The sequence below is a fragment of the Prionailurus bengalensis genome, chromosome D1 (assembly GCF_016509475.1).
Source record: "Prionailurus bengalensis isolate Pbe53 chromosome D1, Fcat_Pben_1.1_paternal_pri, whole genome shotgun sequence".
NCBI classification, from domain to species: Eukaryota; Metazoa; Chordata; class Mammalia; order Carnivora; family Felidae; genus Prionailurus; species Prionailurus bengalensis.
This window is the reverse complement of record NC_057346.1, coordinates 11425253-11567526: the sequence shown is the minus strand read 5'-3', so window position 1 is coordinate 11567526 and position 142274 is coordinate 11425253. Positions and strand designations below refer to the sequence as shown.

The window sequence follows — 142274 nt, the reverse complement described above, 5'->3', positions numbered from 1 at the left end:
TGGTTTTAGTACAGTATGACCAGAGAATGAATTTTGTACTTTTTACTTTGGATGCATTTTGAGTGAAGATATTTTCTCTATGTTGAGGATATGGAGTTGGAAATACATACATTTTTAATTTTTTAATTTTTAATGTTTATTTATATTTTTGAGAGAGAGGGAGAGAGAAAGCACAAGCAGCGGAGGGGCAGAGAGAGAGTGACACAGAATCTGAAGCAGGCTCCAGGCTCTGAGCTGTCAGGACACAGCCCGATGTGGGGCTCAAACTCACAAACTGAGGGATCATGACCTGAGCTGAAGTCAGACGCTTAACCAGCTGAGCCACCCAGGTGCCCCTAGATCCTTTTGTTCTAAGTGTGGCTTTTATTTTTTATTTTTTTTAGAAGTTTTTATTTATTTATTTTTGAGAGAGAGAAAGAGCGCGCACACACACATGCCCACGCACATGAGTGGGGGAGGGGCAGACACACACACACACACACACACACACACACACACAGAATCCGAAGCAGCCTCCTTCCTCCGAAATGTCAGCACAGAGCCCGACGCGGGGCTCGAACTCACAAACTGTGAGATCGTGACCTGAGCCGAAGTCAGACGCTCAACCAACTGAGCCACCCGGGTGCCCCTGAAGTTTTTTCTAATAAATACATTTAGCTCATTGCTATGGATTTATATGACTATATGTTTGGTCTTAGTTCTAATTTTTTTTTACATTCTGCTTTCTAATTTTTTTCTTTATGAAACTTTCTCTCTGCAGACTATGCACCCTATCCCTTCTCTCTGCACCCTATCCCCCACTTTGTGTAACTTAGAAAGTCTATATTTTTCTGGTAGTTACCATTGTAACCATAACTTTATATAATATGCTTAATCCCCTGTTTCTTTCGACAATATCTATTAATTCTCTATATAATACATCAATCTTCTATTTCTTTAGATAATAGGTAGTCATTTCTTTCATATCTTTGTTCAGTGCCTTGGGTTCACTGAGATAATTGCCTCATTACTTTCTTTTTAAAAAATCATGTGAAATACTTAGTCACAATTTATTTGGCTCGGTGAAAACATTTTCCCTGTTGATTTGTCTTCATCTATTTGTTTTTCCTCTTTCTTTCTTCCCTTTCTCTTGCATTTTTGGTATGGACCCTGTGCTGGTTCCTTTTCAAATACTGGCTTTGGAAGGTGGGAGTTTTTCCCTGAACCAGCTGTTGGTATGCGTGTGGGGCTGGCTGGACCGCATTTCCGGTCACCAGAATTTTTCCTTAGGACTCAGGGCTTTGTGTGTGAGTGGTGTGGGCTTTGCCTCAATGCAGCTGGGGAAGGCAGGCATTTATGTGGTAATTCATAGGGCAAAGCGTCTCTCCTCGCCACTGTCACTGAGATGGACCGTTTCTCACATACGTGGCTTGTCTCTGTGACACCGGCCCGTGTCCCACCTTCTCTGCTTCATGGAATTGGGTCCAGAGACTCTCTTGGCACCACCCCGGATACTCTGTTCCTGCTTTTGAAATCGTAGAGTTTAGATTTCACATGTCACCTTTTGGAAATGTATTTTGCAAGTTTTTCTTCTGTAAAGAACAGCAGTGAGCTCCATTGCTGAGGCTTCCCCTCTCCCCTTTTCCTGCTGGATTCTCACAATCAGGGTGACATTCCCGTGGTCTCTTCTGCTTCACGAAGGCTAAGTTTGTGTTCCTGCATCACATATGCCTTGTTGCGTGGAGGTGATTTCCTCGAGGAGAAGGAAGGAGTGCCAGCCTCTGGTCACCCTGGAAGTTGACCTGGCCGATACTATGATCATCACAGGTGTGCTGCTGGGGAGGGGGTCGCAGTCAGGGTGGCCCGACTGGAAACAGGGGAATGGCTTCCAGAAGCCCTGCCAGGTGTCAGAGAGGTCTGAGTCTTCCGGCTTACGGAGATGGGAGACCAGGGGAGGGTGAGAACACACTCACTCACAAGCAGGCCCTCAGCTCCTGACAACCACCCACAGGGGCAGGAAGTAGGGAACCGGATGCAACCCTGCCTCCTGACAACCCAGAATCCTCTCTGTTCCTGGCAAGGACTCCGTGACTTTCAACAAATTTGGCACAGAGGGGAGCCAGAGTGTGCATCTTGTGTTTACAGATGGAACAGCCAATGGTTGAACAGGAAGGAAACGTCCCAGCAAATGAGCCCCCTGGTTTCCAGCCACAAGCTCTCTCTCTTCTTGAACATTCTGCCTCACAAACCATCCTGCCCACAAACCAGCCTTTGGTCTGAAGCACAAGCTCCCAGGAAGAACCCTCGCAGTGCCCTGCATTGAATGGCTTTTCCCTGCATGTGGACTTTTTCCAAACCAGCTCCATTCCCAACCCCTGCCGGGCCTCGCCCTCTGATGCACCCTCTGATGCACCAAAGAGTCCAGCCTTCCTTGACTTTTCTCCATTCTCTCCTGCCCTGACCTTGAACTTCCTTTGGATCTTCCACTTAGCCCCTTATTTTGAAAGATTCTGCATTTGTTCCTTTGCTCTTAGTCTTTTCTAGGCTTAAAACTCTCTTTCCCCTTATTTTCCATTATTCCCTCACGTTACTTGGGTCTCTGCTTAAAAGTCATCTGCTCAGAGGGGTTGTCCCTGGTCCCCCTATATAAAATAACACCCCCAGTTACCCTCTAACCAATTTACTTGTGTTCATAACAAGTTGTTTTATAGATGTTTTTGTTTGTTAGTTGTCTGTCTTCCCCCCTAGCATGAGAGCAAAGACTTTATTTGTTATGTATGTATGGCACTGTGTTCTTGGCAAGTGGATAAGATAGACGCTACATAAATATTATAGGAAGGAAGGAAGGAAAGATCGCTATATTCACACATCACACCGAACTAGCACTTATATATTATATTTTACTTGCCTGTTTCTCTCTTTAAACTGTCGTGTCTTTGAGGATAGTTCATCCTAGTGTCTTAGACAATGGCTGCTTCTGCATAGTAGAGGCTCTATCTATGTTTATTGAATTGAATCAACCACACCATGTCTGTCCCAAAGTGAAGAAAAGAAGTTTATCTGCAGAGACCTTGGGGAATAAGGTAATATCTGCTCTGACACCCCCCTATCATCTATCCCACCTCTTCTCCGGGGAGTTCTTTATATGCAAAAGCAACAGTTGGGATACGGACATTTTTTTAAGAAGCAGTAGATTGCATTTGATCAGGAACCACAAGTGTGTCTAAGAGGGCTGGCTGAGGCTCGCCACTCCCATGCCCCGGTCTGTGGGTGGAGGTGGGTGGGGCAGCTCTCCCCATCAGCCTGCCCTCTAATTGATTACTCCCCACTCTCCCAACACACACAGGCGCTTACTAGTGGAATTAGGAGGAAAGAGAAGCAGCCAGTAATTTTGAGAGCTCTGGGAGTTCACTGCCACTCCTTACAGGAAATTGTTCAGTTCCCTTCCTGGACCCATCAGTCAGCCCCAGTTTCCCAAATTAAAATCAGCACTTGGAAGCCATGTTCTGGCAGCGATTCTATACAGAGGATCCAGCCAAGATCCCCTGTAGGATTGTTCAGGCTCAAATAATTAATGGAAGAATATTACACTGCCAAACACATCAAGCAATTTGCCAAGAGAGGAAGGGGAGCCCTCAGGACTGGGGAGCCAGGTCCCATACATAGCTCCCCCGCCCCCTGTGTCTGTCTGCGCACCGGAGCTGGTGACATCGGATGTGCCCTCAGGGGCTGTCTGGCCATGAAGTTCCCAACCAGGGGGCCAGGACATCTGATGTGTTGCCAGGACTTGGGGTCTGTGCTGCACACAGTTGGGGACAAACAACCAAGTAATAAAAATTGCAAATGATTTATTTCATAAAGAACGTAAACGATAGTGGATCTGAAGTTACGGTTGATAACTTAATTGAATTCTGTTAGCCTCCTTGGCTGAAAAAGAAAGAGCTGGGCATTGTACTAGCATGAGTGCCTCAGATTAATAGCATCACCATAGGGATCTCTGCAGAAAAAGGTTAAGAATTGTGGTCCCAGTCTGGGCTTCTTGTCAATGATGGAATCACATCTTTGGCATACTGTCCGATCTCTGCTTGAAAACTGCCAGTGTGGTGGTCTCCATATCCTCAGACGGCAGCTTGATTAGACAGAAAGCTCTTATCCCGATTGAATTGCTTCTGGTTTCCACACATTGCCCTGATTTTCCCACCTAGAGAGAGAGGATCTTTCCTACAAGCTCCCAGACCCTGTGTTCATATCATTTGGGCTACCTTCACTATTTCTTTTTAATTCCAGCTCCTGCCTCTTAGTGGTAGGGCTGAGAAAATGTTTGGGAATATTCTCCCTAAAGGCAGTCCTTAATCACTGAGTGAAGGGCCCCCTTCCATTGGCTGGGGTAATTCTGAGGCATGTCTATGCACGGTGATCCAGATTTTTCCTGCAGGACGGGGCTCGAGTCACCTGTGGGGAAGCTGGTTTATTAACATACCATCTATCGGCTGCTTTTCTCCTTTGTATCACTCCTCTCTGTGTTTCTTGTACCTTCCAATAAACTGTTGATGCTTGAGCCCTTGGCTCAGAGGCTGCTTTCTGGGGGAACCCAAACCCGTAAACCTGACCAGAAAAATACAGGACCTTTTTGGAGAAAATTGTATTAAAACAAACCAGTGGAGACATGGACCGTATTCGTGACTTCAAAGCACTGTAAAACTACCTTTTCTCCCCGATGAACCTTTATAACAATGCAATTTTAATCGCACTCCCAGTAGAATGTTTCAGAAATCTGAAAAACGGATTCTAAAAGTCACACAATAGATTCAAGGGCACAAACAACGAGAACAATTTTGAGAAAGAAGAGAGAGCAAAGAAAGGAGCCCTGGTTGCCCATAAATCAAGACTAATCCAAAGCTATGGAAATAAAACCAGCACAGGACGGGCAAGTGAATCAGGGGGAACATGGCAGCCAGAGCCAGAGATGTGCGTGTGGTGATGGAGGCACCACCCGACAAGGGAGAAGGGCGAGGCCTTGGGAAAGTCAGCCATTGCCCGTTTCTACGGAGACAGGAACACAGGAAATGGGCCCCAAGAGTGGCAGAGGTGGCACAGTTTGGGTAAAAGGACCCGTCCATGGCACTTCTCATTGAGTAATTAGGAGCTCCCTAAGATGCCAGGGCTCCCCCAGCTCTCTGTTCCCTGTGATGTTTCTTGGTTTGACGAAAGTATACCATTCGCATCTCCAGACAGGGGGGGCCCCGATCGATGACCTGTCACCCTGGTGCCGAGTGCTTCGGGTCAGCAGCTCCCACTCAGCACTTCTGTGATCTCGCAAAGACAGCCCTGCACCTCAGGGTAACGGGAAAGCCTTTCTGGACAGCACTGTGTCATTAGCTCTGGGGAAGGGGCAGGCGGCATGGACACGAGGAACAGATAGGTGCTCCCTTTTCCTGGCCGGGTTGAGAGAGCCATGTGCTATCTGTCACTGGGGGATGCATCCACCCCCCTGACCCCAGACCCAGTCGCAGTGTGACACACACTTCCCACATGCAGGAGCCTCCACTGGGAGACACAAAGTGCCACACCGACATGGGAACACACAGTCACAGGCCTAAGCATGATCCTGCCAGGATCGCTCCAGGGACTTCTGGCCAAGACATGGTTTCTCACAACTAAGTGCCATGGCAGGGACTTTTCCTGATGCCAGGAGCTGGTGTGGGTGCAGGGGACACTATGCCCTTAACCCCTCCCACAAGCACCACGCGCGCGCACACACACACACACGCACACACACATACAAACACACACACACGCTCTGTGATATGGTAACTTTTGCCTGTCAACTTGGCTTGGCCATGGGGTGCCCAAGATATTTAGTTAAACATTATTTGGGGTGTTTCTGTGAAGGTATGTTTGGATGATATTGACATTTAAATCATTGGGCTTTGAGTAAAGCAGATTGCCCTGTTTTACTGGGTGGGCCACATCCAATCAGTTGAAGGCCTGAATAGAACAAAAAGACCAGTGTCACATGAGTAAGAGAGAATTCTCCAGCAGACTGCCTTTGGGTTTCATCGCCAACATTGGCTCTTCCTGGTTCTACAGCAGACAGCTTTCAGATCTGAATTACAGACCAGCTCTGCCAGGGCTCCAGCCTGCCGGCCCACCCTGCAGATTTTGGATTTGGTAACTTCCATCATTATGTGAGCTATTCCCTATAATAAATCTTTATATATATATGTATATATATATACATATACATATACATGTACATATATATGTACATGTATATGTATATATGTATATATATGTATATGTATATATGTATATGTGTATATATGTACATATATATGTGTATGTATATATGTATATATGTGTGTGTGTATATATATATATATACATATATATATATATACACACACACATACATCCTGTTAGTTCCTTTTCCCTGGAGAAGTCTCTCTCTCTCTCTCTCTCTCACACACACACACACACACACACACACACACACGCAGTTTGCCCCTGAGGCTATACGGTAGAATGAGATTTGACAACATAACTATTTCTACTCCTCTCTCTCCCTCCCCCTCCTGCTTCCATTCCTCTGCCTCCCACCTATCCACACAGTCCCTCTGGAGCCCAAGGATGGATAGGGGTAGAGGCAGACTCAGCATCCCAGGAGCAGACCAGGATGCTGGGGCTGACCCTAGAAGACCCATCTGGAGGAGCTTCGTTCCCAGATCATTCCTGGACTTTCTTCCACCTCACTCAGACCTCCTGGAATGTTCCCGGAGGACACTGCTAAATTACCTCTGCTGCCTGGGGGACAATAGAGTCTTAACAAGCTCTGGTCCTCTTCTGTACTCTGTACCCCCTCCCTTCATCCCTCCCTCCCTTCTCACTTCCACTCCCCATATGCCTAGGCAATGTAATCATTGCTGTCCTCAGGGAGCATACTGCTGGGCTTAGTGAGAGGAAGGAGTTATATAAGTCAGGAGCCTAGACTGGGGGTTGGAAACCAGGCCCTGAGGCCACTTCACCATTCTCAGTCCAGTGACCTTGTACCTGTCACCAAGCAGTGCACTTTTCCTAGCCTGTGAGGGGGGAGAGAGCATAAGATGGTCCCCAAGGATGGGTGTTTGGGGTGTAGAGGAGGGAACACTGGGTGTGCCCGGCATCTGGGGGTGCACAATGAATATGTGCTGAATGTTCTTGAATGATGGGGGTCACAGAAGACTAGATCAGAGACCAGAAGTTTGACTTGTGCCGAATCACTACGTTTCCCTAAATCTCAATTTCAGCAGAAGTAAGTGTCTCAAAAATGACCATCCTGGGAGGCCATACCTGTGAAAAGCCTCATTGCCTCGCAAGGTGGTCTAATTGTCTACTTTAGATGCAGTCCTACAAGAACTTAGACATTCAGGGCCGTATTTTCCCAGTATTGCCTGAGTGTCAGGCCTTGTACTGGACTCAGAGCCACCACATTTCATCATCTTAGCAAGCTGTATGCAGGGCACCTTATAATCAGTGTTTTACAGAGATGGAAGGAGAGACTCAGATGGTGACGTGACCCTTGCAGAGTCACAGAGCTGGAAAATGACTGAGCTGAGATCCAAACATTCATTCATTCATTCATTCACTCACTCACAATTCCTCCAGGCCCTGTGCTCAACACTGGGCACACAGTGGTGCATCAGAGTGACAGGGGCTTAGATCTTTCAGTGTTCCATGGCCCCAACCACGTGATCTCTGAGGTGCTGTAGCCCCAACACTAGGCCTTATGAGAGCTCTGATCCGAGGACCCGCCGTGGCTCTTGTTCTGGAACAGCTGGCCTCCCCCCGAGGCCAGAGGGAGCCTCAGCAGTCCTTTGGAGTCAGGTTGGGGAACAAAGTAAGCACGTGGTCCATGCAGTATATTCCTGTGGGGTGGGAGCCCAGGACAGGCAGGTTGAAGGAGAAGAGAGAGAAGGCCCCAAGACGAGGCAGGAGGCAGTCGGGGCTGCTGTCGTGGGGAGAGACGGAGCAGTTCTGACCACATGCCTCTCCTTCTTGATCCTTTCAGTGGTTCCCCTTGCTGGAAAGTTAAAGAGCCAGTTCCTTACATGACTTACAAGGAGTCCCAGATAACTCCTGCCCATCCAAGTCACCCCCAGACTAGGTTAGGACCCCATGCTTTGGGTGAGTCTATTCCAGCAGATTTTATTCCAAGTATCTGATTGTGCATCTGTCTCCAACAGCCCCCAGTTTCTGGGGTCCCTCCAGGGCCCAGACCTTCAGGCCTTAGGTCCCTTGCACACAGTCGGTATTTGAGAAATATTTGCTGAGTGAATGAATGAACACAGAGCTGAGTGAACATTCCTCAGGGGGCTGAGTGTGAGGCCTGGACGCTGGACCCAGAGTAACATGCACCTTACTCTGCATGGATGTTGCCCAGCTCAGGCTCCCAGCGGCCCCCCCTTCTCTTTCAGAGTCCATAATTAATGTGGCACCCTCAGTAATAAGCATGCACCTCGTAGGCTCCAATCTTTCTCATTAGGTGCTGAGGCAGATTGCTCATCTTCTCTTCCTGGTGCTAATGAATGAATCATGCCGCCCTGCAGATGGCCCTGTGCTGTGCGGGGTCGGGGACGAGGATGGGGGGTTGGGGGGGCACTCCCATTCTTTCAGGGTCTTGTACTAGTGGCCAACGCACAGCCCCCACAGTGAATGGACGTAGGCCCAGAGCTGGTGTCTTTTGGTGGAAGGCAGTCCAGGTGGTGCCCCAGCCCTAAAGGGCTTTAGGATAAGACCTCAACCTTCAGTCTAACATTCAAGGCTCTCTCAGCCTTGATCCTGGGCTAGCCTGCTGGGTTGGATCTCCTGTGCTCTGAATCCTGCAGTGCCGAACTCTTGTTTCCTGCAGTGCAGGAATCCTTCCTTCTGCAGGATTTTTCTCTTGCTGTTCCACTTTATTAGTTCCTGTTCCTTGTATGCCTCTCTGATGCTCATTTTGAAAAAGCCTATAAAAGCCGCGCCTCTTCCACAAAGCCTTCCCTGACCACCTTTCTTGCAGAATTCCCATGTCCTGCTTTTATTTTTTTAATATTTATTTATTTTTAAAATGTTTATTTATTTTTGAGCGAGAGAGCATGAGTGGGAGAGGGGCAGAGAAAGAGAGGGAGACACAGAATCCAAAGCAGCCTCCAGATTCTGAGCTGTCAGCGCAGAGCCTGATGTGGGGCTCGAACTCACAAACTGTGACATCATGACCTGAGCCGGAGTCGGACGCTCAACCGACTGAGCCACCCAGGCGCCCCTCATGTCCTCCTTTTATACTCTGCATAGACTATCTTCTAGCCCCAGCTCTGTTGCTTTCCCTACCTGTGTCTCAGATTCCTTATCTTTAAAGGAAAGAAAATCCCTCCACAGACTTTTCATGAAATTTAAATGACCTTCCTTCACTGAACATTTACAAACATTCATTCTGTATTTAGCTCAAAATACACAGCACTAGGTGCAGAGGACAAAAAAAAAAAAAATACAGCTTCACTGTCCAGTAGCTTATAGTCCAGTAGACAATAACCCAAATAATAATGATAATACGGACAATAGCTTCATGTTTATGCTTTCCAGAGCACGTGGCTAAATGCTTTTACATACAGACAAATATAAAGGAGGTTGTAATACCTAGTAATGAAGTGCTTTCAAATTAGGTAAAGTCACAAATAAATTGAAGATTATCTTGTTATCACCCCTCATCTTTTGATGTCTGTCTGTCCCGGCTCCCCATTTAGGGTGTGAGCTCCACGAATCGGAAGGGGAATCATCCCACTTCCAGGCACGTCAGCAAAGTATGTCTCAACCCCTGATGGTGGCTGGTTGGTTAATCTGCTCCCAGAACCGGGAGGATTAGAGGAAGTGTTGCCAGGTCAGAGGTAAACATTCTGGAGGCCCCGTCAAGAAGGCCTTACTGAGGTCACCTTGTGCAGCTCCTGAGATTGGCCATGCCCAGTGGGTGGGGAGCAGTGGTCTAGACGGTCGAAGGGCTTCAGAGCAGGACCATCTGCTTTTCCTGGTAGGCCCTGAGCTCTGACTCTTGTTTCCTGAATATTCTCTCAGGCTTACTTTCTTCTGTCTTCTGTCCTAAACGTCCTTTGACTGTGAGATTTGTGGCCCATGAGTAAGGCCAAGTGGAGAAAAGGGCGGTAGCCTTCCCCTCCTGGTCAGTTGTACCTGCTCTCTCCCAACACAACCAGCTCCCTGGCTTTCAGCCGCTCTGTTCCACCTGGAACTCATCCACAGGGCACTGTGGGAAAGGACTGAGCATCAGGAGACCTGAACCTGGTCTCGACTCTGGGGCTGCCCATCCTCCACACCCCAGTTCTGTCTCTGGATCTATGAAGAGCATCTCCTGACCTTCCCACCTACAGGATCATTAGGGAATCAAAGAAGACGATATGTTAAGGGACTTTACACCTGCATCACCTGAAACCGGGCAGACAGGTTATTATTACCTGCATTTTAAAGAGAACTTTCATGGGGTGCCTGGGTGGCGCAGTCGGTTAAGCGTCCGACTTCAGCCAGGTCACGATCTTGCAGTCTGTGAGTTCGAGCCCCACGTCAGGCTCTGGGCTGATGGCTCAGAGCCTGGAGCCTGTTTCCGATTCTGTGTCTCCCTCTCTCTCTGCCCCTCCCCCGTTCATGCTCTGTCTCTCTCTGTCCCAAAAATAAATAAACGTTGAAAAAAAAATATTAAAAAAAATAAAATAAAATAAAGAGAACTTTCAGGTTTTGAGTTTTAAAATGGTTTCATTAAGTCTAATGATGGCCAAATGGCCCATGGGAAGGAAAGAAACATGGGGACACCAGGACTGTCCAGCTCCATCAAGTGACACCATACGAATAGGCACAGGTCCTTAGTAAGTCTTTCTACCTTCTGTGTCCCTCTGGGTCAGCGCTGCAGGAGGTGGGAAAGGGCAAGACCAGACTTGTGCCGGGAAAGAGAGAGGCAGGTGGGGAGGTCGCCACAGTGTCTGGCTGGGAGCAGGATGCTCCTTGGGGCCCAGCCAGCCTCTGGGTCACTTCACAAAAGGTCACTGCACCTGCATGGAGAATTTTCCAGCTATTAACAAAGCCACCGAGGCAGTGCGTCGGTAAAGTTCAGCCTCTAATCCCCAATTAAGGCACTGGGTCTTAACTGCATCCGGCATCTGCCTGCCAATGGCTATGGTAATTGTTTCTCTCAGGCTCTCTTTCACTCTCTCTCTCTCTCTCTCTCTCTCTCTCTCTCTCCCACTTTCCAGGACAGTTTCTAGTGGGAGGGGGTCCTTCCCTCAGGTTCCTGACAACCAGAAATCTCTCTCCAAGGTGATGTCTCAGAGTGTGAGTGGGGAAGCTTCTGGGTTCAGCCTACCTTCCAGTTTTCCCCACTCCCCCGGCCCCTTGGCCCCCCTCCCCATCCCTTCAGCAACCTCACCCTGTATCCCTTATGACCTTAGGCCCCTTATTTGGAATCTACTTTGACCAGGCACTTTGTGAATGTAATCATTTAATCCTCCAAACCAGCTTTGGAGGAAGAGTGAGCCCCACTTTCACCAGAGGGAGAGCCGGTGGTCTTAGAAGGCCTGACTTGCTCAGGCTCCACAGATGGAAAAGGGCGGTGCTCAGACCTGCTCTGGGTCTGTGTGGCCCCAGGCCACCCCATTGTTGGCATGATGTGGGCCCTTCGGGGCTGGGGCTCCTACAAGGAAGGGCGACCAGATGGCTGTCAAACAGCTCATTACCATAATGACAGCTACAATTTTTGAGCCAGTGGCCTGGCCCTTAGTGGATGCTGGGTTTCAGGTTTTACATAAAAGGAGTGTGTTCAGGTACTGTGTGGGCGCGGTTAGCTTCACAACAATCCTGCCAAGTAAGTAGCTCTGCTCCCATTTTACAGATGAACAAACTCAGGCATAATGAGGTTTAATTTATTTATAGGGTAAAATACATGATATTTCTGCTTCTGTAGGTAGAAAATGGAAAAATGTCACCAACTTCATTCGGCCCAGCTTAATTATAAAGTAGTCAACTCTTTCTTAATTGCAAAATTCCTGCCTTTCCTTACATACAGCATAGCCTTTCTTTTGCAATGTTAAAACTATACAACAAAACAGAAGGGAATTGGTTCCAGGCAGAACAGAACATGAGCCCTTCTAACCTCCTCCCTCAACTTTGGAAGGCCCTTTTCCTACTATAAGAAACACTGGCCTGATGTGACTTTCTGGAATAGGGGCCATCCCTAAAGGCTGCTAGGCAAAAGCACACTGGCTGGACTTTGGGCTCGGAACAATCACAGCCACATAGACAAACAAACAACTCTCTAAGTAGAAATGGACGGGCATGCCTGAGTAGAGGTTCTTGCATTGCATTGCTTTTGAGATGGGGCAGACTGGAGTCAGGGAGCCCTGAGTGAAAGAGAATAGGCTGGGGTCTTGCCATGTGCCAGACTCTGCAGAATGCATATCCCTCATCAGAGCTCAGCTCCTACTTGTAGACATGTGATTGGGATTTGCTTTGATTTCCAGAAGTGGATGACAGTTGGGCCGGACTCATAACACCGCAAAAGTATATGCATTATTCACCAGCCACTCAAAAAATCAGCTTAGGAGGCAAAGAACGTGTTCCCATTTTAACTCCTCATCAGAGTGTCATAGAAGCAAATGACGTTAGAGCTTTTGGAATGTCAGAGATTTCCCTCCATTATGCCCTCCATTATGGATAAAGAAACAGACCAAGTATGTGCCCTGCCTGAGACAATGCACTCACTGAGGGTTGGGACCAGATCCTCACTGTCTGACAGAGTGCCTGACTCTTGGGAGGTGCTCAGAAACGTTGACAAAAAACATGGGCAAAACTGTTGACAAAGGAGTAAAAATAGTAGAACGAGATGAGAGATGTCTTTCCCTGGCCCTCCCCACGGCCATCCTCCCCAGCAATGGTGGCGTCTCCCCGAGCACAGATTATCTTGCTTCAGATCAGGTTTCATGTTGTTAATGGGACAAGTCCATTGCAAGTTCTAGTTTGTGGTCTGACCAACTCGAGGGGCTGCGGTAGGCTTCTTCTTTCTTTAGGACAGCGCCGAGACCTGTGTCCTTTGAATTCTGCCCTGGGTCGGCCCTGCCCATCTTCTTTGCCTTGGTCACTGTCTGATGAGGGATACTGGAGACGTTGAGCTGGCTAGCACACATGCTGTCACTGTGTCCATCTACAGTGCTGCTTTGTTGACCCGTGCCCCCCAACATGGCTAAGTGAGAACCCCCATCCTCCCCGACCCATGCTTTCTCTCTTTCACCCTAAGCCACCATATTAGAATTACCCGTAATACTTAACAAATGCCAACCTGTGTCCCTGCCCCAAGGGTGCACAGCCTGGGCGTCAGGAATGTCAAAAGTTCTCAGGTGTTTCTAAGGTGCAGCCAGTCCTAAGCAGCTCTGCATAAGCTCCATCATCTCCCCTTCACCTAACACAGTCCTTGGCATTCAAGAAATGTTTGTTGAATGAATAGAGGAAGGAATGATGAAGGAATGGATGACTGCAGGGCTTCCTACCCATGATCAAACAGTAGAATAACTTTAATCTTTTGCAAAACATATGAGCCCCTGGCCCAACGCCCCTCCCAGGCTCCATGTCTCTCCATCCCCACCCTTCACGAACTCAGATGCAGCTTGCCTGCCCATCATTTGGGTTTGTGTGCTTTGTAAAAGGTCGGTGATTCTGACGTGCAGCTCTGGTTATGAAAAACGAGGGAGTGAATGAATCGGTGAATGAATGAATGAGACGTCTGAGCTAATAGGAAGAGTTTTAGTTGGGACAAAAAAAAAAAAAAACCAAAGAAGGAAAGACAGATGAGCATTCTCTATGGTTTAGGAAATTGATGGGTATCATCCTGTTTCCTTTCACTTGACTGGCAAAATAAACCCCACTTGCTGGGGAAGCAAGTAGTACTTTCCTCCTTCCTGTGCCTCCTTCTCCTCTCTCTAGGAGAAGCCAACGATGGCTGGGGAGCAGGAATCTGGCCTTTTCTCTTTGGATTCCAATCACAGGGTGTCACGGTTGCTGCCTTATTGTTAGCACATATATTGGATTGGAAATCGAGGTCACGGTAAGGAAGGGGAAACGAGGAAGGCAGGCGGGAATGAGCCGATTCAGAGTCTGGCGATAAATTCTCTGTGCTCGGCTCAACTCAGCAGGACTTTGGAGCCTCAGTAGCCCTTGAAGGTGTTTAAGCTGCAATCACCAGGGACACTGGGGAGTGACAGAGAAAGTCAGGGATGGTGGAGAGGAAAGAGACCAGCAATGAGCCGGGGCAGGCAGTGTGAAGTCACCTGTTTCGTCTGGCCTGCTGCTCCAGAAGGGGGCACAGCGCCCTCTCTGCCTGCAGGGCCCTCGGCCGCCAGTGACGGATGCGAAGTGATACCGTCTAGGTGCCCAGGGAGCTGCAAACCGCCAACGGCTAGGCTTACAGCAATTTAGAAGGATGAGTAGAAACAGAACAGCATACAAAAAACAACGAAACTATCTATAGCATCTAAAACTATCAGCGTCTGGTGATATTCTCTGCAATGATGGACACGTTCTATACTGTGCGTTCTAATAAGGCAGACACTGGCTTGCAGGTCACGCTTGAAATGTGACAGACAGGGAACTGAATCTTACGTTTTGTTTCACGTGAATGAATTTACTGATTTATTTTTAAATGCTCACTTATTTTATTTTGAGAGAGAGAGAGAGAGAGAGAGAGAGAGTGAGATTGTGAACGGGGAAGGGGCAGAGAGAGAAAGAGAGAGAGAATCCCAAGCAGGCTCCGCGCTGTCAATGCAGAGCCTGACGCAGGGCTCAAACTTACACACCGTGAGATCATAACCTGAGCCTAAATCAAGAGTCTGACACTTAACTGAGCCACTCAGGTGCCCCTCATGTGGGTGAATTTAAATGCAAATAGCTGTGACAGCTGGTGGCTGCCTCGTTGGATGGCGCAAGTCTAAATGGCGGAGGAAGGCGCGTGGATCTGTGGTAAGGCAGGGAAAGGAAAGACGGTCAGCTCCACATAGTGTGGGCACAGATGTCAAGCCCCTGTTGTGTGGGGTAGAATCCTTGAGAAAGCACTCTCCCTCACAGTGAGAGCCAGGCTCTCCGAGCTTCTTGGGCTCTTGGGCTAACGCGGTCCTTGTCCCCAGCACCGCAAGGGGAAGCTACCACGGAATCCCGCTACACTCAGGGGAGAGATGATCCTATTTTTCCATTACAACAGTTCTCAAAACCCTTTCTAGAGAGGAGACTCTAAAAGAAAAAGTCTCTCCTGCTGGGCCTGTAACTCAAGGCTGTCAGGCCCCAGACCCCCACCCCGACTCTTAGCCCTGTGAAGCCACCTCTCAGATCGGAAGTCCAGACTCCCCAGAGTCAGATTCTGCTCTTTACTCACCTAGTGGTGTTGAAAAAAAAAATCACTTAATTTCTCCCAGACTTGTCTGTAAAATGAGGGTGTCTAAAGCCTCAGTGACGACCAAGTTTCTTTCCAGCTCACAAACACTTTTTCTGGGGCACCTGGGTGGCTCAGTCTGTGGTAAGATCCCCTCCCTAAGGAAAAATAAAAGCCCTCAAGGCAACCTGGCTATACGTACATGACAACATTCCTCACGACCTTGTAACATGAGACCACTTAATCAGACTGCATGTTTGTGCGTTACCGTACATAGGAGACAAAGAAGTAAAAAATATATAGAAAACTACTTGATGTGGCATTCGGGGCTCAGTTCTTTGGGTACGAGCCCAACGGACCGGTGCCGGCAGGAATAAGGTTGCTTCCTGGAAAGAAAAGCCTGGGTGTCACAACTCTTGGTGTGCGAGAATCCTGCTACAAGTCGGTTGAATGTCCAACTCTTGATTTTGGCTCAGGTCATGATCCCAGGGTGATGGGATCGAGCCCTGCATCGGGCTCCATGCTGAGTGTGGAGCCTGCTTAAGATTCTCTCTCTCTCTCTCTCTCTCTCTCTCTCTCTCTCTCTGTTTCTTGCTGCCTCCTCCCCCACTCATGCACTCCCCCCACCTCTAAAATGAATAAATAAAAAACCCCCAAAGACCCCCGCTTTTTCTTTAAATTTTTTTTTTCAACATTTATTTATTTTGGGGACAGAGAGAGACAGAGCATGAACGGGGGAGGGGAAGAGAGAGAGGGAGACACAGAATCGGAAACAGGCTCCAGGCTCTGAGCCATCAGCCCAGAGCCTGACGCGGGGCCTGAACCCACGGGCCGCGAGATCGTGACCTGGCTGAAGTCGGACACTTAACCGACTGCGCCACCCAGGCGCCCCATACCCCCGCTTTTTCTAAGGCATTGAACATCCCTCCACTAGACACCAATTGAAGTCAAGAGGACAATGGAATGGCTTCTCTCAGTGCAGCGAGATTTTCTTTCAACCCTAATTGCTCTCAACATTAGCTGTTTTATTTACTAGTGTTATCATCACTATTAGAACAGCTTCTGTTTTCTGCTGTTCAGGCTGGATCACCGGCAGGAAAACCATTGTCAGCCGGGTCTGAGTGAGCAGTGGGCCAGAATCTCACACTCTCTGGCTCTGCAATCAATGCGGTCCATAGAGCAAGAGGCACTGGGTGTCCTCTCTCTGCCCTTCTCTATCATGTCCTTGCTTTATTAGTCCTCCCTCTCCTCTCTTTCCATTTCGCTCTTTCTCCCCCACTCTGTCCACTTCCTCTTTCTCACCTTCTTCCTCTCTCCCATCCCTCACTCTGCCCCGGCCTCCACCTCCCCGCCACCCCTGCCTGCTCTTACCCAAGTCCTGGGAGCCCTGGTCGACCTGGTTTTGTGCTTTTCCCAAGCTACAGGACGGAACCGCACTTTGGTGGGTGGGAGGGGCAGAGGGTATCCAGAAAGGTCAGAGGCATTGCCTCCGATGCTTTTCAGATGGGCTTCCCTCTCCACCTGCAACAAGAGACCTGCTATGAGAGTGGCTCTTGCTTTCATAACCAGAAAGGAAAGGAAAACCTTCCAGCCTGTTATGGACTGAACATTTGTATCCTCACAAAATGTACATGTTGAAACTCTGTCACCCAGTGAGATGAAGGGAGGTGGGGCCTTTGGGAGGTAATTAGGATTAGATGAGGTCATGGGGTGGGCCCTCATGAATGGGATTAGTGCCCTCTGTAAGAATCACAGAGAACTTGCTTCCCTCTCTCTCTGCCCTGTGAGGACACGGGGAGTCAGCCATCTGCAACCCAGAAGGGAGCTCTCGGCAGAGTGAGACCATACCGATACCCTGGTGTTGGACTCATAGCCTCCAGAACTGTGAGAAATAAGTTTCTGTTGGTGATGAGCCACCCTATAGGGCTGGGAGTCAAAGGCGGGGAGGGTATCCCCTGTCCTCCAGTTCCTCGAACTCAGGGAGCCTCACCTAACAGAGGGAGGCAGGGGCGGGATGCAAATCTGGAGACCTTCATCAAGGGAGCCCTGAAATCGTCTGCCTGAAATTCTGGGTTTCTCAGCCTGGCCGCCTCTCTGTCTGGATGACCTCGTTGGGGTGGCTGCGACTTGACCTAGAGACCTGAGAGTTTGCGTCTCACGTGTGCCCCTCGTCTCCTTCCCCCACACCGGGATGGCGAGAGGAAAGCCCTGGCTCACAGAGACTGTGCTCGCACCAAAGTTGGAGGATGTGCTAACTCAGCTCGGTCATGCTCACTTGCCGCCCCAGCCCCTGCCACCCTCACTCTACAAGGAAGCTGCTTCACAGAGATGAGACTTGGGTCTCCAGTTGTCTTTGGGGCAAAGGTTCCCCTTTCAAGTCCTATTCCACTTTGTCAGGCGTAGCTGAGAAGCAGGGGAGGGGAAGAGGACCTTGAACTTGTTTCTCTAAGTCTGCAGGGCCAGTCTGGGGAGTGAAGCAAACCCTCAGTTCCTGACCAGTGCCACCACTTCCTAGCCTTGTATGCCCCCAAGGCTCACTATTTTCATCTGTAAAATGAGAATGGAACACCTCCTTCACAGAGGGTCTTATGAGGGTTGAAGGGATAATGGATGCCCTTTTTTCTTGGATAGTGGACAGGTGGTCTGGTTAGCCTGGAAGTTGGAGGATGGGCTCGATGAGCTCTTGAATGACTGCCTTGCTTGGAAATCTCCAGAAAAACTTACGTGAGTCCAGACGTGACCGTGCAATTGGCCAAGGTTAGTGAGGTTTACCAGCTCATTACTGGCGTGGCTGACAAAGCAACAGGGCCCTCAAGCAATTCTGAGACAGTCAAGGGAAGGTGCCAGTAATGGGCATCTCTTAGCATCCGGAGCAAGTTTCTCAGGCATCACACATCAATTTCCAGCAGGCTTCTGCTGATTTGGTTTTCACGGTGGTGTGGTGGTGTGGTGTGGAGCCGCTGTTGCTGAGGCCCTGGGAGGAGGAGAACAAAGGGAGCATTGTCACATTTGAGTAATGTCACACTCAGCCAGGAACAAAGGCACTTGTTATGCAATAGACATAATGGGAAGGGCCAACCCAAGGCAGCAGCCTTGAATTGCAGAGCCAGGGAGCAATGATTTCACCAAGGGAGATAAAACCAGACTAATTTCAGGTTCCAGCTTCCGGTAATGGGAGGGAAGTGGCCAAGCCTACAGAGACTGGCCAACCTTCCAGAAGACAGTTGTTCCCAATGACTGCCCACCGGGGTCACTGAGGCATTAACACAGAGCTGAAGGGGATAGACAAAGGAACACAGGACTGTGAAAGAAAGGTGGGTGACAGGCCAGAGTAGGGTGCTCAGGAAGCCAGTGACATTGAAGACCAGAGCTGATGTGGATGCCAGGAGAGTCCGAGCTCCCAGCACGAGTGACGGGAGGCACCCTCCAAACTCCAATCCTGCAGCAGAAGCTGTCTCTTCCTCTGTCATCTTTGCGGTGTTGAAGGGTGATGGGAGACCGGGGACAAGGCACAGGCTGGCTCACGATTAGGGCCGAGTTGTTACAAGCCCCCTGAGATTGAGACATTTTTATGGAGGACAGGAAAGATGGTCCACAGTCCTGTGAGGAGTGGTTTCTTCAAAGAAGCGTGACTTCCTGTGTTCTGCTTCAATCGAGGAAAGCGTTTAGCAAAGCAGTAAAATTGCCACTGAGATTGCCACAGGGTGGTGAGCGGTAGGGGAGGGATGTCCAGGGGCTTCAAGGCACAGGAGGCTTGCTTTCTGTCTTGGAGGGCCAGGAGTAGCTCATCCAGTATAAGGGGATGCATAAAACACCTCTGAGTCACGGGTTCTCCAATCTTCTATCCGCTGGTGTGCCCTCTGCTGCCTCACCCACCCAGCCAGACTCAGCCTCTGCGGTAGAGGCAGGCGACTCAGCAGCCACCCGGCTTCTCAGAGCAGAGCACGTTGTATCTAAGTATCTCCAAGGCTGATCTGCATGCACATGAGGGTTATCACTTTCTGATTTTCAGAAGTAACATTTTGAATAGTATGATTTTGCCTGCTTCCTCACTCTGTGAAACAAGCCAGCCTTCTTTCCTTCTTTATGTCCTTGTCTGTTTCTCTCTCTCTCTCTCTCATGCACACACTACAATAAGAACCTAGCCCTGGACCAGATACCTAAACTTGATCCTCAAATCCTGATGTCTTCATTGGCACAGTGTACCCACGAGCCATTTGCGTCGGGGAATCAAGACCAGTTATTACGGGGACACGGTTGTGATGTGTTCTTTCCCTGGCTTCCTGCCATCTGAGCTAAGGGCTTTATTCCTCAGCTGCATGCAGAGGAACCAGAAGGAGCTTCCAGAGTCGTGGAGCAGAGAGCAAGGTTGGCAGAAGCAAGTTTCTCCCTTTGTCTATTTCCAGAAAAGACTAGGGAAATACTGTAGGCATGACAACAGTGGTCACCACAACCGAGCACCTGCGATGATTGGGTGCGTACAGAGAGGTAATAATGACAGTGTCCTGAGCATCTATGGTACGTGTTTCATATACATCATTGCATTTACTCTTCTCATCAAACCTGATTTTACAAAAGACAAAATAGGAAAAGGCATCTGCCCAGCCTCACAGGGAGTGGGACAGCCAGAATTTCCAAACTCAGACTATGCTGGTTCTAGAATCTTCCCTCTTGTTTACCCACCCACCGTTTCTTGTTCTGCTGGTCCCCTAAGATGTGGATTTTCAATGAACAAGCCCCAGTTTCTTCACCAGACCTGAACCTCAGCTCAGTTTCTACTCCTACTGTTTTCAGCTGTCAGGAGGAACTGATGAGCCCATTTCTTTCCCTCGACTTACCTTTCTGGGCTGACTGTTGGGTGCTTCCTTGCTTCGACCATCCAACCTAAGGGTAAGCAGCCTCAGCCAGGCCTGTGCCCACCCTCCCTCTCCTAAATAGCTAAAGGTGCAGGAACGTGCCTGGAGGATGAGGTGGCCTGTCCATAGTGACACATGTCAGCAGAGGAATGACCTCTTTCATTAAAAACAACAACAAAAACTTTGTCTTTATTATAAAAGCAAAAATACTCTTCATAATATAGGTTTTGTTGAAGCACAATACAGGGCAGAGGCTAAGAGTGGAGGTGGGGGAAAATAATATAGATTTACCTCATTCAAATAACAGCACCATAGATTCCACAGACAAACCACCACTGAGCCAACCATCCCCTACTGAGAGGCAGTCAGGCCATTTCCAGGTTCTTCGTCACTACAAACAGGAGTGAAATAAGCAAATACATACTGATATGCTGGTGCTTTGTAAGAGAGAATCTCCAACATAGAATTTCCAAGCCCACATGTAGGGCTGTGGTGTGTGTGTGTGTGTGTGGTCTAAATGCCATTGTTACCCGGATGATTGCTTCATCTGAAGCTATGTGATCCTTTCTGTGGGATTACCTAGTCACGGAACTCCTAGGAATGGAGATACTATTTGTAATGGAATTGACTGTTCTCTGTTCTAAGAAAACATTTTTGAAATGCTCTCCTTCCTTCCCAACGTTTGAAAAGTTTCAAGCATACAACCAAGTTGAAAGAACTTTACAGTGAACTTGGCATCTGGAGTCTTCCCCTCATTAATATTTGTACTGTATTTGTTTTACTACATTCCTGTCTATCCAAACTCCAACTGTCCATCAATCCAGCAGCATCAGCTTCCCAGGGTATCTATAACAAGTATCACACACTGGGTGGCTTCAACAGATAAGAGTTTAGTGTCTCACTGTTCTGGAGCCTAGGAATCTATAGTCAAGGTGTTAGTGATGATGGTTTCTCTGAGGGAAGAATCTGTTCCAGACCTCTCTCTTTGGCTTGCAGATGGCCGTCTTCTGTGTCTCTTCATACCATTGTATCTCAATGCATGTCTGTCCCTGTGTCCAAATCTCCTTTTTTTTAATAGGATGTCAGTTATATTGGATCAGGGCCCATTCTCATGACCTCATTTTAACGTGATTATTTCTGTAAAGACTCTGTCTCCAGACAAAGTCACTTCTGAGGTACTAACGGTTAGGACTTCAACCTAAAAATGTTGGTGGGACACAATTCAACCCCTAGCACCAACTTATATTCTGATACATTTCAAAGTACATTTCAGACACCAGTATATATTCCCCTAAATTCTTCAGCGAGCATATCATAGAGTGGGATTCTATATATTTTATATTTTTAATACAAGATTTGCATATAATAAAATGTTCAAATCTTTTAAAAATTTATTTATTTTGAGAGACACAGATGCATGTGGAGGAGGAAGGGAGGGAGGGAGGCAATGAGAGAGAGAGAGAGAGAGAGAGAGAGAGAGAGAGAGAGTGAGAATCCCAAGCAGGCTCCGTGCTGCCAGCATAGAGCTCAATGTGGGGCTTGAACCCATGAAGCCACAAGATCATGACATGAGCTGAAACCTAGAGTCAGATGCTTAACCAACTGAGCCACCCAGGCACCCCAAAATGCTCAAATCTTAAGTGTACATAGGGAGTTTTGACAAATGTAAACCCTAGTGTAACCCAAACTTCTACAAGATGTAGAACATTACCACCATTCCAGAAAGTTCCCTCATGCCCCTTTCCCTGCCTTCCCTACCCACATAAGTATATTTTAATTTTTAAATATATATTGCCAGTTGACTTTCTAAAATGCTGGCAGAAATTTACAGCCCCACCGGTAATGGATTAAATGCCCATCACTCCACTTCCTCAGTTGTTATATTAGTAATAACAAGAGCTAACATTATGGGCCGCCTATTTTGTTCAAGACACCATTCCCAGCTTTATTTTTCTAAATGCTCTTTTCTTTCTCACAAAAATCGTGGGAAGCTGTGATATTCACTCTCATTTTAAAAATGAAGAGACTTAGGCACAGAAAGGCTTAAGGTGATACAACTAGTAATTTGAGATTTGAGTCAGGTTATTTTTGAAAATCGATATTCTTTAATCTATATTTTGCCAATCTTTAACTTGAGTTCCCATTACCTAATGAGATTGAAAGTTCATTGGTCCTTTGGATTTTCCCTTCTGTAAATTACCAGTTTCTGTCATTTGCTCATTCTCCTATTGTGCTGTTGGTCTACGGCATCAGTTTGTAAGACCTCTCTGTATATTAAGGATATTAACTCTATAATATATCATCCTAAATATTATTGTATACTATTTCTTTTCATTTCTCTTATGGTGTCTTTGTCATAAACTAAAAAGAAAAAATTTATATAGCTAAATGACCCATCTTTTTCTGTGTCCCTATATGACTATTGTGTTTTTAGTATTTTCTTCTAAGGGTTCTGTGTTCCTCTTATAAATCTTATTCCCCAATATTTTACAGTTTTTACCCCTCTTGGGAATGGGTCTTTTGTTTTCATTTCTGTTTCTCACTGATTTTGTTGAGTACAAAGAAGAGAAAGTGATTTTTATGTATTTTTCTTATTATCTTATATCTAGTCATCATAACAAGTTATCAGTTAAAGAAGTTTTTTTTATTTTTAAAAAATGGAGTCCCTTGGGCCTTTTAGCTATAAAAGCACTGCGATTTCAAACAAGTTGTGTCTCTCCTAATATTTATGTGGGTTATTTAATGGGGGGGGGGCATTAGCTAATTCTCCCAAATAATATTTAATAATGTTGATCATAGCCTTGCCTTGTTCCTGAGTTTAATGGAAATAGCTTAGAATTTCAGTTTCGCATAAAGTTCACTATTGTTTTAGATATTCTTTTTACGTAGAAAACAATACATAAAATGTATGACATATATGCAAATAATAAAGCATTATAATAAAATGAATACCTGTGAACCCACCAACTACTTAAGAACTACAAAGTGGTTTTGGGGCGCCTGGGTGGCTCAGTCGGTTAAGCGTTTGACTTCGGCTCAGGTAATGATCTCACAGTTCGTGAGTTTGAGCCCCGCGTCGGGCTCTGCGCTGATAGCTCAGAGCCTGGAGCCTGCTTCACATTCTGTGTCTCCCTCTCTCTCTGCCCCTTCCCTGCTCATGCTCTGTCTCTCTCTGTCTCAAAAATAAATAAACATTAAAAAAATTAAAAAAAAAAAGAACTACAAAGTGGTTTTGATTTGTATTTCCCTGATGAGGAGTGACGTTGAGCATCTTTTCACGTGCCTGTTGGCCATTGGTTGTCTTCCTTAGAGAAGTGTCTATTCATGTCTTCTGCCCATTTCTTCACTGGTTTATTTGTTTTTCAGGTGTGGAGTTTGGTGAGTTCTTTATAGATTTTGGATACTAGCCCTTTGTCCAATATGTCATTTGCAAATACCTTTTCCCGTTCCATCGGTTGCCTTTTAGTTTTGTTGATAGCTTCCTTTGCAGTGCAGAAGCTTTTTATCTTCATGAGGTCCCAATAGTTCATTTTTGCTTTTAATTCCCTTGCCTTTGGAGATGTGTCAAGTAAGAAATTGCTGCGGCTGAGGTCAGAGAGGTTTTTTCCTGCTTTTTCCTCTAGGGTTTTGATGGTTTCCTGTCTCACATCCAGGTCCTTTATCCAATTTGAATTTATTTTTGTGAATGGTGTAAGAAAGTGGTCTAGTTTCATTCTTCTGCATGTTGCTGTCCAGTTCTCCCAGCACCATTTGTTAAGTGCCAGGCAGAGTGGCTAAAATGAACAAATCAGGAGACTATAGATGCTGGAGAGGATGTAGAGAAATAGGAACCCTCTTGCACTGTTGGTGGGAATGCAAACTGGTGTGGCCACTCTGGAAAACAGTATGGAGTTTCCTCAAAAAATTAAAAATAGATCTACCCTATGACCAAGGAATAGCACTGCTAGGAATTTACCCAAGGGATACAGGAGTGCTGATGCATAGGGGCACTTGCACCCCAATGTTTACAGCAGCACTTTCAACAATAGCCAAATTATGGAAAGAGCCTAAATGTCCATCAACTGATGAATGGATAAAGAAGTTGTGGTTTATATATACAATTGAATACTACTTGGCAATGAGAAAGAATGAAATATGGCCCTTTGTAGCAACGTGGATGGAACTGGAGAGTGTTATGCTAAGTGAAATAAGTCCTACAGAGAAAGACAGATACTGTATGTTTTCACTCTTATGTGGATCCTGAGAAACTTAACAGGAGACCATGGGAGAGGGGAAGGGGAAAAAAAGTTACAAAGAGGGAAGGAAGCAAACCATAAGAGACTCTTAAAAACTGAGAATAAACTGAGGGTTGATGGGGGGTGGGAGGTAGGGGAAAGTGGGTGATGGGCATTGAGAAGGGCACCTGTTGGGATGAGCACTGGGTGTTGTATGGAAACCAATTTGACAATAAATTTCATATTAAAAAAAAAGAACTACAATGTGACCAATTTTATTTGCTCTGTGTCTTCTCTCTCTGGTAGCCTATCCTCTCCTTCCCCAGCTCCAAAAGATAACTCCTAATTTGGTGTTGCTTTTAGGAAATTATTCATTTAACTATGATTGTATTTCTTTATTCCTTATTATCAATTTAATTAGGAATAGATGTAAATATCACATGTTTTTTCAGAATCTGTTGTCACAACCACTTGGTTTTTCTCTTCTGATTAATTGAATCTAAACATTAATAGATCTCTAGATGTCGAACCTGTCTTCATATTCCTGGAGTAGTCCCTACTGAGGACTGTGATGTACTGAGTCTTTTTATACCAGTGAGTAGTTTTATTTGCTATTGTTGCATTTATAACTTTTATGTCTTTCTTTTTTTAATTTATTTTTAATTTTTTAAAATTTACATCCAAGATAGCATATAGTGCAACAATGATTTCAGGAATAGATTTCTTAATTCCCCTTACCCATTTAGCCCATCCCCCCTCCCACAGCCCCTGCAGTAACCTCCTGTCAGTTCTAGCAGTTTTTTGGTGGAATCTTTTTGGTTTTCCAAATAGAGTATCATGTCATCTGTGAAGAGTGAAAGTTTGACCTCCTCCTGGCCAATTTGGATGCCTTTTATTTCTTTGTGCTGTCTGATTGCTGAGGCTAAGACTTCCAATACTATGTTGAATAACAGTGGCGAGAGTGGACATCCCTGTCTTGTTCCTGACCTTAGGGGGAAAGCTCTAAGTTTTTCCCCATTGAGGATGATATTAGTGTTGGGTCTTTCATATATGGATAGCTTTTATGATCTCAAGGTATGATCCTTCTATCCCTACTTTCTTAAGAGTTTTTATCAAGAAAGGATGCTGTATTTTGTCAAATGCTTTCTCTACATCTCTTGAGAGGATCATGTGGTTCTTGTCCTTTCTTTTATTGATGTGATGAATCACATTGATTGTTTTGTGGATATTGAACCAGCCCTGCATCCCAGCTATAAATCCCACTTGCTCGTGGTGAGTAATTGTTTTAACATATTGTTGGGTCCCATTGGCTAATATCTTGTTGAGGATTTTTGCATCCATGTTCATCAGGAAAGTTGGTCTATAGTTCTCCTTTTTAGTTGGGTCTTTGGTTTTGGAATCAAGGTAATTCTGGCTTCGTAGAAAGAGTTTGGAAGTTTTCCTTCCATTTCTATTTCTTGGTACATCTTCAAGAGAATAGGTGTCACCTCTTCCTTAAATGTTTGGTAGAATTCCCTGGAAAGCCATCTGGCCCCAGACTCTTGTTTTTTTAGGAGATTTTTTATTACAAATTTGATTTCTTTACTGGTATGGGTCTGTTCAAATTCTCTATTTCTTCCTGTTTTGGTTTTGGTAGTGTATATGTTTCTAGGAATTATTCCTTTACTTCCAGATTGCCCATTTTGTTGGCATATAATTGCTCATAATATTTTCTTATTATTGTTTGTGTTTCTGCTGTGTTGGTTGTGATGTCTCCTCTTTCATTCTTGATTTTATTTATTTGGGTATTTTACTTTTTCTTTTTGATCAAACTGGCTAGTGGTTTATCAATTTTGTTAATTCTTTCAAAGATCCAGCTTCTGATTTCATTGATCTGTTCTACTGGTTTTTTTTTTTTTTTTTTTTTTTTGGTTACAATAGCATTGATTTCTGCTCTAATCTTTATTATTTCCTGTCTTCTGCTGGGTTTGCATTTTATTTGCTGTTCTTTTTCCAGCTCTTTAAGGTTTAAGGTTAGGTTGTATATCTGAGACTTTTCTTCCTTCTATAGGAAGACCTGGATTGCTGTTTACTTCCCTCTTATGACTACCTTTGCTGTGTCCTAGAGGTTTTGGACTGTGGTGTTATCATTTTCATTGGCTTCCATGTACTTTTTAATTTCCTCTTTAACTTCTTAGTTAGTCCATTCATTCTTTACTAGGATGCTCTTTAGTCTCCAGGTGTTTGCTACCTTTCCAAATTTTTCTTGTGGTTGATTTCGAGTTTCATGGTGTTGTGGTCTGAAAATATGCATGGTATGATCTTGATCTTTTTTGTACTTGTTGAGGGCTGCCCCAGTATGTGATCTATTCTGGAGAATGTTCCATGTGCATTGGTAAAAAATGTATATCTGTTGCCTTAGGATGAAATGTTCTGAATATGTCTGTTAAGTCCATCTGGTCCAGTGTGTTATTCAAAGCTGTTGTTTCCTTGTTGATTTTCTGTTTAGATGACCATTGCATTGCTGTAAGTGGGGAGTTGAAGTCTCCTACTATTATGGTATTATTATCAATGAGTTTCTTTATGTTTGTGATTAATTGATTTATATTTTAGGTGCTCTCACATTTGGAACATAGATGTTTACAATTGTTAGGTGTTCTTGGTGGATAGACCCCTTAATTATGATATAATGCCCTTCTTCATCTCTTGTTACAGACTTTATTTTAAAGTCTAGATTATCTGATATATGTATGGCTACTCCAGCTTTCTTTTGGTGACCATTAGCAAGATAGATGGTTCTCCAACCTTACTTTGAATCTGAAGGTGTCTTTAGGTCTAAATTGGGTCTCTTGTAAACAGCATATAGATGGATCTTGTTTTCTTATCCATTCTGTTACCCCATGTCTTTTGGTTGGAGCATTTAGTCCATTGATGTTTAAAGTGAGTACTTACAGATATGAGTTTATTGCCATTATGTTTCTTGTAGATTTGGAGATTCTGGTGGTGTTCTCTGGTCCTTTCTAGTCTTTTCTGCTTTTTTCCCCATCTTTTGTCCCCCTCAGAGAGTCCCCCTTAAGATTTCTTGCAAGTCTGGTTTAGTGGTCACAAACTCCTTTAATTTTTGTTTGTCTGGGAAACTTTTAATCTCTCCTTCTATTTTGAATGACAGCCCTGCTGGATAATGAATTCTTGGTTGCAGATTTTTCTGATTCAGCACATTGAATATGTCCTGCCACTTCTTTCTGGCCTGCCATGTTTCTGTGGATAGGTCTGCTGCAAACCTGATCTGTCTTCCCTTGTAGGTTAATTTCCCTTGCTGCTTTCATGATTCTTTCTTTGCCTGAATATTTTGTGAATTTGACTATGATATGCCTTGTTTATGGTCAGTGTTTGTTGAATCTTATGGGAATCCTCTCTGCTTCCTGGATTTTGAGGTCTGTGTCTTTCCCCAGGTTAGGAAAGTTTTCTGGTATGATTTGCTCACATAACCCTTCTACTCTTTTTTCTCTCTCTTCCTCTTCTGGGACCCCTATGATTCTGATATTCTTCCTTTTTAACAGGTCACTGGTTTCTCTAACTCTTAAATAGTGCTCTTTTGCCCTAGTCTCCCTCTTTTTTTCTGCTTCATTATTCTCCATAAGTTTGTCCTCTATATTGCAGATTCTCTGTTCTTCCTCATCCATCCTTGCCACCATGGCAGCTATTTGAGATTGCAACCCAGTTATAACATTTTTTATTTCATCCTGACTAGCTTTTACTTCTTTTATCTCTGCAGAGAGGGATTCTCATCTATTTTTGACCTCAACTAGTATTCTTATTATCGTGATTCTAAATTGTGGTTCAAACATCTTGTTTGTATCTGTGTTAAGTCCCTGGCTGTTTTTTTCTCCTGCTCTTTCTTTTAGGGTGAATTCCTTCATTTCATCATTTTGAAGGAAGAAAAGGAATTAATAAGGAAAAAAAGTTTCAAGTTAAAAAATTAAAAACAACACACACACACACACACACACACACACACACACACAAATCAAGTAAATGATGCTAGCTCCTAGGTGTGTTTTGGTCTGGTTACCGAAATGAGCTTGATAGATTAGAGAAAAAAGGGAAGAAAAAAAAGAAAAAGAAGAAAAAGAAAGGAAAACATTTGAAAATTTGTGAAATGTATACAATGAAATAGAATGATGGAAGTAAAATAGAATTTGAAAAGTTTACAAAAAAGAAAAAATATAGTAGAAAAAATAAAGGAAAAATATATACATTTTTTAACATTTATTTATTTTTGAGACAGAGAGAAGCAGAGCATGAACAGGGGAGGGTCAGAGAGAGGGAGACACAGAATCTGAGGCTCCAGGCTCTGAGCTGTCAGCACAGAGCCCGACGTGGGGGCTCGAACTCACGAACCGTGAGATCATGACCTGAGCTGAAGTCAGCCGCTTAACTGACTGAGCCACCCAGGCGCCCCTAAAGGAAAATATTTTTAATAAAAATTAAAAAGAAAAATAATTTTTTCTCTTTATTCAAGAAAAAGAAAAGAAAGAAAAGAGAAAAAAAGAAAATTGAACAGATGGACCAACGAACAGACTGAAATACAATTGAAATTACAGTTTTCCCCTACAAGTCAAACTGTGAAGAATTTTATAGTCCATAAACTAAGCAGGTGGAGCGATCTGTGGTGTTCCTGGAGAGTAAGGTTGCTCAGTTGGGCGGGGCTTAGTGTAATGGCTCTGTGCTCCACTAGATGGCGCTGCTTAGTATACTGGGGTGGATCATTGTGGTGCTTGTAGGTGTGTATGCGCATGCGCGGGAGGTGCGAAAATGGTGTCACCCAGCTACCCAGCCTCCAGTATGCAAACATTGTGCTCTCCTCAACCAGCACGCACCCATCCTTGGTCTCCAGCTTTCTTCCACTGCCTGCTTTTACACTGTCCGTGACCAAGCCATCAGGTTGCCAGGCGGCCCATCCTTACTGAGTTTTATGTCAGATGCGGCTGTGTGTCCCGACCCCTCACTTCTGAGGGACTGCGGCTTTGACCCCTTCTGCCGCTCTGCTGGAGGGTCTCAATCAGCACTGGCCAGGTGCCGACCTCACCCAGGAACTTTCGCGGGACCATGCTGCTGCTCCTGCTGCCCAGAGACTGCAGTCGGGTGCCAGCCTGCCCCAGAAAAAGTTGACACGATCGTGTAGCAGCAGCATTTCAGGGATTATGGAAAATCACAACACACACCTGGCACCAGGCTTCAGTCCCGACAACCTTGTTTCAGCACCGGCAAATGTGGTTGTTCTCCCGGGTCCACTGGGGCCTTTGCCTGCGGGCACACAGCCTCTACCCGATGTCCTCCGAGCAGGGAAACCAGCTTTCCCCATGTGGCCTGAAGACCCCGGACTTCACTCGGCTCCTGGGGATTCGCCCTTCTCACCAGAGCACCACCAGGTATCGAGCTGCGCCATTTCAGACTCTGCGTTTCCCCCTGTTTATAGGGTCTTCATGGAATTCAAACCCTCTCCTTTCTCCCTTTTTGGCGGCTGTTTCCACTTTTTCACTTTTTCTCCAGCTGCTTTTGGGGGAAGGTGCTTTTCTCACACTACCTCAGCAAGCAAAGCGGCTCCCTGCCCTCCGTGGCTTCTGTCTCCCCCAGTTCACCTCTCCGCGCCACGTACCTGCTGGGTTCTGTGTTTCAGGTTGTGCAGATTGTTGTGTCAATCCTCAAGTCAGTTTTCTAGGTGTGCAGGATGGTTTAGTGTTGGTCTGGCTGTATTTTATGGACAAGAACTTCCATGCTGTTCTGCCATCTTCGCTCCTCCCCCTATGTCTTTTTTTATAAGTGAGATTAGTCAATATTTTAATGTCATACTTTGGTATGAAGTTCAACTAGCTTTATTGGTTCTAAAATCAGTTAGAAAATTTCCACTTTTTCAATGGTCTGGAATATTTAAAATAACATAGAAATGATCAGGTTTTAAATGTTAGATAGAACTCGCCTGTAAACACATCTGGATCTGGAATTGTTTTTAATGGTACATCTTTAGTTGTTTTTCCAATTTGTTACACAATTATTGTCTGTTCAGATTTCCTTTCTCTCTTTGGGCCAGTTTTGGGGTTATTATTTGACTAGAAAAATCATCCACTTCCTTTAGAGTTTCAGCTATGTTGGACAGAATATCAACTTACTGTATATATTGTATATCTGTGGTCACTTATATCCTTTTTTCCCTAGTATTGTGTACATTTACTTTTTCTGTTTTGTCCTTAATGAATGATGCAGCAATTATTTTATTTCATGATTTTCCCCCCCTAAAAACCCCAGGGGTGCCTGGGTGGCTCAGTTAAGTGTCTGCCTCTTGAGCTGGCTCAGGTCATGATCTCATAGTTTGTGAGTATGAGCCCTGTGTTGGGCTCTGGGATGACAGCGCAGGGCCTGCTTGGATTCTCTCTCTCTCCTTCTCTCTCTGCCCCTCCCCTGCTTGCACACACTCTCTCTCAAAATAAAGAAACTTAAAAAAAAACCCAGCCTTTTGGCTTCGTTTACTCTTCGAATTTTTTTTTTTGCTGTTCTCTGTTTCATTAACTTAGACATGCATTGTTATTACTTTTTCTAACCTCTTTTGGTTTATTTGTTATATCCAATTTTTTAAGTTGAATACTTACCTAATTTATTTCCAATTTCATTAATAGTAAAAGGGGAAACTTAAGACCGTTAAAATTTCTGTAAGTAGATTTAGCTATGCTGGATACATTTTGATACGTAGTATTTTCTTTTTGATTATTTCCCATTTATAATTTAAATGTAGTCATTATTTAAGAAACTAATGACTGTATCTGAAATTATAAACACATACTTTACTTTCAGTTAGGTGTTACTGCTATCAGGGTTTTATTTGGGAAGGAGGCTATTGTTTATTGTTGATTTTTGGATTTTTAAAGATTCTGGTCAGAATATAGCCTATTACAAGCCTTATGTTTTGTAATTTTTAAATTTTTAAAAATATGTATTTTTGAGAGAGACAGTGAGATCGAGAAAGAGAGAAAGAGAGAGAGAAAGAGAGATAGTGTGAGCTGGGGAGGGGCAGAGAGAGAGGGGGACACAGAATCCAAAGCAGGCTCCAGGCTCTGAGCTGTCAGCACAGAGCTCAATGTCAGGCTTAAACTCACGAACCGTGAGATCATAACCTGAGCCGAAGTCAGATGCTCAACCACTGAGCCATCCAGGCACCCCATGTTTTGTAATTTATTAAGCTTTGCTCTGTCCCAAATGCATGATGAATTTTTGTGAATGATTTTCTGAAGGTTGAATCAGCCTTGTGTTTTTGTGTTAAACCCTACTTTTTCATGATATATATCTTTCTATAAGTTGTTGAATTTGGTGTCTAAATTTTTTGCGAAATGTTTGCATCTGTGTTCAGGAGTGAAATTTGTTTATGATGCTCCTTTCTTTTAATGTTTCTGTCAGGTTTGGATATCAAGATTATATGCGAGTTGGGAAGTGTTCATTTTTTTTTTTATTATTCCTTGTGATTTTAAAAAGATTCAAGTGTTTCTTCCATAAATTGTTGGTCAACTAACTGATAAACCATCTGGAATGGGGGTTTTGCATGTCGAATTCTTCTACTAATTCAGTTTCTTTAATTCTTACTTAGAATTATTTAGCTTTTCTTCATAATTTATTTAATTCAATTCTATTGATGGAAATGTTAATTGCTTTCAGTTTTCACTATTACAAGGGATGCTGCAGTGAACACATTTCTACAAGTATTTTGCAAAGATATGTATTTTTATAAGATACACTCTTATAAGAGGAATTGCTGGACCACAAAGTATGAACAGTTTTAGCTGTGTTTGGTTTGCTATCAGATCCTCTCCTGAAGAAGTAGCATTGGAGACAGAAACGCCCTCAGTGTTAGTTATTTATTGTGGGTAGCAAATTACCCTAAGACTTGATGGCTAAAAATAATTATAAACACTTATTATCCTCACAGTTTCTGTGAGTCAGAAATTTGGGAATGGCTTAGTTCGGTGGTCCTGACTTGGGATCTCTCAGGAGATGGTCATCAAGATGTTAGTCTGGGCTGTGCATCTGAAGGCTTGTTCTGAGTGTGAAGGATCCACTTCCAAGACGCACTCATATGGCCAACAAGTTGGTGCCAGTGCTTGGTAGAAGACCTCAGTTTCTCCCCCCATTGTGGATTCACCACAGACTGCTTGAATATTGTCACAACATGGCAGCTGAGTTCCCCAGAATGAGCAATGAGAGAGAGACAGACAGACAGAGAAGGAAGCAGCAATGCATTTTGAACTGGCTTTAGAAATCACACACCGGGGCGCCTGGGTGGCGCAGTCGGTTAAGCGTCCGACTTCAGCCAGGTCACGATCTCGCGGTCTGGGAGTTCGAGCCCCGCGTCAGGCTCTGGGCTGATGGCTCAGAGCCTGGAGCCTGTTTCCGATGCTGTGTCTCCCTCTCTCTCTGCCCCTCCCCCGTTCATGCTCTGTCTCTCTCTGTCCCAAAAAAATAAATAAACGTTGAAAAAAAAAAAAAAAGAAATCACACACCATCTGCCACAGTCTATTCTTTAGAAGCAGGTCACTGATTGATTCTGGCCCACACTGAAGAGAAAGGGAATTAGACTCCACCTCCTGAAGGAACAAGTGTCAAAGAAATTGTGGGCATATTTTAAAACCATTATAGCCTCTCTGTAAGCCTAATTTAAGTGGATTGATCTCCTTGGCATAAGCCTTCAAAAAAATGTTTTTAAGGAGAAGTTCTCAGCCTGTGGAAGGCGTGGAGGGAGGCAAATGGAATCAGCGGGTGAGGGTGTGGAACTGGGGCTACAAACTGTCAAGCGCCTGCTGCCCTTAATGTCCAGTGTCCTCAGTATCCTGGCTACTATCCAGGTTCAAGATGTATGTCTTAATTATGTAAATGGAGCGATTATGCCATCAGGGGCTCTGGTAAGCTAATTACTAAATAAGAAATCGATGCTGAGGTCAAGATTAATGAATCTCAAGGCTCCCAACACTCTGACTGTAATTGCAGTTTTGAGGATCTTATTTCCACAGACCATGCCAGGAATCTTGGAGAGAAGAGGGCCCTTCTTGCTGTGACTGATTCATTGAAACCCTGCCCAAGCTTCCTCCTCTCATGTATGCCAGGGGCTGGAAACAATCTTTGGCACACCTCTCCCATCCCATGGCCACCTCTGCACTTACCCAGTCAGCCTGTAATGGCTCAGGCTCCCGGGAAGTGGCCATGTGGATTATTATGGCCAGTACCAGTGGGGCGGGAGGGGCTTCAGCCAGAGCATCAGTTCTATTGGATGTGACATTTGCATTTGGAGGACTGAGGCCGGACGAGAGGGTTTCACTGGGGCCCCTTTCTTTCCAACTCTCTTTTTTGCAGGAGATGTCTGATTGCCCCTGACAACAGACTAGACTGGACAGAGAGGTCCCCTGACCCGAAAGGCCCCTGGAGGCACAAGAGCGCCTAGTCTCCTCATTGTCCACCCTTTGCCCTCCCCCACTCCCACATCACAGGGCTCTGGACTCTGTCTCTCTTGCTTTACATGGCTGTTTTCCCTTTAATTCCAAATTGTTTTGTCTTGCCCTCAGCTTTTATCTAGTGCTTGTAAAAGAAATAGCCATGTTTAATCTGGTTCTGCAATTATTATAAAAATACTGTTGAGGACCATGACTGGTACATCTGCAACAAGATGATGAGGGAGATTTGTCTGGTGTCCCAGAATTGTGGCCAAGGTCCAAACCAAAGCAGTGGACAAGAGGCACTGAGGAACCTCTTTGGAATTAAAGAGGGCTGTCCAGGAGCAGAGCCAATGCAATATGACAATGTGGTCAGCAATCAGAGGTTTAGGAAACAGCCTGATACCTTCAACCCACCCCTGTTCCTGAGCCCTGTTCCTGCACTCTTGTTTACACAGGGAGAGGACCAGGGAATGTAGAGGGGTGGCATCACAGCTGCCAACCTTCCAGTGTTCATGGTGACGGGCAATTCCCTTGTCTCCCCATTGGAAGACATGTTATCACAGAGACCATTGGTTACTCCTGGGCTAGAGATTTTTGTAAGAGGCCCGTGGAGGTGGTCCATGCCAGCAGAAGGAGAAGGGGGTGTAGAGGGACTACAGAAGGAGAAGGGGGTGTAGAGGGGCCAGAGAACCCCCTCCCACTTTCACTCAACCCTTGGAGAATACAGAGGAAGTCCACGGTATTTCCTGTGGCTACACCTGAAGGAGCATAGAATGAGGAGGGTCAGGAGCTGTGGGCTGCCCAGATGATTGTCATAACAAGTGAGGAGAGCCTTGATCCAGAAAGAGTTGAGGGCTATAGTCCCAACTGAAGGGGTACTTCCTCTCCAAGTGGGTCCTTGTATGAGAGGAGACCCAGCATTAATCCAAACCCCCACCCACCTTCCACATGGAGACCACAGCTTCAGTAGGTCCGCTAGCCTCACATGGGACCAGAACCAGGCCAAGATGGGAGATAGCTTCTCACCACTACCAGCCCTCGGCCATGCTGAGATGCCTCCTGCCTCCCCATGCCCCCTTCCTGCCCCTAAAGCCAAGAAAGCTGGACCCAAAAGAGGGAGGAGAAGGAGCAGAGGTGAAGGAAGACTCTCACGCCATTCATTCCACCTTGGGGTCCCTAGAGCCACAGCCTGCCTAGAGTTTAGGGGGCGGGGGAGGAAGGGCTTTGAATGGTTTTAAACAGACTAGACTGAGTTTTTTAATAACTCAAAGTGACAGAACATTCACTTTATGCCCAAAATATCATTAAGCGATGGGGAAAAGGGATTCGACAGTACACAGCAGAAAGCAGTGACTGGAAAAAATTAACTTTCGTGTTTTTACCCCACTGAGTTGAGACTCTTCAATAACCCACTGCACATCATTCCAGTCAGTGCTCCCTGAATTAAGCCCTGTGCAGGGAAATTATTCTCAGAACTTTTGTCAAGGCTGTCCAGGGCACGAGGAAATGCACACACATAACCTATGAAGTCAAGGTAAAACGGGAAGGTCTTTTGAAGGGGAAGTTTGGCAATAGGTGTCATAAGCCTTGAAAAGAGCATACTTCTGGCCCAGCCATTTTATTCTTAGGGATATATTTACTTATTGTTCAGTAACCTTTTATGGATACCATTAATGAGCAGGGTGCTGTTCCAGGTATGTTGAGCAAGACAGACTGGATCCCCTCCCTCACAGACATTACAACTTGGTGAAAGGGAGAGCTAGGAAACAGGTCTGGCTCCTGCTCTAGCAGAGGGAAGACAGTGGCAGTGGCCCCCACAAGAGGGACAGCCAACCCAATCCGTGGTGGTGATGGGGATGGCGGGGTGTTGGGGGAAGTTCATCTGAAGAAGTGATGCCTGAAAGATGAACAGGGATTAGTGAGGCGAGGGCTTGCAGGTGGAGGAAAAATGTTCTAGGGAGTAAGAACGTGCAAGAGGCAGAGAGAGCAGGGGTGCTGAAAACCCAAAGAAGTTCAGTTTGGCCAGAAGAGAAACAGGAACGAGGGGATGATGAGCCCGGGAGGCTGGAAAGGGAGGCGAGGGACTCTAAGGACATAATGCAGGGTGATGACACAGACTCACCGAAGCACCAGCTACGATTATGAAATCCGAGATCTGAAGCTCGGATGTCAAACCATAGCGTCCCGGCGACACCAGTATCATAAAAACACTGCTAGGCTATAAAAGGGGGTGTGGAGGAATATTTATTGGCATGAAAAGATGTTTATGTTGTCAAATAAAATCAGGATGGGGCATGTTGGTGGCTCAGTCAGTTAAGCATCTAACTCTTGGTTTCAGCTCAGGTCATGATCTCGACGTTCATGAGTTTGAGCCCCGCATCAGGCTCTGCACTGACAGTGTGGACCCTGCTTGGGATTTATCTCTCCCTCTCTCTCTGCCCTTCCCCTAGTGCGCGCTCTCTCTCTCTCTCTCTCTCTCTCTCTCTCTCCCTCCCTCTCTCTCTTTCCTTCTCTCTCTAAAAATAAGCAAACATAAAAAAAAATAAGGATATAAATTTTGTATAGTATGTGTAATATGGTCTTATTTTTATTTTAACAATTATACAAAGATTCTGTGAAACGTGTATTAACAGTTACTGGGTTTGTAGGTGAATTTCATTCTTCTCTTTTTGCTCAATTGTAGTTCCTCCTATAGTTTATCTGTGTGCAGGAACTGCTAGCATGGTAAAGAAGTGAAAGTTATAAGACAAAATCACTTATATGTAAGCTGACAACATTGAGTGCCAGGAAAATCCTAGTCTCCATGTTGAAAGCATGAAGAAATTATTCCCCAGCCATGCGGCCCCTCCATCTAAAGTAGACCCTTTCCTTTCTGTCCCTTGAATGCAGCCTGCTGTCTCCTTTCCATTGCCTTGTTCGGGTTGGCCCTTTCACCAAGAATTTCTTCTCCATACCCCTTGTGGTCTATCTAAATGCTCCAGATCTGTCACAGCGCAGCTCAGGTGTCCCCTTGGCACAGGGGAACATGTGTACAGACTTTATAACATGTATACGGACTTCAGGTACTGCCCATGGAAACCGTAGGATCCAGTCGTGACTTCACCACTTCCTAGTTAAGTGATCTCGGAAAATTTACTTAACCTTTAAGAAATTAATTTTTTTTCAGTGAGATGTTGTAAGGATTACAATATATTATAATTCAAGTCCCTTAAATTACCAAGCACTACATGTATTCAACAAGCATTTATGAAGAACCAAGCGTGCCGTTGACATTAAATTAGACATTACCCAAATGCTAGTTTTATTATAACACTCAATTATCAATAATAATCTTCCACGGAACTTAGCAAATAACATTCTGCTTTGTGCTTCTCATGTTTCACCTGTGAGTGTCTTGTTAATTCTTTTCTATTCTGTAAGTTAATTCTTTTGAGTTACCAAATATTTATCAAATTCCCACTAGAAGCCTGGTGGCGATTAAAATGATGAGCAGGAACCTGACCTCCTACAGTTTGATGGATGCAACGGGGACCTTTTGAAGGCTTTAAGGAAGGCAGTGATTTGATGGGATTTGTGTCATTAAACATACCATGTTTTTTCCAATTAGTTGAAACTTTCTTCCCTCCTTTACCTCACTGAGTTTTGCCATTCTTTATGTCTCGAATTGGATGTCACCTCCTCCAGGGACACTTTCCTGACCTCCAAATCTGGGTTTTGTGCCCTCAACATGCACCCTCTGTGCCCCAACCACTTTCATCACACTGGGTTGTAATTGTCTGGTTTCCAGTCCATATGCCCCTAGACCATAAGCTTCATGAGGCCGACAGAGCCCATCCCCACCTTTTCATACTTATATCCACCATGTCCAGCCAGAGCACAGGGTAAGTGCTGAGTAAGGGTTGGAAACACGGCAACCCTGGAAGAGGGATTCAGGGAGGTCATGGGAAGAAGCCAGACTATAGTAGGAACAATAGTACAAAGCAAGAACAAGGCATGCATCCTGGAAACAGTAACGAGAGACACTTCCTTAGGGAATCTTACTCTAGAAGAGTAGAGCCTAGAAGGGCAATCACTAGAAGAGGACACAGGAGACTGAGGGTTTGTTTTGTTAGATGGGAGAGACGTAAGCGTGTTTAAACACTGATGGAAAGATCCGGAAGGAAGGAGATTAAGATACAGGAGATTGATTTAGTCAAGTATTGCTGCAATCATGCTGCATAATGAACAACCCCCACTCTCCGTGGCTTATGGTGAGAATAAGCATTTGTTTGACTCACTCGTGTCTGCATCCCGTTGTAGGTCTGCATATTCGGGTCCATTCCATGTTCTTCCCATCCTCCTTGGGCCATGAGCCGGCCAGAGCACGTTCTCCTCCTGGTGCTGGCAGAGGCAGAGGTGGGGGACGGGGTGGGGACACGCATGATCTCTTAAAGCCTTGCCTCAGAACAGGCATGTTATCACTTCTGCCCACAGTCCACTGTCTGAAGTCCACATGGCAACCTCGATCTTGCCATCATTAGGGCAGGTATAAACAGTCTATCCACAGTGCACAGTGCGGGCTAGATTGTGAAAGGTGACAAGAAAGTGGAGGCTGAGAGGGTGAGTGTGCTGGCAGCAAGAGGTGCTGATGGAGCCAAAGCTGGGAAGGGGCACAGGTGCGGAGATGAGAAGGCCAAGTCTGAGTGAATGTTTGCACAGTGGAGCCGTGCAAGCTGCTGACCAGCCCAGGCTGTGGCAGTGAAGGCTGTGGTTGAGAGGAGGTGACCGACACCAGCTATAGCTGAGCCATCCAAGCTCCAGGAGGCAGGTGATGAGAGCCTCCAATGTCACAGGAAAACTAGAGACAGAAGGAACTGGGAGGCAGGATGTCTCAGGGTCCTGGAGAAGACAGGAGGACAATGGCGTGGGGACATGGGCTCCCAGATGACAGGCAGTGTCTGGGAGCATGGAGAATGCCATCCCCAGCTCCAGACAGAGACATTTCTGGATTGTGGAAGAAACAACAATTCCAAATGGAGGAGCCTGCAGGGAAAGCAGCATTTGGGGGGAAGAGCCAAGTTTCTGTTAAGTAGGAAAGAGAAGGGGCGCCTGGGTGGCTCAGTCGGTTAAGTAGGAAAGAGAAGAGCCATTTGGATGACAAGTCTGAGGGAACAGGAAAGTTTGTTTACCATGGTAGCTTCTACAGGAAACTATGGGGATGACTTTGCTGCAGAGGGAGCCCAAGGTAGGGGAGAGGGGAGACCCACCAAGGGCAAAGACAGCATGGAAGTGAGGCATGTCTTTCTGTCTGTCTGCTGCGGAAAGAAGGTGCCACATGTTTCTGAAAAGAGGGCATCCAAAGCCAAGAGAATTTGTTCCTAGGACTCTCATTGTGTGGGAAAAACAATAGATGTCCCTGGAGGATGAGCAGCCCTACTCATTAGAAAAGCACAAGGCCCTTAAGAAATGTTTAATAGGGGTGTCTGGGGGACTCAGTCAGTTAAGCGTCTGACTTCAGCTCCGGTCATGATCTCACAGTTCGTGGGTTCGAGCCCCACGTCTGGCTCTGTGCTGACAGGTTGGAGCCTAGAGCCTGCTTCGGATTCTGTGTCTCCCTCTCTGTGCCCCTCCCCCACTCATGCTCTTTCTCTCTCTGCCTCTGAAAAATAAATAGTACGTTAAAAAAATTAAAAACAAAGAGAAATGCTTAATAAAATGAATAAATGTCAAACAAACAAAGAAGCCAATACTGGATTCATAAGACATCTTCTCCTCTATTAGAAAGGGCAATGGCTCTCATCTTCTGCTCCAAGCGACGGAAAGGGTCCATAGCCTTCTGTGCCACAGCAAACTGACCCCTGTTGCTCCCAAAGTTTGGAAATTCTCTGCCCAGAAATGCCAAAACTTTTGGCTATGGGTTTTGATTTCTCATTAACCTTTACAGGGCCTACCTTGATGATTAAATTACACATTTTCTTCACCAGGTCATCTCCAATTAAGACGATAATTAGCTTCCATGTTTTATCAAGTATTTACCAGCCTGTCTATGAAAAGGCACTTAATGAAAACAATCAGGACATGTAATCACATTAACAAGGGGGAGCCCATGGGGAGGATTTGAAATATCTAACAGTAGACCAGAGAGGAATGGGACTTCACAGTAAACACAGACCCAGTACTGACTGCCACAGATCCAATGGCACTTGAAGGAGAGTATGGGCCAACTGGGAGTTTTCTAAGACTTTGAGCAAACTGGGCGCTTTTTACCTTGGCTGGTGTGTGCACCAGTGTGAGCAGTAGGTCTTGAGAGCATCACGGCCAACAACAGTAACAACTTCCACAACTACTACTATTTGTTGGGCGCTTATTGTGTGTAAGGCATTGTACCAGGGGCTCTGTATGCATTATGCTAATTCATACTTCCTGACCCCTTGGAGGTAAGCATAATGCTCAGCTATATTTTACTGATGAAGCAACTGGAGCTCAAAGAGGTGCAGTGACTTGCCTAAGGTCACGTGGCTGGTCAGGAGCAAAGCTGAGACTTGGATCCCCAAGAAGAGGCGTGCTCCTTCACGTGGCAGAGAGGTTCTGGCTACAGGGGCACCTGCCACAAAAATGGCCTGGACCAAAGGCCACAGCTCCACAGCACATATACTGCCTGTCGCTCTCTCCAGTTCTCTCCATGCCAGACCTCTCTGATTTATCATGATACTCTCTCCCATGGAGTGCAGATGTGGCCTCATCGTCTTCCTTCTCCATAGCACTCCAGGCAGCCACTAAATCAATCCCAAGTGGTAGGTGAGATGGAGTTTCTTTGCCACCCTTGGCATAGATGCTCCATGAAAACATGAGTGACAAAGCACTGAGCATGGGTTTTGAGGGACCCAGCTTTGAATCCTGGTTTTCTCTATTCCAGCAATTCCAGAGCCCATTTCACCATCTGTGAAATCTGAGGGTTGTGAAGATCAAATGAAACGTGAGTGTGTGAACTGCCATGTCTGTAGTGGGGCAAGGCCCCAGGGAAGAGTTTGCTTCCTTCTTTCACAAGTGGTGATTGACACATTTAGACTTGGATCAGGGGCAAAGGTGGATACTTAAAGCCTTAGAAAACTCCCTGGTGGAGAAAGACAGTGACAGAGTAGCCTGGATCCCAGGGAACACATGAAGAATCTCAAGGTCTAGGGGCAAGGTAACAAGTGACACATATGTGGAAGGGCAGCCCAGTCAGGTGTGGAGAGACCCCATGGGATTCAGAGGCAAAGAAGCCAATCCTGGAGGCGACTGAGAGCCCCTGGGCCAGGCCCAGCCTAGATCCTATCCAAACCTATACCAGCCAAGGTGGCCTGAGGTGAGGCTTCAATAACCCTGGGATGAAGCATGTGTGCTAGACAAACAGGATGTGTCTTGCTTGGCCTTTTCATTATTTTCCATTTGGGCTGTGTTTGGTTTTCTTCTAGTTTTTTTAAGTTGCAAAATATCAACTTACTCTGTATTGATCAGAGGAGAGAGGGGGCTGTCCATGCTGAAAAGGAAGGTAGTGGGCGTTGAGTGGCCTGGATGCCAAGAGTCCTGAGGGTGATGACCATCTGAGGGGAGATTAGGAGAAAGTCATGGAGTTGGAGAAGCCAGAGAAGGGGGTGCCTCAAGGGTGTGGAGGGGAGGTGATTGGGGAAACAGTGGTAGACTCCAAGGGTTTCTCCTGCCTTTAATTTCAGTCTCCTGTCAGATTTAAGTAGAGTGCTATATGTCCCTCTTGAGTCTCAGTGTCTTGGTATCTCCTTTACCCCCTCCAGGTCAGACCTTGAGCTGATGAAGGTGGAAGAGGTCTAGAACCCCCAGAGGGAGAGGTTGGCAAGGCAAGGATCCCAGCCCAGAGCACCAGAAAGAAGGAAATCGTGGTTCAGAACTAGGTCCCAGTTTAGGGTGAGTGTGTGAGGCTCTTCTGATGGAAAGGATTGGAGGCTTTCTTGGGCCGCTTCAAGTCAGGGTGTACATGTGTGTTTGGGTTGAGGGAAGGAGCGTTATAAAGAACATAGAAATAAAGCAATTAGAAATCTCAACCACATATCCAAGCCTCATGGTTACCAAGGAGGGTGTAACAACCAGGCCTTGCATGAAGAGCAGCAGCTAAAGTCATGCTGGATTTTGCGGAGCCGAGAATTACAAGACTGGGCCAAACCCAAGCAACTCCAGGGTTTTGGATCCTGCACGTCTGCTTCTTTGTGTTTATCTGCTTCTCAGGCTGTGGACCAACCCCCTCACTCTACTCTTAACTTTGGCTTACTTATAATTTAGTTCACTCATAGATGTCACTTACTCATGGCTGCTCGTGGTCCTTGCCTCTCCCAGTCTCCCTCTGCATCAGTTTCTGCCTGCACTGCCAACTGAAAAATTCTCTCTAGACCATGTCCTAGTCTAAATTCTTAATAGAGACAATCTAATTTCTCTAGTGCATCTAATGGTCTCAGGTGAGAAAGAACTTTTTAAGTCAGGTGATCTCATGTATTGGCTGCCCTGAGTTGTCCCACTATGAGACGAATAGTTTCCCATTGAAGGCAGCCTGTGATGGTATAACTATGCATCTGGTCTGTGTCCTCTTTGTCCATACTGGAAACTCCCAAAGGGCAAGGCCTGGACACTGAGTAGTGCTCCATCTTGAGACTTTGCTCCTCCCTCCTATGTCAGTAAGGATGGTCCCTGAGGACTGGTGGTGGGAGCTGAGTCTAACAGTGGGCATCCACTGGCCCCATGTATGGAGAGCAGAGGGAGGTAAAGCCCTAAGGCCAGGAAGTCTCAGGCAGCGCTAGTCAGCTGAGGTCCACTCCAGTCTTTATTTGTATCTAGGTGTCTAGATAGGGAGACTGGGTACCACTGGGTGGCATCTTACCAAATTTCACTTTGTACATTGGCAGAAGGAGACTGTCCCTCATATAAATAATATCCTAGAGCCTTTAGGGAGGCAGGAAACTTCTTCCCTCCACATTGGGTTATACTGCCTTTCAACTGTGTAACTGGTCTGGGTCTAATTTCTGTCCAGATTGCCACACTCTGGTCACCAAGCAGTGCTCAAGCTAAACGAGAATGGTTCCACGCCTCCAGTGTGCCCATCCAGTTCCCACAAAGTCTCTGTGAAGTCTGAGAGGGCTGGATAGCTGGTTATTGCAATGCTGTACCCTTGGCTTGGGAGGTTAATGCAACCAGAGAAAGTAACTAGGTGGAGACACTGGCATGAGCCAGAAGGTACAGTACCTTAGGCTGTGGATTATCTGGGGCTGGTGTTGGAACCTGCAGACCCCTTTTGAGGCCAACCTCACCACAGCTCAGGCCATCCCCTCTGAGGCCTTTTATGGGGCTCTAGGCCAGTTATGTGTCAGGGTCTTTAGTTGTGGGCAACAGAAACAGATCCTGGCTAGTTTAAACAGATCCTGGCTAGTGAGGAACTGAGTGGAGGCGAATGGGGGGCTCCCAGAACAAAGACTAAACTGAGAAGATGAGTGGTCACCAAGGCAGCTTCAGTGACAGAAAGGAGACACAAGTGTCTTTTAGCAGGAGCTGTCTGACCAAGGCACCCAAACAGCCACTGCAGGGCACACCGGTCACCCCATGAAGGACTCCTAGAGATCTTACACTGTGAAGTCACAGCCCCAAGGGCAATGTTGAGATGAGAGCGTCCTGGTCATATGCTCATGCCCTGCCTGCCAGGGGATGGGGAGAGGAAAGACCCCTCCTTTAGCCTAGGAGTGAGACCCACGGTTGGTTGGTGGTCACATGGGAGATTCTCTTAAAGGGGGAGCAGGATTAGATGGTGGATAGCCAAAAATGGAGCCAAATTCCTCCACTGCCTTGAAGCTATCCACTTGAATCAGTTTGAACTGCTTTTTCGTGTCCCGAGCACTCCAACCCGTGTAGCGTTGTTTGGTCCTCTGGCGGGGCAGGGGGTGGAGGGGTCTGCCCTTGGTTCTCACTCCCAACTATGACTGGGTTCACCTGTCCCATCTTGCTCTCCACAGCCCCTGCCCTGAAACTTGGATTTGTACTTTGGGTGCCCCGCCAGGCTGAGTCTCAGCAGGAGACAGGCTACACACTCAAATGGGTTAATTTGAGGAGAGTTTAGGAAAGGAGACTGTTACAAAAATGGAGGTGGGGCTAGAGAAACCAGGGAGGATAATGCAGCCTCTCAGAACTAGTGATAATGGGACTCCATTACCACTTGGAGGGACTGAAGGTGCCAAGGGAGGGGGCAGTTACCAGGAGGGAGACAGAGCACAGAGACAGAGGCAGAGAAAGAGAGAGTTGGGTGACAGACCAGAACACAGATAGTTGAGCTGGGCCTGGAAAGAGCAGTGAGGGGGCAGCGCAGGTCTGTGGGTCAGGGAGCAGTGTGGTCATGGCCTTGGACATGAATGTGGAACGTGTGTCTAACGGGCAATTTCAATGTGTGAGGAAGATGCCTCTGCTTGAAAGTAAGCAGCGAAAGGGGTTTCTTCAAATCCATCCCTCAGTTTGGTCCTGCAGTCGAAGGACTGAGGTCTACGGTTGTTTCTCTTCCCTCTTCCCGTGATGCCTCCTTCTCTGGAAGAAGGGGAAGGGGCCATTTCATCTTTCTCCAGCCTTATCTAAGGGCTTGCCTTGAATCGCTTCCCAGCAACCCAGCTCTCCCCTGGCTTTCCAAATCTTTGGGCAGATCCACCTGCCATCAGATCTGCCAGAGCCCAGGTGACAGACTTGGGGACCCTCTATGAGACCTCAGAGAGGCACCCCAGTCTTTCCCAATAGCCCCTTTCCCTCCCCCCAGGTGGGCCCCCAAATACTTGGTTTCTATAACTGTAATAATAGTCCTCCCTCTGAAAAACTTACCCACTATTTATGCCTAATTATCACGCGGCACAATAATGATATATATAACACTTAATGTGTCAGGTTAACTGTGTTCAAAGTCTTGTTCCATTACAACAGCAAACTTGCTTGCTATATCGTTAGTATTTAACCTCTCTGGGCCTCGGCTCCCACGTATGTAAAATGAGGGGTATTGATTAGATGAGTGCCTCGCCACCCAGCTGGTGCTCAGAACTACTGGTTGGCGGTTTAGAAATACAGAACCCTAACCCCTGCCCCCTGAGTTCTGACCTAGTAGATCAAATCTATATTTTTCTGTTTCCCAGGTGTTTTCTATGGTATCCAATTCAAGGACTGACATTTGGGCAACTCTGAAGCAGATAATCTCTGTGACCCTCTCCAAAACTCATTTATTCATTCATTGCTCATAGACTTCAGAGGGGATGCTAGCAGAGATGAGGCTGGACAGAGGCAAGGGACAGATATGGCAGACTTCTAATCCACTCTAACAGAATTAGAATTCATCTCAGAGATGACGGGAAGGCTTTGAGGGGTCTCAAGCAGGAGTGACACAATCAGATCTATGTGTTAGAAACAGCAACTTTGTGCATTGTGAAAAATGGGCTGAAGGTGGGAGGCTGGGAAAAGGCTTTGGTCATAATCTGCCTGAGATGATGATGGTGACCTGGATCAGAATGGTGGCAGCAAGTGGACAGATTTGGGTGGCATTCAGAACATGGGATGGACAGGACTCTGATTTCTTTTTTCCTTCACATCTGGGATGTGGGGATTATTGCCTTTTGGCTCTGCAAGGCTTTGCCGTTTCCTAAGCTAGAGAACTCTTCAACCACACACTCTCATTGTGCGGTTCTTGGTCAGCTCAATGACAAGCAGATGCCCCAGATTTTGACTCAAGAGCTGGTGACTCAGAGAAGCAGGGAGAGTGAGTGGAGCATCCATTCTAGAGGCTGCACAAGCTGCCACAACTTTCAGTTTCCAGAAGCAGTGTAACAGAGTGCCAGGGGGATGCCGGTGTCTGAGGCCTGTAGTGGTGGCTATGCCATCTGGTGCCCTGTGTTTACCTGCAATAACAGAGTTCTCACTGTACTGCTGTGTGGGCTTGATTTCAGCTAAAGACCTAACAGCATCTAGCTCTTTTGTTCCCACCTGCTTTACACGCCTGGTTCTCTCATCTCCCCCGTCATTCTGTGAGCTATTATAGTATTTTCGATGAACTCCTTTTCTGCTTAAACTGCCCGAGTTGTTTGTTTCTTACATCCACGCTCCCCGCCTGGTACCCTAACTGTATCAGGAGCAGGGAGGGCACGAGCAGCTGGGTACAGTCCTCAGCCACAGCGAACATATGCAGAGGAGTGGGCTGTGAGCAAGAGAGTCCCAGATGCTGCTGGTTGGCTTAGAGACTAAAAATACCTCGGCTCCTGATTTGCTCACTCTCAACGCAGAAAGCTTGGATTGAGTTTTTCTTCACTATCGAGAGCTTTCTCTGGACTGCACAACTCCACTCAAAACCCAAGCGGGAGCACGGCCCTTGCATTTGCAAACTACTGGAAAACTATCATCCTGATTTCATTGTCTGCTCCCATCTTCTGGAAGGGAGGAGGCTTTAATGACACTGTCTGGGGGCTCTCCAAAATTAATGATATTCTCAACATCACAAGGTTATTGGAAGGTAAATGAGACTGCTGATGAGAAATATCTACAGAAAAGACTGAAGAAATCAGAGGCAATACTGATCGTGTTACCCCTATACAACTTCAGAAGTGACACATGGATGGATTGTTTCCTAAGTTCTATCACTTTCCCACCAATCTACCTGGTAATTTCCAAGGCGTTTGATTTTGTTTTCACACATATAGCAACTGCAGTAGCTACCGAAACACAAGGTTTCTAGATTTTTTATTGTAGTAAAATATACATCAAATAATTGACCATGTTAATCCTTATGTAGTGTAGTGTGTGTAGGTCAGTGACATTATGTGCATCCGTTGTTGTGCAAGCATCCATCCACAGAACTGTTTCACTTCCCCAGTCTGAAATTCTCTACTTCTTAAACACAAACTCCCTATTCACCTTTCTTCCAGCCCCTGGCAACCACCTTTCCACTCTGACCTCTTTAGGAACCTTATATAAGTGGACTGGGTTGTTTTACTTAGCCTAATGCCCTCAAATTTCATGTTCTTGTAGCCTGTGCCAGGATTATTCTTACTCCATTTGCAATGCCTCTGAGAACAATGAGGTGGCAATCCTCCTGAGTCAGAGGAGGGGTGGGGCAAAAAGAGAATCAACACACACTTTTTCCACCTTTTTCTCTCCAAGTGCTGAAAACCTGCACTTTGTAGCCAGGCTTGTAAGTCCAGACCACGTTTTTGTTATCCAATTCCCCATTCAGTGGACACTTGGGTTGCTGTATCTTTTGCCCCCTGTGAATAATGCTATGATGAATATGGGTGTACGAATAAGTGTGTATTTATGACCTCTTCCCATCAAGCAATTAAATACATTTAGAAGATGGATATTTACACTCTAATTTATCTGTTTTGTAATTCTGAAGAATTATACAATAGGCTTTCTTTTTTTAAAATTATTTTTTAATGTTTATTTACTTTTGAGATTGAGAGTGAGTGAGACAGAGGCCCAGCGGGGGTAGGGGCAGAGAGTGAGGGAGACACAGAATCTGAAGCAGGCCCCAGGTTCTAGGCTGTTAACCCAGAGCCTGACATGGGGCTCGAACTCATGAACAATGAGATCATGACCCGAGCCAAAGTTGGCCACTTAACTGACTGAGCCACTTGGGTGCCCCATATACAATAGGCTTTCTTAAACAGGGTTGCACCTGTATTCTTTACTGCTCCAAAATAGGAGGAGGCAAAGAATATCTATGAGCGTCCATTTTACGTGGATGTGGAAAAGCCCCATACAGTCTTCGAGTGAGGAGATCATCCTCTGAGGGTGAATACACACACAGATGTCAACACTCTCGAGTAATTCCCTCTGCTCTCCTGCCATGGTCAGAGAGAGTACCCTGAACCCCTGTCTTTTTAAAAGGGTCATCTCCTGGGGTGCCTGGGTGGCTCAGTCAGTTAAGCGTCTGGGTCTTGACTTCAGCTCAGGTCACCATCCCAGGGTCATGGGATCAAGTTCCACACTGAGTGTGGAACCTGCTTAGGATTCTCTCTCTCTCTCTCTCTCTCTCTCTCTCTCTCTCTCTGTCTCTCTCTCTCTCTCTCTCTCTCTCTCTCTATTTCTCTCTACTCCTCCCTGCTTGTGCTCTCTCTGTCTCTCAGTCTCTCAATGAATGAATGAATGAATGAATGAATAAATAAATAAATAAATAAATAAAATTATAAAGAAAATAAAAGGATTGTCTCCTTCTTCACCCCTTCCTCAGATACCCTGACCTCCCTTCACTAGATCACGCTGATATGGGACTATGGCTCTCTCACCAATATCAGTGACCAAGACTTCTACACCTCTCTAAGGCTTTCAGCGCTTTGAGAGAAATAATAAAGTATAAAAAGGATGTGTTTATTTTCTTATTGCCCCACCCCGCCTCTGACCCAGAGGACTGCCACCTTATTGTCCTCAGAGTCATTTGCAAATGGACTAGGATCTACATGACCAAAGAGGGGAGGATGAGAGAAGAAAAAATTATAGGAACTTGAAACAGGGCTCAGTTTTCATCTGTGAAATAGGTTAAGAAATCTAGAATTGGAACACTGGGTGTCTGCCTTTCCTCCGGTGCTTCTCTAGCTGAAGTTTTCTGTAAGAGGAGAAAATGGGAAAATGTATCAAGCCCCGGTGTGAATTGGTTGTTATTCCTACTTAAACTTCATGATAACCCTGCAATACAGATCTCTATCCCCATTTTACAGCTGAGGACCCTGAAGCTCAGAGATACACAGAACGTTCCCAAGGTTTGGGTGTTTGGACATGAGCGAAGTCCCATGTGACTCCAATTCTGCTTTGCTCCTGACCCCCTTCCCCCCTCCCAGTCCCATGACAGCATTTCCTTTATTTTCTGTGCAATAGTTTTCAGAAGAGGGGCTGTGACAGTCTGTGGGTACATCAGAGTTTGACAGAGACCAGTAAGGCACTCTCCTTCTAAGTTCTAGCCATGCCTCATTCTCTACCTCACAGGTAGCTCTTGGGGCACAGGAGAAAGTTCTAGATTTTCCTCATTCTCTGTCGGCTGGGTCCTTTGTTTCCTCGTTACCGTGGGCCAACAAAACCACCACCATCTTCTCCCCTAACACCCGTTAGTAACCATTTGCTTACCACTTTCAACAATAAAGAGGTACAAATAAAGGTTTAGGTAGCACATCAAAAAGAACTTCCTGACTCTGAGGCTCTGGGACATATAGATGGGAAAGTCAAAAAGGCTCTTGTGTCCCCCTTTCCAGGAAAGCTTTAAGGAAAAGGGCCACCCTGCCTGGCCTACTTGGGCGGGGTACAGTTCTGCCCGGAGGCAGGGGAGGCTCACGATGACCTCCAGAGGGCCCTGGCAGCCTGGGAGGCAGGGGCCCACAGTAAGCTGCCTGCCGCTTGGCCGCAGATGTTCGCTGTCATAAATCACTCAGTGCATCTGTTTGCTGTGCCGCTTGTTTAAAGAGCGAGCCGTTTGCTAATTGAAAACTAAAAGATCCATCCGTGTCACTCACAGCCAGCATGAAATCCACTCAGCCATGCAAGATTGGGGTAAAAGTGGCAGCACAGCGCTACGGGGCCCTTGGGTTGGTGCTCCCCGTGGTGGTCATGTTGCTCCCCTTCTGCCTCCTGAGTGAGCGAGGCTATCCTCCCCACTGCAGAACAGCCAGGGGGTATCCATATTACAGTTTGTCTCATACTTCCTCATCTATTATCCTCAATGCTGCCCACAGAGAACGGTATTCATAGCTCCAATTTAAAGATGGAGAAACTGAGGCTCAGAGATAGCAAACTACATAGCCAAAGTCACACAACTGGTATGTGACAGAGGCAGGACACCAGTCTAGGTCCCCTGACTAGTCAGGAGAGGGGTGGCTATCCACTGGGTGGCTCTATCCCTGGACCAATAGAGGTGCTGAGCTGGAAGGCACCAAGTCCTTCCTTAAGTGGATTAAACCTTGGAAAGAATGGCCTAGGGGTAGACCAGGGGGAACACTGAGATTTCAACAATATCTGCAATGTCTTGTTGCTTTAAAAGCAAATATAGCAAAATGTGGGGATTCCTGATGGCTAGACTATCTCCCTATGAAGACTGCAAAGGGATGGGGGCCAGACCAGATGCACAAGGTAGTGCCAACGCCAAAGGCAGGGAGCAGGGGAGGAGGTGCCATGCGCCCACTTATAGCCTCTCCCCTTCCCCAGTTACCTCCAGAGATGGCTGTATTTGAGAAACATGCTAGTGTGCACCTCTCAGGTGGGGGACTGGCCCAGCCCTGGTTCTCTGTGGTGGAATCTGCAAGGGCACTCCAATTCACTGAGCCTCACTCAGTTCCTCCTAGAGCGATGTAGGTGGGGGTGGGGTGGGGGGGTTAGATGAGTGCTCAGGTCTTTCTGCGATCATGTGGGTCATTGGAGGAATACAGACTTAATCTTTGTGTGCCCAGAGTGGCTTGGCTCCAGCAGCAATGGACTCTATGCTATGCACAGTCAGTTCTGTACCCATGCTGTTCCTCCTGTGGCGTGCTGTGTGGCCTTCTCCCTGGCTGGAACGGGTATTGCTTCTTCAGTGCCAGTCCCCATGAAGTCTCCCTTGTTTGTGCTCCACGCACCTGGTTAAGCCACCGGTGCTGTAGTGCTATGCTATGTTACAGGTGTTTCCTAGAGGTCTCCACTGCACTGGCAGGATGTGACAACAGGGGCCAGGTTTGATTACTCTTGGAGACCCTGGAATCTGACACAGAGCCTGGCAAACGGAGGACAGTCAAACACTTAATTGCTGAAGACTCCACCTCTGTTTGTATTCAAGGGCAAGCGGAACCGGAGGCCCCCTTTTGAATTTCCTCTTCAGGTCAACTCCAAGCAGGCTTTCCCCTGAAAGGGTCAAGCAACAGAACTTACTACAGGGCTTCCAAGACCAGAGGTCTGTAAACGGAACCTGGACGGCTTCTCCTTACGCGACTCCCTGGATGGGCTGTGCCTTCTCCAACCTTTATCCTCTGACTTCTCAGAGGGAAATAAGCAGACACTGAAGATGCCTGGTCACCGGCGGCCCTGAATGTACAGGGTATCATTCACTTTGGGGGTATGGGGAGACCGCAATGGGCAGTCGATCGCTCAGTTCCCGCCTCAGCAACCACCTGCACCAAAGCCAGGGCTGACTGCAACCTCTGCCGGCTCGCTGCTCACAGCAGGCTGGGTCGCACTGAGTCCGCACACCGGCGCGCAGAGTGGCGGGGCGGGGCCTGGCCCAAGGGCGGGGCCCAGGGGCGCCCCGTGGGCCAGGGCGGCCCCGCCCCCCGCCTCCCTCCCGCGCTCCGGTGCTCCCGCGCCGTGAAGCTGTCCAGTCTCAGTGCCGGAACCGGCCGCCTCCCGCGCGCACCGCGCCGCCTCCGCGCCTTGTCCCTGTGCTGCACGCCCGCCCGCGCCCGGCCCCGCCCCGCCCCGCCGCGGCCGGTCCACTGCTCCCCGCGGGCCGGAGCCGGCCAAGCGGCTGCCCGCCGGGGCTCTGAACGGCGCGGCGGGGCCGGGAGCCAGGGACCCGCCGAGGAGAGCGGCGGCCCGGACGGCTGCCGGAGGGGCGGCCGCGCTTGGATGCGGCGGGAGCCGGAAGCCTCGAGCAGCCGGCGCCGTCTCTGCCCCCGGGCGCCCTATGGCTTGAAGGTAAGCGCGCGCACGCTGGAGCGACGGGCGGCCGGGGGCCGAGGCGGGTCGCAGGGAGAGGAAGGGGGAGCTCGGAGGGCGGCGCGACTGGGACTAGAAGTTTGTCAGGCCACTCTGGCGCCGTCTGCCTGGGACCGACCCGACTGCGGGCAGGCTCTCCACCGACTCTCCATCGGGCTGCTAGCCCAGGGGGGACAGGAACACAGCGGCTGTCATCCCCTCTGACTCCCTCTCGGCATCCCTTGCACGGCCCGGGCGGGAATCCTCGCTCCGGTCATTAGCGGGCGGTGCGGGGGCAGTCTCCCGCGGAGCGCGGTGAGCCACCCTTGTCGAGCCGGAGCTTCGCAGGGCGCCCGGCTCCCGACGATCTCGGGACGGCACTTTCTGCCCCGCACCCAAGTCCGGGACCCCAGGGCGCGCGGCCAGAGTTTCTGACCTCCAGGGAGAGAGAAGGGTTATTCTTGGCAAGTCTGGATTTGCGCGACCTGAGACTTTTCAGTTTCTAAGGACAGAAGCGAAGGCCGGTTCTGCCCCTCCTCTCCCACCGCCGGTTGTGCCGCTGTCCTTGGTTCTGAATTTACGTTCTTCGCCATCTCTCCGTTTGAGATCCAGTCAAGGAGGGAGGCTGAGCTTTCAGAATCATCTCGACCTGGGAATGGGGGTGACGGTTGGGGCAGTAGTGGAGGGTGACTGTTCGACTCTGGAATGGACCAAGAACCTCGACAGAGCTGTGTGCGGAGACAAGAGGCAGCTCTAAGAGCCAGACAGAGCAGGTCCCCAACGCTGTCTGCGCGGGCAGCCTGTGAGTGGTTCCTCTTGAAGAGCAGAGGTAAGAGGGTGCGTGTGCGTCTACACAACAGGCTTCGCCATGGATGCAAGTCACAGCACCGCAGCTCCGTAGGGACAGGCCCTTGCTCTCAGCCACAGGGAAGCTGTTTGGGCGAGTGAAGTTTCCCCACCTGGCACCCCACTACTTTATGTGCTGGGGGCTCCCGAAGTTGGTGAGGTACAAGGCACTTTGTGGATCTCTCTCCAGTTCTTTCTGCAGATCCAATCATTTCTGGATTTTGACCAGGATGTAAACCTTTCAGATTAATCCTCACTCTTTCCCAGGAACTAGGTGATCAGTGATTCTTAGCCTTCCCTCCCGCCCCCCACCATGCAAATATTCTGCTTATCCCTGATTCATCCTGCAGCATTAGGACTACTTGAAAAAGAAATCATTCTTCTCATGTTTCTCTCTGTTGGTGCTGTGTTTGATGAGGGTGGGCAGAGAGAGAGAGGCCTTGGTGAATGTGACCAATTGCAAGAGAACTAGTGGGCTGGTTTTCTGGGTCCCAGCCCCCTGCCTTTGACTTCTTTGCTTAGTGTTCAAGATTCCTGGCATATCTGAGGGGGGTGAGTGGAAAGGATGCCACCTCTGAAATCAGACATCGGGTAGGGAAGATATCTGAGAGGGTTACACATAGATCAGAGCCATGATAACCCCAGCCTTGGTCTCTTGGAGAACACTTTGAGTTCCTTCTACCTTCTTTGCACACCCTGGGGATGAAGGGTGCTTGGAAAATGGGAGATTCTGATTTGTTGTAGAGGTCTGGGGCAGCATTTCTCCAATGGTTGTTCTGTTTTAATGAACTCCCTGCCTCTGAATCACCTGGAAACCTAGTTAAAAATGGATTTTTTTTTTGTTCTTCTCTGAAGGGCTGCTGAATGAGAATCTCAAGCTGAGACCCAAGAATGTATATTTTAACAATATTTCTGGGTGATTCATATGTACGCAGGTTAATAAATCATCTCTCGTAAAAGTTCATACTTCTTTGGCTAGAGGGAGCATGATTAGGTCTTTAATTGACCTCTCTGCCTTCTTCAGTTTATCATGTTAAATTCTTCATGGGTGACACTGCTAATGGAGGGTCCATCCCCCAGATTCAATCCTTTTGCTGCAATAAAGGATGCAGCCCAATCTCCTTGCCAAATCCTCCGGGTTTTTCTTTCTAAAACAGATTTTTGGCCTCTAAAAATCACTGATATGGCTTTAGGTTGACCTGTGTAAATAGTAACTGCCCTCTTCTAAGGGCCAACTCATTATGTTGTTCTTACTCTCCCCTTCTGGAGGAATTATTGTCTTTCATTATGCATGTGCTGTGGTCTGCTAACCCAACTGCTCCTGAAATGCCAAGGAGTGATTAGTTCAGCTTAGTAGCACGTCATGTTCCCCAAGGCTGGTAGCCACTCGTGCCCTGCTGGCAGTGACATATTGGCTCTATTGATTTGGTTCTTGTGCTCTATAAGCTAGCAGGCTTGTAGGGGTGAATAAGGCCAGTAGAGATGCTTGTGGTCTAGTCCGTTTTCTACCTTCACCTGAAAGGTTGGATTATTTCTGTCTAGAACATGCAATGATGCAGGGGAATTTGAACTTGAGAGGAACCCTCTGTTCCTCCTCCTACCAGGGGAAACAAAGGGAGCTCATAATCTCATAAAAAAAATTTTTTTGGCTCATATTCACCTGGGATTGATGAAGCTAGACTGGTCTGAGGTCCCTGTTCTGTGGGTAAACATGTGTAAGGGGAAAGTCATGTGGACTTGGCCTGGAAAGAGCTGTCTTCATCTTCCCTGCAAATGAAAGTCAAATATTGGTGTCGAGGAAGTAACATGGCTGTGAAAATAATACAGTTTGTGTGGGGTGGGGTGGGGTGGGGGTTAAGGATAATGAGACTTCCTTGAGCCAATGCTGCCCCTTCTACTGACTCATATTTTCTGACCTGCCAAATCCCATTTCTCCCTTCCTATGAATCTCCAGCAGTGAAGGTGTTTTAGCCACTGGTAAAGGAGGGGAGAATCAACACTGAGGTTTTATAATGTCAGAATCCCAAGCCATATCTCCCAGAGTCGGGTTGTCACAGTAACCTGAGATTTGAGGTCTTGAAAATATCTTAGCATGGCTGCCTACTCAGTCCGATTTCTGCAAGGACATAGTTACCAGGACTTTAAACCCTTAGGTTATTTGGGCTCCTCAGAGGTCATCCTGGCTGCTCTTGACCCCTAAACAGGGTAGCTTTTCTCTTAGTCCAGAAGTATGGTGGGCTGTCTCCAATTACCAAAGTGCTCCCAGAAGGAGTGGCATAAGCTTTCTAGTTCCAAGCCACCAGGACTGGGCTTGGTAACCAAACTTCTCCATTCTGCTAGGAGCCTTGCTTAGCAGGAAAGCATCCTGCATCTAGGAGATGCTTGGAAGCCACAGGCAGCAGGAGATGGCACAATGTGGTTCGGATCCTCAGTAGGTACCCTTTCATGTATATAGCTTCTCTCTCAGCTGAATCCCAGCACCTCATTCCCCTCTCTCACCCCCAGTAGGGACTCTCATGACCCTGAGAAGACTCCAAGATTTGGCTCTGAGGTTCTGTACAAGCTCCAGCATCTCCAGCTCTCCAGGAGACTACATGGAACCACCAAGGGTTTGCAGTTTGCTGATTTGCCAGCTCTGGGTGGTATTATCTGCAGCCTTTTAAATTACTCTAATAGTGCTAGAATCCAACATGAATACATCCCTGTCTCTCAACTGTCCCTACCACCATTGTCATTGAAGATTTCTTTCTTATTTTTTTTAAACAATAGAATCATATTATTTAAATGCATAGGTGTGGAAAATAGCTTGATTATAGTGTCAGTGCATGTGGGTGGAGGAGTAAAACTACAAGATTCACCACTTGGTTTGTTCCCATTTGGGTCCAAAGAAAGGAGCACAACTTGCCCTTCTGGACTGTACATTTCTCCTCTTGTCCTTTTCACCTCAATCTGATAAATGGGTTAAACCAACACCCTTGGCAGCTGGGATGCCCCCTGGGAGGGTGCAGCCTCCTCTCTGCCTAGGAGACATGGGAATGTTTCTCTGCAGAGGAGCAGAGGCTCTTGCTGGCTCTGGCTCCAGTGTACAGGGAGGAGCCAGAGATGACGCACTGGGACCTGGGGACTCCCCCCTCCCCTGGGTGGAAGAGGCCATGGTGCTGCAATGTCCCAAATTCAGAGGCCTGGAGGCTGCAGGGGCATCTGAGAGAGTGTGGAGAGGTGTACAGGGATGGGAACCGAGAAGAAGTAAACTCTTCGGGGACCCCCAGAAAAGGCTGATGTTAAATACGTATGTATTAGACATCAGCTTAGTGTGGTTTGCCCAATTTGTTGTAATCTCATGGCACCTGCAGGGGTTTTCATGTTTTCCGGGAGGAGACAAGGGAATTCTTTGCTGTCTACAGTGATGGGTAGGGGAAGGGGGGAGGACCCCTGGCTTTCCCTGGAGCACTCTGAGTGATGTCAGTCTGCTCCCAGACAGAGAATGATAAGTGAATCCAGGCAGACTCAGCCCCCAGGGGTCCATCAATAGGCCCATAGCCAGCCTGGGCAGACGGGCCTTCCAGGGCGCTGTAGGTCGGCACAGAACAGCAGCCACAGCCCCAAGGACACGCCCCTGCAGATGTCTGGGAGTCAAAATGAGTCCTGGGGCCCATCCATTTGTCACCAGGCTCCTTCAAAATGTGCCTGCCCTTCTCATTTCCACCCCTGCCTTGTTGTCATTGTTTGGATTCTAAGTGGCTCAGCAGGGGAAAGGCATTAGAAATGAAATTATTTTTGTTACACGCTGTATAATTGCCTTCTCTCCTTCCTGTTACCCCAGGCAGCAGCATCACTAGCAATTCCCCGGGAACCCTTGGTCTGGGAAAGTGGCTTACTCACAAGCGTCCTTAAAACGGCTGCTTTTGACCAGTGGTCCTGCTTGCCAATCCCTCCGTTGCTGGCCCCATCAGCCTAATGGCTAACGTTTATTGTGCACTTGCTGTGTGCAAGGTACTGTGCTGAGCATTTGACATGTGTTTTTTATTTCTTCTCTTCATCTTGCAACAACTCTGGCCACTGTTATGATCCCCCTTTTTACGGAGGAAGAAGCGTGGGCTTAGAGAGATAAGTTGCTTGCACAAGATCACAGGGCTAATAATGTGCAGGGTGGAGATTCAAGGCCACACTGTTTGATGCTAAAGTAATCGCGCTCTCTGACCTATGGTCATTGGCATACAGAATAAGGAAGGGAAAATAGGTCTAAGAAGTCACTTTCTTTGATAAACTGAAGTGACAGCAAGCTTTGCATTGGAGACCAGGAAAAGAGGAGGTTGCAGAGGGAGAAGAGTGGATGGAATAAGTTCTTGGGATTTTTAAAGTTGAGGACCGTCCAAGAAGTTGTTCTATGCCTGGGTCTCGCTCCTTTGGGTCAGGTACACTGGGAATGAATCTCAGCAAGCAATGGGAGCAGAGGAGAGGGGGCAGGAGCAGAAAAAGGGAGAGACACCAGAGCCTTCTCACTCAAGGGAGGGCAGGAGAAGGTGTGGACTCATGGAAGGCCTGGCTTCCCTGGAGAAGCTAGGCTGAAACTGGGATGCCATCATTGCTCATCTGTTTGAGGTGCACCAAACTGTTGCCAGAGGATACAACTCAGGCTGCTGCCTCCCTTTGGCCTTTGGTGTTGTTTTCTCACCATATGGGATGAAAACTTGTCACATCTCCAAGACTAAGCTTGAGTTTAGGGCGAGTGGGGAGTAGTGGGATGGCCTGGGGTCCTACACAGACGCGGGATTAACTCATGAGTGCTATCATAAGGAGTAACTGCTCGGTGCTCTTCTGCTGGACAGAGGCCGAAGAGGCCTGGGTGTTCCTGGGCAGGGCAGTTAGTCTGCACATTGGTTTCTTCCCGGACAAAACAAAGGAACTTTTACATGCTGCCTGCTACCTTGGAATTCCCAAGATTCAACAGCACTCCAGGCTCTACTGAAATGACCAGATAATGGGGATCACCTCCCAATAAGCTAGAAGACTTCTAGCCTGCGTAGGTGAACCTCACCATGAATTTTATGAATGCCACTTAGCAGCATTTGGTCCCTTACTTAAGCCCTTAAAACACAGCATGGTTAAGCCTGTGGGCTCTGGAGCGAGATTGCCAGAATTTGGATTCCAACTGCAATACTTACTAGCTGTGTTACCTTAGGCAAGTTGGCTGACTGCTGTCAGCTGGGGTTCTCATCTGTACGTGGGGATGTTCATGCTGAGATGGTTGCGTTGCTGTGATTACTTATGGCAGTAGATATAAGACATTGGGAAGAGTCCCTGGCAAAAGTAAGCACAGGGCTCCATAAACGTTAATTGTAATAAGTGTTATTGTAATCATTAAGGAACTGGAAGGGGAGAGTGGCACCTGGGTGGCTCAGTTGATGCAGCCTCCAACTTCAGTTCAGGTCATGATCTTGCAGTTCGTGGGTTCAAACCCCACATCAGGCTCTGTGCTGACAGCTCAGAGCCTGGACCCTGCTTCAGATTCTGTGTCTCCCTCTCTCTTTGCCCTTCCCCACTCATGCCCCCCTCCACCCTCTCAAAAATAAAATAAACATTAAAATAAGTTTTTTAAATAAGAAAATTAAAAATTAAAAAAAGGAACTGGGGGGGGCATTTTCAGCTGCTTTCCTTTTGCACTCACTGAGCACCTGGTTTTACATCTCTGAAATTAAGCATATTTCTAAAGCTTTCACAAAATTCAAGCCTATGTTTCTTTCTTACACTCTCCACTTACCTGCCCCACAATCACTGGCTCTCCCCTGCCAGAAGTTTTTACTCATCTTGAGCAAGAGGAGCTGCACTCACTGGTCCATATGTTATGCTGCACTCGCCACAAGTGCAGCTGTCACCTGTCTTCAGACAACACTGTTACAATACCACTGACCATATTGCCTGTGCTGTACCCTTTGTCTCCACAACTGATTTGTTCCATTACTGGAAGCCTGTGCCTCCCACTCCCCTTCACCCATTCTGCCCATCCCTCCACCCACCTCCCCTCTGGCACCCATCAGTTTATACTTGGTTGGAGCCTTCTTGATTGGTACTGTGACGTTGGATGGTGCACTCTGGCAAAGGCCACTTATTATAGAAAATCAAAAATAAGGAGAAAATACTGGTGCACAAGAACACGGAGACTTTTCTTTCTTCTACCCTTGGTTGAGAAGCCCAAAGAACCTCACATTAAGATCCTCAAAGCTACCACAAATACATGGTGTCCATCTTTTGGGGGTCATTAATGGCAGAGGCAGATGTCACCCACGTTTTGGATGAAGGATGGTCCTGCCTGAGAAAGGGATGTAACTCAATAGCTTCTGGCCCTAGGACTCTCTGATCCTGAAAGTTACTCCCTTTCTTTGGCTCTTTTCCTTTTCTGTGAATCCTTCACAGGAGAGGAGTCTTTCCTAATTGATGCATCTATTTCTGGCCAATTAAAAAGGCTTACTATTTAGGGAAGGTAGAGGGTTTCAAGGACATCATGGGTGTTCCATTCCCTGGCCATCTTCCTCAGGTCATGGAGTCATTCCTTCTTGGACTCTGTGAGCTTCCTCAGCTCTTATGTTCATTTATGGCAGGAACAATATGAGAATTGTATTGACAAGCAGGAACTAGCATCTGGGGTCCCAAGCAGAGGATGTCAGGCCCCCTAAAGAAACAATGATATTTACATACACGTCTTTCCTTGGGGAGTGTATATAACTGAAGGCCTGGATTGCTCTGGATGACTGATGGCACAAAGTCTGCCTTCTGGGCAGTCTTCTTTGGTGAGCTAGAAGGAGGTGGTAGGAGGTGATGAATGCTTTCCATAGATTTGTGCGGTCCTCCATACATTCTGGATCCTTCCTTAGTTACATTCCATCGTGGTCAACCTCCAAGATGGCCCTCAATACTCCCTGTTTTCTGGTACTCATGTTCTTATGTAATCTCTGTCTACATTAAATAGGGAAGACCTGTATACCAATAGGATAATGCCTAAATGGCAGATTGTGACTTCTGAGAATATGTCATAATAGATGTTATGACTTCTACCTTATTCTTTCTTGGATCACTCATCCTGGGGAAAACTATCTGCCATGTCATGAGGACACTCTAGTAGCCCTATGGAATGTTCTGCATGGGAAGGACCTGAGGCCTCCTACCAAGAGCCATGTGAATGAACCATCCTGGAAGTAGATCTTTTCTCCCCAGATAAGCCTTCAAGTAACTGTGGCCACTTCCAAGGTCTTAATTGCAACCTTCTGAGAGATTTGAGCCAGAACCACTGAATAGAGCTGCCTGAATTCCTGACCCACAGAAACTCATTCAGATAATCAGTTTTTGTTGTGTTAGGTTGCCAAGTTTGGGGATGATTTATTATATAATAGTAGAAAGCTAATAACACACAATGAAATTATTCTCTGTGAAGTTATTCACAATTTTCTTCTGCAGTGACACAGGAGTCTCTTCACTATCCACGTATAAGATGAATTCTTGTATGGGAATCAAACGGCCTCTAGTGACCTTCAAGGAGCACCTCTGGTTTTGTTCTGAGATTTCAAAGTCCTCGTGGTTCACACAATACGGTCATGGGCCTCTCAGCCCTCGTCTTACCAGACCAAGCTGTCGATTTCTGTTTTGTCTTCCTGTACTCACTCTTTCCTGAATGTCTTCTGCTGTGGCTGCCATTCCACATGGATTTCAACTTTTCATTCTGTCACTGAACCAAAATTACTGAGCACCTACTGTGTACTAGGCACTCATCTTGGTTGCAAATACATTAATGAAAAAAAAAATGAAAAAAGATCCCTGCACTCCTGGAACTTATATTCTAGTGTGAGGAGAAAAATGATACACACTAAATATAAAAAATAAATGAGTGAGTGTGTTAGAAGGCAATAAGTACTTGAGAAAAGAAAAATAAATTGATTAGGGCTCTGGTATATGGCGTGTTAAGGGTCTGGAGGAGAGGGAAGTTTGCATGGCCAAATAGGGTGATCAGGATGGATGTCACGGTGAATGTCATACTTGAGGGAAGACTTAAAGAATGTGGGGGAGTGCATTTTGCAGACACCAGAGGGATGAGCATTCAAGGCAGGGATTCATACAGTCTGCGTGCATTTTAAAGCCCTTTTAATAGTTGTCTTGACCCCTATGGAGCAATGCTAATACTTTGCATTTGGAACTCCCTTTTAATTTTCAAAGCCCACGAGGCAATAGTAATCTCTTGTATTTGTAAATCACTTTCTCACACCCTATCCCTACTGATCCTTACAACAAGCTACTGAAGTAGCTGTTACAATCTCAATTTTGTAGATGTGGCCCCTGAGGCTCAGAGAGGCTAAGCAAAATGTACTCAGGTTCACAGAGTTAGGAAATACTGGAGTTACTGCCTTTGGAAAACTCTTGTGCTCTGTTCTTATGTTGCTGTCCGAATGCTTAATGCTAATCGTTCCATTGTGCATTTCTTTTTTTAATTTCTTTTTATTATTTATTTTTTGAGGGACAGAGAGAGACAAAGCATGAGCAGGGGAGGGGCAGAGAGAGAGGGAGACACAATCCGAAGCAGGCTCCAGGCCCTGAGCTGTCAGCACAAAACCCAACGCGGGGTTCGAACTCATGAACCGTGAAATGATGACCTGAGCTGAAGTCATACGCTCAACTGACTGAGCCACCCAGGCGCCCCTTGATTGTGCATTTCTTGTCTTCCCCACTAGCCTGAGAGCTCCTTGAAGCAGGGTCTGCCTCCTGCTTCTCCAGAACCTGTTATAACCCAAAGGGATGCTGAGCCCTTGGTAGCCACTTACTTAAATCATGGTATGAGTGAGAGGGTGAGAGATGGCCTACTTCCAGGGCCGCACTTACTGGGAGCCCAGCAAGAGTGTCTGGCAGTGTTAATGGGTCAGCAAGATGCTTCACACCTTCTCTCTTTCGTCCTCAACCTGCATTCTCTGATTACCTTCAGCCATGAGTACTTTATGCTCTGGCTGGAAATTGTTCAGAGTTGTTGTGGGGCACGGAAGTAGGGGGTTATTGACTGGTCGGAACCTGCTTCAGTCAGACACACACACAGAGAAAAAGGTACTGGGCGAGCTGTCAAGGAAACATGACACATATGTTGGTCCAGGTCTGCCCAGAGACCTGAAGTCAAGCGGGATGGAATAGTTGTTGAGCTCTGTCTTTGGAGCTCTGGATGGTTTGCTTTGACGCTGAGATTTCAAGTTTGGGGACAGGGTTGGTCCTTAGTTTAATTACCTGAGACCCTTCAAAAGCAGTAATGGTTTGAACACACATTTCCCCAATTCACGTGTAAAACATGAGATACCCACTGCCTGCCCGTCTGGCTATTCAGTATAATGAAGTGATTCAGAGGATAAACTCCGAAACCAGAATGATACAGGCTCAGATCTGTGTTCTGCTGGTAACCAACTTTGTGACATCAGTCAAGTTACTATAACCTCTTTGAGATTCAGGTTTTTCTTCCATGAAATAGGGGTGACTATAGCACTTCATAGGGTTTGTGGGAAGTAAATAAATCACACATATAAAGTGCTTAGCCTGGTACCTGACACGTGGTAAGCTCTCAATAAACATTCACTTCATTCTCATTATAATAAGTAGGAGGCATTGAAGTGTCCACAGGATCCTTTCTAGTCCGTGCTCCAAATTTCATCTTCTCTCTTCTGGAAGGAAGAAGGACATCATTGCAAGAAATCAGACAAGCTGGGACCTGACTCCTGGAATGTTATTTTTGGAAGAACCCTCAGTATCATGTAACAAGGGAGAATGGCACAGAGCCCCAGGGCCCCTTTGGTCACACTCTGTGGTCACGGACTTCAAGTTAGAGCATGCAGTAGTCAAGGAACCCAAAGAAACTATGGCTAAAGAGCTGGAGTTTGAGCTGAGGACAGTACAGGGTGATGCCAGAGGCATTGCAGAGACCAGACTGTGAACTCTGAAGCCTCATGAAGACTCTGTCCTGAGGGGATGAAGAAGCCATTGTGAAAGGTTGCCTTTAAGCTGGAGAATAACACAATTGATTCATTTACATTAAAAAAAAAAATCGGAGGTTGCATCCCGCCCCCTCCCCCTGCCGCTGATGCTACAGAAGCAAGATTGAAAGAAGGGTAACTGGGGTGCCTGGGTGGCTCAGTCAGCTCAGGTTATGACCTCACAGTTTGTGAGTTTGAGCCCTGCATCAAGCCCTGCTTGGAATTCTCTGTTTCTCTGCCCCTCCCCTACTTGTGCACATGCGTGTGCCCTCTCTCTCTCTCTCTCTCTCTCTCTCTCTCTCTCTCAAAATAAATAAACTAAAAAAGAAGAAACAAAGAAAGAAATGAAGAAACAAAGAAAGGTAACTGCCAGAGTTTTTGGCTGTCCAGGACAGCAGTGCTGAAAGCCAAGTTGGGGCAGTGGAGACAAAGACAGGAGTGGTTTGCAAAGTTATTTAAATTTTAACAGAACTTGGTGATTAACGGGCTATGGAGGATGAGGGGAAGGGAGTAGCCAAGGATGATTTAAAGACAATGAAGCAAGGCAGTTAAGGATATTGGTAAAATGTCTGAATATTGGGACAGAAATCTGAGCCAGGTGGAAAAGGAAGTGCAGACTGGAGGTGGATATGGGGGGGGGGGTTGGGGCAGGAGGGATTAGAATCATCGAATTGGTGGTGTTGATGAGGTCAGAGAACTGGCATAGTTGGAGGAATTGAGTGCACGAGCTGGGTCACAGAGGGAGATAACTCAGTTTCTGATTAGAAAGAGGAACAGAGCAGTCCTGGGTGAGGAGAAAGACCAGGATGCAATCAGGGGAACGGGTGATTGAAGTGGTGGGTGTACTTGGGGATGCGGGCATCACGGAGCTGAGAGGCCAAGGTGCCAGAAGCTGATTCTACCCAGGTTAATGTCAGGACTGGGGCTGGAGTGCAGGATGGGGAGCTAGGTGCCAGAGTCTTCGTGAAGTAGGGAAGTGGCCAGAATTCCATCCATCCATGGATGGCCCTGACAGAGACAGGTGGAGGGGTTATAGGTGGCTGGCATGTACCTTAAAGGAGCAGGGTCTTCACAGCAGGGCAGAGGGGGGCTAAGGAGACAGGGAGGGGCTATGCTCTCCATGGAGGCTGACACAGAACCACCTTTCCCGTATCATCACACTGGTATTCTCTTCTGTTACCTCACTAGCTCTGAACTCACTAGATGACATTCCTCTCCTCATCTTCAGAGAATGGAAGAGAAAGAGGAGAAGAAAGGAGAACAGAGGGTGGCGAGTAGGTGTTAAGCTGTGGATAAGAGATGAAAAAGATGGTGGTTAGGAGGAAGAGAAAAGAAAATGGATCTGTTGACATCTGTTCCCCTGTGCTCACTATACTCTATCCAGCCTTTGAGCATGTTTTCTCTGCCTGAATGCTCCAGCCCTTGACCTTAAATGCTAACTGCTAGTCAGTCTTTAAAACTGAGTGAAGGCATCACTTCTTCCAGGGAGCCTTCCATGGTTTCCCCCCTAGAGTGTCCCATCAGCCTGAGCTAGGGACCCCTCTATATTTCCATGGCAGGAAGTGTAAGGTTTATTACACCATATTGTAATGTTTATAATTGTCTGTTTACTGATCTGTTTCCCCGTTAGATGGTAAATTCCTTGAAGGGGGCAGCGAAGACCTTATCTCTTCAGGCTTAGGTACCAGCCCATTGAACATAGTGGGACTGTGATCAGGGGACTCTCCTGCCCCTCCACCTACACACAGTAATATGGCAGGAGACACACTGTCTTCTGCTCCTCCTTGAAATCCCCTGTATTATTAACTCAGGCTAGACAGTTTCTCCAGCAATTGACATGGACTAGAGAGATCCCAGCATGCCAAGGCTGTAAATGTAAAGAACATTAGGGACCCAGACTAACTCTTGGTGTGTGGAGGAGAAAACTGTGCCCAGAGAGGTAAGCAGTGCAATCAGTCTGATGGTTGCTTAGCAGCAGACCAAACCAGACCCCGGGTCTGCCAATGACCCAGCCGATTGCCTGCCATAGCAAGCCAGTGCCCTGCGCCGTGCCCAATAGCCAGAGATGATGTCTTCTGCTTTTCGTCCCTTGTCCTTTCCTCTCATTTCTGGGTCCCAAATGGCTGATTTGGTGGCCCTTAGTACTCAGCTCTACTCCATTGCCTGAGAAAAACAGATAAAAGAATTGTAAAGCAGGACTGAGTTGGTACTTATATATTTTGAGGGGCTCACAGCTTTGAGGGATGGGGCTGCAGATCCATTAATGTTCCCGTTTCTCATGGAGAAGCAGATTGTAGGCAGGTGGGTTCTCAGTGTATCAAATGACATGCAAAAGCTTTTTGAATGCTATGTTATTGTCATTAAAAATAACAGAATAGGGTAGACGGATGGCTCCTTTGTCATCAGCCAGATCTTAGACTGGGCAGCAAGGAGGGGCTGGAGAAGGGGTAGTGTCCGTGCTCCGCACTGAGCAGGTGCTTGGCAGGTGGTAAGCCGTCAGGAAATACAGGTTGCATGTGTGGATGCACGCATGCATGAACGAACGAATACTGTCCTCTTGCAGAGCAAGCTGAGATTTGCTCACATCACATCCCGCAGGAACTGGAGGAAAACCAGGCGGACAGCCTGGAGAAGCCAAATGTCCACAGCTTTTCTTTCTAAGCACTTTTGCTTGGCTCCCAAATGTGATAAGAAACGCATGTGGTGGACGATGGCTGTAAGCCTGTGCAGGTTCCCTGAGCCCCAGGGCATGGAGAAGGTCTCCAGAGGGTGGTGGAAGGTGGGGAGAGAGCTCACAGCCTTGTGCCTTAAACATCGTGGAGCCCAGGGGGGCCTGAAGAATGCATTCATTTCCTCAGTAACAAGGTACCACAAACTGGGTGTCCCAAACAACAGAGATTTATTCTTTCGTAGTCCTGGAGCCTGGAAGTCCCAGATCAAGATGCCGGCAGGGCCATGCTCCCTGTGAAGGCTCTTGGCTCTTCCTGGCCTCTTCCAGCTTCTAGTATTCCTGGTGTTTTGGCTTATGGAAGCAGAATTCCAATTCCTTCCTCTTGTCTTCACATCATCCTTGTCTCCCCGTGTCTCTCTGTGTCCTTGCCTCTTGTTGTAAGGACACAAGCTTTTGGATTTAGGGCCCCCCTATTCTGATATAATTCCATCGAGATCCTTAATTAGTTACCTTTGCGAAGACCCTGTTTCCAAATTAGGTCAGATTCTGGAGCGTTGGGTGCATGTGGATTTGGGGGGACACTGTCCAGCTTGCTATGGGGAGCCTCCTGACCCGTGGGTCCATGGAGACATTCTTTGCCTCTTCTAGGCCAAGACCATTTCCCTTCCAGTCACCTGCTGTTGGAACAGCTGCCTAACTGAAGCCTCATCTCCTGAGTTAGAAGGCAAGTAAGGACAAGAAAGAAAGCAATTAGTATGACTGGGATTTCAGGATTAACTGGGATTCGCTGGCCTCCTGGCACCATGGGTAGTAAGGGGGAAGGTAAGGGGAGTTTGGAGGAAGAGAAGGGAGGAAGGGGGCCGCTTCAGGGTTCTAGAAAGGGGAGGCCTGCAGCCTTGGGCTCAGGCCACAGAAGGAGGTGGCTGGGTGCGAATACAAGGTGCCTCGTATAGGGGCACCTGGGTGGCTCAGTCAGTTAAGCATCTGACTCTTAATTTCAGCTCAGGTCATGATCCCAGAGTTGTGAGATTGAACCCGATGTTGGGGCTGCGCTGGGCATGAAGCCTGCTTAAGATTCTTTCTCTCTCTCTCTGTCTCTCTGTCCCTCTCTCTTGTTTGTGCCCTCTCTCTCTAAAAAAAGAAAAAATAAATAATAAAATGAATAAAATAAAATAAGATAGAAACAACAAAGTGCCATGTATGGTCGTAAGGAGCTCAGGGATTTGGAGTTGTTCACTCAACATTCGTCCCTCGAGCATTTATTAAATGCCTCCTATGTGCTAATGCTCTCATTTCACAAGTGAGAATACAGAGACTCCAGGAGGCCAAGTACTTTCTTCAAGGTTTCTTCGGGGCAGAGCAGGACTGAAATCCAAGTCTTTTCTCTCACTCAGTGTACCTCCCACAAAATGGTGTTCTTTAGTCATTACATTCCCGTCCACTATGGGGGTCCCATGTGAGTAGGAATAAAGTGAGCATCCTGTGTCTGGCCAGGACATCACCATGCACAGGGTGTGTCCCCAGAAGCTTCCTGATGGGTGGAGACGGAGCCCCTGAGTCCAGCTTTGCTGGGGGTGGAGGGAGGGAGGGAGCTCCCTGCAGAGAAGGAGAAGAGCTGGGGTCTCACAGAGCCTAGTGGAGACCTGCTCTGCATTACAAGCCAGAGCATCCCAGGGAACCCCATCACTGGATTTGCCCAGCTGGCCAGACCTTAAGGACATGGAGATGATAATGGTGCTAGGGAACTTTCTGAGCCCTTCGTAAAGATTACAGGTCTGCAAATATGGAACCTGAAGCCTTGCAGATTCACCTTCTTGTGGTGAACTCACCTTCCTTCCATAGAAGCCAGTGTGACAACGTCAGGATCTGCTTTACCATCTTCCAGTGGGACTGAGACACCTGAGCCTGCCCTTCTGGGCTTTCCAGTGTGGGTGTTGGTCTGTAATGATCTGATCCCCACTAGTCGCTCAGCAATTATGTAAGCCCTGAGAGAAAAGTGAACCCCTGCACTGTGACAGGTTGGGGTGGGGGTCAGGGAAGGAAGTACAGAGGATTTCCAAGGATCTGCTCTCAGCCTAGCTTTGGAACTCAATGTAGGGTTTGGCTTGGGGCCTGCTCCAGCTCCTTGGGCGCCTCGCATGCCAGTGCCTCCCAGCTTGTCTGGCTTTTGTCCGCCCTCCAGGGCATGTCTGTCTCCATGGTGATGTCATAGCCCCAGGAGTCCATGGTCCTGGTGGGGGAGAGGGGACAAGGGGAAGGACAGGAACACACGTGGCCCGCCACACATGCCTCTTCTGAGAAGCAGAGCTCTGAAAGGCTGGGGAGAGTGCTCCCACCAAAGGCTGGCAGTGAGGAGGGGCCAGGGATGCAGGTCCCTAGACATTCTTTCGTTTGGAGAAGGAGCCAGGAGCTCTGACCTTGGAATATCTGTCTTCAGGGGGCTACCGGAGGCTGGCAGCTTGGGCGTCTCCTTAGGTGGAAACCACAGGCAGCCCAGCTCGGGGCAGAGCCCAGGTACTCCATGGCCTGGAGAATCCCACCCAGATGGATGTCCCCTCAGTCCTCTCCTTCCTGTTTCATTAGACAGCAGACAGAGGACCTCTCTCCTCCCACTCAGGTGGTGGGAGATCTGACTCAGCCTTGGGGGATAGGGTGGGGGGGAGGCACCAGTGCCAGCTGGGTGTGGCAGGGTTCTCAGCAAATAGCACAAGCTGCTTCAGATGAGCCGGAATAATGGTCTGTCTTTGCACGCTCACAGTTGAGAGGATCTCTCTCCTCCGTTGGGATAGTCTATCACAACAGGCCTGAATGAAGATGGTTAGTTTGAGTTGCCTGTGAGCAGAGTCTTTGAGTGTCGGTCCACCAGATACAGAGACCCAGGAAGACCAAGTAGAATGGACACAAAAAAGCCAAGAAATAAAAGGCTGAGCCAGAATCCCATGTACTTTTGCCAGACCATGGCAACTGCTCCTTGGGCTTCTTGGAGATTTGGCTACCTGACAATTTTCTGGGCTTTTTTTTTTTCTTCCCCTTATTAAACTAGACCCACACAGGCCTTTAGAGGGGCCGAGAGAGTCAGGAGTCCTAAGTTCTAGTCTCAGTACCATCACTCTGTGAAGGAAAAACATTATTTTGCCATTTGTTACAACAGTAAAGAAGACTTCGTTCATGACTGTTGTGATAGACTATCCCAGTGGGGAAGAGAGATCTGTCTCGTCTCTGAGGGTGCAAAGACAGCTGGGGGTTTATAACCCATGAGCAGGATGAGGGGTCAGTAGATGGAAAATTACAAGAGGAGACATCAAGTATGGGGGGTTCTTGTTAAATCCACTTAATGGGATTCTTGCTGAGGGCAAACCACAGGATCAGGTGTCAAGGGTGGGTGATTCTTTATGACTCCGCAGAATTCCTCCTCAAACTGGGCAAGGCAGGTCCAAGACAGGCCCCAGGACGAGGTCATGACCTGAGGCTGAGATCTAGAGTCAGATGCTTAATCAACTGAGCCACCCAGGTGCCCCTAACCCAACCCCGTATTCTAGAGATAGGAACCAGAGGGCGGGAGAAGTCACTTATCCCTAGGCCTCCCATTAGGCTTGACCAAACTGTAGTCAGGCTCCTGTGAGTCCTTCTTTCAAGCCTCAGGTCATGATCTCGTGGTTCTTGAGTTCGAGCCCTGCGTCAGGTTCTGAGCTGACAGTGCAGAGCCTGCTTGGGATCCTCTGTCTCCCTGTCTCTCTGCGCCTCCCCTGTGCTCTCTCTGTCTCCCTCTCTCAAAATAAATAAATAAACTTAAAAAAATATATGGGGTTGGGTTGGATGAAACCCCTTCTAGTGTGGACAGACCATGACTACCAACTGCCTGTCTAATCTAACTCCTTCGCTCAGAACTTCTTTTGACAGTCACACGGGTTGCTTTCAAACACTTTACAATGAGATGCGTTCTTGTCTACAGCAGTAATCCATTTACTCAAGTGAATAATACCTACCATTTAAAACTACTGGCAACACCTAGGGCCTCACATGTATCATCTTTAATGCTAGTGACAGCCATAAAAGGTAGGAATTATTTATTATTTGCATTTTACAGACGAGAAAACTGAGGATCAGAGAGGTTAGGTAAATGCATGCAGGGCCACACAGGTGGTAAGAACGGAAGCTGATATTTGAGCCCAGATGTGTCTGGTAAAACTACCCCCTCACTGCCTCTGAGCCTCATGAAACTCTCTTCCAGGCCAGGTTTACTGTCTTCCCTTTCATCACAGGTGTTAGGAGACAAAGTTCAACTGAGTATATTTTAAAGATCTTATCGGCTTCATTCAGGGATTCATGAATGGGGCAGCGTCCCATCCAGCAGACGAAAGGGGCTTTAAGGAGCTGTACAAAAATGAAAGACTTCTATAGGCGGAGGGGGCTAGACAAGGACGTTCTACTAGCAAAGAGCAGATCGGTTGTGGCAAGGTCACTTGCCTGTAGGGATGGCAAGGGTCTATCAGGCAGATACCTCGCTAGTGCTAATGAGGTGGTACCTGATTGAGTGCTTTCAGAGTCTATTTCTGGGAGAAGCCAAAACTGTAGTTGAGTCTAGATTTTATGACATGGGGCTTAGCATAAGTGACTCTTTTGGGACCTATTGTCTTTTAACACAGTGCCTGCCACAGTGTGTGCTGATGACTTCCTCTTTTTCTCCTCCCACCCCACCCCATCCATGTCCCCAGCATGAGAGGTCAATTAGGGCATCTTCCTGTCTGAGGTGGTTAAGTACACAGGAGACCCTGGACATCTGTGGAGTGAATGTATAAATGAAGGAATACGTATATGCCAAAAATTTGGCACTTGGGAAAATTGGAGACTCTATATATGGTCTCCTGTGCTATGTACAATAATGGGCTTTCAGTTAATGCTAATTCAGATGCACGTAGACATACACACACACACATACAGATCATCAGTCCTGTAGATTAATCCTTGTTTGTGGTGGTGTAAAACACAACACAGGTTGTGATGGACCAGCACTTTTTTTTTTTTTTTGCAGATCATAACTTATACATGTCCTTTCAAATTAGTGTGTTAATTTGGCTGGCACTTTTGAAGGGAACCCTAAAGCTGCATGCCAGTGCAAGGGTGATCCCTGTGGCATCTCCATCAAAACCCATAAAGGGCCGTGTTTCCATATTAATGAACACCGAGAAGCAGTAAACACAACCTTTTCCTCGTTTTTTTCCTGGTGATATTCGGAGGCCTACACCTGGCATTCTGTGTCACCCGCGTGGGCCTGAGATTACACTTGATCTTAGCCAAAAGGCCAAGAAGCGATGGGCCTGAGATTACAGACTCGGGAAGGAGATCAAGATGTGGAATATGGGAATTGGTGAGGGAAGCATATATCAAAATCGAAGGCCTGGAAAATCATTTTATAATGTAAGAAATAACACTCTATGTGTGTTTCACAGGAATTTGTGTGTTTATGTACAAAGATTGCTAAATACTCAGGTTCAACACCATTTAACTAGCTGAGCCTTGGCTTCAAGCGGTTGTTTTTCTAATTGCAGGGCTGGGCTGTATCACCACCCAGCCAGGAGTCCCAAGGGGAGCTAAGAAAGTCTTGCTCTGCCCTTTTGATCCCTGTTAGGCGGTCCTGCCTTCCTCACTACCAGCCACCGCTGCCACTACTGGGCATAGGAGGGCTCGCAGCTTGGGCGCCCCTCCCCAGCCAAAGCTGGTTCTGGCCCGCACGCCCCAGTGAGCAGCGCCCAGAACAAGAGGCTGCTGTTGGGTTCAGCTTCCAGGGCTGGGCAGTAATTGGCGCTGGCTCTAATGAGCGGGACCAAGGTGACTAAGCCTATCAGCAGTTTGGAACTGCTACCTTCAGAGGGACCAGGAGCAGCCTCAAACCAGCAGCCTGGAAAGCTGCTGCAGGGCCAGCACATAATTCCCAAATTAGGTGTTTCCGAGGTTTGGCTTTTATAGTGCAGACTGAGCTCAGAGGGGGATCTGGCAGAGGCTGCAGAAAGCAGACAAAACTCCAAGACTTACAGGGTGATTTCATTCCTAGTCAACACCCCTAGCTTTCCTCTTCCCCCTTTTCATTAAGATGCAAATGGAGCTTTTGACTGGGGGAAGGCCCCCTGTTGTTGTGATCCTGGTTCTGCGGGTGGTGGTGAGGAGTTGGGGGGTGGGTCGAGCAGCCTTGAGGACCCGCTTACTGAGTCTGGAGAAGGGGCTGGAGGCCTTGGAGCCAGGGAAGCCACAGCTGGCGGAGGCAGGTAGGCTCTACTGTGTGCACGGGGCGACTCGGTAGAAGCAGAAATGCCATCAGTCCTGTAGATTAATCCTCAAGCCTCCTGCCTAGAAATATACAGAAACTCCCAGTCCACCGAGACCAGGGTCATTGTTTTTACTGCCGAGAACTCCCCTTCTTTCTGTTGCCCGGTAGCTTTTGATGATCAAATGAATGCTGACTGAATAAAGCAACCCACTGTGGCCGGCACACGTCCTTCAATCACCCAGACCCATTGGGGGAAGACACACCATCTCCACTTCTCCGACGTGGTGGCCGAGCCTCACAGAAGTGGAGGGAGTGGGCCAAGCAAGTGGCACAGTCAGGACGCAGAAGCAGCTCTGTCTCTTCTTTCCACAGCCCCCTGTTGCTGCCTGCCTCTCCCACTCACATAGAAACTTCTCAGGAGGGAGCGTGTCCTCCTCACATCACCCCGCAGGGCCTGGCAAAGTGCTGGGCACACAGTAGTTACAGGTGTGTATTTGTTCATTAAAATGAATGTATTCGGGGTAGCTGGGTGGCTCAGTCCGTCAAGCCTCTGACTTGGGCTCAGGTCATGATCTTGGGGTTCATGAGTTCGAGCCCTGTGTCGGGCACCGTGCTGACAGCTTGGAGCCTGGAGCCTGCTTCAGATTCTGTGTCTCCCTCTCTCTCTCTGCCCCTCCCCTGCTCACACTCTCTCTCTCCTTCAAAAATAAATAAACATTAAAAAAAATTTTTTTTTAACTGGAAACGTCTCTGAAACATTCAACAAGTTAAACTGTACCTCAACCCAAAAAATATGTTGGGGTGGTCAGGTATTGGGGGGAACAATCCTATATCAAATTCACTGTTTTAATAAAATCTCACCTGGGGCGGCTGGGTGGCTCTGGGTTAGGTGTTGGAGTTAGGCTCAGGTCATGATCTTGAGGTTCATGAGTTTGAGCCCTGTGTTGGGCACTGTGCTGACAGCTCGGAGCCTGGAGCCTGCTTCGGATTCTGTGTCTCCCTCTCTCTCTGTCCCTCCCCTGCTCACGCTCTCTCCCTCTCTCTCTCTCTCTCTCTCAAAAATAAATAAACACTAAAAAAAATGAATGCATTCATTTTTAGAGTTCTTACAAAGCTAGTTACCTCCTGTCCTAATTAGCTATGGGTCTCAGTTTCCTCTTGAAAGAATCTTAGATGATGTTCACCTCCAGAGCTGGATGGATTACATGAGGTCATCCTCTGAGCCAGTGGCTGCTATGGAGGTGGCGGCCTCTTAGGTGATCCTTGTGAAGGTCCATGGTGAGCCCTGTTGCTGTTTCATTCTTTTGTTGAGAAGGGGAAGGTGAATTCCATTTGGAACTTCCATTAATTTCTTTTCCTTTTTTTTTTTTTCGTTATCGTGGTAAGAAACACATAACATAAAAGTTAGCATCTTAACCATTTTTAAGTGTACAGTTCAGTAATGTGAAGTATATTCACACTGCTGTGTAACACATTCCAGAACTTTCTCATTTTGCAACACTGAAGCTCCGTACTGATTACACACTGGTTCCCCATTTCCCCAGCGCCTGGCAAATTTCCGGTCCACTTCCTGTTTCTATGAGTTTGACTACTTGTTATACCTCATGTAAGTGAATCATACAGTGCGTTTCTTTTTGTGGCTGGCTTATTTCACTTAAGGTTCATCCACATTGTAGCATGGGTCAGAACTTCCTGCCTTTTTGAGGCTGAGTAATATTCCATTGTAATTATAGGCCATGTTTAAAAAAATCCACTCATCTGCTGATGGACACCTCAGTTGCTTTCACCTCTTGGCTGTTGTGAATAATGTTGCTTATGAATATGAGCATGCAAATATCTCTGAGATCTGCTTTTTATTTTTATATTTTTACAGAGAGAGAGAGAGAGAGCAAGGGAGGAGAGGGGCAGGGGAAGAGAGAGAGAATCTCAAGCAGGCTCCATGCTCAGTGCAGAGTCCAATGCGGGGCTCAATCCCACGGCCCTGGGATCATGACTTGAGTCGAAATCAAGAGTCAGATGCTCAAGTGACTGAGCCACCCAGGCGCCCCTCTGAGCTCTGCTTTTAATTCTTCTGGATATAGACCCAAAGTAGGACTGCTGGATCATATGCTAGTTCTATTTTCAATTTTTTGAGGAACCTCCATACTGTTTTCCCACAGTGGTCCCACCTGCCCAGTATTGGGGATGTGTCAGGTTCTCTGGTAATATTAGTTCCCTTCCTCTCCTCACCCCACCAAAGGGACTCGAGGTGATCTGGGTAATAAGAATGTTTACTCAATTCTCCATGTTTATTGAACGAATATATATTGAAATTCTATTAGACACAAAACACTGACCTGGCAACAGAGTATAAGGGCATGGAAGAGGGGGGCGGATTCCATGGGAATCCAGGGAGGGGATTTTTTTTTTAAGTTTATTTATTTTGAGAGAGAGAGAGAGCATACTAGCAGGGGAGGGGCAGTGAGAGAGAGACAGACAGAGAGAGAGAGAGAGAGACAGAGAGAGAAGAGACTCCCAAGCAGTCTCCACACTGTTAGCACAGAGCCCATCTAGGGCCTTGAACTAATGAACTGTGAGATCATGACCTGAGCCAAAATCAAGAGCCAGACACTTAACTGACTGAGGCATCCAGGTGCCCCAGGGAGGGGATTTTTTTAGAGAGTGTGACCTAGCCTTGCCTCTAGAGACTCCAGCTTGGTTGGGTGACCCTCTCATGTGCTGTTAATTCTAACGTGTGACATTTTAATCACCACTGTACCTGCCTCTCCCACTGCGCTGTGATCTCCGTGAAGATAATGACTGTGTCTTACTTATTTTGGTATCCACGTGGCCTAACACTTGGAAGGTATTCAGTAAATATTTGTTAAATGATTTCAGGAGCTTGAAATCTATCTGAGGAGGCAAAAGTAACGCACCTAAAATATTCAGAAAATAATATAATAATAGTCCATCATAATTACAAAACTTCTCATTTGAGGAGAATCCTATAGCTGAAGACATGTTCAGTTACAAGTTAGCATTTATTGCGTGCTTCTGTTATGCCAGTTTCTGTTAATTTTTGCAACAACCCAGTAGGGTAGATGCTATTATTAGCATCATCCCCATTTCAAATGGGAGTAGAATGAGAATGGGTGTTAAGTAGGTTTCCGAATATGTTCTTTTTTATTTTATTTTATTTTTTATTTTTTTTTCAACGTTTATTTATTTTTGGGACAGAGAGAGACAGAGCATGAACGGGGGAGGGGCAGAGAGAGAGAGGGAGACACAGAATCGGAAACAGGCTCCAGGCTCTGAGCCATCAGCCCAGAGCCCGACGCGGGGCTCGAACTCCCGGACCGCGAGATCGTGACCTGGCTGAAGTCGGACGCCCAACCGACTGCGCCACCCAGGCGCCCCTAATCTGTTCTATTGATGATATAGTATGTGTGAGCCAGGACACAAACCTGAGACTTGATCCTCACTGTCCATAATGTAGCGAAAGCTGTTATTATTCATATCTTATAGGTGAGAAAACTAGCTGAGAGAGAGGTGTGGGGGTTAAGTGATGCCTAAAGTCACATAGCTAACAGGATGCAGAGTCAGAATGAAGACCCAGGACTTCTAATTCCTAGTATAGTAACTAGCATTATAAAGTATATTGTGTGGTACTATGCACAGCAAAGGCTCGTTCAGAAAAGGGAAGGTCCTGGGATGCCATGTAGTGGTGAGGGAAACTTCCAGAACAAGTGTGGCTTGAGTTGATCCCTTGGGGAACCAGGATTGACCTGAATCAGCAGATGTCACACCCCCAATCTTGTCTTCCAACACACACACACACACACACACACACACACACAGACACACCCCAGTGGCTCTGCCCCCTGCTCCCCCACACGGACAGCAAGGGATGGCATTTGGACAAACTCACCTCACCTCATGGAGACCACAGGAGAGACACCTGGCAGCAGCCCCTGTTTCTCCTATATATTTGTTAAGTTATTCACATAAAGGATCCACTGGCCCCTGGGCTGCCCGGAGGGCATCAGCGTTTCCTCTGGTCTCCCTCTCTGACTCCTAGAGGGGGTGTCATGCCTCTCATCACTTGGAAAGTGCTGATCTCCCACGTAGAGTCTGGAGTCAGCTGCCTCGCACACTGAGGGCAGCGGTGCAGCCACAAGCAGCCAAGCCCGGAGCCGTGAATCACCATTAGAGGAGGAAGCACCTAGACTCTCCTCTAGGCAGGCTGGCCAGGAGCCAAGTGTGCTGGGCCGGCGGGAAGCTGGATGAGGAGAGAAGCAATGAGACAGCAGAGTTCACTCAGCCTCTTGACCCTTCCCCCCGCTGCTGAATTTTCCTGGGAGGGTTTATTTTTTGAGTCATGTACACCGTTAAGGTAATAATTTTCGAAAGGTTAAAAACATCGTTCTCAAACCATGACATGTCAAAGATTTATTTAAGTCATTAGTGAGGGAACCGGTGGGATGACAAAAGCAGGTTCAAAAGAGAAAGGCGAGAAATAGGTAGATTATCGGTGGAAGGAAGAAAGCAGCTAGAATGATTGCTAAACTAGATACAAAGCTTATTCATGTCTTACAGGGCAATGAAGTCGTAAAGTTTGGGACTATCTTCCTTACTGGATGGAAGTCATTGTGTATTCTCAATTTTCTCCCCGTGACATCTCTCTCACAGGGCTGGCTCCCTTACGGACAGTAAACAGTAAATAAAATACACTCCCCTAGAGACTCAGCTGAGCCTTAGATGGCTTTGTGCCTTATTTCCAGGTTTGGGGTATATTTTCTTAATAGCTCAAAGGAATCCAGCTCGTCCCGTGCTGTGGGGGTTTTGCCAGGTGCTGAGTATATCTACTCCAATTACACATTTCAGAGCTGGGGAATTAGCCACAGGAGGGGCTCGGGGGACCCATCGGACCCTTTATGAGAAGGACGTGAGCTCAAAACCCCATTGGTCATCTGACTTCCACAGGCCCCTGCTAGGCCTGGTGGGGGCCACAGTAATGTGACGGGGCCCCTGGAACTGTGTCAGGTCAGAGCTCACGTCTGCTAATCCCTGAAAAATCTGATTATTTCTCTTACTTCAGTGCAGAGTCACCCTGGTAAAAGGCTGTAGATCCCTTTGGGGAAGGCTGGGAGAAAAGATTAACAGTATAAAATGTTGGCAGTGTAGCAAGGTTCTTCCCCAAGGGGACACAGCCTCCCCTTCCTTCAAGGCATCTGAGTCTGTAAATTGACTCAAGCCTTAGAACTAAGTGAGGGGTTATGACTCCATTTTTAAATTTTTTTTTTAATTTATTTTTGAGAGAGAGAGAGAGCGAGTCCATGAGCAGAAGCGCAGAGAGAGAGAGGGAGACAGAGAATCCCAAGCAGGCGCCAAGCCCAACACAGAGATCAAACTCATGAACTGTGAGATCATGACCTGAGCCGAAGTCAAGAGTCAGATGTTTAACTGATTGAGCCACCCAGGCGCCCCATGACTCTCCATTTTGATGATTCAAGTTAGACTTCTGTTCACCTACCTAGAACAACTCTTCCATTTGTACAGATCAAGGAACAGTCTGGTTGATGCCTGTCTATTTCTCTTCTAGGGGCACTGTGACCTGATGCCAAGGTCTGTGTGTCACATTATTCTAACTGCTCCTTTCACTCCGCTGCCCATTAGGGCCCAGAGACATTGTGGGGTTTGAGGAAAGAACCTGTGAGAAAGTGCTGAGACATGAGTTCTGATCCTTCCTTGGCTACTAACTAGCTGAGGGACCTTGGGAAAATTGATAAAGCTCTCTGGGCCTGGGGAGTAATAACCCCACCCCGCTTGGTCAGAGGGCTGTTGGGAGGCCTTTTGAAAACTCTTTGAACTGTGGCTGTTTGTTTCACTTGGTGTCTTAGATGATGTGAGTGCAGGACACCAGCAGGGGCTGACCCACTGATGTGTTTTGGCTCAAACAGTGATGAATTGATTGCCTGCATTTTAAAATAAAGGGACTTCAAGTGAAAATTCAGATTTTAGTCTTGTTTTCAAACACTGGAAGTTCTGGGACATTCTGCACTGGCAACAATAGACTGGGGGGCTCCCTTAAGTGGGGCACGTTCTCCCCAGTGTACCAGCCCCGGACACCCCATCACCCATAAGCATTGCATTTATTGAGGGTGCCCCCGGGTGCTGGGGATACATGCATACATAGAAATGTGAACCATTCATTAACCACATAGTGTGAAGAGTGTACCCAGCACGGCCAGTGACAGTCTAAGCCGTAGCTCCGGGAACACCTGGTTCTCCCCACACTGGGATGTGCCTCTGCTCGCTAACACCGACCCCAGATTCCTTCCTGGGCTCTCAGCCGTCTCCCTCTGACTGTGAGGTAACTTCACTTGTCTCTGGGTCTCTCTGGCTTCCGTGTTTGGAAGCTTCATGTGGCTTGTCTTAGTGTATTCTCTTGCCAGATATTAAGGCTGGTCCTGCTTTCTTCAGCTACTCCTCCAGCTTAAAATCTCAACCTAACCTTCCCCTAGCTCACCCTGCAGACACCATCTTGGTGGGAACCATGCCATGTCCCAGTGTCACTCTGCTAGCACAGTGTTTATTCATTCGGCCGGTGTTGCAGAGCACTGACTATGGATGTGCGTTCAGTGGGAGAAACATTATGCTTTTGAAACCCACCTTTGGCCCACTGTGATCTGTTCCTCTTGGAGGGACACCTGCAGTGTCCAGCTTATTTGCACAGCATAGATGCCCACACCCAGTGAGTGCTGAAAACTTCTGGTCTCACCTGTCTGCCTTCCCCAGGGATCTCCGACACTCCCCGCTCTATAATAAAAATGAGTTACGGATGTCATCTTGTCAGACTCTGTGGGAGTGCCAAGGAAAGAGGGCCCACAAGCTCATGCAGTCAGGGACAGCCTCTTTTGGGAGGTAGACTGTGCCCCATGCAGGGTTGGTAGGATGTGGACAGCAGGAAATGAGGGCAGGTGGAGAAATGGCGACATTCAAAGATGAGGGAATAGGGATGATAACATACGGTGGGAAGCTGGGGAAGTCCACAGGACATATCAACTCCAGCTAGAGTGTAGCCTCCCCGTAGAAGAGTAGCAGGAGTGGTTTAAGAAGGTCAAAGGTAAAGGGCAAAGAGCCTAGGATTTATTCTTAAGGAAAGTCGTTGAAGGAATCCTGAGCAAGGCCATGACAGCCTCAAGCCCTGGCTTTGGGGGATGGGCTTGGAAAGCAGGTGCAGATTGGTTAGGAAGGGGAGGAGAGAAGCCTGGGTTCCAGCTTCCCCCTGTCTCCTCCATCCAGGCTCTGGGCCTGTGGGCCTGTCTCTTTACACAGGGCGAGCTCAGCACAGTTCCTCCGTTGTGGCCAAAGGGAGCTACAGCCCCTGGTCAACGCTCCTCACTCAGGGACAACTCAAATGAAGTCCAAACCCGGGCATATCCAGGAAGCATGACTGGGCTTGAGGAAGGCACAGGACAGGCAGCTTTGCCTTTGCCCTTAGGTGGGGATATTTAGCAACACCAGGCCCCTCTGGTTCTGCCTGCCCACCCTGTTCCTTCTCTCTTGGCTGGGGCTGGTGCTGGAGGGGTGATTAATACTGCTGCAAGGGACATCACGTTACAATTACAGAGACACCAGTGCCTTCTGAGGGGAAGGTGTCGTGGCAGGGACTCCGGGGCTTATTAGAGAAGGGAGCAGTGCTGAGGAGGTGCCAGGAGTCTCTGCATTTCCAAGAACAGCCAGGGAACTCCCGCAGCATGTGGGGCACGGTTTCCAGCCCCAGCTCTTCTGAGCTGGGGTCGGGGCGGGAAACACAGTCACTAGCCAGTGGCCTCCAAGGTTGGGCTGCCCCAGGGTGAAGCTAGACCCCTTACCCATGGCTCTGGGCTACCCTCGGGGCCTGGGTGCACGACTGGTCTCATTAGGGCTTGGGAAGGGTGTCAGAAGACATCTGAGTGTTCCTGTCTCAAAGCTCGTTATCCCTGGTGACTCACCCACAACTGTGTCTCCGGGCTCCATCTCAGAGCAACGACGTCTTCCCAGCCTGGAGGTCCTCGGAGCATGTTCTCTGTCTCTAGGCTCCACCTCCAGAGACCCCTCGGGATCCTTCTGGGAGGTCGTACCATCATCTCGACCATAGACATCTGCTTCAACATGCAGTAGCCATAGCAGATGATTGTCCCCAGCCTGACGCGGGGAGGGCTCCCTGCGCTGTCCAAGCAAACTCCTTCCACCACTGGCCCCTCAGCATGGGCAGAACTGGAGATCACAGCATCCGGCGGGGAGGGCAAAGCCTTGGTGGTCCTCTAGGGCGGCCATACGTATTTATTAGGAAAGGAAACCAAGGCCCAGAGGTGGGAAGTGACTTGCTTGAGGTTACACAGCTGTGAATGCGGGCAGAGCGGGGGACAGAGCTCCTTCCCTACAGGCCCTTGTGTGCTGGGTCACACTCAACCCCAGAGCTCTGCTTCATCCCTGTTGCCCACGGAGCCTGGAGCCCACGTGCTGGAAAGCAAGGTGGACGGTGAGGTCCCTGGCTGACTGGCTCGCATGCTCTGAGTGCTGGGAACAGGCAACGCTGTCTTTGCTTTGCTTTAATTCTTAGAGGATGGAATGGAAGCATGGAAAAGCAGTAAAGTTTTCTCCCTCTTGTTCTCACAGCTGCTTCCATCCCCCCATGCCGGGCACTCTGTGCAATGGGGATGTGCCAGAAATCGCGAAGTCAGTGGGGAACCTGAGGGCACAGGGATGGGAAGGGATTTCATGATTAAAAAACAAAAAACAAAAAACAAAAAAAACACCCCAGCATCACAGTGCCTGTGGGATTGCCAGCAAGGCAGTGGTGGGGACCGTGGGGAGCAGAACAGGGAGGGGCGAGGTGGTGGGTCCCCTACCCTCAGCCTGAGCCTTGGCCCAGGCACAGGTGGGCGGGGCCTGCTATCTTTGGAGGGTGGAGCACAATTGGGAGGGTTTGGACTTCCTTGGGCTCTGGAATAAGGCAGGGTGTCCTGGGGGCTCCTCCACAGATCTGTATTTGCTCAGCATTTGCACCTCGGTTTCTTGGGCCAGACCCAGCCCTGCTCCAGTCAAGGCTCCAGTCGAGAGTGGAGGTGGCCACTTAGGGCTTCTGTGATGCCAGCTGGTCTGCAAGTAGCAGGCAGGCAGGCAGATGGGGACATGCGGATGGTTCCCCGCGAACCCCTTCTACTTTGGAAACACAGAGAAAATGCCTTCCTTCTGGTGACAGTGCCATTGTCATTGCCACACACACCTGGTTCCTGAAGGGTGCAAGTGCGACTCCATGTCCCAGTAGGGCTTCCTCCAGACTGTGCATTACCAGTGGGTGAGGCCAGCAGCACCTGCCTTTGGGGATGGCAGAAAGAGCGAGGGCTTTGGAAAGCCAGAGAGGCCTGGGTTCGAACCCCAGATCCTCCATTGACTAACTGTGTGGTCGTGGGGTTTTCCAGCAGAATTACAGGAATTACAGGAACAGGCGGCCCTTTGTTCCAGGAGACGCAGCACAATGTCCGCACGCATTTGCATGATAGGCGCTAGGATTCTTCCTGTGTTCACAACTACCCGCATCTGCCTGCATTGTAAGTGGGGTCACTGTGCCGTCACAAGGCTCGGCAGTGATGTGGGCAGTGGTGTGGGTCAAACGTCTAAGGGTGTCGTGCACGCGGGGGCCTCACAGCCCAGTGGGGAAGAGTGGCTCCGTGAGTAGACACAGCCAGGCTCGTGCCCGCTGTGCCACAGCCCCACTGGGTAATGAACCGCCCTCAGCCTCACCCGTTCCATCTGCAGTGCAAGCATTAGTAATATTCACTGTTCACGGTTGTTCTAAGAATTAGAAGAAAGGTGTGTGAAGTGCACAACAGTATCTGGTACGCAGCGAACGGTCAATAAACAGCAATACCATTACTGTGACTGACGTTGTCATTGCTGCGGCTGTGAATGAGAGCAGTTCTCTCTGGCACTGGAAGGGGAGGACACAGGGGTGGGATCCAGGGCCCTTCAGCTCAGGAAGCCCCTCTGGGGTCTGCAGTCAGATCTGTCATCAGGGACACCTGGAAAGGGGCGAGTGGGCAGGTGGAGCCCAAGACCCCGCACTTGCTGCCCACGCATGAAACGGAGCCTGTGTGTCCCAGCAGGACTCATGCAGACCCCCGTGGAGAGTGGGTCGGACACAGAGGAAAACTTGCTGGACCCGGAGAGTGGGCAGCTCACTGGAACTCACAGACTCAGGCCTCTGGAGGTGCCTCCATGGCTGGCTTTTGCAGCACCTCCGTATCCATCGCTGGCTCTGGGGAAGGGCTGCCTTTGGTTGGAGTCCTGCTCTGCCACCTACTAGCTGGGCCCCTTTCTGGGCCTCAGAGGAATGGGGATGGTATGCAAATTAAGGAACACAGTGGGTGACTAGGATACCAGAAGTAAACACTAATCGCTGGGCAGATATTAACCTGCCTCTCTTTCTCTGGTGCCTCCTGCCCCTTGCACCAGAAGCTTGAAACATACCTGATGCTCTATCACGCTCCATCCCTGGGTGAGTGGCCAGGGGAGCCTCCTCTTCGCCTGGGAGGAGTTCCAGCATCCTTGCCTGCAGAGGGGAGCCGTGGCCCAGCCCCTTCGCACAGACACCTGGGTACCCTAGGGGCCTCCCACCTGACCATACGGGATGCCTATTTCCCTGGAGATCATTTTCAACTTACAGAAGATGTGCTAAATTAGCTCAGAGAGTCCTGTCTGCCCTTTGCCTGGCTTCCCCTGATGTTAACATCTCAGCTAACTAGAGTACAACTATCAACACTCAGGAAGTAACATTGCTCCAATATTATTAATTAAATAATAGGATTGATTTGCATTTTGCCAGTTCTCCTACTGATGTCCTTTATTTTGGGTCCAGGATCTAATCCAGGATTCCATGTTGCATTTAGTTAATCCTGTGTCCTTAGTCCCTTGCATTCTGGGGTACTTCCTTGCCTTTCTTGGCCTGGAGATTTTTGAAGGCTACTGGTCAGGTATTTGTGGAATGTGTGACCCCTGTTTTAAACATTTGTGATGGAGTGGGAGCACAGGGTTCTACAGCTTTGCCTTCAAATGTTTCCACTTTCTTATGTTTCTCCAGACTGCCAGAGCCTTGCTTTTGCCAAAAATTCTGCTGAATTCAATGAAAGATCCCATTCAGCTACAAAAGTGGGAGGCAGTTAACTTGTTTCGTGTGTCACATTAGCCATGTCACCTCCCCTCTGCAAAAGTATGTCCTCTTTCTGACTCCCACTGTCCAGCTTGTGCTTGCCTCTGAGCCTCATTTGTCGAGCCAGGTGCTTGATGGAGCTGGTCAACTGCACGAGAACTAGGGGCTTGCCCAGTGCCTGTCCCCAGGAACATGTCCTCAGTTCCTGATGGGCGCTGTGTATAAAAGGAGCTCAGCAAACATGCTAATAAGGGAGCAATCCCCATGAGCCCCCATTTGCAGGTGGCCCATGGAGTGCAAAGGGCAGCCGAGCACTTTACGGAAGGCCAAGGTGGGGCCACATAACCCTCCTGATAGGCTGACTAAAAACAGACAGGGGCACCTGGGTGGCTTCGTTGGTTAAGCATCCGACTTTGGCTCAGGTCACGATCTCACAGTTCGTGAGTTCCAGCCCTGCGTCAGGCTCCGTGTGGAGCCTGCTTAGGATTCTGTGTCTTCCTCTCTCTCTCTGTCCCTCCCCTGCTCGTGCTCTGTCTCTCTCTCTTTCTCAAAAATAAACATACATTACAAAAATTAAAAAATAAAAACAGGCAGACAGAGCTAAGGTACTCACCAGACAATACAGTGGAGACCTCTTGTCCGGTAGGGGTGGGTGACCAGTTGAAGAAATCCATTAAAGACAAGATTCATTTTAACAGTGATACTTCAAGCGTTTCATTTCTTTAGAACATTCATATGCATTAATTTACCAAACGTTTGTGTGTATCTTGGGTCTTTTCTCTGCGTAGAATCCACCGATTAGAGTCTGACTGCTTCTTATTTGTCTAAGTATTGCCTTAACGTTTTATCCACAACTTCTAGTATTTTCACTTTTGCTTTTGAATACAAAGATTTAACCTGTGAAACAATACAAATGTAGACTTCTAGATTTTCAGAATTTTTGAGTTATCTCACGCACATAGAACTAGTGAGGATTTTTTTTTTTCCTAGTGATTTGTCTTTAGCAAAAAATTTCCCCGGTGCATTCCACTTAGTATGGAATCACTACTTTGGTTTTGTATTCATAGTTGTTGTTTGTGAAATGGTGAGCCAGATGAACGGCAATGAGAAGAGGTAGACGAGCAGGTTTGGGAACAGATCTAACTGCCTGGTGGGCATGTGGCTCCCGGGTGTGCCGGGAGGATAGGCAGAGCCCAGCTCCTTGGACTGAGTGTGCTGTGTGCCATGGGCATCGGCAACATCCCTTCCTGAGAAGAGGATTAGACAGTGATGACTACTTCAGTGTCCCCCAGAGTGGGGGACGTTGGAGAGCCTTTAGAGTTAGTGATCTTTCATTCCTTCCTACTTACCACTGGTTGAGCTCCTACTCAACTTACTTGCTCCTACTAGCTGCTGGAGGAGCAAAAGAGGAGTAAGACACACACCTTGCCCTAAAAGAGCACAGGGGAGGGGAAGAGACAGACACACCACAAGCACCAAGAAGAACAAATAGTGTGCTGTGAGATTGAAGAGGGATAAACAAGCAAGTCTCCCTGGAGGAAATCATGGGAGACTTCTTGGAGGATGTGGCCTCAGAGATCATAAGCAAGAAAGGAATTTGGAAGAAGCAGAGACCACTGAGCATCATTCTCTTAAAGAAATAAAGATGTTGTTCTCTGAAATGGGAGCTGAAGTTACCAGAGGCAGCGGGGTCCACCTGTCTCCTGTCATCTCCATCCACTGTGGATGGGACAGGATCCTTGGGCCTCCCCTCCATCAATTCCAGTAAATCCTGGAATACTGTTAGAATCATAGATAAGGAAGGAGGGTGGGGATCTGGTCTTCCCCAGGGAGTCCGTCATCTTAAGAGTAAGGAAGGCAGCCAAGACCAGCAGGGCACCTCTCCCAGATCCTCAGCAGCCCTGCCTACCAGGCTGGTGCATGCAGAAAATTCCAGACCTCGCTTTTTATGGGATGTTTTGTTTCAGCCTGTGTTGTACACTCTGGTTGCTGAAGAGATTAGCACTTCCTGGGCCACAAATATAATTAGGAGATCAGTCATAGAAAGGCTGGAGCAAAGGCAACCTTTGGGGAGAGAGATTTGTTTTTATTTTGTCACTTTAAACATCAGCCGGCAGAAGGGACCCCAAGGGAGGCTGTGCTTCAGAAACAGTAGGACAGGGGCCTCCATAGAGAGGGCTGAAGTCTCCAGGCAGGGCTGGCGAGGGTTAGGAAAGAACTCTGCTTTGCTCAAAAGTTACCTGTGTCCCCAGAAGCCTCCCCAACCTTGATAGTGCCCATCTTCCCACCACCACCAGCCTGGATGGTGAGAATCAAGTAAGAGGACACTGGAGCATCTTTCAGACACAGCCTTTGTAGTTCAGCAATATATAAGCAGCTTTCTTACCCTGGGAACTGTTATAAAACAGGTGACTCAAACTTAAATATATTCTGAGGCTTGGCAGGTAAATATAAATGGACTGAAACTAGCTGAGTGTGGGGCTATAAGGATTGGCGGGGACTGGGGCAAACTTGAGGGCACTGTGCCCCAGCTGGCTGGGGATGGACACAGTGATAGGAGGCAGGGGCCTCTGCCACTGACTTGCGGCTTTGCCCCGTTCGTGCTGGGGCACTTGGGGGTGCCCTCAGGGGTGGGAAAGCACAGGGTGGAGATGTAGCTTCGGTTCTTGGAGTACAGACACAGCCCCTTCCCCGTGAGCTGAGCTCTCCTCTGATTGGGGAGGGCCTCTGCCTTCTTCAATCAGTGTGTGCCCCATGTAAAGAGAACTGCCTCTACTTGACCCTAGGCTTTTATTGCCTTGCAAGAATGCTAACCCAGTATTTCCAAAATCTTGTGATTCTTTTTTAAAGAGAAGCTAGAGACCTATTTTATTATAAAATCTCCAAATTTTAAATACTGGCAGTAGACTACAGTTTTTCAATAATGCTCTCTCCACGAGCCCAATGAAACCTATTTGCAGGCTAAATGTGGCCCATAGGCTGCCAGTTTGCAACTTCTGGTATGGAAGGGATTAGCTAACTAGTGCTGAGTCTTTGTTGCTGGGCCAGTGGGGACTTTAGCTAAATAGCAGGCAGCCTTGCAAATGAGGATTTGCACCAGCCTGCCTTTCCCCCATGCAACAAAATGGATTGATTGCATGTTCTGACCCACCCCAAGCTGTTAACTGGCTTGGGGCTTATGGTATGTGGCTCCTTGTAGGAAGGTAGCGAACTCTGTTTCTCAGACACACACTGGCTTACACTTCTTGGATGGTGACTCTGTGTGTGAGAGCACACGATGTGCGGGGGAAAGCCGAGGTGCCTTGGCATCGGCAGGTTATTTGCACGAACCTGGCAGCTCGAGCTGATCCTTGAGAAGAGCTCACCCCCCCCCCCCCCCCGCCCTCCTGCCTCAGTCATCAAAGCTCCCCGTCAGCCTGTGCCTCGGGAGCTGTCACAGCCTCATTACTGCTAATTCATCTTCACTTAGTGCATCAAAAGGCTGATTTATCAAATTGGGTGGGCGCACAGGAAGTTTGATTAGCGACATTATGTTGTTTGCCATGACGGGCTCAGAAAACTTAGCTCATCTGTGTCCCAGGAGTCCCAAGATAAGACTGAAGTGTTTATGTTCTGCCTCAGAAATTCTCAGGATTGGAAGCCAGGGTGGCGGCTCCAGCCAGAGGTATTCCCTTTGTTCCCAGCGGCAATTCCTCCTTCCACAGGTGGGTGTCTGGGTCAGAGTTATCCAGAGACCATCTGGGGTGAGCAGGTGCTAGGCTCACCCATCAGTCCTCTGGCTGAGCAGCCCCCTCTGCCGTCTTCGGGATGGGGGGAGCACTACTGAATTAGGGCCACTTGCCTCTGCTGTTGTCTCCATCGCTGCCCTCGTCAGGCTGCTGAGGCACAAATCCAGAGGATCAGACCTTTCCCCACATTCTTGGAGAAGAATGGGACAGGAAGCCTCCCGAAAACATTGTTTCAGGAAGCAGCAGCCCCATAAAGAAAACTAGCGGGTGCTTGGCTGCCTCCTGCACATCACGCACCATCCATGAGCACCTAGGTAACACACGGTGCGCATGGCCTCACCGATATCCAGAGGACAGCAGGTGTCGGGCTGTGAAGGCAGCCCCTAGAAGGATAGGTTGAGAGAGAAGGGTTGAGTGGAGATTGCACGCGTACGTCTCTGCTGAGGACACAGATGGGAGAGATGTGTGCACATAAGTTGGGTCACTTCAGGTGAGACGCACATAAGTTGGGTGACTTCAGGTGAGACTCAGGGGAGATACCCTCAGGGCCCCTAGAATCACTCTCCTCCTCCGGCTGACTTCCTATCTTTGAAGATGCAGCTGCAGGTGATGGGCGAAGCTAGTACCTGCCCTTGTTGAGCAGGTTCCACGAAACAGACGGAGAGCCGAGTAAAGCAGGGGGCCTATCTAGCGACCTTGAGGGTCTTGGCCATCTTGGTGAACTGGCGAACTAGCCCTGTGAACTTGCATGGGTCTTTTCACTTTTCTTAGTTTTTTATTCTGTGAAATAGATTAGATTTAAGGTTCCTTACAGGAGTAAAATTCAATTCTGTACATTTTTCCAGGTTGGCCAGCAAGAGAATAGGAACAGCAGAGTGCCTCCTCTGGGCCAGAGGGTATGCTTGATGTATCTCACTTAACGTTCAAATAAGCCCACGGGGAACGTAGTGTCGCCCTGTTTAGAGCCATTCACTGCTGCTCTCGGTGCCCACCTGCACCACAGACACTCCTTAACACCGATCAGGCCGGTAGGCTTCCCAGTAGAGGCTAAGGACATACTCAGGACTAAGACAACTTCTTCCCAGCAGGCCTCACGGACACATCAGAGAGATGGGGCAGACACAGAGCAAAGTAAGTACCAAGAACGCCTGCGAATAACAATCAAATGGTACCAACCACCATGGCTTTTTAATGAGATTGTAGGTGTGATCCATTTACAGATGGCCAGGGAAAGGTCTCCACTGATGTGATAATAACACACTAACATTTCTGTAGGACTCTAGAGTTTGCAAGACGCTTTGAAACATATCATTTTATTTGGTTCTTCCACCACTGGCTGAAATTAGCTACGACTGCCCTCGTGATTAAATTATTGCTGGTGATTAAATTGAGGATCAGAGAAGTGACTCATCGGAGGGAACTAGATTGTCCTTCTGAATGCCAGATTAGACGAGATGGTGCAGTGCTGGTGGTTGCTCTCCAGTCTACCAGTCCTTATTGCAGGCTGGCCAACCCCCGCCTGCGAGAACAGAGGCATCTGGTAGCTATTGTAGCCTTAGAATTTACCAGGAAGGTCAAGTAGGCACTGTCTTCTCAGAGGTTCAGAGGGGAGGGTCAAAGTTGCTGTAAATCCACATGGCACATGCTGAGAAGACTTTACCCAAAGTTGCCTGCCAGGCACCCCCGACATTTTATCTCAGGGCTGGTGGGTGGGAACTTCATGTTGGGTATGGCTGGAGTCTCCAGATTTTCAGAGTGTCGGGGGCCACAGAGAAATTGGGGTCTTTTCCCCCTGGGGCCCCTCATCACTGCCCCGGTGTGTGGTCTGGACCTTCACATAGCTCAGCCCTCCCTCTTTGGCAACTGCAGCTGAATCCTACTGCTGCAGTCTATTTAAAAAAAAAATTTTTTTTTTAATGTTTAATTATTTTTGAGAGAGAGAGAGAGAGTGAGTGGGGTAGAGGCAGAGAGAGAGGGAGACACAGAATATAAAGCAGGCTCCCGGCTCTGAGCTGTCAGCACAGGGCCCAATGCAGGGCTCAAACACACGAGCCGTGAGATGGTGACCTGGGCTGAAGTCAGATGCTTAACCAACTGAGCCACCGAAGCGCCCTGCCTAAGGCTGCAGTCTTAATGATATTAGCTGCCATTTATTAAGCATCTACCACTTACTGGCCCCTTCATTTGCATCTTCTTAATTAATTTCCCAGCCACTCTAGTGAGGCAGCAGTCATTGCGTCCATTTTGCAGGTGAGAAGACAAAGGTTCAGAGTGATTGCATTATCAAGGCCACACTGCTAGCAAGTGTTGGGGGGGTCAGACTGAAAGCCAGATTTGTCTGCCTGTCTGATTAAAAAAAAAATAGCAGGCTGCATTGGCTCCTTTTCTTTAATCCTGGGAGAGAAGGAAGCTATTCCTCCTTGTATTCTGGTCATTGCTGCTTGGAAAAGCCTCCAATGTGGGGATGGGGATGGGATGGGGGAAGGGTAGGCAGTGCCCACTGCTGTGGCTGTCCTTCCCGCCTACTTCCGTCATGTGGGAGAGGAAGTTAGGGCCTCTGTCTGGGACAGCAGCCTGTCACTGTGGCAGGGAAGGTGCCTCTCTGCTCCTTTCTGTGGCTCTGCCCATGGTGCCCTTCCTCTGAGTGAGATGCCAGGAGTCCAAGCAGGGCAGGATGCTGTCCCCGTTGGTGGCTCCACACCCCACGGAATGAAAGGAAACACAAGGGAGGAGCCGGAGGAGGTGGGGTTGGACCGGCCTGAAGGCGTGAACCCAGAGGCAGCCCCTGAGCTGACCCCTGTTCTCGGCCACACTGCTCTGCTCTACCTGGAGTTTAGCACGTCCTGTCCCCCTCAGGGCTCACTTCACTGAGCAGGCTGATGCCCTGGAGACTCACTCCCAGAGTGTCATTTTCTGGACGACGTCATTGACTGAGGGCACTCAGGACTCTGAGGAAACTTGCGTGTGGCCTGGACCTCCACCTCCCTGTTTATCAGGCTGTGAGAGGTTCGTGTGGGGCCCTGCAGACGCCAGTCTGAGACCTGACAGCGGGCTGGGGTGCGACCCTGGACATGCCCTTGAAGGAACCCTGTGTGCAGCTAAGATGAAGGTCCCCGTCCTATAGGTGCATCCGGGATCTCGAGCTGAAGATCTCCTCCCTCCCACTCTCAGGGCCACGCTGCCCCAGACTCAACTCACAGAAGGAAGAGTCTGGGTTCTGGAGTCTGTGTTCATGACCCACTTGGGTGAACTTGGGTCAGTTACTCACCCTCTCTGTGCCTGTTTCTTCATCTGAGACACGGAAATAATATCGAATCTCATAGGCTGTCGTGCAGATGAAGTGAAATGATAACGTGCACAGCGCTTCACACAGCGACTAGCATGGAATAATAGCTGTTCCATTTGTCATTCCCTCTTCTTTTCACATCAGTCGCGGACATCATACACTTTCATCGGCGAATGTTTCAGTGTGTATCCCTACAGGATAAGGACTCTACAGAAACTAAGCAGAATGCTACTGCCATGCCTAGAAAGTGTTAGCAGTAATTCCCGAATAGCGTCCACCTCTACTCTTCAAATTTTCAATTGTCTCCTGAATGTCAAGGATCTTTAACAATTGGTTTCTTTGAATCAGGATGCACGTAAGTTCCCCACATTATAATTGGCCGATCCGGCTTTCGAGTTTCTTTTATCACATTTTCCACAAGCTGGATTTTGCTAATTGCATCCCTTCAATTTGCCTTTGAGGTACAGACACGAAGTAGGTATTTGTGCAAGTGAAATCTTGCTGCCCCCGCTCCTTCGCCCCCCATTTAGGAAAGGGCTCCTTTCTCCTTTGTGGAAAAGAAGTGTCCCCACCATCCCCAGGGCCAGCCTGCTGTGGAAGGATGGGGGACACGGGGAGAGGGGCTTCCCCAGGCTTCCCAGCAGCGTGATGGTGGAGGTCAGCTGCTATTTGGATGCACCCACTCTTTGTTTTCATGAACAGGGGTGTCTTTTCATAAAGCAAAGCAATTTTCTGCCAAAGAGCAAGGACTGTTTTTCCTTCTTCCAGAGCAATAAGGGCCAGGATTTGTCTCCCTCTTGGCTTTCAAGAGCATGTTTTCTCAATTCTTTCCTGAAATTAAAGTAAAGGTCAAGAAGGCTGGTCTGAGACCTGCCCTCCCTCCTCTCAGGCTCCTGCTGGTGAGTCTGGCTAAGCGCGTACCTGCCCCCTGGGCTCTGTGACCCAGCCCTCAGGGCAAGCTCAACTTCCCAATTCGTGTCCTCTGGTGTTGGGGGCGGGGGCGGGAGGACTTGCAAAGGGAGGAAGAGAGAAAGAAGGGAGAAAAAAAAAAAAAAGACACAGTGCCAGCCTGTGGGCTCCCTTCTGAATTTAGATCTGAACAATTTCTAGAGGCTTCGTTCTCCACACTGTGTTCCCTCCCTCGGGGAGGGGGCCCCGGGCCCCACGCCCTCTGCCCTGCTTCCCACCTGCCAGTTTTCTGCTTGGCACGTGCACGGCCCCAGTGATCCGCCCCGGCCCTGGCGCAGCGTTGAGCTGCGAGGATTTTTAATCAAAAGGCAGGACACGCACGCACGCAGAGAACAGTACCACCACCACCCGCTTAGCATTACTGGAGTGTTCTCTCCCCACCCCCTCCCCACACTGAGTCACTCCCAGCTAACAGTTAATTAATTTGTGACACTTTGACAGTTTTTGAGGAGACATTTTTACGGAGCCTTCAAAATGCACAGGGATGGGACTGTCAGGCAGAAGCCCTTCCTGCATGCACTGGGTCTTTCCAGACCTTTGCCTGCCTCACCCTACCATAGACCTCGGGGCCCTGGGCCCAGCCCTGAGTGAACCTGGGAGAGGTCTCAAAGCCCTCATGTCCTCCTCTGTCCCAGCCTCTCAGGGCATTCCACACTCCCAGTGACCCCTGGGCAGACCCGGGGCACCTGGCCACCTTGGGAAGAAGAAGAAATGCAGAGTGGACTTCCAGGATGAGAGCATGAGGGGTAGGGAGGCCCCAGTCACGCTCAGCACTGGTCTCTTTCTACTGTTGGAGAAGGTTCCCACGCAGGGGCCCCTTCCCACAGCTGAGGAGCTGTGTGTGCTCCAGCCTCTCCCCGGGACCCCCCTACATCTCCTTGGGTGAGCTGTGAATCTCAGCTGCATGCAACGTGCTCCCTAGGGATGTTTTACGGCCTCTGGTTAGTGCTGTGTGAGAAATGGCTCCGGTCACCGTGGCCTGCTGGGACTTCACCCCCACCGTGGGGTGCTAATATAGACACTGCAAACCCCTGCCCCGCCTCCCGCCAGGTCTTCTGGGAGCCCAGAAGTCACCCCACCAGCTGTGTGCATCCCTTTCCACAGAATTCACGTTATCTCCCCACCTCCCCACACACCTACACTTGCCTTTACACACGTGCATTCTCTTTTTCTTTCAATGGCTTGTAACCCTGTGTGCCCCAGTGATGGCACACCTGGAGGATTCCCTGAATGGACCCCAGCCAGCTGGGCAACCCATGCCAGCTGCCGCTGTGACCCAGACCCAAAGGGCCAGAGAAGGAGTCTAGGGGAGGCTACTGGTACTCCTCGAGAAGGATCCAGGGAGAAGCAACCATCAGGGACTAGAAAAAACCAGCTCCTTCACACTGGGGTGAGGTACCAGATCCCACGGATGCCTCTCAAACATTTACCGAGTGCTCAGTATGGCTGCCACCATGCTGGAAAGTGAGAAGACCGTGAAGAGACAAGATAAGTGTGATCCTTACACTGGTGGAGCTCACAGGCTGGCAAGAACAGACATTAAACAAATAATTAGATAAGTGACTTAATTATACGGTGATGAGTGCCACCAAGGAACATGTGTGCTATGAGCGTCATACGCAAGAGGATGGCTCTGAGCTGGAGCCTCAGAGACGCTTCCCTGGAGCAGGGATTGTCCTGAAGGGGGAGGGGGAGGAGGGGGCCGGCTGGGACTCTGGGGTCTTGAGCCTCTGTGGAAGGACTGGGCCTGGTTAGGGGTTGGGACACTGAAAGCCAGGAGCGGGGAGCAGGTGGTACCTATGCTGCTGGTGGCTTTGTGGCCTTGGTGACAGGAAGTTGAGTGAGCACCGGAGGCCAGCTTCTCTTTGCTGTGAGGTAGGAGGCAACAGGCTGCCTGGCCAGGTTCAGCTCTAGGGAGCAGTGGGGAGGTTCCTGGGTGCTGCTGGGACTTCACTCCCACTGATGATTCTTAGGACTGTGCCCCCGCCTGGCTCCTGTGAGGCAGTTCCAGACACAGCCAGAGAACAAGAATGAAGAGATTCATCCAAGCTGTTGCACACTTTCTAAGGAGACCTGGGCAATTTTTTCCACAGATGAACAGATCGAAGCCCTATTGCCAAGTGGCTTCTTGGCCCATGCTTTGCTCCCTCACTGTCCCTGCAGAATTCTGGGTTGGACTAGGGAAGTTTCCAGATCTGGAGGGGGAACAGAGTGGGTGGTGTCAGTGTGTGGCCTACTCACCCTCTCAGGCCCCTGTAGGGCTGGTTTCCCAGATAATCTAGGTCACTTTGTCCAAACCTGGTCCCCTACAGCTGCCCCCAGGTCCTGAGCAGTGGAGGGAGTCCAGGAGGGAATAGGTACTCCGCCCCAGGCCTGAACCCTAGGAATTTATAGGTACAGGACCTTACCTGGGCCCAGGAGGGGAGGATGGGGCAAAACAATGGGCATTTCTTCCCTTGAGAATGACTCTTGGCAGCTGAGCCAGACCCAGCTCTCCCTTCAGATCTGGGCCTGCCTGGAGGTGACAGCATCCATCACTTTGCTGGCCCTCCCTCCTCATGCCTGGCCATGGAAGGCCAGGGCCCAGAAGGCTCTCCTTGGGGCTGCCTGGCCTAGGGCCCTGGGAATCCAAGGCCCTGGTTCCTCTGCCACCTGCTGAGACTGCCCTCCTGGGCCCAGTAAGTGAGGGCATTAGTTAAAGACTGTTCTGGTTTCCCTTTGGAGTAGGAGGAGCTGCAGGAGGCCCAGGGGACGTGCCCACCCCCAAGTCTTGGTCTGGACCTTCCTGCAGAGGAGCAGGGGGGGGGGGCTGGAACTGCATCTGGAGGAGGAGGAACCCCTTACCCACTCACTCCCAATTCCCCTCCAGTTCCAGTCGCTCAGGCAAGCTGCTTTTGAAATGCAAATGCAAAGTACCCCCCCTCACCCCTCCTTTTTCATTGAAATGCTTCAAGTTTCAGAAAAGAGGGAAAATGATGTGTTTAAGACAGCAGTGTCTCACCCGCCATCGAGCCTGATAAGGGATTGTTAAATTTTAATTAGACAATTTGACTCCTTCAAATGCCAAACTTTCTGGGGAGGCAGCACCCTGGAACCGGGTTGCTTGAGTTTATTCTGCACCAAAGTTTCCTTAGGCCTCATTTTTGGGCCCAGAGCCCCCAGGTTTTGCTGGTGAAAGGACTCAATCTAGAGAGAGGACAGAACCCTCTCCTCTCTCCTCCCAGACCAATCAACTTGCCTCCAGGGTCCCGGGTTACCCCACCAGGCTGGGGACCAAGGGCAACTGTAAGCCCCCAAGTTTTTCCTCAGACAAAAGGTCAGTTTGGGGGGTCAGCCTTGAACTGTGGAATTTTAAAGCAGTTTTCTTCTTCCAAAACGTACTTGTGAGAAGCAGTTTGTATCTGCAGGCTGTGGAGTCTCCTCACAGCCTCCACCCTCTACTCTACTCCCCTGCCCCAGTGCAGCAGATGGTGGGAGTCCGTGGACTGCCAGGGGCAGACTCTTGGGCCAGCTCGGCCCCAGCTATCTGGGCTCTAACTACATTCCTCAACCAGACAGCTAGCTAATTTTCAAATGAAGGCACAAACAGACAGTGGTAACATATGTAAAGCCCAAAGGGTAAGTGGCGGAGCCCTGGAGGCTGGAAATGACCACTTCATGGTCCTCTTGCCCTGATAACCCCATACACCTCGATTCACTCCAGATATCTCGTTAGGAAGGTCTGCTGTATAGGCTCTGAAGACAATAACCATCACAGCAGTCTGGATGTTAAGGAGAACTGACCACCAGAGTGGGCGAATCTGGAAGATCTTCCAGCAGACCGTTGCCCTTCTGAGCTGAGGCAGGGCAATGGGGGCTAGAGACAGATGTGGGTCAGGTGTGGCCCGAGGCCTGCGGGCCGCCCACACTGTGGACTCCCCCATGCTCCGGGCTCCCTCCTCTTTCCTACACACCAGGGCAGCTGGGAACAGAAAGCCTAGGAGGCCCCAGAGCACACGGGTGCCTCGTCTGTCAGCATCTGCTGGGGAGGGCAGGGAGCTGCGGTCGTCCCCCCTTGCCGCACAGGGAAGATGAGGGTGACGCTCTGGGGGAGTGGCAGCCTCTCCTTCTGCAGGTGTCTTTGTCAGCTCAGGCTGCCTTAGCAAAGTACCGAAGACTGGGGGGTTTAAACAGCAGAAATTAATTTTCTCATAGTTCTGGAGCCTGGGAGTCTGAGATCAAGATGCCAGCTTGGGTTGGGTTCTGGTGAGAGCTCTCTTCCCAGCTTTACAGATGGCTGCCTTCTCTCTGAGTGTTCACACGGCATGAGGAGGGGCAGCCTGGGGTGCCTCTTCCGATATGGACCCTGTCCTCATGGTATCTAGACCCCATCTCCAAATACCAAGGCCCCATCTGCAAATACCATCACCTTGGGGGTTATGGCGTCCACATAGGCATCTGAGAGGCACGCAACTCAGTCCGTAGCAGTAGGGTTAAGTCATCCATCCCTGCTCCAGGAGACAGGACTAAGTAGCCAAGTATTGACAGTGACCATGTATGTATTTGGTGCTCACTAAATGTTCCTTGACTGGGGACTGGCTTGGAGATCTTATACATGAGGCAGGAGCCTCCCAGAGGAGGATGGAGGCGGCGTATGGAGGTTGGTGAGCGAGGTGATCATATTTTCATGACTCCAAATCGGTATTCTTGTTCTGACAACAGAAAGTTTCAAACATAATATGGAACTTATTTACCTGAAAAGTCTTATAAGAATAATTTTCCTGGGGTTATACCTTTAGCCATCCCCTTTTTATTATTTTATTTTGTTTTATTTATTTTTTATTAAAATTTTTTTCTTGTTTATTTATTTTTGAGAGAGAGAGACAGAACACAAGTTGGGGAGGGGCAGACACACACACACACACACACACACACACACACACACACAGAATCCAAAGCAGGCTCCAGGCTGTGAGCTGTCAGGACAGAGCCCAACATGGGGCTCAAACTCACAAACTGTGAGATCATGACCTGAGCTGAAGTCCTATGTTTAACCGACTGAGCCACTCAGGCGCTCCTATTTTATTTTTATTTTTATTTTTATTTTTATTTTTATTTTATTTTATTTTATTTTATTTTATTTTATTTATTTATTTTTTTTTTATTTTGAGAGAGAGAGAGCATGAATGGGGGAGAAGGGCAAAGAGAGAGAGAGAGAAAAAGAGAATCTTAAGCACATTCAGTGCAGAGCTAATGCATGGGGCTTGATCTTACAACCCCAGGATCATGACCTGAGCTAAAATTAAGAGTTGGACACTTGGGGCACCTGGATGGCTCAGTAGGTTAAGCACCTGACTTCACTCAGGTCATGATCTCACAGTGTGTGATTTCGAGCTCTGCATCGGGCTCCATGCTGACAGCTCAGAGCCTGGAACCTGCTTCAGATTCTGTGTCTCCCTGTCTCTCTGCCCCTCACCCGCTCACAGCTCACACACATTCTCTCTCTCTGTCTCTCTCTCTCTCTCTCTCTCTCTCTCAAAAATAAATAGATATTAAAAAAATTTATATATCTATATCTATATCTATCTCTCTCTCTCTCTATATATATATCTGTAAGAGTTGGACATTCAATCGACTAAGCCACCCAGGCATCCCCATCCCCTTTTTAAAGAAGAACAAGAAATTTGGACCACCCTGGAAAATCCTAGGTGCCAGTTGATATTGAGCTTGGCATTTCCGACCTCTGGGAGCCACAGAGTGGGCACTGACCTCACCTGGCTTCTCTGGAGCCAGGACCAGGCCAGCATACCTGGAGCCTCTTCTCCCCACAAAAGCAAAAACTCTGACTTGGATGGAGAGGCTTGAGCGCAGGGCAAGGACAGTCATTTGAGGTGCCCTCTGGGGGCCCCTGGCGTGAGAAAGACCACAGTCCGGCCCTTTGTGCCTTCTTCTGGGACACCACTTGGAGCCCTGGGCAGAAGGAAAAGAAGAAGGGAAGGGATGGGGCTGGCGCTGCTGCAGGCAGGCTGCCTGGGTACTGACGGGTTTCCGTAGGCATCCTGAGAATGTGCCAGCAGAGAAATGCCAGGAGGACCCTGTATTTTAACCTTGCTAAGATGCACACCTCCCACCTTCGCTTACACACATTTTAATGTTTCTGAACTCAGCATGCATTTTGCAGTTGGCCCTGTCTTAGAGCTGTATTGGAGTTTGATGGCATTTTTTTTCTTTCCTAGTGGTACGTAAAACAATGGCGCATGTTACATTCAATTCTATCTTAGAGCCTAGGAAATACGGCAGTTGGAATCACGGGCGATAGCAGGTGGGCTGGGAGACCTGGATCTTCCAGGACAGCTGCTATGTCATCCCAAGGCTTGCTCAGATTTGTCCTGCAACCGTGGCTCAGGAATACTTTGACTTTCTTTTCCTTTACTCCCTTCCAGGGCTTGTTTGCTGCACCTTGGAACCCCTCTCCCTTTATCTAGACCCCCCGCTTTGCAAGGAGGAGCCATAGGAGGCAGCACTGTGTAACAGCTGGAGCCCAGGGCATCCCCTGACCCTAATGGGCTGCATTTGGACAGTATGGTTGCTTCACCCCCAGGAGCCTCAGGCTTGTTGTCTGAGTGCTTGTTTCTTTTAATTCCTTTGGTTGGTTTGATTTATTTTTAATTATTGTTAATTTTTAATTTATTTGTTTTTAATTTACATCCAAGTTAGTTAGCATATAGTGCAGCAATGATTTCAGGAGTAGATTCCTTAATGCCCCTTACCCATTTAGCCCATCCCTCCTCCCACGACCCCTCCAGCAACCCTCAGTTTGTTCTCTATATTTAAGAGTCTCTTGTATTTTGTCCTCCTCCCTGTTTTCATATTATTTTTGCTTCCCTTCCCTTGTGTTCATCTGTTTTGCATCTTAAATTTCTCATATGATTCAAGTCATATGATATTTGTCTTTCTCTGACTGACGAATTTCACTTAGCATAAGACCCTCCAGTTCTATCCACGTAGTTGCAAATGGCAAGATTTCATTCTTTTTGATTGTCAAGTAATACTCCATTGCGTGTGTGTGTGTGTGTGTGTGTGTGTGTGTGTGTGTATACACACCATATATTCTTTATCCATTCATCCATCAATGGACATTTGGGCTCTTTCCATACTTTGGCTATTGTTGATGGTGCTGCTATAAACATGGGGGTGCACAGGCCCCTTAAAAACAACATACCTGTATCCTTTGGATAAATACCTAGTAGTGCAATTGCTGGGTCATAGGGTAGTTCTATTTTCAATTTTTTGAGGAACCTCCATACTGTTTTCCAGAGAGGCTGTACCAGTTTGCATTCCCACCAGCAGTGCCAGAGAGATCCTCTTTCTCCACATCCTCGACATCTGTTGTTGCCTGAGTTGTTGATGTTAGCCATTCTGACAGGTGTGAGGTGGTATCTCATCATGGTTTTGATTTGTACTTCCCTGATGATGGGAGCATTTTTTCATGTGTCAGTTGGCCATCTGGATGTCTTCTTTGGAGAAGTGTCTATTCATGTCTTTTTGCCCATTTCTTCACTGGATTATTTGTTTTTTGGGTGTTGAGTCTGATAAATTCTTTATAGATTTTGGATACTAACCCTTTATCTGATATGTCATTTGCAAATATCTTCTCCCACTCTGTTGGTTGCCTTTTAGTTTTGCTGATTGTTTCCTTCACTGTGCAGAAGCTTTTTATTTTGATGATGTCCCAATAGTTCATTTTGCTTTTGTTTCCCTTGCCTCCAGAGATGTGTTGAATAAGAAGTTGCTGTGGCCAAGGTCAAAGAGCTTTTTCCTGCTTTCTCCTGCTTTCTCCTTGAGGATTTTGATGGCTTCCTGTCTCACATTTAGGTCTTTCATCCATTTTGAGTCTACTTTTGTGAATGGTGTAATAAAGTGGTCCAGGTTCATTCTTCTGCACATCGTTGTCGAGTTTTCCCAGCACCACTTGCTGAAGACACGGTCTTTATTCCATCGGATATTCTTTCCAGCTTTTGTCAAAGATTAGTTGGCCATATATTTGTGGGTCCATTATTGCGTTCTCTATCCTGTACCATTGATCTGAGTGTTTTTGTGCCAGTACCGTACTGTTTGATGATTACAGCTTTGTAATATGTCTTGAAGTCCAGGATTGTGATGCCTCCAGCTTAGTTTTCTTTTTCAAGACCACTTTGGCTATTTGGGGTCTTTTCTGGTTCCATACAATTTTAGGATTGTTTGTTCTAGCTCTGTGAAGAATGTTGGTGCTATTCTGATAGGGATTGCTCTTGGTTTGATTTTTAAAGCTCACATTCCTTGGGAGTTTACCTGTGCAGGCCACTCATGTATCATTGTACTTAATCCTCACAACACTAATTGCTAATCCCCAGTTTGCAGATGGGAAAACTGAGGCTCAGGAAAGCCACGTAATCTGGCCGAGACCTTGGAGCAAATAAAGGTGGAGTTGGGATTTGAGACCTTGGAGCAAATAAAGGTGGAGTTGGGATTTGAACCCAGGTGTTTTGGTCCTCAGCCCTATCTTCTACTGGTATCTCTCATGGTAGAGTGCGTCATCAAAAGGGCTAGATTTGCTGATGTCTGAATTTCTGCTCTGCTTGGTGTGGTGTGAGAGTGATTCAGACAGCCCCTGCTTGTGAGAGATGTCGGTCCCAGGCAGGAAGGGTGCTGAGGACACGGCAGGGATGGAACTGGCTCCGGGGGTTGGAAGAAAATCCTGCTCCAAGATATTAATAGGGTCTACAGGCATCTAGGCATTTTCCAGGCTTTCCCATTCTTTCTGTAATGCATTTGTTTCAGCAAAAAAACAAGATATAGAATAAATGCTTGATTAGAAAATTAAATGCATGAAGCCTTCCCAGCTGTAGGTGAAGGGACTCACTCCTGTCCTGCAGAGTAACCAGCACACAGAGGAATGAGTGCTCACCTCCGACCCTGCCCTGAGTGGAAATGCTCACGTTTGCCATCTTACTTGTTCTCATGATTTTAAGTCCTGAATGAAAGTCTTCCCCCTCCAGGAAGCCCTCCAGAAGCACCCCAGCCAGGCCCATGTACATATCCTCTGTGATTTCTGAGCATCCACTGCAGCGCCTGGTGGTAAAGTGGGCCCCAGCACCTGTGCACGACCAACTCACTCCCCCAACTACTGGGCCTGCTGACAACGGACAGTTCCATCTGGGTCCGCCCTCTTAGCAGATGCTCACTTGAAGAGAGATGTCTCTCTCCAGGTCACACCTTCTCCCTGGGACAGTCCACGCCCTAGGACATTATGAGAGAGACAGCTCTGCAGGCTCCCTGAGGGCTCTCTGAGGTCACCTGAGACAAAGGTCAGCCCAGCTTCTCCCCAGTCCAGCCCTGCCTCCTCCCTTCTCTGCAAGCCTCCATTCTGAGAACATTCCCCGGTAAATTCCCTGCACGCCAATGTCCTCCTCAGGGTCTTATTTCTGGGGATCCAACATGCAACACCCGTGGTCCTCTTGGGTTGCCTCTCTCTTTTGTCACTCGTTAATGTGGTGGCCTCTCTTTATAGCTACATCTCAAGGGTGGAGGGCTTTTCTTCCCGGCTGGACTCACAGAGCCTTTGATTGAGTTCAGCAACCCAACGTACGACCTGCAGATCCCAGAGAACAAGAGAGTATGCTCTTTTATTTGTTTATTCCACGAAGATGAGGCATGACCAAGATGTGATGTAATGCTTAAGATGCTTACACTCCAGTGGGGGGTGTTGGGGAGGAACAGATACACAGAGAGGGTGCGTTCCAGAATAGAACTCAGGAATGATGCTGTGGAACCCCCAAGGGAAAGCGGTCCAGCAGAGAGCAGGAAGCGGGAAGATTCTGAGCTAGCCTTTCTTTGGAGGCCGTGTCAGGTCTGGGCAAGCAGCGGGAGGGGAAGGGAAGTTTTCCAAAGACTTTTCTCATTTGTCGAGGGGGGATAATAGCTGCAGGCCTCGGAGGTTGTTTTGAGGACAAAACTATCAAACAAAACTATCAAATCCTCTACAAGCATATGAAGCCACATCACAGGCAGGCGCAGGATTGTACAGAAACAGAAGTCTGGTTGGGTATAGAGAAGAGGTGGGGTGGGGTAGAAGGGAAGCCGTATAGTCTCCATCAGAGGCCACTGGCCCTACAGAGAGGGACCAGGGAAGTAAGAGGTGGGGCAGAGAGAACCTTCAGGAGCCCTGGGGGAAGTGAGTGGATCTCCACATCTCCAGGCCCCCGAAAGTGCTTGGCACATTGCTTTATGCCTGACAAGCTCAACAGACTCCCAATCTTGTGTGAAAACAAGAGGCAGGAGCAGCTGCCGTTCCTGATGGATACGTGCATATAGCTGTCCCAGGGTGTGCTCCAAATGGGAAGAGGGGCCGATGCCTTTGCAGAGGGCAGCGTCGGTGTGACACAGGGCCTCGGCGCCTCTGAGTTGGAAGATTTTTGCACTGGTGTCATGTCATGTCACCCTACATGGAGTTAGGTATTTTGGCTTCCCCAGAGACTCCAGGCTGGTGTGGTGGTGCTGGGGTGGGGAGGGGTGGGTGGGTGGTGAGGATATCATCCACACTCCTCTGCTGGGGGCCGGCAGAGCAAATGTGTCAGATAAGGTTGAGGGGGTAGAGGGGGGCAGACCCTTCTCCAAAGTCCCTTCTGATCTGTTGTGGCTGGCGTGCCCTCCTCCCTGATCTGGACATGGTACCACCATCTCAAGTGGCATAAATTAGTAGACTTCAAATCCCTTTGGGTAGCCCAGCAACTGGATGTCGTGGCACCTTGGGCAGAGTGCTTTGAGGTACTGATAAGCCTGATTCCATCGTGTAAAATAGGAACACTTTTGTTAGCAGGAGAGTCAGCTATATTATATGTGCATTATGTTCTAATCACAACCAAAACACAGGCTGTCAAGCTCGTCAATGCCTGATGCGTCTCAAGTCTGCCTCTCAGGCTCTCTGCTTCCTGCTCTCAGTGAGCAGCTCCTCAGCCTCCCTAAGCCCAAGGCAGAAATGCTGTTCCCTCTACCCCTTCTCTCTCTGCTTGCCCCGGCCCCTCTCCCATCCCACATCTATCCATTGGATACCGATGCACAGGTCAGCTGCTGATTCTGAACACTTCTCTCCTCATCCCTGCCACCTTCATTCAGACAACCACCCTCCCTTCTCCAAATGACAGCCATAGCCTGGCCTCCTCCAAGGCCTCCCTATGCTGCAGCAGCCACTTTACTAAAACACCAGCCCCGTGGTCCTTCCTCTGCACCCAACCCTTCAGGGCCTCCCAGTCTTATGAGACAGAATCTGGCCCATGACTGGCCCCCTGGTTTCTTTTGCCCCCACTTCACACCCTACATTTTTAGCCAAACAGAACTGTTTGTTGTCTGGCACCGTGTTGTGTTCTCTCTAGCTGCAGGGTCTCCCAAACTCTGTGGCCTGGCTATTTCCTCCTTTGATCGCATCTCAGATGACACCTCCTTCAGGAAGTTCTCAGGCTCTCAGGGCAGGAATGCAGAAACTCCTCATCTCTTCCTCGGGTTCCTACAGCCTCCCAGCTGGTGTGCCGCCACCTGCTTGGCCACACACTTCCATCCTCTGAACAGCGGTTGGAACCTTCTCGCCGGAAGGCGCCTCTGATCACGTGGTTCCCACTGCCCTTAGGCTCAAATGTAGCGTGACTTGGAAGGCCTTCTAGGATCTTGCTCTGGCACCCTCCCCAGTTCAGCTCACGGGCTTCAGCTGCCCCGAATGAATTTCTTCCAGCCCTCCACCGGGTGTCTGCTGTCTCGCTCTGTCATTTGCTTATGCTGTTTCTTGTGTCTAGACCCTTCCCTGGGCTCCCAGCTCTTCACCTAATGACTTAGGGTTGTCTGTCAAAAGTCACTTCCTCTGGAAAGTCTTATTTCAATGCTTAAACTAGCTTTTGTGGTCCTCCTGCATTCCATTTCCTAGTGCCCACTGCTTATAGGTTTAAGTGCTTGATTCATGGGCTGTTGTTTCTTTTAGAATGTGAGCTCGGTAAGGGCGCCCGGGTGGCTCAGTTGGTTAAGCTTATGACTTCGGCTCAGGTCATGATCTCACGGTTCTTGAGTTCGAGCCCTGTGTCGGGCTTTGTACTGACAGCCCGGAGCCTGGAGCAAGGGCTTTAGATTCTGTGTCTCCCTTTCTCTCTCTGCTGCTCCCCGACTCATGCTCTGACTCTCTCTCTCTCTCTCTCAAAAACAAACATTAAATTTTTTTAATTTAGAATGTGAGCTGGAGAACCATGTATATTTCGTTCCAGCCCATATTTCTAGCACCACATAGAACAATGCTCAATAAATATTTATAGAATCAAGAAGGAATGAATGTGTATTCCTGTTCCTGCCCCTAGAAGCTGGAACTCCTCACTAACTTGTCTCCAGGAGGTGGTGCATGGGATGTGCTTACTAAGTGTTTGTTGAATAAATAGATGAATGAATGATCAGCTCTTTTCAAGTTCATTTATTTTATTATACTTTCTTTAAAAAAATTATAATTGCTCATTTGTCTTGCCATCTGCAAGAACTTGCCAGCAGAAGAGTGGCAGCAGGCCCCAGCGTTTTAAGAAAATCGTTAAAATGCAGAACTGAAAATCCCGAGGCTGGAGAATTCTAACTGCCAGTGGTTGGCTGTAGCTCCGGAGCTTTCCGTGGGAGGCAGCACGCTCTGGGAGGTCCTCCTGCTCACCCGCCATGTCCATTTTTCCTGGCCAGAGCCTGGCCACCCAGTGGCCCCGTTGCCCCGATGGATCCACTGAACCTGTCCTGGTACGATGATGATCTGGAGAGCCAGAACTGGAGCCGGCCCTTCAACGGGTCCGAAGGAAGGACCGGAAAGCCTCACTACAACTACTACGCCACGCTTCTCACCTTGCTCATCTTCGTCATCGTCTTCGGCAACGTGCTGGTCTGCATGGCCGTGTCCCGCGAGAAGGCGCTGCAGACCACCACCAACTACCTGATCGTGAGCCTCGCCGTGGCCGACCTCCTGGTGGCCACGCTCGTCATGCCCTGGGTTGTCTACCTGGAGGTAGGTCTGCCCTCCCCTCCGCTGCAGGGGAGCCTGGAGTCCAGGCACTTCCCGACGAATTGCCTGGTGCCTTCTCAGCAGGCCTGGCCTCTCCTTCCACTCTGGGCTCAGTTTTTCCCCTTATGAAATGGGCTTAATGCCTCTTTCACAGTCCCAACTGCCAGTTGGAGAGTGCTTACTAAGGGTCGAGTCCTCTATCCCCGGCGTTTTCCCGTGTAGCCCTCAGGCCAGCCCTGTGAGGTCACCCCACGACTACCGCCATCTCACAGGTGGTGAGCCAGGTGGTCAGAGAAATTCGGTGACTTCTCCAGCATCATGCAGCTGGCAGGTCCCAGCTGGAACTCGGCTTGGCCCCAGGTTGGTTGGTTAGATCATGCTGCAAATGGGAGTGATGGAGGAAGATCCTCAAGGAAGGGAGATGTTCATGCGTCCAGACCCGAAGCTTCCCATTCTTTCTTGTCACTTCGAAAGTGGGGGCTGCTACTCCGTGTGCTCCTTATGCCTCCCCTCTTCCCAGTTCGGTCTAGTGCCAATGTCTGGGACCTCCAGGCAGGGTCCGCTGTGGGCTGGGCCACAGCCCCTTGGCTCGGGAAGGACCACATGGTCACCCAGGGCTCGGCCCAGGATGGGGCCCAGCTCTGCACTTCCGAATAGAGAGTGGGCGGCCCCTGCCGTGGTCCAGGCACCCCGCCAGGCATTTCGCAGACACAGACTCAGCAAACAGTCATGCTAATCCTGGGAGTTGATACTTTTCTTCTCAGTTTACAGAAGAGGAAACAGAAGCTTTGAGAAGCTGTCTGTCCTCAGATTGCACAGCAAGGGGAGTAACCGGGGAGCTACTTCCCACAGGCAGACGTGGGAGGGTCTAGGGGCTTGCGTCCTGGATCCTGCCCCTCTCTCGGCCTAGGATTCTGGGGTGGAGTCTGGGAACTGACCAGCCCGTCAGGAAAGAGCCAACACTGAGGTTACTGCGATCATTGGGCACTTACCTTCCCGTCCTGGGCAAGGTAGGGGGGATACACCTGTGCTATGGAGGCAAGTCCCTGGCTGGGAGGGTAAGGCTTCTGCTTTTAAAGGAAAACGTGACATTTTGTAGGCTTGAGCCGAGGCGACACCCAGAAGAGGGAGCTGAGGTGGGGGAGAGGAGGCTGGCCCAGCGTGGCCCCTCTCCTGGTCTCCGTACCCGGGGGCTCCCCGGGCTTTCTCATCAATGCTCACAGGATCACACACCCCTGGTTTTCTGTAGCACAGCCCCAACAGACTGGGACGTCCAAAATGAATGTGAAGGAAAAACCCCGAAGGAAACAAGCAAAATAACATGAAATCTACAGGTGCCACAGGCCAGGGGTCCACTTCCTCCACGACTCACACGTCCGTGAGTCTGTCCAAGCACGTCTTGTCTGAGGGCCTCTCCCTGAGGAACCCTTCTCAATCCTAAGGCCTCTTCCCTTCCTGCTCCCTCTCAAAGGAGGGTCCCAGGCCTCTGACCATCAGGGGAGAATGAGGGGCGAGTGGCAGAGCAAAGAACCTCTCTGTGCCTCACTTTCTTTATCCATATAAAAGAGATAATCACAGTATCTACCTCGTGGCATTGCTTTAGCATCTAATGAGTTAGTTAATATATGCAAAGGGCTCAGATTGGTACCGCACACTGTAGTGAGCAAGATGTAGAAATCAGCTGTGACAGTGGCGCTGAAGACGAACGTGACGGTGGTAGCCATCCAGCACCTGTCCTGATAGCAAGGGCCCTCCCCGTGCCCAGGCAGCAAGGCGCCCTCTACCCACAGTGAAGCATGCTTTGCCTGCGGCTCCACGCAAGGCTTCTGGGCTTCCAGATCTGCAGCCTCTCCCCCGACACTCTAGGATAGAGCCACATCTGTACACAGGCTGTACTGGGGGTTTCTGAGAATCTGTAAGTCCTGTGAACAGATACTTTCAACATAACCAGTTCACCGTTATTTTAAGGGGGAAGCGCAGTGGTTTGGGGGGCAGGGTGGAGAACAGTATCATGGAGGGTAGTGCTCTAACTTTCTCATTATTTCCCTTTAAAACAAGAGCTGGACAGTGAGCTCGACTTACAGGTTATTGTCCCAGCCATTTTTTGTCCTGAGAGACTGTCCCGAGGGGAGTCTCAGCCTATCCCAACATCCTGTCAGAGTGTTCTTGCAGCCCATATACTCTTTCCTTTCTAAGAGATGCTCTTGTTGTCCAGAATTTTCCACCCTGTTCCTTTCCCAGCAATACTAGTGCCTCTCATAGCCTGCCATGTCAGCACGTGTCTAGCGTGCTAGATTGGATTGGATGTGCTTTACTCTTTTTTTTTTTTTTTTTTAATGTTTATTTTTGAGAGAGACAGAGACAGAATGCTAGTGGGTTAGGGGCAGAGAAAGAGGGAGACACAGAAGCAGAAGCAGAAGCAGGCTTCAGGCTCTGAGCTGTCAGCACAGAGCTCCACACGGGGCTCAAACTCACGAGCTGTGAGATCATGACCTGAGCTGAAGTTGGACGCCCAACCGACTGAGCCACCCAGTCACCCCCCGTCAATGTACATGGCTGCCAAAAATTTCTCTCGAGTCTTTGAGTCAGCTGCCCCCAGGCCTGTGGAGGAAAGCCCTCCCTTCTTCTGTGCTCCAGACAGGCCTTTAGGGGTAGGGATTGAGAGCTCCCTAAAGGCAAGGACTATGCCAATACTGTTTACCGCTGTACCCCAGAGTCTAGGACAGAGTCTGGCCCATAGTAAGTTGCTCATAAGTGTCTGTAGGAAAGATGGAAGGCAGGGGAGAGGGAAGGAGGGAGAGAAAGAGGGCCCTGGCAGCTCAGACCCGGATCCCTAGGGACATAGAAACAGCTCTGAAGTACTCGTCTGGGGCGGGGGCGGGCCTCAAGGTGGAGGGTGGACCAGGTGGGTCTGGGACCCTCCTAGCAGTGCCCTACAGGTAGACTCTATTTATACCCGGAGCTCCTCACCCCCCAATCCAGACCTGACCTGCCATCTTGGGGAGTTCTGTGCTGTGATGTGGGCTCACGTGAGCCTAGAGAAGGCAGCTTCCTTCCTGTCTTCTGGGACCAGCTGCTGTTTCTTCACGTCCAACATCAGTGGCTATAGTTCCTGTCACCGAGCTTAGGTGCCAGCATTTGGTTTCATGCCTGAGAGCAGAAAAAAGAGGCAGCACTGGGAATGAGCATGTTCCAATTAGCCTGACGACTGACAGTGCTATGACAGAAGGATGGGAACTGCCCTGCCCCAGGCCCTGGGAGGGGGGCTTTCCTGCTCCTTTTTCTCCTATTGGTAGAGGCCTAGGATGTGTCTCAGGGTCAGGGTCAGGGTGTTCCACACTTCCAAATTTGCCTGGGCCAGCTCGCTGCGTGAGTGTGTGTGCCTGTGCGTTTAAATGGGTGGTATGGATGTGCATGGGCGTACGGGAAAGTGAGTGTGTGTGCGTGTGTGTCTGTGTGTGTAAGGGGGAGAGGGGTGCAGGAGCGGGCCTCCTCAGTTCCATCATACAAGGATCTATGGGTACAGCCGCCCCTCCCCACCCCCTCCTGGTGTTTCCAGAGCTTGAGCCCAGGTTTTCCGTCCTGAATTCTCCAGGTGCGACAAAGAGCAGAACTGTCTTCTTTGTCTCAGAGCCATGGTCCTCACCGTTGTCCTTAACGGACACTCACCGGGCCCCGACTGGGCCACACACCATGCTGGTCCCGAAGGAGCTGCCTGGCTCCCCCAGAAACCTGGGATCAGGGCAGGATCAGAAGCTGAGCGGAATGGCCTTGGGCAAGTCACTGCCCATTTCTGAGGCTCAGTTTCTCCATTGGCAGAATGGGATGCAAGTAGATCACACGGATGTTTTACAGACGAAGGCTCAGAGTTGAGACACGAGGTGTAAATTGGTCATCATTCTTCCTGTCCTGTTTTTGGCACAAAATGGCCCTATGTGGCTAGCAGGGGAGGGGAGCAGGGACAAGTGCCTCAGACAGCCAGGGGCACGGCTTCCCTTTGCTGCCCCACTTCTCTCCCGGGCCCCAACTGGAGACCTGCAAGACCCCCACAGCTGCCCTCTGGGCCTGTGGCCCAGTCTGCCCCAGGAGAGCCAAACTATGTGGCCTGAGCTCATCGTCCCTCTTCCGTACCCCTTATGGTGCTTTGTCCCCAGGTGGTGGGCGAGTGGAAATTCAGCAGGATTCACTGTGACATCTTTGTCACTCTGGACGTCATGATGTGCACAGCAAGCATCCTGAACCTATGTGCCATCAGCATCGACAGGTGAGCCCAGCCAAGGTGGGAGAGGGGACCCAAGCCATTGGCCTTTCGGGCTGAAGAGGCAGGCTGTGTGCCTGTGAGTCCATGTGTGTGTGCACATGTGTACGTGCACATGCATATAGGTGCACGTGGATCTGGCTGGGAGAGTCCAGACCACCTCATGAGAGGCCATCGTACAGATGGAGATGCTACCAAGGATACCCAGCAGAGACTGGTAAAGAGGAGAAAGTTCCCAATGTTGATGGCAGCCCTAGGTCTATCGCTTCCTACTTAAGTGACCTTGGGCAGAATGTGCACATTCTCAGAACCCTACCTCGTCTAGAAATCAAGGATGATGACCCCTGTCCAGGTGGGGCCACAGTGTCCGGTTGTGCATTTCCTGTCCAGCACAGGGCAGGCACACGGCCAAGGGGGTCCGGGTTGTGCTCACTTTGTTAAACTATACCCTTGGAGCCTTTCACTGATTTGCACACACAGGCCACGTGGGCTCCCCTGGCTGGGCTCCCCTGGCAGGATTCTTGGAAGATGAAATGAGCTACTATATGGGAAGTGCTGGATCAAGGAGGCGAATGATTTCCACCGTTATTATTTTCTGCTGAATGGGGCTGAATTCTTTCTCCGAGGAGCCTGGCTACCAACCCATCAACAAACGCTTCCACTTTCTGTGAGCACAGCATGGGTGTAGTTTCAAAGGTGCAAAGACCTAGACCATGGTCCCTCAAAAACCTTAAAATCCAAGTAGGGACACTGGAGTAATAGATATGGCCCAGGATTACATGGTAGCCGGTCAGCCACTAAAGTATCACCAACTACCCTTGCTGTCTGAGCTGGGGCAGGAGAAAGGAGTGATTTAGGGTAGACAGGCAGCCTTCAGGGAATTCAGACAACTGGAACTCCCCAAGGTGTGGGGTGTCTCTGGTGTGTGCCTGCTGTGGAATGAGTTCCTGGGCCTGCACCCCAGACTCAGGGTCCCCTGCTCCGTGACCTTGCAGGTACACAGCCGTGGCCATGCCCATGCTCTACAACACCCGCTACAGCTCCAAACGCCGAGTCACTGTCATGATCGCCATCGTCTGGGTCCTGTCCTTTACCATCTCCTGCCCACTGCTCTTCGGACTCAACAACACAGGTGAGTCCTGTCTCTGTCTCCCTGGGGTTCCACTGCCCCTCTTCGCTGCACAGGACCCCAAGAGAGCTGAGCCCCTGGTGCAGACTTAGGGAGATGACCTGTTTGCCAGCCTAGGCTGAGACCAGGCTGGGTCTCCCCGGCCAAGCCTGACTCTCAGTTGTACCTGGATGGGCCGGAGAGGAACAGTAGCTTGAGGCATAATGGGGTTGCGTGAGGAGTGGGGTAATGATTCAGGAGGATGTCTGGCCATTTTCAACTTTGTTTATTCAACCGAAACAGGCCAGACAGCCCCACCAACTGCATGTGTTTGCGTGTGTGTGTGCGCGTGCATATGCACACATGGGGGGGTGACTACGGGGTCCCATCCCCACCCCACGGTGATGCTGTTTGTGGTAATGAGGCTGCAGTCCAAGCTGGCCCAGCTCTGCACAGACCTGAGTCCTCTGGAGCAGGAGAGGTAGAAATAATAGAAGCTAGCCCACTGCACCTGTCCTGTGTGTCTGACGTAGAGGAAATAGGTGTTGGCCTGCCTGCCTGCCAGCGTGGGCAGAGAGCTTTCTCTCATCAGGCAGGCTCCAGTGAGGCAGGTGCACCTCTGGAGACCCTTACAGGGCAGGACACCAAGAAGCCTTGCAAAGTACCTCTTGTAGGAATTCCAAGACGTGGGGAATAGGCTTATTCCCTGAGCATATGCTCAGATCAATCTGGAAAGGCCCTGAGATAGAAGTCAGACATCTTCTAGACCAGGAAGGGAACTTGGAAACACATCAGAACACAGGGTTGAGCAAATAGGACCAAGTCACCTTGTCCCTAAAATTGAAAGGTGGTAGACCGCCCCCATGTATACAGCAAGGGTTAAAATAAGGGTTTACTCTTTGACAATAATTTCCTTCTGTTATTTTTTCCAAGCACACTGGCCCCACTCATGTGTTCACGGGCAATAAAACTAATAATGAAATAAGGAGGGAATGTTAATGGGAAAACTCAGAAGTAGTCCATGAGAGCTTAGCTTTTTGCTCACAGTTGTGATTTAAAATCTCTGGTTTACGGTGCACGTTCATTTACATCTAGCATTTCCGGGTGGCCTTAGACACCTAGGCCTACTCTCTGTGACCTCGCTGCTGGAGTCTGGTGGAGGAGGGAAAGGTCTCTTGTGGCGCTGTGGCCCCGTGGGATGCTGACGTCCCCTCTGGGCTCTCCTTCCCCCCCCAGACCAGAACGAGTGCATAATCGCCAACCCCGCGTTCGTGGTGTACTCCTCCATCGTCTCCTTCTACGTGCCCTTCATCGTCACCCTGCTGGTCTACATCAAGATCTACATCGTCCTCCGCAGGCGCCGCAAACGGGTCAACACGAAGCGCAGCAGCCGGGCTTTTAGGGCCAACCTGAAGGCCCCGCTCAAGGTCCCCAGATCCCCCACCCCCTCCAACGCCCACACCTCACCATTATCAAGGGAGCTTGCCCAGGCACAGGTGGAGGACCAGGGCAGTGCAGTGGGGCGGGGCTTAGGCTGTAGGGGGCTCCACGGACCTGGACCTGGGCAGGGCACAGTCTGAAGGCATGGACCTCCGTGGGATGACCGAATCTCCAGGAGCCGGATGGAGGCAGGGCAGGTGGTGGACACCATCTGGGAGAAGTCTTTGCTTGTAGATCCTTGTCTGAATGCACCCTCTCCTCTCCTTCCTTTCCCATCACTTGTCCTTCCTTGCTGTGGCCCCTCTCTCTGCCTTTCCTCCCTCTGTGCTTCCCTCCCTCCCCTTTACCTTCCATGCTCCCTGTGCTCCCCTCTGTGTGCACCTCCTCCTTCCTCCCTGCTCTTTCCTCCTCCTCTCCTCCACCTTGCTTCCACTGCCTCCCCCTTATGTCTTGTGAATTCTCCCCTCTGCTCAGCCCTCCCTGTATGGGAAGACAGTATGTGGGCCTGGAAGGAACCAGGATCTTGGGGTTAGACACATCAGGTTCAAGGCCTGGCACTGCCACCTTTTTTGCTGAGTGACCTTGGGCAGGTTGCTTAACTTCTCTGAGCCTCGGTTTCCTCATCTGTTAAATGGGAATCATAATGCCAGCCTCTCAGCGTGGTCTTGAGGATTCAATGTGAGAGGGATATGAATATGTCTAGCATGTGCCAGACCCTTAACAGGTACCCCATTAAAGTCAGGGCCCGTTTGTCCCTCGTCCTGCCCACCTTTTCCCCTCACAGGACCAACTCCTCCTCTGCCCTTCTCTGAGCCCCGGTGCCCAGCCTGACCACCCCACATCGGGTGTCTGTCCCCAGCTGCCTGCCCATCATGACCAGTGTACTGGCTCACTCCACAGGGCACCTGCACTCACCCCGAGGATATGAAACTCTGCACCGTTATCATCAAGTCCAATGGGAGTTTCCCAGTGAACAGGAGGAGAGTGGTAAGTGCTCAGGTCAGGGACCAGAGCCAGGTCCTTCCGCCCCTAGGGAAACCCAGCTGCCGTGATTCTCAGAAACCCCACCGGCAGCGCACATCCCAGGCTCCCCCACTTTGCCTCTGAGGCCAGACTCACCATGCACACCTCACAAGCAGGCATGCAGCAAGACGGCTCGATTCTGCAAGGCACAGATAGGCACCCCTAGCGCAAGAAAATGGTTGGGAGAGAGGACTTGGCCGTAATAACATAATTCAAATAAGAAGAGTGGCTGTTACCATTCACTGAACACCCACCGTGTTCCTACTGTCTCATCAAATCCTCACAGCGACCCTGAGAGGTAAGTCTTATTGAGCTTATTGATTTTAACTTTATGGAAGAGGAAACAGAGGCTCAGAGAGGGTAGGTAACTCACCCGAGGCAAAACAGTGAGATAGCGCATATTTGGGCCCAAACCCACATGACTCCGAAGTCCACGCCTCTGCTGCTCTTCCCTCTTGCATGTGCTTCCTTACTACAGGCAGGTTCTGGGGCTGGAGGCTGGGCGTGGAGGGGGTGAGTAGGGGAGCGAGCAGAGCAGCCTTGGGGCTGGTGGGGCAGTGCAGCCCGAAAGTAGAGCCTGGAGACGTGGAAGCACAGCAGACCCCAGGCTCTGCCCAGAGGAAGTAGCAGCAGGGTCCCAGCAGCAGGTGCCGCAGCCCCAGCTGGGCCAGGGAACCCACCCAGAGCCGCACACGAAGTTCAGGTCAGGTGTCCACAGGAAGCGGGGTCCCCACTGTTCACTTGCACGGCAAGGGTAGGACTCCCTTTATGAGATGGGTGCCAAACGGGCATTCAGGACTGGGACGGGGGCAGCAGCTGAGTTATATCACCACCACCACCACCACCACCACCACCCGCCCCCCGCCACCGGGTGCAGAGCAAGGCTGCATTTGAGAAGTTCAAGCTGGCACTCCACGGTCTGGGGAAACTGGGAGGCCATGAGTGGATCCCCACCAAGGCTGCCAGGTCAGCTTGGCAGGAAAGACTGGGGGGAGCCCTGGGATTAGCCCTTTGGCACGGGGATCAGTCTACAAGGAGAATGTGGTGGGGTGTCTCAGGTCTGCCTGGTGGCCCCTCGATTCAGCCCAGCAGGAAGAACAGGGGTACCCTCTATGCAGTTAGAACATGAGCTCCTGCAGGCAGGCACTGGATGCCAAACCAGTAATGTATTCCCAGCAGCCAGCTCGGTGCCTGGCGCTCACTGGTACTCAGTAAGTGTTGCTCAGTCAATAAGAGAGAAATGCTGGGGGTAATAAGCCCTCACAGATGGTTGTGGGGTTATTGAGGCTGCATAAGTATTGCTCGGGGCCAAGTGCTGGGGATGACCCCACAGGCAGGGACTGCCCTGGGGCCCAGACCGTCCCGACCTCCCCGTGTTCGGCAGAGTGACCCTGTGGTGTTTGCGGGAGTCTCTAAAGGAGGAGAGGGCAGGGCCGGGTGGGGCCAGGTGAGGCTGCGTGGCTAATGCCTATGAACTGGCCTGGCTTTACCCAGAGTTCTCTGCCCCTGTGCAGGAGGCTGCCCGCCGAGCCCAGGAACTAGAGATGGAGATGCTGTCCAGCACCAGCCCCCCCGAGAGGACCCGGTACAGCCCCATACCGCCCAGCCACCACCAGCTGACCCTCCCTGACCCATCCCACCACGGCCTCCACAGCACGGCCGACAGCCCCGCCAAACCAGAGAAGAATGGGCATGCCAAAGACCACCCCAAGATTGCCAAGATCTTTGAGATCCAGTCCATGCCCAATGGCAAAACCCGGACCTCTCTCAAGACCATGAGCCGCAGGAAGCTCTCCCAGCAGAAGGAGAAGAAAGCCACCCAGATGCTCGCCATTGTTCTCGGTGAGTCAGGCTGGCCGACGGCCGCAGCCCGGCTCTGTCCAGCCATCACCGAGGAAAGGACCCATCACCATCACCATGGGTCCGCCCACCAGGATGGGTCCTGTTACCTGCCATCCCTTTCCTAACCATGGCTGGCGGGCCAGAGGACCAGCACTTTCTCAGGTGCAGGCCACTTCCACTGATGTACCCCATTAGGTAGATTCTATAATTATGCTCCTTTTACTCATGGGGAAACTGAGGTCTGGAGTGGGTATATAACATGCCCAAGGAAGACCTATGATTTAAACTCAGGGAGTCTGACTTCAGAGTCAGTGAGCTTGGCCAGTCAACCATGGTGACCTCCAGAGCATCATGGTCCTGGGCCAGTCACCATCTCTCTCTGGAGTCCCCTCAGCAGGAGATTGCTTCTCAAGGCTGTTGTGGTGGTCAGATGGTACACAAAGGTGAAAGCATTTTGTAAAGTGCAAAGCAGTATACACAGGGATGTGTTATCAGTATGGTTTGGGTAATGTTGCTATTGTTAAGGAACTGGAAATTCAATTCACTTCAGCTCAACCAAGACCCTGTGGGACCAGAGCTGTGAACAAGGAAAGGGGGCTGGAGGGGGGAGCCATCTGAATGAGGGCATGGCTCTGTCAGCCAGGCATCGCTTTCAAATAAAAGTTTCCTAGAAAACCCCAGATGGCGAGTCAAAACACAAGACTGGACGTGATGTGATGTGGCTGGTTGGGAACAGGAGGGGCCAATGTGACTGTGCCTTCCCTGCAGCACCCAGGCTATCACGGGGCACCCTTCCAGACCCACCATCCCCTCTGACCTCCGGCCAGTCCTGTGGCGTGAGCGGGACCAGAGTTACTACCCTGCTTTTATGAATGCACGCACAGGGTCACCGCAGGTTAAGGGACAGAGCCTTGATCATGCGGCTGGGGGTGACAGAGGGTGCTCTAGTCCGTGGGGTCTCTCTTCAGTCCTGGGGACTCCCGGGGTGCTTGTGGGGCATTCTGGGCTCATGATGCCACCATGCCAAGAGTCCCGCCAGAGCACGAGGTCCTGAGTCAGATGGACAAAGCAGGCGGGAGGGAGGTTAGTCTAGGTCAGAGCATCCCAAAGCAGCAATTAGGAAAAGGTACCCCCCAAGGGCTGGGGAAGGCATAGGGAGAGCCTGGCCACTGGTGGGACAGACCTCAATAGACTGGAACTCAGAGGGTCTTGACTTCATCCCTCATGAACGGGGTGGCCTTGTGTACATCACAGGGCCTGTGGGAGCCTCGGTTTCCCGTCCACCTCACAGGGATGCCAGGATCCTAAGTGAGATGGGTATCTAGCTCTCCCTTTTGTCCCTCGGGCCCAAACGGTGCATCCCCAACCTGCAGTGACCAAATGTTCCACTTCCGGTCGCTGAGGAAGATGTGTTTCTCAGAGATGACCAGAAAGTAGAGTACATATCTCCGTCTCTACTGACTTGTGTCAGAATGTTAACCTCGTGGATTTGTCTTCAAGCCCACTATCCTTCCCTGTGGGGTAGGTGTTATTATACCCATTTGACAGGTGAGGAAAATGAGGCTGAGGGAAGGAAAGTGGCCTTCATTGCAAACGGGTGTCAGAGATGGCTCTAGAATCTGAGGCTGAGACTCCTCCTGCCTCCCCTGACTCCCCTGCCTCCCCTGCCCCCTCCTCCTGCCTCCCCTGCAGGGCTCCTGGGCCGGGGTCTGTCTTCGTGCGGGCCTTCCCAGCCCAGCCTCTCCCTGCCTAACTGCCACCCTCTCCCCCAGGCGTGTTCATCATCTGCTGGCTGCCCTTCTTCATCACCCACATCCTGAATATACACTGTGATTGCAACATCCCGCCCGTCCTGTACAGCGCCTTCACGTGGCTGGGCTATGTCAACAGTGCCGTGAACCCCATCATCTACACGACCTTCAACATTGAGTTCCGCAAGGCCTTCATGAAGATCCTGCATTGCTGACCCGCTTCCCGCCTCCCTGCCCAGGCCAGCCGGGTCTCCGTTCCTGGGAGCCATGGATGGGGGTGGTGCAGGGCGGACTCGGCCTTCTCTTTGTCCCCGGCAGGCTCTAGCTTGACTCCACGCCCCTCAGAGCTCGCACACCCTCACTCCGCCAGGGTAGTGCTGGGGAGCCAGGCACGGTGCCAGCCCAAGGGCTGGACCCCTGGCTCAGGGGCGGCTCATAGAGCCCCCCCCTCCCACCTCTAGGCCCTCTCCCCTTGGCACCAAAGACACAGCCGCCTTCTCTGACCTTTCTCTGGGCTTCTGGGGTCACCAGGAACAGGGGCAGGGCTCAGAGGCTGTGCTTTCTGTGGGGTTTGGCCTGGTCTTCGTAGGCCTGTGCTGGAGCGGGCAGTGTGGAGGGATGGACGGTTCCCACCCCACAAGGCCCATGCCTGGGAAGCCAGAGCTCTTGCCAAGGCTCCAGGAAACTCAGTCCTGGGAGACCCATGTAAATACCAGACCACAGGGTGAGCCCCAGAGAAGCCCAAGCCAAAAATCTTCATTCACTCCCTTTCCTGCCCGATGGGAGCCTCTGTTTCCACAGCAGTGGCTCCCACCCCACCCCACCCCACCCCACTGTGCCTCCAGCAACCCATGTGATTTCCACACCTGCTGAGGGCAGGAACCCTGGGCTTGAAAGGCCCCAGGAAGGTCTGCGGGGAGCGGAACGTCCCCCAAGCCCATGCTGCTGCCCCCTAACTGACTCGGTGCGTCCCTTCTCTAGCAACTGTTGGGCCAACCTGTGAGAGGGCAGGGAAGGTGGGCTTGTGGCCGCATCCGGGTCCGGGGTGGATGTTGGTTCTCTGGGGGACTGCCTCCTGCCACACTCTGCCGCAAAACCACTCTCCTTTGCCTTTTGCCTCTCCTCTCTCCTGCCCCCTTCCCCTTCCACTTTCTCCGCCTTAGAGGAGCCCATGGTGAGGGGGCTGCTGAATACCACTTAGCCTGGGCTGGCCCTGCCCTGAGGGAGGAGGGAGGTTGCAGTTTGTGGGCGGGGCCCTGGGTCCCAGACTCTGTAACATCACTACACATGCTCCAAACTAATAAAACTTTGACAAGAGTCATATGCGAGGCCCCTCGGGTGGAAGGGAACCGGTACCGAACTTTGTCCTCCGCAGCAGGTGTCTGTGCTGGGATCAGAGTTGGGGGAGCCTTCCGCAGCCCCCTCCCACAAAGGGATGACCCTGGCCACAGCCACCAGGGTGGACGCCGGGGGGGGGGGGTGTGGGGGGGAAAGGAGGTGCTCCAGGAGGACTGGGGAGAGGATATGTGCGCCTGTGTTTTCCCCTTCCCCGTCCCTTGAGCCCAGGAGACCTGAACGCTCTCAGCCCTGCTACTGGCTGGCCCTGAGCCTCAACTGTCAACCAAGATGGGACGGGAGAAAGTTCCCAGTGGGAATCCCAGAGCACACCCAGGGCTCCCCTGATCCCTCCTGTAGGAAGGCCAGGCTGTCCCCACTTCCCACCTCCTCCTCTCCAGGTCCTGGCACCTCTGAAGGACCTCAGCTCTTATGACCCACCACGCAGAGAAGGCTCCATGGAAAAGGTGCCCTTTGAGCTGCCGGCTGTGTCCGTGTCTGTGTCAGCCCCTTGCCCTGACTTCTGGCTCACATCAGGACTCCCTTCCTCTGCAGCAGGTTGGGGAGGCAGGGAGGGCCTGTGTGACATGACCTAGGTGGTCCCCCTCCTCTTGGCCTCCAGATCAGTCACAGCTCCAAGCTCTCTGGGGCCACAAATTGGCATTGCCCTGAAAACAGAAATTTGGCTTTAAGAAATGAAATATAAATCAACCTGGCAAAGGAGGAATATTCTTACTACCTTGAGAATAACAGCGATGATGACAAACAAGGTGCCGGCTCCCACGGGCTCAGGCTCCGGGGAGCTGTCAGGGCATAATTTGCATGCTAAATACAATATTTTTAGCACCAAACTTTGGAGCACTTAACTTGCCCTGAACATTTAATTATGGACTTTGATCTTTTCCCTGAACCTGCTAAGCCCCAGGGGAGGCTCCTGTACCTGGGAGCACCCAGGTCCCAGAAGCTGGGCAAAATGGGCCCCTAGTCCAGCTCAGAGGGTGTCAGTAACCCAGTGACCACCTCCTGGGGAAGGCGTCGGACCCTCAGTGGGGTTAGAGACCCTAGAGACTTCTCTGCTGCCGATGCACACACAGGTATGCACACAGACACAGTGCACACTCAGCCTATGAAAGATCTTGCCCTGGACGGAAGCTTCAAATCTCATTGCATCATTAGAAACTATAAGGTCACACAGGTTTCTCAGCTGTGGGAATGGAAGAGATGACAGAGTAGAGAGTAAAAGAGGGTGGAAGGAGGGAGACAGGGAAGGAAGGAAGGAAGGCAGGGAGGGATGGAGGGAGGGAGGAAGGAGAGAAAGGAAGGAAGGAGGGAGAGAGGGGGGCAGAAGGGAAGGGAGGGAGGGAGGAAGGGAGGAAGGAAGGGAGGAAGAGGGGACAGCAGGTAGCTAGAGAGGGAGGGGAGCTAGGCTCCCAGCAGTCTGGAAAGGGCGCTGATGGGAGGAGAGGGCAAGAGGGCAGGCAGGGGCGGGAGGCGGGGCAGAGGAAAGTTGCCCACAGTTGTCATGAAGCTTCAAGTCTTTCTTCCAGACAGCAGATTGACAGCTGGAGTGGGCAGGGGGAGGGCCGGCTCCGCCCCCTCCCCCCTCAACTCTTCGGGGACAGAGGAATGGGCGTGGGGACCCGAGAGAACTCTGAGGTGGAAGGGGGCGGCCCAGGCTCTGCTTCCCTCCCAGGAGGCCCTGACTACTGCTGCAGTGCTCTGATTTCTCTCCTCCGCCTTCCCTGGGCTTCTGTCTCTATGACTGTCTTTCTCCGAAGCATGACTTTCAACCAAGGGGTCATTTATCTGCCTTTACAGCAGGTGGAGTCTGACCGCCCCCAACACCCAGCACCGGGTCAGGCACAGCCGGGCACTTTGCGTGTTATGTTCCCTCAGATGTCCCTGTGTGACTGCAAGTTTTCAAAGTTTCGGGCCCTCTCCCCTTACTCTTCCCCTAGTGGGTTCCGGAGGAGTCCCAGGTGGCCCCTGGCTGGGGAGATGGAAACTGGGAAGGCCAGTAGTGCAAGAGAAACTGCATTTCATCCATCCATCCATCCATCCACCCAGCCGGTGACTTCCTCCGTGGATCTTTCTCGAGCAACCATTGTGCTCCAGGCCCTGAGCAAGGTGCTAGGTGTGCAACAGCAAAAAGGTGGATGTGACCCCTGTTCTTGCAGAGTCCGTGGCCCACAATCACGCAACAGCTGTTAAAGCTGTGTGTCACCCATGACAGAGCCCTGGCTGGGTGTGGAGGCACAGGTCCCATAGATGACAATGATGTGGGGTGCAGCAGCCCTGGTGAGAGTAGGAGGGCTGAGGGCATAGAGCACTGCCTGAATGGTGGGGCAAGAGGCCCTCGAAAGAAGTGACCGTCTGTCCTGCTTCCCTGGTGGGCTCAGAACACGGGCAGTCAGTCATCTGCAATCAGGGACACTGACGACCAGCCCGCCTTGGGGGCAGTATGTCCACCTGCCCGGGATCCCTTCCTTGTCCCAGCCCTGTGCCCCACTGCCTCCCTGCCCTCCTGGGCCCCAGGACCCAGGCTATGTTTGTGGCCATTAGTCCCCATCCTATGCAGGGGCCGTGTGGGCTTTGCCCCACGTGCTCCTGTCTTCCTAACCCTGGGCCCCCATCCATGGGATCCCCTGTTAGGCCGCCTCTCTTAAGGAGACTCGTTGCCTTGATGACAGGCTGACCTTTGAATTCAGGGTTCCAAATTTACGTCTGACACTGTCCATTCTGCCTGTTTCCTGACCAGCCCTGAGCAAAGCTGGAGGAAGCTAGTGTGGGATGATTAAAAAAAAAAAAATTTAATGTTTATTTATTTTTGAAGGAGAGAGAGACAGAGTGTGAGTGGGGTGGGGCAGAGAGAGAGGGAGACACAGAATCGGAAGCAGGCTCCAGGCTCAGAGCTGTCAGCACAGAGCCCGACGTGGGGCTCAAACTCACAAACCCGTGAGATCATGACCTGAGCCGAAGTCGGATGCTCAATGTACTAAGCCACCCAGGCGCCCCGAGATGATTTTTAAAAAGGTGAGGAGAGAGGGAAAGAAAAAGCATCTGGGCCCCTGTCTTTTAGGAGGTTGCCCTCCGGTGCCTGTGAACAGCCTGGTAGCCTTTTGGGCTGCAGAGCTAATGAGTGGGGCGGGTGTGTGTGTGTGTGTGTGTGTGCAGGGCAGGGGAGTAGTTTTTATTTATTTTATTTCTTAAAATCTTTATTTTTTTAATGTTTATTTATTTATTTTGAGGGAGGGAGAGAATCCCAAGCGAGCTCCATGCTCAACCCAGAACCCAGCGCGGGTCTCAATCTCGTGACAGTGAGATAATGACCTGAGGTGAAATCAAGAGTCAGATGCTTAACCACGTAACAGACTAAACCACCCAGGCACCCCAGGGGAGTAGTTTTTAGGGGGGCTGCAGGTCAGAGTCTTGTCATGCATGTGCCTGAGGGTCCTCTCCTGCCAACCCAGTGCCCCTGGCCCTGGGTCTGGACAGTCCAGGGGAGCGGGAAGCTGGCGGGGACAGAGCAGACCATCTCTGGAAGAGGTGGCTTCCACCCTGGCTTTGTGGGGTTATGCGGTGCAGGGAGAAGAGGTACCTGGTAAGGACAGCTTCCCACCCCCTCTCCCAACCCAGCTCTGCTACTTGCCAAATAAAGCACGGCTGCTGGGGGGAATCCCCATGTGGAGGCATCTGGAGAGGCCTTTCACTCCTGGTTGGAGCTATGGCAGCTCCAGATCCACAGGAAGTGCCACACAGCCACTGCACTTGCTTGTGGCTTTCTCCACCCCTGACTTCTGTCCTGAGACCCAGAGCCTCCCTGCTGCCTTGGATGCACAGTGGAAGTCAGATGCTGCAGGTGAATGAAGGATAGAGGTCAGGCAGGGAGGGAGGTAGACCACTCTGGGCATGGGGAGGGGTGGGGGACTTTGCAGGAGCAAAGCGCATGCACACCTCCCAGATTTTCCTGAGCAAGCCTGACAAAAAACACTGTCCTCTTGGTCCCTTGAGAGCAGTTTTCCCCCACCAGAGTGTCCCTTCCCCAACCCTATGCACGGCCAAAGGGTCTTTGGAATGCACAGTTGTGATTTTATTCTTCTGCTCAGAAAGGGAGAGCCTCTCCCAGCTGCCCCAAGGTCCAAGCTCCAGAATCAGGGTGGGCGTCAGGGTCTCACCACCCCATCTGCTCTTGGGCTGTCTGCACCCCTAGCTTGTTTGCTTGTTCACATTCCCCAGCCTCTGGCACCCCGGCTCCTTCCACCTCATCTAGGCACTGCCCCGTCTCTGCTGTGTCCTCCCACACATGTGTCTTCTGGAAAGTCCTCCCTGATTGACCCACTTGGCTTGGTAACTGACTAGATGAGGGACGGGGCCAGATTATAGACTGTGTTGTCTATTAGGCACATGTGGAGCTACTTAAGTTTATTGAACTCAAATGTTTGGTCCCTCGGCTGCACTGGCCACATTTCAAGCGCTCAGTAGCACAGAGGGGAAGGACCTATCCTAACAACCGGTTGCAGATGTGGGTTTCCCACCTCCCAGGGCGTGCTGTTGGACAGCACCAGTCTAGAAGGACTCCCAGGTTAAAAGTTCAGGCAAAAACTGACAGGGGAAGAGAGTGAAGAATGGACTTGTGGAGGGGAGGGAACGTCCCAGTTTGGGACTTTAAGGGGTCTGTAGGACCTCCAAGTAGAGATGCCCAGTAGGAAACTAGGGAGTTCCTATCCTTGGCCACCCCCCAATCTCCCCCAAACAGGATTTGAAATCCAGCTGGAGACTCTCTCCTCGGAAATTTCAAGGGCCTCACTAAAATCCAATTCTAAACATCCCACGAAAACCTCTAGAAGGCAGCTGTGTGGCAGTGGGACTCACCATAGACACTGTGTGATGTGTCTGGCTTGGGTTGACTTGAAAAGCAAGCAGGTGCCGGTAGGCAATGTGAGGGCTGTGGGTCAGAGCTGGCCTGAACCCGCTACGTCTGTTACCTCCTGGAGGCAGGTTGTAGACCAAGCAGGGGTCTGAGAATCTCAGTCTGGACCCCGGGACCATCAGGTTGGTGAGATGCAATGACTCCCAGAGGTAGTCCTGACCGCATGTCCACGGAATCCCTGCCATTATAGGACAGCAGATGCAAAGGCATCAATTATCTGTTCTCTTTCTTCAGGATCTTTCAAGTTCTTTCCAACAGGAGAGCCCCAACACTGCTGTCCCCCTGTGCCTCACTCCTGGACATTCCCAGGGATTGATCTGAGCTCACCTGGCTTTGAACAGGTAGCCCCCCCCCCCCCCTTCTCTGGCTCATGCAGAATCCTAGCATGGGAGCCAGACAGACCTCAGTGCACAGGGAAGGCAAACAGCATAGAGTCCTCTCCCCTTCCCCCTTCCTGCTCTAGCATGTTCTGGAAAGACAGAACTCCCAGGGGGCATTTTCGGCTACAAGTCTTGCCTAAGGCTCAACCTCAGGAAGAACAAGGAGAATGGACCAGGTGGCTGAGCAGGGAGGAGAAAGATGAACGTTCGAGTGATGCCTACGGTAGTCCTCAGGAGTCCCCACTCCTTCAACTAGCCCAGAAAAGCCCACCACCAGGGGGCTGCCGGCGGATTACTGTCATCATGGTGGTGCTAAGGAGAGGGCACAGGGAGAAATGAGACACCCCCTGGTGTTTGTTCTCAGCCCTGGCTGCTCTCCAGCTTAACCCAGGAGATTCTTGTTTAACCGGGTAAGGCCAGTGTTTAAATAGCTCTTCTACCCCCACACACCTCACCCAGGAGGTTCTAATGCGTAGGTTTGATTTATAGCTACTGTTCTGGGGCACATCCCAGCTCAGTGCTACTCTCAGGGCTCTCCGTGGCGGCCACGGGCTGTGACGTGATGGGGTGAAGCATCTAGGGCCCAGGAGGTGGGCGCCACAGCCCAGAGACACAACACTGCCAGCACGTATGTGGGGTAAGAGGTCTCCTCTGCTCTGCCTCTCACCCTATGCTGACAGCAGGCTGCTGACTGATGGCCCCGCATGCACCCGGCCCCGCACAGAGGTGAGCCTGCCCAGGGGCTGGGGGTTGGAGCTGGCCAGTGGTTGGGGCAGAAGATTCCTTTTCTCTGACAATTACAAAACATCCTTAAATCAAAATTGGAGGAACTGCTCCAGCAGTGCGGAGAGGTGGAGAGGAGTGGGATAGGACTTTAGGGCACCCATTCTTACCCACTCAAGTCCCCCCACCTTTCTGAGGCCGGCCATTCCCGGCAGAGCCAGAGAGGAAGCAGAGGCTGGGCCCAATCAACACAAGGGTACTGTGAGCAGCCCCCGCTCTGCCCCGAAACCTGCCCCACAATGTGTAGGGCGGGCCAGGCCAGCACATGGGCAGCCATTGTATGGTCACAGGGGACAGTTATCTGAGCTGCTGTGGCTGGGAGGGAAGTCCCTGCCCCAATAACCCACCCCTCACCATCACCACCTCCTCCAACTCCACACTTCTGGCCCCCCCCTCCTCCCACTGGGTGAGCTTATACACACACCACGCCCCATACGCACGCTACTGGCCCCACGGGTCAGCCTGTCTCCAAAGGGGAGACTCAGATCCCCAGCTCTATCGACTTCAGGGTTTGCAATCTGGCCATATAACTAGTCAGGGCAAAGGGGAGGTAGGGGAGGCCAGGGACCCACAGAGTATCACACTCATGGGCAGCCGGAGCTGCCCTTTTTCATCCCCGAGACCACGTGGGAGACCCAGGAGCCAGAAGCAGGGCCACCAGGAAGGTGTGGTCTGTGTGGCAACAGGGGGCTGGCTGGGGCTGTAAAGGGCAGGCAGAGATTTCCTCCCGGCTTTTAGCTACAGCCCCTTTTGAAAAGCACGTGCCTGGCTCTCCTGGTCTTGCCAGAGACAGGGGCCAAGTACACAGATACTATCGAGGAGGGAGCACGCCCCTCTTCTCTTGCGTCCCTTCACCGTCAGAGAGGGTTCCCAGGATGCAGGGGCCCCTGGGAGCTCAGGGGCAAGTGGCAAAAGATGGCAGGAGTCTGGGGAAGGAAGAGGGAATTCACTTTGGGGGCTTGAGTCCAGGTTCGGGAGGAGGAAGAGGTGGCCAGGGCCAACTCCCAGCTACGACCCCAGTGTACTTCCCTTCCCTCCGGGAGGAGACCAGCCTCCTGTTTCCTCTCAAGGCTCCAGGGGCAGGTGGCAAGGACAGGGAAGGGGCCGTGCCAGAAGCCCAGCTTCACCTCCACCAACCCTTCTTCCTCACGGGTAAGGAGGCCCCGCGTTGTCTACATTTCTGACTGGGCTCCAGGTTCAGCACCGCCCAGGATGGCCAGTGAGGGCTCCTTGCCCTCCAGGAAGGCAGCGATGTTCTGCTTTTGGTTCCGGAGGGCCAGCTGCAGGGGTGTGCAGCCCACCCCGTCCTGGACGTCCAGCTGGGCGCCGGCTTTGACCAGTACTTTGAGGATGGCCACGTTGCCCTTGAGGGCGGCCAGGTGGGCGGGAGTCCAGCCCACCTCGTTGCGGGCATGGACATCGGCGTTGTGCTCCAGGAGGTTGACGACGCTCAGGAAGGAGCCCCGCTGGACAGCCAGGTGGAGGGGTGTCCAGCCCGACTGCTCGGGGGCATTGGGGTCAGCCCCACACCGCAGCAGTGCTAACACCACCCCCTCCTCCCCGTGGCGGGTGGCCAGGTGCAGGGGCGTCCACTTCATGCCCCCAGGAGCCCCCAGGTCTGCGTGGCTCTCAGCCAGCAGGTGGATGACCTCCAAGTGGCCCTTGTAGGCTGCTAGATGGAGGGGCGTCCAGCCCTGCTGGGTGGGCAGCTGGAGGCTGGCCCCGTACCTGAGCAGCATCTTGCAGATAAGGTACTTCCCCCTGGCGGCCGCCATGTGCAGTGGGCTGTAGCCACTCCGGTCAAGGGCATCGGGAACCGCCCCGCTCTTCAGCAGGTGCTGGATGGCCCTCACTTTGCCTCGCTCCACCGCCAGGTGCAGCGGCGTCCTCAGGTTTCTCTGCTGAGCATCCAGCTCAGCCCCCTGGCCTGCCAGCAGCTTGACCAGGCTGACGTGGCCAAAGTAGGCGGCCACGTGGAGAGGGGTCTTGCCCTCGGCCTCATGCAGGTTGGGGTCGGCCTGACGGGAGACCAGAAGCCGTGCCACATTTTCAAAGTTGTTCTGTGCGGCCAGGTGGAGCGGGGTCCAGCCCTCATGCTCCTGGGCGTCCACGTGGGCCCCGTGGTCCAGGAGCAGGCGGGCGGTGCGGTCGTCTCCATTCTGGGCTGCGAAGTGCAGGGGGGCCCAGCCGTCTTCATCCGCCAGGTTGGCATCGGCCCCGTGCTCCAGGAGCAGGGTGCAGAGTTCGGGCTGCTGGTCCTGGGTGGCGATGAGGAGGGGCGTGTAGCCGCAGGCCGTCTGGCAGTCCACGTCGACCTCGTGGGCCAGCAGCAGCCTCACCTGCTCCACGCTGCCCTGCACCACCAGGAAGTGGAGGGGGGAGACTTTGTTCTCGTATGTGCACAGCTCCTCACCGCTTGGGACGGGGTTCTCACCGTCTGAGAGCCGCAGGACCCGCTTCAGGTAGTCTCCCCAGTCTGCTGGGAGGAAGATAGGGTTGAAAAATGGGCCTCTGACCTGTCCAGAGGTCATCTCATGCAGCCCCTTGCCTCCTGGAAGTGCCATCCAGGCACAGAGACTCCGGGAGGGAGGGCAGTCTTTCCTGCTTTCACAGATCTCTACGCAACGTCCTCATCCCAGCGAACAGACCCCGGCTGGCCTTCCTGTGAGGACGGGGCAGAGGGAGGCCTGGGGGCAAACCTCTCCATGAAGGGCATGGAGGCCTGGGGGCAAACCACCCTTAGCACCGCCTGACTTTTGCCAATTCCCTGCCATCTCGGGCCTCCAGATCCGGATCCGTAAAGGGGACACAAACTACCATTGTGGGGACAACGTGGGTGGGTAAGAACCTTCAGAAGAGGGCTTGGCACAAAATAAGTCAATGCAAGTTGAAAACAGGCTCTATGATCTGGTCTCCTCCTGAGGCCACTAAGGCTTCCTCCTGCTCCACCCAGAATGTGTTAGGATTAAAAGCAACAATTTTGGGGGCACCCGGATGGCTCAGTTGGTTAAGCATCCGACTCCTGATTTCAACTTAGGTCATGATCTCACGGTTCAAGGGACTGAGCCCCGAGTGGGGCTGCGTGCTGACAGTGCAGAGCCTGCTTGGGATTCTCTCTCCCTCTCTCCCTACCCCTCCCCTCTTATTCTCTCTCTCTCCCTCTCTCTGCCCCGTCTCTCTCTCTCTCTCAAAATAAAGAACGAAAAAACTTTTAGAAAAGCAACAATTTCCCAAACAAGCAAACAACAATAACAGTAACAAAAATCCCTTCCCACGGCCCCCACACCCGAAGTTCTGATTTAATCAGTCTAGGTGGCCCAGGCATCAGGGTTTCATGCCCCAGCTAATTCTAACACGCAGTCAGGAGTGAAAACCGATGTTCTACCTCCAAGCCAGGAAGGGAGGAGTCTGGCTTTGTAAGAACACAGACCTGAAGGGAAGCATAGCCTAAGCCCTGGGGGCAAGTGCATTTCTGGAACACGGAGCCGGGTGCCAAGAAAGGGACACACCAACTCCTGATTTGTGACAATCGGGGTGGAGGGGCAGGGGCAGGCGGGATGGGGATAGGTTGTAGTGAGATTCCACTTTCCTCTCCACTGTGAATTCTCTGGGTCCAGTGTGGTACTCTGGACTCACCGTTGTCCGTTAGCTCCTGGCTGACCTCTTTGCTGACCTGGAGACAGGGAATCAGAAGACAGGGGGGCAGACGAGATGAGTGGGGCGGTGCTGGTCTGTACCCTCCTCCACCCCTCCCCTCTCTCTGACCCTCTCCAGCACCCGTGGGGACTCCCATCCCACTCTGTCCTAGGAAGCCCCCCTATGCCATTCCTACCAACAGCTGGACAAACGTCCTGAGCAGGGGAGACCCTGCCAGAAAGAGACCCTGGTCCAGGGTCTTGACTTCCTCTTGGGCCACATGGAGTGCAGGGTGGCTGGCCCTGTGGTTCAGCCAGGAGCCCCCTGCTAGCTCCTGGCTGGTCCCCATGGTAGGGAAGGCACAGGAGAACAGAGTGAGGACACTGAGGCTGTCCGGGCAGGGCTCGGATGAACCCACACACACGAGAGACCGTATGTCCTTCTCAGGGGCTCAGAGCTACAGCCACCACCGTGCAAAGTAGGAAAATCTGTCCCCAAGTGGGCTGCCTGGAGTGGCCAGCAGTGTGGGCTGCGTCTCAGTCCCCATTTGCTCCCACGCACGCATCCCAGGACCTGCCAGAGACACGCCCAGCACTCACGTCCCCGGGCCGGTGCAGAGACAGCTTGCCCGACACCTTCCTGGCCAGGGCTTCACTCTCCGGGTCTGCCACGGGACTCTGCAGCAGGAACAGCAGCATGTCTGTCTCAACTGTGATTTCTGCTCCATGAAGGAGAGAGACAAAAAAAGCAACGGGCTGGCCAGCCGTCCCTTCTCCATTTTAGACACCCTAACATTCCCGGTGCCCACCCAGCCATCCTTTCCTGGACTCATGCAAATTCACACATGCGCACCGGGAGGCAGGAAAGCTGGGTCCCGGCGGAGGCTCCGTGGGACCACATTTAGCACGTCACGTCACTGACCCTCTGAGGGTCGGTCCTTTTCCATAAAACAAGCGGGCAGGGCTCGGTGATGTCTAAGGTGCTCACAGTTACACACGCGTGTGTTTGCACAGTCGCTAAAGGGCTGGGTATCCTCACAGGTCATCCGGGCCCGTGATCTCACGGTCTGGAACATTTTACAAATGGGGATGCCGTACCCTGGAAGGACCAGGCTAACCGGGAAACTCAGAAGCAGCACAGTGAGGCCCAGACCCTCCAGCATGGGTTTTCTAGTCTACCTCCCATGGGGTGCACGGTCACCCTGAGACTCGGGGCCGCCATCCTCAGCTGGCCTCCTCCTTCCCGGCTCTGTGAGAAAGACTGTGCCCTAGGGCCAAGCACAACCCTCGGGAGTGGCCCAGGCTCCAGCCATCTCCTCTCCTGCCCCCTCCAGCCTCAGCCCTGGCCCCCTCCAGCCTCAGCCCTGGCCCCCTCAAGCTCCAGCCCTGCCCGGCTCCCTAGTCCCTTGAGCAGTTTGGGCTGAACAAGAACCTGAAAAGGAGGGCCTCTTCTTGGGGTCCTGATCCCAACAGCGCCTCATCAGGTTCACCATCTGCTGGGCCTCGCTCGGCCATGTATCAGAGACAGACTGCAGGGAGGGCCGCATGCCTGCGGCCACTTGGACAATGATGGTCACCAGGTGGAAGCCTGTGAGAGGAAGCCCAGGCTGTGTGCAGGCCGGGAGGTGGGGCTGGAGTGGCTGGGCAGGGTACAGGGGCAGGGGGGCTCCCAGGATCCCCACAGAATAGTGCACACAGCAAGGGCAACATAAATGCACTGTGAGTCAACAGCTAGGTTGCAGGCCAACTTGAGGTTCCAGTTTGAGCTATTGGGTCTCCGGTCCAGCTGTGGCCACCTCCCAGGCCAAGACAGGACAGGCCTCTGATGTCCAGAGGCCTCTGATGTCCAGAGGCCTGGTTACAGGCTTTGACTTTTCATTCTGTGAGTTTGCTTGGGTTTCCTGACAGTCTATGTACCTGGCATTAGGTGGCAACGGTGGGGGCAGGAGAGACAGGAAAGAATACTTTGGAAGCAAAGGAATTAGAGCCAGAAGCATGGTCTGGGCTGACATATGCCCTCTTTGGACTGTTACGTGAGCTCTGGAAAGTAGGGCAGGAAGGTAGGAGGGTACGAGCGAGAATCCGTAAAGAGCACGTGGTTCCCCAACACCAAGCTGCCACCTGCCCTCCCCTGTGAGCCCTCGGCCTCTCCCAGCCCCTTCCAGGACCCCACCCGAGGGTGCTGGCACCGCCTGCTACCTGAATACGGCTTCTTCTGAGTGAGGAGCTCCCAGACAACAATCCCGAAGCTGCAGACAGGGCAAAGCGTGCCCTCAGTGACTTTCTCAGACACCCGTGGTCGCCCTACATGGCGGGCCCCACACGCTCCCATCCAGAGTGCCCCTCCATCCCTCCTCCCCCTTGCCCTGTCATTCTGCCCTTGGGACTGGGGGGACGGGTCAGGCAGGGTGGTGATAAGCAGTTACCCACCCCCCACCCCCAGAGTGAGCCCAGCCCCCTCTCACCTGTACACATCGTATTTGGGCCCTGGGGCCTTGTTACTTTCCAAGAACATCTCAGGGGGGATGTAGCTGAGGGTGCCCCGCAGAGCTGACCTCTCGATGTACTGCATCCGGGTCGACTGTTCCATCCACTTGGATAGGCCGAAGTCCGAAATCTGGGGGCGAACCACAGGCAGGGATAACGGAGCCACAGCCTCACCTCCAGAAAACTGCCTTGATCTCTCCCCCTCCTGCAGCCTGCCCTTTCCAGGACGGGGCAGTGGTCAAGAGCCTGGGCACCTCTCCCACGTATGACCTGGATGGCCTCAGACAAGTTCCTTACCTTCTCAGAGCCTCAGTTTCCTCATCTATGAACTGGAAATGGCAAGGACACTTAAGTGACAGTGCTCTGACAAGCATTAGATGGAGAAGTGTGCCAAGAGCACTTAGAGCAGTATCTGGCACACAGCAAGTACTTAGTAGGTGTGGCTGAGATCCAGACGGACTGTGGACAAAGCTGCCGTCTTTGGTAAGCTTCCGTTCCAAGGGCCCGGAAGTATATACACCCCGTATATTTATCCCCAGCATGGGTTCTATCCACTGGTCCATTCATATGCCAACTGACCGCTCACTGACCACTCAGCCTGCGAACTAAGGATCAGGCAGCAGATAGGAAAGCTGAGACCCCCACGCCTACTACTCCTCTAAGTCCTTACTCAAATAGGGAGGTATAGTCACTAATGAAACAGTTTCACAAATGACTATATACGTACCATTGGGGTTAGCACTATGAAGAGACAGAGGTACCATGAGGGTATATAGTAACAGGGGCCTGTTGGGATCCATCAGGGAAGACTTGAGGAGGTAATGTTTAAGCAGAAGGCTGAAAGATGAGCATGGCCTGCTAAATAAAGAAGGGAGGAGGGGAACACTGGTCCTGGCAATAGGGACAGAATGTGCAAAGGTCCTGGGGCAGAAGAGGGTGGCACATTTTAGGAAGTGAAGACCATCATAACCTTTCTTAGGAATCATCTCATTTACATACATCCCCACCCAAAGCAAAGAATGGGAGGGACAGGGAATATTCTACCCACAGTAGAAACAGAAGACTGAGGTCCAAAGAGGGTTATTGCAGGCATCCTGATACCCAGATCCATGCACCAAACTCTACTGCTCATCCGTCGTTTTAGGTGTCATCCCTGCCTTCAGTATTTGTGCACGAATGGAGCCACTTGAAACTCTCGGCAGGCTAGTCAAGCTGGTAGATAATCTTGCTCACCTGCGGGAGACTCTGGAGTGAAAAGGGGGCAGGGAGGTTGACTGGGGCCCTTACCTTGACATGCATGTTGCTGTCCAGGAGGATGTTGCCTGGTTTGAGGTCCAGGTGGAGCAGAGGTGGCTTAAGGCTGTGGAGAAAGTTCATGGCCAGACTGGTCTCATGGATGATGCGGAACTTGAGCAGCCAGGAGAGGCTGTGCGTGGGCACCATCTTCTCCAGGGAGCCGTTGGCCATAAACTCCATCACGATGCCCAGGGGCTGCCTGCACACCCCGTAGATGGACACGATATGCTGAAACTTGATCTTCTCCATTTTGGCTGCTTCTTCAACGAGGCAGTCCACATCGTGGCTGCGGACACGCGGGGCGTGAGGGATGCAAGGAGATGACCCGTTAATTCCAAGAGCAACGAGTAGAGCAACAAACTAGGCTTAGTGCCAGGCTCTGGAGACCCGGAAAAGCCTCGGGAGTTTGCAAGGTAGTGCAGGAGGAAGGTGAGTTCTAGAAGGATGCCTAGCGAGATGCACAGAGTGGGGTCCAGATGGCCGGCCGCTACGGGGCAGGAAAGCGAAGGAGTCTGCAAGCTTAGGGGCAAGTCTGTTCTACAGGGGCGGCCACAAAAAGCCGGCCGGTTACTCTGCCACTTGTCTATATGTTTGTCTCCCCCGGTAGGTCACAAGCCCCTGGAGGACCAACATCACGCCTCATGCTTCTGTTTCAAAATATCATTTGCTGCCATTTTGATTATGAAAATAATATATATCCTCGCAGGAAATCAAGGGAATACAGAGAACTAGGAAGAAGAAAATTAAATCATCAGTAATCCAAGCTTGCAGAGTTGGCCTCTGTTCATATTTTAACATATACATGTTCAAGGTGTCTCTCTCCTTTTCTCCCTCCCTTTCGCTCCTTTCCCCGCTCCCCTGTCCGCCTCTCCATCACACCATGTGGGGTGCTTTGTGATCCGCTTTCCCAGCTAGCACGCACGCACAGTGCCTCCTCCCATAGCCATTCTCCTGAAGCGGGGTCTGCACTGGCTGCTCTGGACCCCGACTAATGGGTGAACTGCAATTATTCATCTTGCTTCCCCGCCCCCCCCCCCCCCCCCCAGCACATTGCCACGCATAGCACAATACGTCTTTGTCGAACTGGTAGTCAAGACTTAAGGGAAAGGCCTTACAAAATAAGCATTTGCCGGACCCTCTCGCTCCTTTCGCCCACAGAGTGGTAACTATGCAAATTGTTGGGGATTGTCTGGGGATTGCAGGGATGAGGCTTAGGGAGAAATGACATTTTTAAAAGCCCAGTATTTGCAAAGCCGCGTGGGCACTGCAGGCGGAGGCTGCTGGGAATGTGCGTGCAGGGCGGCCCCGGGAAGCCAGCCAGAGACTGCTGCCCTCCAGGAGACCTACCTGCTCCTCCTCACATCTGGACAGGGTGGCTGGTCCAGGTTTCCTCTGTTCTCGCCTCCACCTCTGCTCTGTTCCAGAGACCTCCCCTCCACCTCTGCTGTACTTATCATCTGTCTCCTCTTGTCCTTTTGAGTTCCCAGAAACTGAGATACTGGTCGTGGCAAGGAGCAAGCAAGGGATCCGGGGATCTCGCTGCACTGGTTTCAACTCCCAGCTTTACTGCTTATTCTCTGCATGACCCTGAGCGAGTAACCTCTCTGGGCCTCAGTTTCTTAACTATGGAATGGGAACAACAGCTTGCACAATTGCCCCGACAGCCCAGACACACAGTCCACGTGTGCTGTGTCTGAGGTTCATCCCCCACCAGCCCCTGTCGCTGGGCGTCTGGTCTCGATTCTTCTTTTTTGAGGCAGGGCTTGAACTCACAACCCTGGGATCAAGACCTGAGCTGAGAACGAGAGTTGGATGCTTAACCAGCAGAGTCACCCAGGCGACCCAGGTCTTGATACTTCTCTGAGCAGCTGATGCCAAGGTGTCTGAGCCCAACCTCTGCCCAGTGCTACAGCCTGTGCAGAGTTTCCGGGTCTCGGTGTACCAGCCAGGTCTCTCCCTCTTTTTTTCTCGAAGTATTCACTTCCTTGGCCGTGTGCCAGCATTGCCCCAGATCCCTCCCCCTTCCCCCATCCGGTCTCCGACCTTCACTTCTCACTCCACACTGTGTCTCCCAGCCTCGGGATCTCCTGTGGTAGAGGACACAGGGTGTCTGAAGCAGAACCCTGGTTCTCCCGGGCCACCCACCTCTCCCTCTGCCTTCCCCTCAGTGAACGGGGCCTCCAGCCTCCCACCCTCAAAGATCAGACCTCCTCCTCTACCCCTCTTCATCCCTTCCCACAACCAGCCCCTCAGCACATCCTGTCAGCTCTACCCTCAAAACAGAGCAACATTCTGACTCCTTCTCACCACCTCTACCCAGTGACATCTTGGCCCAAGCCTCCTAATTGGCCTCCCTGCTTCTTTCTTTTCCTCTGTCATCCACTCTCAACCCAGCAGCCAGAGCAATACTCATAAAATGTCAGTCAGAGCATGTCACCTCTGTGCTCAAGACCCTCCATTGGCTTTCTTCTCATTCACAGGAAAGCCAAAGTTCTCACAAAGGTCTAGGAAGCTTTGCAAGATCTCCCCCGGGGCATAGCTTGCTGACTCTCCCCACTTCTGTTTCTGCCATCAGGGCCTCTTGCTCCTCCTCCACCATGTAAGCGTGTTCCCACCTCAGGACCTTTGCACTTCCTATTCCCTCTGCTCTAAGACAGCCACATGGCTTGCTACTTCTTTGCTTCAAATCTCTACTCAAATGATACCTAATGAATAAGGATTTCAAGTCTATATTAAATAGCAATCCATGGGCGCCTGGGTGGGCCCAGTCAGATAAGCAACTGACTCCTGGTTTCAGCTCAGGGCATGGTCTCACAGTCTGTGAGTTCAAGCCCCGCGACCAGCTCTGCATTGGCATGGAGCCTGTTTGGGATTCTCTCCCTCTCTCTCTCTCTCTGCCCCTCCCCTCCTTGCTCTCTCTCTCTCGCTCTCAAAATAAATAAATAAAAATTAATCAATTAAGTAATTAACAGCAATACTACTCCTCCACCTCCATACACAAGCCACAAATTAATATTTTTAGATCAAATGTTTTCTTGGGAGATCAGATTATTCAAGTCTCTTGAGGCATTTTAATCAAGAAAATATCAGGTGGTTGTAAGTGCTATAGAAAAAAATTATTTGTTTATGTATTATTTACTTACTTATTTTCCATCTTCCCCTAGTTTCCTTCTTCCTTAGTTTATAAACTCCATGAGGGCAGGGACTTTGTTTTGCTCACTTAGTGCTTAGAGCGAATGAATATCATTCATGCCCCAGCTTCAGTTACAACCTATCATAATGAATGACGCACAAATTTTCATATTGTTAGGTCAGCCCTTCACTCTGAAGTCCACTTGACAATTCTTGTTGGCTGTTTAAAGGCACCTTAAACTCAACCTGTACAAAACTGAACTCACGAATTTTTTCTGCAAACCTGGGCCTCTTTTCATGTTCCTTTTATTAATTGTCAACCTCATTCAACAGACACCAGCCATGTACCAGGCTCTGGGGATAGAGCAGTGAGCAGATACAGACTCAGCTCTCAGGGACCAGACATCTACTGGACCCTTTGTTCCTCTGGGCAAGCCAGACATCAGATTAGCCTTGACATTCCTCTTCCCCATCCTGCCTCCCATACACAACCCAGCACCAAGTCAAGTGGATGTTTACTACCTAAATACTGCGTAATCCATGCCTGTCTTTCCCTCTGTCACTATGCACAGGGCTGGTCTCCAGTCGCCTCTTGCCTGAATGGTGAAAACTAACTGGACCAGCATCCACTCTACTCCTCCAATCCATTCTCCATACTGCAAATTTTATTAGCTCCTTTCTGTCACACACCCCCGACCTGGCGGCAAACCCTTCAGTGGCTTTCCACTGCTCCCTCTCTCTCAACTCCAGCCACAACAGCCCTTCCCCCCACCTTCACTTGCTATGCCCCTCCTGCCACAGGCCCTTTGCACATTCTGCTGCCTCTTCCTGGAAAGTTTTTTCCTCTTCAACTACTTAACTCACACTCATCCCTCACTCTTCCAATTCAACTGTAATTTCCTCAGGGAAGCCTTTTCTGATCCCAAACTCTTCTCATAAGCTCTCACAGCACAATAAATCTTTGTTGCTTTTCTCACAACAGCACGCTTACATCTACCTGTAGAGTTATTTGGTTAATGTCTCTGTCCCCCCAGGCTCTAAGCTCCAGGAGAACAAGGCCCTATCTGTTGCACTCATCATTGTGTCTCAGGGTCTGGCACAGTGCCTGACACCTAGTAGGAGAGCAAGAAGCATTTGTCGAGGGAAGGAAGGAATGAAGTGGTGTAAAAAGTATCCAGTGACTCCACATGGATCTCCTAGGACAGTACTCCACACACAGCAGGCATGAATCGTCATTAAATCCCTTCGCCCTTTCCCCCAGAGAGTTCCCAGAACTTGGAAAGTTATTGACCATGCCTAACAACCCAGTCTTATGAATCCCATCTCTCTCCTTTTGCCCTTCACTTCAAAGCCCGTAGATGATGTGGCCACGCCCTAGAAAAATCTGACTGTGCTCCAAAGCCAGCAAGAGGGTGTTGAAGGAGGAAGAGGGTCGAGTTGTGGGCTGTCTCACTTTGCCCACATTCGCGAAGCAGGTGGAAAGCCCAGGAATTAGAGAAGGGGCTGGCTTGAGTGGGTGCAACCTGAGGATGTGTCTTGGGGGCTTGCGTGGTGACCACAGAGAACACAACATCCAAATTAGGAGACGCCCCTCCCCAGGCCTTCTAACTGGTGGCCCAGGAGCCTTGGGAGGACAACAGGATTCTCACACTCAGACCTCACATCCTAAGCGTCTCCTTCATGGCTGCACAGGGGACCAGCACACAGCCAGTCCAAGCAAATGTGGTGGGCAGGAGACTGGGAGGGGTGGAAGCAGAGAGAAAGAGGGAGTAAGGAGAAAAAGGAGGCATGTGCAGGTGTGGCCACAGTGCACACAATGAGTCAAGGAGAAGCCAGAAACAAAAGCAAGGTCAGAGACGGCCGCCTTCCCTGCCTGACTCGCCAACAAGTGGCCTGGACAGGCTCTCAGGCCAGAAGGCTGGGCCGTGTCCAGTCCCCACGCCTCCTTGCCTGCACTGGCTGGGCAGAGGCCACACTGACGGCCAGGGGAAGGGAGAGCGTGCATCTCCACGGGTCACTGAGCATCGATCCCTGGGCCAAGTGCCACGGACTGACTGTCAGCAGGCCCAGCCCTGCCTGCTGGGAGAATTCGGGGGTGGATGTACGCATGGCAGAGGGCCATCAAAAGTCGTCATCCCCACCCTGACACCCAGGAGGAAGGAGGCCCACCAGTTTGGGAGGTCTGAGGGGACAAAGGTGTCTTTGGAGGGCAGTTGTGGCTCACCTTTGACCTCTGTGGATTCCACAGATGGGTTTGGCCGTCCAGGCGCGGTTCAGGTATGGAAACAAAGTGGCTGTGCCTGGGTGGCTCAGGCCACTGGGCAGAGTTTAGAAACGCAGAGGGCGGCGAGCCTCAGCCCCAAGCCCCGCCACCCCTCCCTGGGGAGCCCGCGGGGCCTCCGTTGACCCCCTTTAAGAAGAGGGGCGGGGCCGGCAGGTACCTGGAGGCCTCGGGCTGGAGGCAGGGGGCACACTTGACGGCGAACTCCGTCCTCCAGCGCCTGTGCCGCACCCGGAACACCTGGCCGAAGCCGCCGCTGGCCACCCGGCGCCAGTCGCCCTCGAAGTCGTCGCGGGTGAAGACGGCGAGGCTGCCCAGACGCTGCTCCACGCCCGCGGCCATGGGGTCTGCGGCCGCCGGGCCCCCCAGGCCGCGCGCTCTCCGCACCGAGGAGGCTCAGCGCCCGGCCTCCCGCCGCTCGGCCCGCGGGTGGGAACGGATGGGGAGGCGCCGGCTCCAGGAGGGGCCGGGCCGGCCCTGCGAGGGCGGGGACACCCGAACCGAGCCCTGAGGCCCCAGGCGGCGCCGGGCCTGGGCCTGGGAAGAGGGTCCCTCCCCGGGGACACCCCGCCCCCCGCCAGCCCCTCCGCACCCCAGCACCGTTCCTCAGCCTCAGCCTTCCGTTTGGACCCCAGCTCCCGCATGGGGCTGGGGGGAGGTGCGGGGGGAGGAAGGTGTCGGGGAAGCCAGGGAAGAGGGCCTCACTTGATTTCTACCCAGCCCTAAGTGGGAGGTGATTTACTTACTCTCGCTCAACCGTGCCAAGGATTTATGAAGGGTTGAAAACTGTGCCAGGGGTCTCTGCGGATGGGTGTGGGGGCCTGGAACCCACCCCTCCACAGCAAGAATGGAGAAAAAAAGTGTAGTGGGGATTTTTCTGGTCTGAGTCTTTCGGCTTGACTGGCTTCATGCAGCCTTTATTGTTGGGTTTTGTTTTGTTTTGTTTTGTCTGTCAACCAGTCACGGTGTGCTAAACGTCACCAAAGAGGGGTCAGCGGGAACAGTGGGGTGAGAGGGCGGGTGTCTGTCTGCAGGGAGCTCCCCTTCCTGGCACTGTATTCCGCACCCGCCTTCAGAGGGATTGGCATTTGATTTAGGGTTGACCATGGGGAGGTGGACGCGTTGGCAGAGCTACTGGGGTGGCTTGTTGCCAGGGACCAGGGGTGAGGCTCAGGGAACAGCTGGAGCATGACCCCAGCCCCATCCCTGAGGTGGGACCAGCTCAGAGCGGTGTCAGGGCTGTGGAGAAATCTGGCCCCAGGGCTCAGTGCAGAGACCAGAGGAAGGAGGGGAGAAAATGCACCCGCAGAGGCAAACCTGGCTGGCTGGGAAGATGGGGAGCGTTCCCTGTAGGCAGGGTTACCTTGGTCCGTGTTTAGGGGATACAAGCGAAGAGGCAGGACAGCTTCCCGGGACTGAGCCTGGCGGTTCCTCTGGGTCCTCTGTCCATGGAGTTGTCCCCTCACTTGAGAGACCCACAGAGCAGGGAACATTATAAGTGCTTGAACAGACAAGCAGGTGCATTCCAGGGGCATCCCAGGGCAGGTGCTTCTGGGGGAACTGTCATGGGACAGTGCAGGGTAGGTCACTTCTCCCCTGCAGCTGGGCCACAGGGAACCCCCTGAGTGACCAACCTCAAGTTCAAGGAACCCACCTACCACGGAGGAAATGCTTTCCTTCTGGCCCAAACCTGTAGAGCCTCTCACCCACGACCACTATGAGACTCCCAGGGAACAGTGGGGATGTGATGGGTGAGTAGAGACACTAGAGGAAGCTTTGCATAACAGTTTCTGTGCAAACCCCACACTGAGTTCTGGCAAGCAGGGTAAGGACAGGAGATGGGCCCAGGGACAGCTGTCAAACAGACCAATGATAGCCACTATTGAGCATTAACTTTGTTCCAGGATCAGCATCAATTTTGCCTACTGTCCATAGTTCATAGGTATGATCTTGTTTGAGCCCACAACGTTTGGAGAGGATAATCCACATAACCCACAAGGTTATGAGAGCAATGTCTTCCTGCTTGAAGACAGTAAGTAGTCAATGGCCATGTAGCTACTGAGTGGAAGTTGACATTCAGAGCTAGGTCCGCTAGGAGAAGAAGTGGGCACGGAGCAGTAGGAGGGTAGCCCTTTAAGAATACAGGGGGACATAGGGGAATAGAATTGTGGTCTGGAAGAGTGTACATGGGATGGAATCTGCATCCTGATTAGGACATGGACCCCAAAGATGTCACAGGAAGGCTTGTGACTTGCTTTGGCTGGAACAGGGCAGGGCACAACTGAACTTACTGCCTCTTGGGCAGCTCTGCTTGCCCCTGACAAGAATGACAAGAAGGAATGTCCCACGGGGAAGCTTGGAGGGTGATGGAGGACATTATTGTCAGGGAGGTCGGGAGATCTTCTGGGTGGGTGAGAATGGAGATTGGGAGGGTGAAAAGCCCGCTGGCCTTGAGAAAGGTCGACTCGGCCCCACATTTCTGCCCTTCAACACCATCTGCTGAGGCCACCGGAGGAAGTACCAGGGTCAGATGGCCTGAACCAGTCAGGGAAATTCCCCCTGGCCCAGGGAGAGCAAGAAACCAGAAGCTGCCAAGCTGTGGGTTCAAGCAACCCTGAGACTTCTGAAGAATCTGGCAAAATAAATATATGCACCTACTCATAGCAACTGGAGTCATTAGACTGGCTTGTGCCTCTCCCTTTATCTTGCTCACAAGGGCCGGGACGAAAGCCCAACACAAAGTCATAAGGGTAGAGGACTTTCCTGAGACTAAGGTCATAGAAGCAAAGAACTTCTAGATCCCTCATTAAGTGGGTTGATGCGTAGGGAGTTGGAAAGGGGCAAAGGAGATCTGGAAGCTGCTTATTTCTTTCTAGAGGTCTGAGTGCAGAAATCCCTGGGGCCAGCCTGGCTTGGAAGTCTGCAACCAGCAGGTAGAGAGGAGAGAGCTGGAGGGAGAGCGCCACCTTCAACTGCCTGCTCCTACCGTGAATGGGAATGAACAAGATGGGTATGGCGAAGGAGCAGGAAGTATGCTCTAGCCACAAGAATTTTGCCCCAAGATGCTGAGAGTCATTTCTATTGCCTTCTATCAATGTATTTTATTTTGGCAGATGGGGGACAGAAATTCTCTGGACTTGGCGTTATTATATGAAAAGTGTGTATGAGTGTGTGTGTGTGTGTGTGTGTGTGTGTGTGTGTGTGTATGTGTGTGTTAGGGGGCCTAAAAATTTTCAGCCTACCACCCCCAGACCAGCGAGCTGATCGAGCAGTTCTGCAATCCTCTGGAAGATGCTGAAATCCAACATGAGCCTTTCCCCAAACCAGAATGACAAGCTCTTTGCATACAGGGAAGTTCCCCAGTCTGTCCCCATTCTCCACCCTGCAGACATGTCACAGGACACCTGGACAGGTTCTGGCAGGCTCCGAACTCTGTGAGCCTATGTACTGAGGTGAGGGCCAGGCTGGTCAAGATGAAGGAATGTATGTCGGAAGCTGGAACACCCAGCCCAGGAAGCTAGGCTGTCCCAAAAAGGAAGGGATAGAATCCAGCAGTGGGGGCAGGGGTTAAATGCAAGAACTCGTGAGTCACTTAGACCTGCGTTCAAAACCTGGCTTTTTCCCCATCGCTTACCGGCCACTGGCCGTTGGTCAACATTACCAACTCTCTGTGGGTTTCTCCGTCTGTGAAATAGGATGATAATACCTACTTCAAAAGGTCACAGTAAGGATTAACCTTTAAAAACACACCTAAGTGAACACCTGTAGGCAAAAAACAATAATAACAAAACAACAAAACAAAACAAAAAAAATCAAACCCAACGCCAAATCCCAAACCTCACACATTATCCAAAAATTAACTTAGAGTGAATCGTGGACTTAACTCTAAAATGTATAACTATAACATTTTCAGAAAAAAAAATAGATGAAAATCTTCTGGACCTAGGGCTAGGCAGAGAGTTATTAGCCTGAACACCAAAAGCACAATCCATGAAGGAAATGTTGATAAATTGGATTTACACAAAATTAAACACTTTCACTCTGTGAAAGATCCTGTGAAGAGGGTGAAAAGTCAAGGTATGGGAGAGAAAACATTTACAAACCAGACATTTGACAAAGTGGTAGCTTTCTAGAATGCGTAAAGAATGACCCCCCTCCCAAACTCAACAGAAATAAAATGACAAGCTATAGAATTAAAAATGAAGGAAAGCCATGAACAGACACTTCACCAAAGAGGATAAACAGGTGGCAAATACGTGCATGGAAAGATGTTAGCCTTAAGGAAATGCCAACTGAAACCACAATGAGATATCACTGCACACCCATGAGATTGGCTAATTTATTTTTATTAGAGATAGAGATAGAGAGAGAGAGAGACCCTGGGATCATGACCTGAGCTGAGTCAAGAGTTGGGCATTCAACCAACTGGACCACCCAAGAGCCCCAATTTATTTTTATTTTTTATTTTTCTTTTCTTTTTTTTTTGTTTTCCTTTACTTTTTATATTTTCATTTACATCCAAGATAGTTAGCATATAGTGTAATAATGATTTCAGGAGTAGATTCCTTAATGGCCCTTACCCATTTAGCCCAACCCCCGCCCACAACCCCTCCAGTAACCCTCTGCTTGTTCTCCATAGTTAAGAGTCTCTTATGTTTTGGCCCCCTCCCTGTTTTTATATTATTTTTGCTTCCCTTCCCTTGTGTTCATCTGTTCTGTGTCTTAAAATCCTCATATGAGTGAAGTCATATAATATTTGTCTTTCTCTGACTAATTTCGTTTAGCATAATACCCACTAGTTCCATCCACATACTTGCAAATGGCAAGATTTCATTCTTTTTGATTGCCAAATAGTACGCCATTGTGTGTGTGTGCGTGTGTGTGTATACATATATACATATACATATACACATACGTACATATATATGTACATATATACATATACATATATATATGTATACACATACACACACACACACACACACACACACACACACACACACAGCATCTTCTTTATCCATTCATCTGTCAATGGACATTGAGCTCTTTCCATACTTTGCTATTGCCAATAGTGCTGCTATAAACATTGGGGTCCATGTGTCCCTTTGAAACAGCACACCTGTATCCCTTGGATAAATACCTAGTAGTGCAATTGCTGGGTCATAGGGTAGTTCTATTTTTAATTTTTTGAGGAACCTCCATACTGTTTTCCAGAGTGGCTGCACCAGTTTGCATTCCCACCAGCAGTGCCAGAGAGATCCTCTTTCTCCACATCCTTGCCAACATCTGTTGTTGCATGAGTTGTTGATGTTAGTCATTCTGACAGGTGTGAGGTGGTATCTCCTTGTGGTTTTGATTTGTATTTCCCTGATGATGAGTGATGTTGAGCATATTTTCATGTGTCACTTGGCCATCTGGATGTCTTCTTTGGAGAAGCGTCTATTCATGTCTTTTGCCTATTTCTTCACTGGATTATTTGGTTTTTGGGTGTTGAGTTTTATAAGTTCCTTATAGATTTTGGATACTAACCCTTTATCTGATATGTTGTTTGCAAATATCTTCTCCCATTCTGTCGGTTGCGTTTTAGTTTTGCTGATTGTTTCCTTTGCTGTGCAGAAGCTTTTTATTTTGATGAGTTCTCAATAGTTCATTTGTGCTTTTGTTTCCCTTGCCTCTGAAGATGTGTTGAGTAAGAAGTTGCTGCAATCAAGATCTTCTGGGACCCCTATGATTCTGATTTTGTTCCTTTTTAGTGAGTCACTGATTTCTCTAATTCTTAAATTGTACTCTTTTGCCTTAGTCTCTCTCTTCTTTCCTGCTTCATTTTTCTCCTTAAGTTTGTCCTCTATATCGCTGATTCTCTGTTCTGCCTCGTCCATCTTTGCCGCCATGGCATCCATTCTAGATTGCAGCTCAGTTACAGTATTTTTTATTTCATCCTGACTAGCTTTTACTTCTTTTATCTCTACAGAAAGAGATTCTAATCTATTATCTAATCTATTATCGGGATTCTAAATTCTGGTTCAGAGATCTTGCTTGTAACTGTGGTGGTTAAGTCCCTGGCTGTCATTTCTTTTTGCTCTTTCTTTTGGGGTGAATTCCTTCATTTCATCATTTTCAAGGGAGAAAAGGAATTAATGAGGTAAAAAAAGAAATCAAAATAAAAAGTTAAATTAAAAAATTAAAATTAAAAAATTAAAAACAACACACACACAAAAGTCAAATAAATGATGCTAGATCCTAGGTGTGTTTTGGTCTGGGTGTTGAAAGGGGCTTGATAGATTAGAGAAAAAAGGGGAAAGAAAAAAAAGGAAATCGTTTGAAATTTTGAAAAAACGAATACACAATACACTGAAATAGAATAAAATGAAATGATGGAAGTAAAATAGAATTTGAAAAAATTACACAAAAGTAAAATATATAGTATAAAAAAGTAAAGAGAAGTATTTTTAATAAAAATTGAAAATAAAAATACATTTTTTCTCTTTCTGTATTAAAAAATTAGAAACAAAATGAAAAAGAGAAAAAAAAGAAAACTGGAAAGATGGACCAGTGAACAGACTGAAATACGATTGAAATTTCTTCGTTTTCCCCTAGACGTCAAACTAGGAAGCAATTTATAGTCCATAAACTAAGCAGGCGGAAAGACTTGTGTTCCTGAAGAGCAAGGTAGGCCCAGTTGGGCGGGGCTTAGTGTAACGGCTCCGTTCTCCACTAGATGGCGCTGCTTAGCTCACTAAGTCGGATTGTTGTGGTGCTTGTAGGTGCGTATGCGCATGCGCGGGAGCGGTTAAATGGCGTCACCCAGCCGCTCCGGTCTGTAGTATCTGAATTCTGTTCTCCCCAGTCAGCGATTGCACATCCATCCTTTGTCTCCGGCTTCCATTCACTCCCTGTTTTTACACTGTCTGTGACCAAGCGCCAGGCAGCACTTCCCTCCTGAGTTCCGTCTCAGATGCGGCTGTTTTTCCCGACCCCTCACTTCTGAGGGACTGCGGCTTTGACCCGTTCTGCTCCTCAGCTGGAGGGTCTCACCGAGCACTGGCCGGGTGCCGGCCGCACCCAGGA

The 142274-nt window shown here is 49.9% G+C and overlaps 2 protein-coding genes across 3 annotated transcripts; one reads left to right on the top strand and one right to left on the bottom strand.

Annotated features, from left to right (window-relative positions):
* The first annotated feature begins 51439 nt into the window (after window positions 1-51439).
* DRD2 (dopamine receptor D2) lies at window positions 51440-116270 on the top strand. Of its 2 annotated transcripts, XM_043579364.1 has the most exons (8): window positions 51440-51565; window positions 103213-103528; window positions 107680-107789; window positions 108779-108915; window positions 110128-110318; window positions 111232-111318; window positions 112869-113196; window positions 114969-116270. In XM_043579364.1, exons 2-8 carry the CDS (start codon window positions 103244-103246, stop codon window positions 115160-115162), a joined length of 1332 nt encoding a protein of 443 aa, XP_043435299.1. In that variant the 5' UTR covers window positions 51440-51565; window positions 103213-103243; the 3' UTR covers window positions 115163-116270. The 2 variants fall into 2 exon arrangements, with proteins under 2 accessions (XP_043435299.1, XP_043435300.1); XM_043579365.1 differs by lacking the exon at window positions 111232-111318.
* Window positions 116271-120357: 4087 nt separating this feature from the next.
* ANKK1 (ankyrin repeat and kinase domain containing 1) lies at window positions 120358-135613 on the bottom strand. Its single transcript, XM_043579363.1, has 8 exons — window positions 135367-135613; window positions 129785-130079; window positions 128476-128627; window positions 128210-128259; window positions 127443-127598; window positions 126611-126729; window positions 126012-126048; window positions 120358-124851 (listed from the first exon to the last, which is right to left on the bottom strand). The coding sequence occupies exons 1-8, from the start codon at window positions 135546-135548 to the stop codon at window positions 123548-123550; spliced, it is 2295 nt and encodes a 764-aa protein (XP_043435298.1). The 5' UTR covers window positions 135549-135613; the 3' UTR covers window positions 120358-123547.
* Between the last annotated feature and the right edge of the window lie 6661 nt (window positions 135614-142274).

Coding starts and splice junctions, on each gene's coding strand:
- DRD2 (XM_043579364.1), top strand. CDS start 103,244: ATGGATCCACTGAACCTGTCCTGGTACGATGATGATCTGGAGAGCCAG. Junction 110,319..111,231: donor ACCTGAAGGCCCCGCTCAAG/GTCCCCAGATCC, acceptor CTCACTCCACAG/GGCACCTGCACTCACCCCGA. Junction 113,197..114,968: donor GATGCTCGCCATTGTTCTCG/GTGAGTCAGGCT, acceptor CCTCTCCCCCAG/GCGTGTTCATCATCTGCTGG.
- ANKK1 (XM_043579363.1), bottom strand. CDS start 135,548: ATGGCCGCGGGCGTGGAGCAGCGTCTGGGCAGCCTCGCCGTCTTCACC. Junction 128,628..129,784: donor ACAGCAACATGCATGTCAAG/GTAAGGGCCCCA, acceptor GTTCGCCCCCAG/ATTTCGGACTTCGGCCTATC. Junction 127,599..128,209: donor TCAGAAGAAGCCGTATTCAG/GTAGCAGGCGGT, acceptor TTCCTCTCACAG/GCTTCCACCTGGTGACCATC.